The sequence below is a fragment of the Telmatherina bonti genome (assembly GCF_933228915.1).
Source record: "Telmatherina bonti genome assembly, chromosome: 22".
Taxonomy (NCBI): domain Eukaryota; kingdom Metazoa; phylum Chordata; class Actinopteri; order Atheriniformes; family Telmatherinidae; genus Telmatherina; species Telmatherina bonti.
In genome coordinates, this window is record NC_136631.1 from 17492011 (window position 1) to 17636189 (window position 144179).

General features: G+C 38.0%; 3 protein-coding genes across 3 annotated transcripts; 1 reads left to right on the top strand and 2 right to left on the bottom strand.

Moving 5' to 3' along the window:
• Window positions 1-19754: 19754 nt before the first annotated feature.
• On the bottom strand, window positions 19755-27486 carry ivd (isovaleryl-CoA dehydrogenase). Its single transcript, XM_079261767.1, has 12 exons — window positions 27266-27486; window positions 26272-26361; window positions 26025-26076; window positions 25718-25887; window positions 25514-25607; window positions 22891-23021; window positions 22523-22619; window positions 22329-22422; window positions 21411-21492; window positions 21182-21286; window positions 20975-21047; window positions 19755-20746 (listed from the first exon to the last, which is right to left on the bottom strand). Exons 1-12 carry the CDS (start codon window positions 27395-27397, stop codon window positions 20613-20615), a joined length of 1254 nt encoding a protein of 417 aa, XP_079117893.1. The 5' UTR covers window positions 27398-27486; the 3' UTR covers window positions 19755-20612.
• Window positions 27487-33899: 6413 nt separating this feature from the next.
• On the top strand, window positions 33900-45279 carry itpka (inositol-trisphosphate 3-kinase A; the record flags this gene model as incomplete). The annotated part of the gene is made up of 7 exons (XM_079261597.1): window positions 33900-34310; window positions 38411-38507; window positions 39710-39923; window positions 41965-42169; window positions 42717-42818; window positions 43260-43331; window positions 45007-45279. 7 exons carry the CDS (start codon window positions 33900-33902, stop codon window positions 45277-45279), a joined length of 1374 nt encoding a protein of 457 aa, XP_079117723.1.
• A 4591-nt stretch (window positions 45280-49870) lies between these two features.
• Window positions 49871-110147, bottom strand: ltk (leukocyte receptor tyrosine kinase). The gene is made up of 29 exons (XM_079262077.1): window positions 109968-110147; window positions 83603-83686; window positions 81720-81863; window positions 81253-81481; window positions 79639-79778; window positions 78072-78209; window positions 75176-75325; window positions 74624-74724; window positions 73583-73743; window positions 72787-72881; window positions 71343-71405; window positions 70808-70982; window positions 68131-68281; window positions 67847-67975; window positions 66321-66477; window positions 64154-64339; window positions 63045-63143; window positions 59946-60107; window positions 59709-59801; window positions 54988-55180; window positions 54802-54892; window positions 54322-54386; window positions 53776-53905; window positions 53590-53687; window positions 52925-53017; window positions 52586-52687; window positions 51498-51632; window positions 51116-51206; window positions 49871-50954 (listed from the first exon to the last, which is right to left on the bottom strand). The coding sequence occupies exons 1-29, from the start codon at window positions 110065-110067 to the stop codon at window positions 49941-49943; spliced, it is 4569 nt and encodes a 1522-aa protein (XP_079118203.1). The 5' UTR covers window positions 110068-110147; the 3' UTR covers window positions 49871-49940.
• Window positions 110148-144179: the final 34032 nt, after the last annotated feature.

Here is a 144179-nt window from a genome sequence, read left to right on the forward strand (position 1 = left end):
CATTTCTTATTGTTCATGATTACAAAATGTACAGACTACTATCAGGACCAGGAACCACTTCACCCAGAGTAAAAAAAAAAAATGTCTCTGAGCAAGATGACCTACCCTAGTTTTAAGTCATGTCAAACATGACCCTCATCTGAGGCAACTCGCCAGTTTGATGGTCACCCATAATGAAATCCGAAGATTTCATGACATGATTTGTGAGGCCTGTTGACCCCTCCCATTTTCCAACCAAATATGTAGCATACAGGATACTTTGATGGTATTCCACACATTTTTTTTTTTTTTTTTTTTTTTATTGTCTGGGAAAATTTCTGCTAATGAGTGTTTCTATTAGGAGATTAAAAAAATATCTGTGCAACTCCAACTTAAACCAATTATTTAAAATGTGAACAAGTTAAGATGACCAAACTTCCATAACCAGACTAACAGAACCAGATTATGCGGTTAAGGATCAGTTCACTCACATTCATTCATTAATTCATTTTCTAAAACCGCTTAATCCAATTCAGGGTTGCGGGGAAGCTGGAGCCTATCCCAGCTGGCTTTGGGCGACAGGCAGGGTACACCCTGGACAGCTCGCCAGTCCATCGCAGCAGTTCACTCACATCTTCTCTTAAAAAAAAAAAAAAAAAAAAAATTCCATCTTTTTGCGTTTTTTGATAAAACAGTCGCCATGCTCCCACTGCAGCTGCTTTCATTGGACAAAAGCAGTCAGTTTTTATAACTGCAGCATCATTTCAGAGAAATTACCTTTCAAGAAATTTGAGGCAAAATGCAGCCCATCACTAAGTCTTGCAGTCTGAACTCCGCTTTTCAATCATACATTAGCTTAAATGCAACATCACAACTACACATCTGAAAGATAATTATAGCAGAGGTTTGCTAGAAAAGAAAATCTACAGAGGATTTGCTTTCCTCTGCTAAGTTCTTCAGATTGGACATGTTCAGCAGGACGATGACCTTCTCAGAGTATATACATGGTGGTTTTCCTGTTTGTTCTTCCGCAATCTGTTTTGACTGGAAAATCATTAACTGGAATCTTTATATCTGCTCTTCACATGATGAGTCTCATCCTGCAGCTAGTGTGTGTAAATTTGCCCAAAAACATAGAATGAGACATATTAGGAACTGTTCGAGGCTGATAAAGCAGAAAATCAGCCAATAGCATTTACCTGGTATTTCCATTTAAAGCATGATGATTCTATTATAGCATTGCTAAAGCGTAACAGCAACATATACGTCATTAAGTATTAAAATCACTGTCAGCCCACTAATGAGTATTATATTAATCACACAAATCCCTGAGGGAGCATTCAAGTCACTTTTTTTTTTTTTCCCCATATCAGTGACAGCAGTAATGGAAGGACGTATCCCTCCTGATTAGGCTCATTTACTGTATCCTCTGCTTTTAATGATGCATTAAATCTAATTATAATGATCAATGCTCAGCTTCTATTATCGCTATTACTTCACAAAACAAATAAAAGTTCCTTGTTGTGACACAAGCAAAATGAATGTTGCTAAAAATGTCCGCTCAGAATGCTTAAATCTGTGTTGAAATTACAGGAAATCCTCCATATATGCACCAAGGAGCAGCTTATTGTTTAAACAACTAAACATCAACAAACTGACTGGAAAGCTGTTATGGCATCAAGTGAGCTTGCAGTCAGAACTGAGCTTAATTGGGATAAATGCTGATTGTCCTCATCAATATCAGCTTTACGATGTGTAATTAACAGCTGTAAAGGAGCGTAGTGTGTTGAGTTAATGAGGCGTGAGCACCAGGGGAAAGTGGGGGAAGTATAGACTGCTGAGAGCTGACCTGCACTGCAATAAACACACTGCAACACACTGCAGAGAGGTGCACAATGCCAACCTGCAGAACTAAACGTTTCCAACCATTTGCAGCTTGCAATAACACTGGCTCAGTGCAACTCCGACAGAAAACTGCATTTATACTAAAGAGAAACTTTTAGAAAACGAGAACATCCAAATTGGAAATGAAATATACATCTTTATTTTACTTCCCAAACCTTTGGAATTGGTCAATGGGTTTTGTTGTGCTGGTCTTTAGTGATTAAATAGTGATACATAATGCTTCTTTCAGCATCTGGACTGATTCTGATGGTGAAAACAAAGTATAATACCTTTGCAAGTCAACACTCATTTACATAGCCAGCAGGCACATTAACACAAGTGACAGAAAATTAATGCACACCGGCTAACCAGGCCAAGGAGGTTTCACTAACTTTAGTAGAAATGAAACTGGGTAAACACACTGAGCTGAGAAACTGGCATTCCAGTTCCAGACCAGCTGCTGTGAGTTGGTTCACAGAACTGAGTATTTTTACCCAGATTTGGGAACATCAACAAAAAGCCATCACCAATAAAGCACAGAAGTCTGGTTTCACCACAGCGACCACTGACAAAAAGCAAAACAAAAATACAGTGGTGAAACACCTTCACCAAGGGTAAAACAGCTTCACATGTCAGAAGAAAAACAAAACTGAATATAATTTGAAACACTTTTACAGTCCTTGATACAAATTCACCTGTGAAACTTCTAAACACTTTTACAAAGTTCTGAAGACACTGCCGAAACACTTTTACCAATAACAAAGCAACTTTACGTTGACGCAAAGTACTTCTACAAGCTTTGGGACAATTTTACATCCTGCAAAATATTTTTACAAGTTTACCAAAAAACTTTTACAAGTTCTGGAAACACAATTACAAAGAGTAACCTGGAAGTAACATTGTGCGATTGGGGAAAGGACAGTGCAAACACGAGACCAGTCAGTAACAAAATACGTCCAGCTAGCGGCTTCACCAGCAGAAATGTTTTGGGAAGCCTACTTCAAAGTGTCTTTAGACACACTGTGGACTTTCTCGCCAATGTGGAGGGAGAAGAGGTCGCTTTTATGGACTGGCTTATTTGAACAAAGGCCACACGTGTGGTTGGTGACAAGAGGCTCATCCTTAGAGCTGCAGACTTAGAGATACTTTTACTTTAATGATGCCAGATTCTACCTCTAAAAAAAGCTACTCATCCACATTCACGAAAAGAAAGACCACCAGACAGAACTTTGTGGACCAGGACAGTTGTTTGACAGGAGGACAGTGACTAAGGTGCTAAGCAGAAGTGTAAGCTTTAAATTTCACAAATACAGTGCATGGAGGATCCCATTAGGGAGCACATTAGAAAATTCAGACCAGATATATAGATATAACTGCTGAATTTGAGATGTAAACAAAAATAGCATGACGAGAATACAGGAAATTTAAATTTGGCTGGATTTTAGTCACAATAACAAAAAGAAGCAGAATGATTTTAGAGCCATTTCAGGCCCCTAAAGCAAATCTCAGACCCAACACTACACCTACTGCCTGCTCACATATTGCAGTTGCAAATGCATAGCAATAATTTCATGGCATGAACGTCTCTTAAAACAAAATATGCAAAGCCAGACACAATCATGTGTGCACTTATTTAAAAGCAAAAGCATATTTTCAGCTTGAATTGTTTCAGTAAGTCATGTGAAGTAACATTCACTCAACATTACATCCTTGACAATCTAACCTTTTTGTTTCAGCAAAGTTCTTTTTTCTCCAAGAACCAAAACATATATATTTGTCTTCTTAGTAGCTAAATGCACCTTTGAATTAATGGTTACATGCAAATTAATTATGTGGTTTGGCAATAAGAATTTGTCAATGTCTGGAGATTTGCATCCCATCTTAAGTTTTGCCATGTCACAGAACTGGCAAGGGCTTTTTTATGTGATGTTACAGCTATTCCATATTATCCACAATCTCACCAAAACAGATGAAAACAAAACACAGTTAACCAGAAAAAGGAAGTACAAAGCAACAAATGTCAACATACACTCTTTCATAGTGAATTGTCCAGACAGCTACCTGCTCTGTCTACACACATATGTAGTGGGCATCATGATTGAGAGCTGGCTAAGTAAAGTCCACACAAACTCCAGTCCATCTCATGCAGGAAGTTGTGTATTTAATTGAATCCCCACCATTTAACGTCAGCGCTGTGGCAGGACACAGTAGATCTTTGACACTTTTCCTCAGTGAACAGCTGCTTGTTGAGTTCAATAAATAACGCTGCAGTGAAGTGAGTTAACAGTGATGTCCCACAGTAATTACACATATTATTCTGACAATATTATGCTACTTTTTTAAAGACTAAATAAACACAACAGCCCCCATTTAATACCTGTAAATATGTTTAGTGTAAATATTTGAAGTGAGGGAACCATCTCTTTCTGAAGAGTTGGTCTTTAACGTCATGTTCCACAATATTTCTATCTCATATCTCCAAACGGATCTACATTTGGTCTTCCATCTGTATTCGACAAAAGCCTGCCACAGAAACTCTGATCTCAGGAGATGTTTACTGACAATGATGAATTTTTCATCGTGAAGGTAGAGAGATGGCACAGCGGAGAGTGAAATAACACTGTAATACTTTATTGATCGCACACTCCGTTTGCTCCTGCCTGAAAAGTCAGCGCTAAGATTCTGCTACAGACCAGCCATCTTTGGTCTTCTGGAGCATCGGCACCAAGCAAAGGTAATGGAAAAGTTTAACAATATAAATAAAAGCATGATGTTGGACTTTTTTTTTTATACACAACGGAAAGGCTTTTTTTTTTTTTTTTTTTTAAACTTTAAACATTGCATTTAAAATCTTAAAAGACAAAGTTACTTTTGGGATGAAGTAAGTATAATAGTGGCCAAAAGTTGATACCAACTGCACATCTATTCTCAAAAGGTAGCACATATGTAACAACAGTCTTTGAATTGCTTTAATCCATGGTGATCTGGAGTGATTATATATAAAAGCTTGGATGGATGCAGACATCACATCAACATTTCCAAGACAAACTATTATTTTCCTTTTTAAAAAAAATAATGCTAAATATGCAGACAAAAGTAAGTAATTTGTAATAAAAGCGGAAGATTTTTGTTGTCAATTTTCACTCCATGTTTCTATTTTCACTATTCAAAAAACTTTTTTTTTTTTTTTTTTAAATATTTAAAGGCTAGTTAAAATCAAGGGTTGGATCCAAATGGCTTCAAATAAAAACTAAACTTTTCGGCTCTCGTGCAGTGGACCGAATACTTTCCTGTAATGGTTAAACATGACTTTATTGAAAAATTCTTTAAGACTAAAAGCAGCTTAAACAGACACTGTGCGACTTAAAGTGCTCAAAAGGGACAAAAGTATTCACTGAACAATGTTGGTCAATAAATAATTGCTGGGAAAATAAACATTTGTCACCCTATTTATAACAATAATTCACAAATACTAAATATATATAAGTCTGTTAATTATATTGTACATAATGTTTATTCACTGCATCAAGTATAAGCTTTTGCCTAAAGGTCTGTCTGTATGTATAATGAATATACACACATCGAGTCCTCTACCAATGAAGCAACACTGAATAAATCAACTGGACTCTCCGTTCCACCTTTTTATTTTAAAGATGGAAACAACATGATGTTAAATGAGGCACAGATCTTACAATAAGACATAAAAATGTCTTTAAATGTCTTATTTGTTGTTTAACAATACAAAAGAAAAACCCTGCCAGAAATAAGACATTTAAAGTTGCAACTGTGCTACAGCTTCTTTATTTTCCATACAGGCATTCATAAAGACACTATTTTGTTGTTGTTTTAGTTTTTGCCAGTGTTTGGATAGAAAATGTCATCTAGACAGTCAGTGCTTATTAATATGAGGACATATTGGCTTTAGATCACAGTAGGACAGGCAGTGATCTTCTGATCTTAAGGCGATATTTGTTCTCAGTATGAACAATCAGACAGTACAATAATGTTCGATGAGCTCATAAGGATATTTTATCCCCTTGAACATCTTCAGCATCTTGTCCTGATACTGCATTTCTAGTTTTAATGTGCAGTTTTGGTGGGAAATAAAAATAGCTCTAAGTTTACACCTTTCTAAGTTTATAACCCATCCATCTAACTTTACAGGCAAATAAGACACAAACACACATAATCACACACTCACACACTGCTGAGGGCAACAAGTAGGACGCCAGCAAAATATTCTAGTCATACTGATGCAAGATCACAAATGAAGCATGATGACTTGAATAACAATATGATGTGTTTATACTTAATACTTATCTGCTTCATTTCGCACAACTCTGCAGACAAAAAACACAAGTAGAGCTTTTCAACTTCCAGGCAGGATACATGTTAATATCAGTTGCAAATAGCCTTACTGATAGGCCACACACCACATGCTCAATAAAGGTGTTCTGTATATTCTGTATTTAAAAAAAAAAAAGAAAAGAAAAAAAGAGCAACGTTTGTGTCGTACATGGATGTTCAGGACACAAGTCCAGTTTGTTTGTATGATGACAGCTCATTCATAAAAGATGGTGCGTTCCTGGATTAATCACTCACATGTTAGCAATAGGGTGCAACAAAGATGCAGAATCAGAAATTTAAAGTGAAAAAGATATGTGAGTTTAATAAGGAGGCCAGACCACAGAATAAACCTGAAATGGCACAACATGTGCTAAACAAGTCAAAGTGCATGATGATCTGAGCCTTCAGCAGACCGGTTACATTAAAGCAGCCTAACTGCACACGTGTAGAGTCAAAACACAATTTCAAAAAAGGTAATTTGTCATGAAAACAGAGAAACACATCAAGCTTAAAGCCGTAAGTCTGCTACACAGCAGAACAGGCACCGAGCCATTTGCCAGCTTCGGCGTGAAGCCTACAGATGTACAGATGACAGTTCAGCACTACATAGCAGATACAGGACAGGAAGCATAATTATCTGCTTCTACTGTTCCTCTTCAAAGAGACCCGGCAAGATGCCAGACAGCCTGACTAGCAGAAGAGGGAGGAGAGAGAGAGAGAGAGAGAGAGAAAAAAAAAGGGCACTAGATAGAGAGACAGTGATGAAGACTGAATTCAGATAAATCGAAGGGAAGCACCCGAGAGAAGAGAGGAAGAGGGGAGGGAATCTTACACTTCACATCTCACTGAGCGAGAGAAAAGTCCCCCCTCCCCCCCCTCCCTCTCCATTCAGCCTCCTGTTTTTCTTTGCCTGACAGTTCCTCTGAGTACACAGAAGTTTGACATGGACTTCCGAGAGCAGGTGGCAACAAGGGGAAGAAAAATTAGGGGAGAATGTGCAAGAGACAGTGCCCGTGGGGGGGGGGGGGGGGACAAGAGAGTGATGGATTGAGATGCTGTGGCACTGTGAATGGAGACTGTGAGAGATTCTTGTCATCATCCTGAACAATGACTCTCTGATAGAGGGAGGCCTGTCACTGGATTCTGAACCCAGCTGAGGACGCAGTAAAGGGGGGAGGGCAGCCCCTCCTGCCCACCTGCCAGGGTCTCAGCCATGCTTTTAGCATCTGCCAAACTGAAGGACACTTGGTGCCATGTGCTTTTCACTGAAGCAGCCTGACGTTTGTCAGTCACACTAAGAGCTTCTGTTCTGTTTGGTCACAGCCAAAACAACATAAAACACACACGCAAACACACGCGCACAGCCCACCCCATGTAAACAATCCTAGTGTGTGTGAGAAATGAGGGAGACCCTGGCTCTGAAAGCTCCACTTCCACTGCAGCTGTGGACCGGTGGACAGCTGACGGCAGCCTGCGGGTCTTCTCTCTTTTCTCCACACCAGTCCTGCCTCTTCTTCTCTGTTTCCATGAAACAGAACTGTAATTTTCACAGCTGTGTCTTGGCACCACGCCAGAGCGAGTCGGGGAAACAGAGAGAGAGAGTGAGAGAGAGAGAAAGAGGCTGGCTAATGGCTTTAGAGGACCAAAGCTACACAGCAAGGGTTATCCTGCGAGACAAGATTTGCTCCTCATTCTGACCAGAGGAACAAATACAACTCAGCATGAACTCCTGAAGCAAGAGGTTAAGAAAAACGACCATGTTGACTTTTCGCACATTTGGTGGAAAAATAAAGAGGAAAATTATTGTGACGTCTTTAAACTCCAAGCAAAGAAATTTGTGCAGGACCACCAACAGCCAATATGTAAAGGAAAACATTTCACTTTACTTTTTAATACTTTATGTTCTGGTCACCATTGATTTCTTGGAGTAGGTGTTATTTAACAGGGAGAAAAAACATTATAAAGAGTTCAGCAACTAAACTTTTTAAAGCTGACAGAGAACGTTGAGGATGTTCGACTTCATCAGCTCTGAAAAACAAGCATCCTTTTCATGACAATTGTCAGATTGATGTCAATTACACCGTTTACACCTGACATAAAAGCAAATTTGCTGCATCGGTTTTGGCATTCTGTGCTACACTGCATCAACTAAATATCTTCAGATAAACATGCATGCCTGCATTTCTGTGTTCACTTTAGCTGTAATGAAACAACTGATACTTAATAGTGTTGATGTAACTGCATCGACTGTTTCGTGATGGCAAATAATTGACCCAATTAATTAATTTCTTTGTGTAATTTCCCTTTATTGTCTACTTTTGTTTTAACTTGGGGGAATGTGTTATATTTTCTTTCTTTCTTTCTTTCTTTCTTTCTTTCTTTTCCAAACTCAAAACTTTACACTAAGCTAGGATCACTCGCAGGGTGCAGAAAGCATCTGACTCAAGGCTCAAGGACTTTCCAGGTTCACGGTTTAGTGTGCGGAGCAATGGAAGTAGATTTTACACCACGATACCATACAATATAGTCTAGAGAAGCATTAAATTAGAAGTGTGGGTTTGGTCTGAGCGGTGTTTGAATACATGTGAAATAGAAAAAAGTCTGCTTCTGGGATTCTCTAAATGTAAAATACTCAAATGGCAGCAATACGACCAAATGCAGTCGACTTGCGGCTGAAGCTACTGGAAAAGGAGAAAGTTGTGTATCAACAAACAAGGACAACCTGTCAAAAGCAAATGTCAGGGGAAAAAAAAAAAACAAAAAAACACCAGAGCTCTCTGGAATGAAATCTGATGAACTAGGAGTTTCTGTTAGATAATGTTTAACATCACTCTGTGGGAGACTACGGTGTGATTATGAGCATACTGTAGTCCCCCGCAGAGTGTGATGTTTTGGAAAAAAATGGACCTGTCAGTGTTTCCAGTGAAACTGTGGGGTGGCATTTTGTTTTCATATTCGGCAATCCTGTTTAACTAGTAAAAAGTGCTTTAGATTTAATAAGCATAAGGAGAACACTGAGCACAATGCTCCACAACTATTGTACCGAGCATTGTGCCTAGCCTTGCTTTGCTTGCTGCCCCTTCCCTCTGACCACATGTGGCCTGTATCTGAAGTATTGTCTCCTCTGAGACAGCTGGGAGGTCATTGTGTTTCTGTCTCTCTCTGTATGGCCACGAGGCAGAACAGTTCATCAGAAATAATGGGATTATATCCAGGACTGATATCCAGCTTCATAGCTCGTGTGTGGGCAGTGCTTTCCTGTTCGGTGTTGCTGCTATGACAGACACACCAAGGTCCGTTAAGGAGAATACGCAGGACACAAATCTATCATCGTCTTCAAAAAAAAAAACAAAAAAAAAAAACTGGAGCTCCATTGTCAATTCACACAAACAGCATCATACAGAGGAACTTACCAGGCAACATGCACGCCATGGTGAAGCCACTGGCCTTTTACAGCCAGAGAGGATCACTTTTCCAAAAGTAAATTCAACTATCTAATTACATACATATTTAATCCATAAAATTTACATTAAAAAATGGCTTTATGGTGAATTATTTGGAAGTATTTCCTACAGAACCAACACAAGTTATGAATAAGGTTGTGCCAGTTCTGTGTTACAGTTTCATTTGAAAAGGACTTCTTTTTTCCAGGCTAATTTTACACCTTAAACTCCAACAGATATAAAGTTTACTTTAAAAGCATCAGAATTTAGATGATTTTACGTTTCAATTATCACAAATGTTAACTGCGTCAGCGCCAATCTAAATAACTAAGAGTAAATATATAGTTGTTTTAATCGTTATTTTCCTCTTATCTTCTCATAACTATCGCATAAGAGCAAGCAAACGGGTAAAAACTCTGCAGATATTGTGGAGCTCCATAATTCCAGCTGGAACCGCTTGTGTGACATTTTCTCCGGTCGCGAGCTGGAGGCTCAGCCGAAGCTCGAGCCACCGCTCGGGCGAGAAATGACAAGTGCCACCAGCACGCCAGTGACAACAGACACTACAGATGTCTAAAAGTTGCTTTTTAAAGCTCGCAGACGCCCAGCATTAAGAGAAATAAGCCTGTGGCTGGACATTTCTCCAGCCCGAGCCGTCTCAGCGACTCGATCCTGTCCTGCTCGACACTTTCAGTTTTGCCTGAGATGTGATAAGAGTTAAGAGCTGTTATATCTTACCGCGTTGTACATGGAAAATAATCCAGCTGAGACGATTAAAAAAAAGCAAACAAAAAAAAGAAGAAGATCAGATCCGGTGGGAGAGAGAGAGATGCGTCAGGTGTAGCACGCTTCCCGCAAGTGAAGGAGGAAAACCGTGCGGAGGGCTACTCATGTTGACTTGATCGGTTGAAGCTCTTTTTTTTTCGCTCTCTCCCACTCCAAACTGCGCTGCTCCACGCGCTACGCGTCAAAAACTCCGATCCGTACACTTAAAACTACAGCAGTGGAGTTTAAAGCAACCTGAGACGTGTGAAGCGCTCTGTAGAGATCCTGCAAACTACGACTCACTTCGGTGTGTTTTTACATAACAGCATCATCCGCTTTTTATGTTGACGCATCATGTAGCGAAAACATGGAGTTTCTTAAAGGGCCACGGACTTGTCGTCCACATGTCACCGTCCCCAGCAGCAGCCCCACTGTGCTTGACAGATGGCTTTCGCCTACTTAATGACTTTAAGCCCCATTCTTTTGACACTAGTATTAACCCTGACAGGAGGCGCTTATGTGTTAAAGACGGGACGACGGATCTGTATTTTGACACCTCTGGCCCATCTGACATGTGGCTGCATGGTGCAGGAGTCTAGTTTGTCTCTTCTTTGTTAAGACATTGTGAGTTGTATTTTTGATTAAACTGCATAAAATTGCTCTCAAGTTATGAATATTGATGTTTCTTTTTAGTTAACTGATTTTCCTACATTTTTCTAAAAGTCCTGAAAGTTCAACACAAACTTAAACCAGTTGCATTTTTGAAGGACATCAAAATATTAAGGAAAACTATTAAAATGAGAGCAATGCCGCATAAATAGACATAAAATAGTAAATGAGCTGCCAAATAACGTTAAAAGAGGCAGATTCTTAAATATTAGGAATAATGTAGCAATACTTCCAATACGTTTTTATAATCCATAAAGATGTATTTCTGTAGACTTTCATTCTCACTTCATGTAACTATATTTAACATAAAACATTTCATATTAACTAAAATCATATAAAAATATCATCAGACAGCATGGTATAAGGTCATATAAACTGAAGACTTTAATATCTCAGAGTTTACAGAATTATCCCATGTGTTCAGTGAAGCCTATGTCTCTTTTCGAAGGGAGGAGTACTTCCTGCTTTATGATGTGCTATGCAGTTATGAGAAGGCATAAAGGGCTGACAGAATTTACACCCAGTGTGATGTGTTTTTGTTTTTTTTTAGGGTGAGACAGGATGATCCAGTGGGAGTGCTGGCAAGTTCACATACCACAAAATATTGCCATCAAGGCTGACAGCTTGCTTTTCAACTTCCCTCAAATATAGTCGCCTCCTATGCACACATTTTATAGCCGAGTTTTACTGATGTCTTTGGATTAAATCTTTGAGATTTTTAGGGAGTTACTAGATTTAGCTTAAAAGCCCCTTTATCAGTCTGCTGTTTATAGTCAGCTGAGTATAATTATGCCATCTTACTTTCTATTTACTTGGTGCCGAGCTTGGTGTTTTGTTATTGGACTTTTGTGCTCGTCATGGATTGTCCATAACAACCACCATAAGAGTGTCCATATGTACACCAGGCATCAGGACTCCTTTGGCTGCAGCTCGATGATCGATTTTGTAGTCGTATCATCGGACCTGCGGCCACATGCCTTGGACACTCGGGTGAAGAGGGGGGTGGAGCTGTCAACTATCGAGATTAAAGGGACCACATTAGGCTGGTTCCAGTCATATTTATCTGATAGATTTCAGTTTGTAAATGTAAATGATGAGTCTTCCTCACACACCTGGGTATGTCATGGAGTTCCTCAGGGTTCTGTACTTGGACCAATACTTTTCACATTATACATGCTTCCTTTAGGAAATATCATCAGGCAGCATGGTATAAATTTTCATTGCTATGTGGATGACACTAGGATCTACCTTTCCAAGAAGCCAGATTAAACCAGTCAGTTTGTTAGATTACAAAGATGTCTTACAAACATGAAGACCTGGATGACTCTGAATTTTCTCCTTTTAAACTCAGACAAGACAGAGGTCGTTATCTTCGGGCCTGAAAAATTTAGGACAAAATTATCCAGTTATGTAATTAATCTGGATGGAATCAATCTGGCCTCCAGTACCACTGTGAGAATTCTTGGAGTATTTCTTGACCAGGATTTGTCTTTTAGCTCACATTTAAAACAGGTTTCTAGAACCGCCTTCTTCCACCTGCGTAATATTGCAAAAATTAGGGGCATCTTGTCTCAGAAAGAAATGGAAAAATTAGTCCCTGCCTTTATTACTTTCAGACTGGATTACTGATATTCCTTATTTATGGGTTGTCCCAAATATGCCCTGAAAATTCTACAGCTGATCCAAAGTGTTGCAGCGAGGGTCCTGATGAGGACCAGCAGGAGAGATCATATTTCACCAGTTTAGCCTCTCTACACTGACTCCCTGTTAAATCCAGGATAAAGTTTAAAATTCTTCTCCTCACATATAAAGCTCTCCATGACCAAGTTCCATTGTACATAAAAGATCTTATGGTTCCATATATTCCAAATAGAGCACTTCGCTCTCAGACTTCAGGTTTACTTGTGGTTCCCAGAGTCTCAGAGTACTATGGGAGGAAGAGCTCCTCCCATATGGAACCAGCTTCCACTGTGGGTTCGGGAGGTAGACTCCCTCCACACCTTCATTAATCTTATAGTTAGGATACGAGCATCTTCTAAGTTGGAGTCTGCATGTATGGGACACAGCTGTCCAGGTTATGCTCTTTGTTCTTATAGTTATGGGTAGTCTAGCCATCCATTACTTATGTAGCAATGGGGATGTTACCTGATGCACTGAGAAGTACCCTGCTCTATTTCTCTCACGTATTAATGTATAAATATGTGCCAGTATTGCCATCTCTAAATTATTTCTCATTTTTTCGCAGGTATTTCTGAATAATTGCAGTTGTACATGTTGATCTGTCTTTCCTGTCCTCTCCACCCAAACCAGTCGAGGCAGATGGCTGCCCTCCCTGAGCCGAGTTCTGTCGGAGGTTTTCTTCCTGTTAAAGGGGAGTTTTTTTCCTTCTCACTGTCGCCTCATGCATGCTCAGGATGGGGGATTGGATCGAAGTCATGACTCAATGCAATCATTTGGTTTCTATTATAGGATATGTATGAATTGTCTTGAAATTATGTGTATGTTGATTCATGTATTGAAAGTGCCCAGTGACAACATTGTTGTGAAGTGGCACTATACAAATAAAGCTAAATTGAATTGAATTGAACTGATCACCACCTAATGGTGAGTTGGCTCAGATGGTGGGGGAGGAAGCCAGTCAGATCTGGCAGGCCCAAACGTGTTCTGCTGGGAACGTCTGGCAGAGTCCCCCGTCAGAGCGAGCTTTAACTCCCACCTTCAGCAGAGCTTCAACCATGTTCCGAGTGAGGCGGGGGACATTGAGTCCAAATGGGCTATGTTCTGTGCCTCTATTGTCGAGTCGGAGCTGTGGCCGTAAGGTTGTTAGTGCTCATCATGGCGGTTATCCCAGAACTCGTTGGGGGACACCAGTAGTGAGGGATGCTGTCAAGTTGAAGAAGGAGCTTTATCGGGCCTTCTTGGCCCGTGGGACTCTGGAGGCAGCTGATAGGTACTGACAGGCTAAGCGGCATGCAGGTTCGGCTGTCGCTAAGGCAAAAACTCGGGCGTGGGAGTAGATCGGCAAGGCCATGGAGAAAGACTTCCGGACAGCTTCGAGGCAATTCTGGTCCACCATCCATCAGCTCAGGAGGGGGAAGCAGTGCTCCATCAATACTGCGTACCTCAATTCGGGATGTTGTGGGTAGGTGGAGGAAATACTTCAAAGACCTCCTCATTCCTACCAACACAATAAGGAAGCAAAGCTGGGGGACTCAGGGGTGGACTTTCCTATCTCTGGGGCTGCTGAGGTGGTTAAAAAGCTCCTTGGTGGCAAGGCCCCAGGGGTGGATGAGATCCACCCGGAGTTCCTTAAGGCTCTGGATGCTGTGAGGCTGTCCAAGCTGAGACACCTCTGTGGCATTGCGTGGACATCAGGGACAATGCTGCTGGATTGGCAGACTAGGGGGGTGGTCCCCCTTTTCAAGAAGGGGGACCGGAGGGTGTGTTCCAATTACAGGGGAATCACACTCCTCAGCCTCCCTGGTAAGGTCTATTCAGGGGTCCTGGAGAGGAGGGTCTGTCGGATTGTCAAATCCCGGATTGAGGAGGAGCAGTGTGGTTTTCATCCTGGACGAGGAACAGTGGACCAGCTCTATACCCTCTTTGGGGTCCTGGAGGGGGCGTTTGACCGTGTTCCCCGGAGGCTCCTGTGGGGGGTACTCCAGGAGTATGGGGTACCGGACCCCTTTGTACGAGCTGTCTGCTCCCTGTACGACAGGTGTCAGAGCTTGGTTTGCATTGCCGGGAGTAAGTCGGATTAGTTTCCAGTGAGGGTTGGACTCCACCAAGGCATCCCTTTATCACCAATTCTGTTCATAACTTATATGGACAGATTTTCTAGGCACAGCCGAGGTGTTGAGGGGATCCAGCATGGCGGCCCCAGGATTGGGTCTCTGCTTTGTGCGGATAACGTGTTCCTGTTGGTTTCATCTGGCCATGAACTCAAGCTCTCGCTTGAGCGATTTGCAGCCGAGTATGAAGCGGCTGGGATGAGCATCAGCATCTTGGTGTAAATCTTGGTGTAATGGTAGATGACCAGCAGACCATCTTTCCTCGGTTGCCTGGTCCTGCCGATTTGCTCTCTACCACATCATGACCCTACACAGTTCTTGGTTCAGTCTATGGTCATTTTACACATTGACTACTGTAATTTCTTACTGGCAGGCCTGCCTGCATGCTCAGTAAAACCTCTGCAGATGATTCAGAATGCAGCAGAACATCCTCAAGCAGCCCAAAAGAGCTCATGTCACTGCTTCTAATCCCACTTCACTGGTTTCCAGTTGCAGCATGCATCAACTTCAAGTATGTCATCCTTTCAGGCTGAGCCTGATCGGGCCCCACGGTCAAAGGCCTGGCCACCAGGTGCTTGCCTCTGAGCCCCACCCCCAGGCTTGGCTCCAGTGAGGGGCCTTGGTGACTTTGCTCCAGGGATTTAATGCATCATTGGGGTTGCTGAGCCATATGTGATCAGGTCCCTCCCTAGAGACCTATTTGCCATTCACCCATGACAAACAGGGTCATCAAGCCTCTGACAGCATAACTTCTAGGATCCTCAGGATGCTCAAATTCCTCCACCATTCCTTACCTGATCACACAATGAGCTAAATACATCTTAATGAAAAACACAATAAATGCACTGTGCTATTATTTACGGAGAAAACTAAGCAAACAGGCAGTGTGTGGAAAAAGTATTCATACACTCAAGTATTCAGAAGACATCAGAAGCTCCATTAGGAGCTTCAGCCTAAAGAGAATTCATCAGATTTTGTTTACAATGTTGCTTTAGTTCATAAAGATGTGAAAGTATTTGTTTCAAAGACAAAAACATAATCCATGCATTCTGTATGTTGATCTAAAAAGATCAAATGCTCTTGAAGACCTCATGGTCGCAGCAACTTTCAATGTGCTGTCATATTCTTCATCATAAGAGGAAGTCTGCACTGTTGTCATGGAGATCCTAGACCACTGCAAAGGTGACAACCGGTGCCACCTTAATGAGTGCTCAACAAATCCCACCAGCCGAGGAAGAACGTAAGATCAAGTTGAAAGGTCACAACACAGATATTTAGGTCATTTTTGCAGGAAATGATCAACAGAAATGATTACAGACTTATTTCAGTTGGGAGTAAAAGTGCTTACACCGAGAAACATTGTTTTCAGCACATGTATGCCACTGTTCCATTTAAGTAGCAAAGAGACTTCTTATAAAAATCTGTTTCTGACAGATTCTGGTTTGCTGAACCATTTGTCATTTTACACCGGGTTTCTTTACATATGCACAACTTAATTTGGCACTAGTTTGCAATTCAAATAAAGGATAACAATTTGATGAATGAAAGCATGTTCATTGATATTACATGTATCATATCAAATGACTAAAAAAACTTTTCTTGAGAGTGCATCCAAATAAATTTCTTGTTTACATCATCTCATTCCAGTTCAGTAAGTTTAGCAATAAGACTGTCTGTACCTAATTTATTTCCAAAGGGAGGAAAATCCACACTGAAATGTAGCTCCCATGTATTATTCAAATGCACTGGAATAGTTCCATCATTGTCTGAACTGCTGTCTCCCCTCTGCCTTTTCTGGAAACAAGGAGCTCTGTGTTCGCTGGCTACAGAGGGACCATAGAAACATGTATGTTTTGTTGACAAACCTTTTCTGTTTTTTCTCTACATGAGTAGAAATGCTGGTATATTTCAGGGAGAGCACAGTCAGCCTTTTTTATCATCAGATGTGAAATTCCAGTCTTTCATCTTCATGGAAGGGTTTAGGAATAATAATAAAAAAAAACAATCATGAAAACGATTAATCTTTCAGCACACTGTTGCGTTTTCATCACAGACAGCCAAGTATGACAAACAGAGAAGCCGTGTCAAAGTCCAAGCAGACAATCTTTTGCACATCAGTCAAAGGGAGATGAAATGGCAGCAGATGGATCTGAGGCACTATCATCATAACAACTGATGTGCAAAGAAGTTTCAGCGGCAGGTTAGACAGGGGATGAGAAATCTGCAGGAGGGAAATAAAAGGAAATAACCCAAGTTTTTACAGATGAAAGATTTAAGACTGAGTTGTTCGTCCATTTAAATGTATTAATTCTAAGAACTGGTATAAAATTTAATATTTTACCCAACTGTAATAGTTACAGTATATTACCTTTCAACATAATAACTCTTAAGATGATGGACTGTAAAATATTTATATATTATAACACAATCTGTTGTCCAGCAACATTTGGACACTGACTTAACTCTACCAGTTTACAGAAATATATTGGAGTTACAGTTCCAAATCTGACAGATTTTCTTCCAACTTGTATGGCAGGAACTCTTAAAAAAATCGTAATACTGAATTACAAAGCTGTAATTTATAAACCCCCTCTCCCATTTGGTTGTACCAGTGTACCATGGAATTAAAGATGAGAGCTTGAGATAAAGCTAATCTTAATTTCAGAACTGTAACTTCAGTGGGATTTTGTAAACAAAAAACAAACAAAAGCATGTTGCTGTCAAAATATTTCTGGGCCTACCCTGTGTATACTTAATTAGACTGACTTTCACAACTGATTCTTACACGAGTACGTAAATACCATGTCATTTCAATTTCTTTTATTAGCACTTTCAGTTGAATGAGTAGTGTTTATATTATGGGACTTTTCCTTCTCTGTAAGTAAATTACCTGTATTTGTTTCTTCAGGTCACTTATTTCTTGTGCGAAGACAATAAGTATTAAAAAACTGAACAACATGCTAGAAAGGTGGAGCACTGTGAAGGGAAATAACATTTGAGTTAATTAAAAGGTGCTTATTACTGATATGTTGTGTAACATTCAAATAAGTGTACAATGAGTATTTTCTGTTCTTGAAAAACTTTATTTTAGTATTTGAATATCTGAAGTAGAATTGTTTTGTCTGATATTTGATATGAAATATTGATGAGGTATAGAGTGTATAAATAAAATCAAGCTCAATGACAAAAAATATTTAAGACATACTTAAAAACTATCGTTATATTGGTGTCTAGTCACTTGACTAAAATAACTGGTATGTTTTAACCTGATAAAATTAACTTTATTTATACACTTGCACTGATCCCACAAGCATGACAGCTGCCATATTTGTGCCATCACTTTCACCATGGTGTCTTGAAGGCCTTTGAGTTTTCACGCTGCAGTACCACCGTTGCTTGACAAGCGCTAGAGAACCATTTGTGACAAGTAATGACTTGATAAGCACATAGACAGTACAAATGCATGCAATTTCAGAGCAGCCATTGTTGCCCCTGAGGCAACTGGATCCAGCAGATAAAAAAATGTTTATGACAGAAAATATTTTGACCACTAATGGCCACCATTTATTCATAAGCCTATGTCCATTTGTACAAGATGTTAGCAGTTCTTACACACTGTTATCGGTAAATGTAATGTAACATCTAGTAATAAGATTATCTCAAAAAGCATGGAAATTTGTGTTTGGTTGATTATTTCTCCCCTTTAATAATACCAGTTATCATGTTAGTATATATGTGTTCAATACAGAGTTGGAAAATCTGATTAGTTATATTTACAACAAACTTTTAAGGATGATGCTATTCTTTTGTATTTGCTCGTTTTGACATTCAGCTGCTGCCAGGTGTGTGTCTCAGATGTCTGACTAAAACCAAATTGATAGACAATGCATGTCAGATTGAGATTCTGGAGTCAACAGTAATCCCATATGTCCAGGACATAATTCAGTCCTTCAGTCTGCTAGGACTGGCTCTACCAGGATCATCAGACCACCTTCTGAATTTGGGAATAAAGAGGATTAAATAGCCTGTGAATCCAGACTTCAACCCACTGAGCTCTGTGGGGTCAGGTTGGTTATCCCGTACACGCTACAGTGACCAACCCAACCACTCTGGTTGAACTTCAACAACTCCTGGTTGAGGAATAGGATGCCACCACACAGCAAACATGTGATCAGTATGGTGACCAGCATAAATACAGCTACCAATCTGTTGTGGCCGTGTACATATCTTTCACACAATTGTTGAAAAGTCTTTTCTAAAATGCAGAACATACTTTTTTTTATGTGGGAGAGTGAAATTATCCAATCTACCAAGCAACTAAAAGCATGGATGGCAGGGGAGAGTTGCAGGGGACTTTAGCACATTTTGTGAGTATGACCCATTAGTTTAGCTGTGTTGCTCATTCCACAGAAGCATGCTCCTTTCAGACTTCATAAATGGCTAATTGGTATTTCCAGTTATGTAAAATACAACTGGCATGACGAGTGTCAACAAATAATCAACCCAACACAAATTACTTCATGTTTTGTGCCATGTTTACTTTTTGTACCACATTGTGTATCAAATGGCTTGGATTATTGTAAATCCAACATAAAACCAGGGATGAACTCTACATGCCTCCAGTTTATTCTGCATATTTTCAGTTTTATATCTAAATCTCAAATGGCTTGACTGGTTTCACTATTTCAAAACATCTGACATGAAACTCACCTTTACTTTTCAACTGATCATAAATCCTAGCAATGTTTGAAGTTACATCAGCTTTAATTGGTGATTTTTATAGAATCCTCTGTGAAAGTCTGAATGCAGAGCATTTCTTACTTTTTTAAACACAAAAAACATTAGCAAAATAAAAAAAATTGCTTTCATTTGTGTTTATTGCAAACAAAACTAATATTTCATACAATGTCATACTGTACATCTACATAATCAAAGACCTTCATAATCAGGACAAAAACACCTTACAGAGAATATATATATATATATATATATATGAGAGATCTGACAACAGTTCCATTTGCACCTAAAGTAAATGAATATGCTTCACTGCTAATAAAGAAATACACAGACTTCAGCTTTTTGGGGTCATTTCCATTTGCTTTGAAATCATTACAGATTATGAAAATAATTTTTAAAAAGACTAACTTTACATTCAAAATACTATAGTTACAGATGTAAAATTAAAGAATAACCAGAGAAATAGAAAAATAAATGATGACACTTTTCATGTTTAACTGTAGTGATTTTAACGGAAATGACATAGAAGCTGTATATGCCCAGTTTTCAGCCTTAAAGGTTCATCAAATTTACATTTTTTTCACATAACTTGTTCGAATGAGCAGCTGCTGTAAAGCTCTGGTAGGAGTGTTTAAATTAGCTTGTAGTAACCTGCTAATTGATATGGATCTGTTTGATCATCAATGTATTGGTGGTATTTAGTTATTCTGTAACTTAGAGTGAGACAACAGCAATCCTACTTAAAAAAAACAAAGAAAGAAAAAAAGACAAAATCATGAAGGCCACATAATGAGAACTAACATTTGATAACGTGTGCCTGTTGTCAGCCATATCTTGAAGTAATTTTCAACTAGAGTGATTTTATGTGTCATGTTTTATATGTCAAAATGCCAGAGAATTATGTAAAAACCATCTGAATGATAGCAAGTACTCTTACGGTAAGGTCCTGGGTTAATTATTTTGTCCATAACAACCAACTCGGTGAGCCTCAGCCTGTCTATTTGAACATGGAGTTGAACTTTCTTCCAATAATAAGCCTGCGGACTTCACTTGTGCCGGCACCGATTTCATATAACTTTGCATCTCGTAGGAACCGTCCCATTGGGTAGTCATTGATGTAACCATTTCCGCCTGTTGAAAAGCAACATAGGTTACATATTTGACATTTAACAATGCACTGATAATGAAACAAAGAGAGATACAACTTCTTTATGAATAAAAGCTGATCTTTGACCTTTAACAAGAAATGTTGTTCATTTCAAGACAATTACAAACATGAAATTCTTTTACTCAGTTAATATCACTAAAACCCTGACCGGAACCTTGTAAGGGTTTCACTTTGGTTTTCTTAGAAATTACCTAAACACTGAATGCCATCCAAAGCCACCTGAGTGGCATTCTCAGCGCAGTACAGGATCACTCCGGCACAGTCCTGCAACAGAAACCGACACTGTCACCATGGAGCTCAAAGGACTAAAAAGTTGATGACTAACAAAACTGACAGTACATGTGGCCCTACAAGAGATTAAAACATCAGATATGGGATTGAACATTAAACACTCTCACCATTGCATTGAAGTGTCCTTTGTCACAAGCTCGGGCCACATTGTACAAGTACTGCCGACAGGAGCTCAGCCTGGTGTACATGTCAGCCATCTTGCCTTGCATCAGCTGCAAAACAGATCCGGTCAATTTAAACTTTTTTATTCTCCAGCTGCCAATTTAAACTCAATACTAATAACACAATAAAATCTACCTTTTCATGCTCTGCATAGAGTGAACTGATAAGTCAAACCTGAAAGTGTCCGATCTTCTGTCCAAAAGCTTCTCTGACATGCAGGTAGGGAATAGCAGCATCCAGAACTCCCTGCATTATGCTGAAAAATAACATAATAGTTTTAGATGCTGAAGAGAAATTTAATCTTTAATTCTACAGAATATTTATGCATTCATTATTATTCAAACACAATGATGCTACAAAACAAAAAGGTGTTCAAATCTGACACTCTCATCAACACTGGAATAATGTTCAAACCTTTGCAATAAAAACTGAGGCTTACTTAGAAATCTTTTTCAGTTTCACTTCTGAGTAGTTTCTGTAATGCTGGATTCAACAAACTTATGGTGACTCCTAAAGGCAGCTATTTAAGACAGATCCATAATCAACATTTTACATTTGCAAATTAACATTTGGTCTGCAACGAATTTGCTCCATCAGGACTGACGCATTTGAATTTTAATCATTTGTTTAAGTAACTAAACTGATTTTTAAAACTATGTATGAATATATGAGTGGGGTTTTTTTTTTTGGGTTTTTTTTTTTTTTTATCATAATGCGTTTCCTTTGTTTTGTGTGGTGCCATGTGACACATTTTTATTGGGTACCTCAACAGATCCTGAGCCAGCTGAGCTGTGTGTGTTTAGATGAAGAAAGGTGTAAGATGTCAAACTTTAAACTGGATAACGGACTGGAGAGAGCATCATTGCATGAACTGAAACAAGTTCAATGTATCTGTACCGAATAAATCTTTTTTTTCCTGTGACTTACTGAAGTGGATCCAGTGAATACTGAATCTGGCTGAATGCTGAACTTTCAAACCATTTCATAAATAATCGTTGCAACGCTTCTACACTAATTTGCACCACTTTTACCAAATAAAAAATATTCAAATGATAAATTTTCCGCATTTAAAAAGAGTTTTAAAATCCTCACCCAACTGGTCCAGCTGCAAGTACCAGCCTCTCCAGATCTAAACCACTCATCATCACATACACACCCTTGTTCAAAGGACCCAGTATGTTCTCCTCTGTAACAGACAGGTGAAAATAAACAAACATCATCTTTGGAAAGCAATCACTCGACCCAAGGATCACATTAAGACATGCAAATTCACTTTCAACTCATACCTGGGATTTTACAGTCTTCAAAGATCAGCTCGCAGGTGTTGGACCCCCTCATGCCAAGTTTGTCAAGTTTCTGTGCAGTAGAGAACCCTGGCATATTCTGAAAAGGATTAAAAAAAAAAAAAAAAAAATATATATATATATATATATATATATATATATATATATATATATATATATATATATATATATATATATACATATATATGTGCAAACACAGCCCATCATTTTATTGCCATTACACATAAGATTTTATTTCAAACTTATTTAACTAAATGCCTAAAACCTAAACACGCTACTTCTTTACATCTGCTGAGTACGGAGAACACAGCAAGGACGAGAAGAGCTCACATTCGGTTAGCTGGATTTACCTTTTCTACAATGAAAGCTGTGATGCCTCTCTGATGCGCCTCAGGATCCGTCTTGGCATAAACAATAAGGACATCGGCATCTGGTCCATTTGTGATCCAGAACTTGTTGCCGTTCAGTATATAGTAGTCACCTGAAAAAAATACACAACACACTAAATGTATTGAGAATTTAAAGCATCCCTTTCAGATTTAAACATTTAAAAAAAAGAAAAAATCAATTATACTATAATCATGCCTAAAGACATATTTCAAAAGTTGTATAAAGCTTTAGAGTGAGGTGTGACTGCAGCAGGGTAATGTTTACCAATGACAATGTTTTCACCATCACATTATTCAGCAACTGAAAAATAAAGCATCTTATCTGGGAAACACCTCGAGCTCTTAGCTTAAATCTGCAGAGATCAAAACGCACGGCACTTCCATCAATACCTTTCAAATCAACAATAGTTTCACATGCAGCATTTACACAGCAAGAACGGAGGTGTAACCAGAAACCCACCCTGTCTCCAGCCAGCTACTTTTATACCAGCGGAAGGACAACACAGCAAGATTTCCACTTGTGTGTACCTTACACTGGTGGCTTTCATTTCTCTGCTTTGATATAATCTGTTCTTTAACAAACACATGGGGCACTGATAATATCTTTGTCTTCCTGTACCCACTGGAACAATTTGTACTTCTTTTCACATCTTTTAGCCTTTAAAGAGGTTTTCATTCATGTTTGAGGCACTTCTTGTTGTTCGATTCAATTACAGTTCCCTGGCACCTTTAGCTCATCTACAATTGGCTTCCTTCACTCTGCACTGCAGTGAGGAAATGCCAGACTTTAGCAGGCGAATGAATAATAGCTTAACTCATAATAATCAGGCAAATAGTACTTATCTATGCAGCAATGCATATTCCAAACACTTTAAAATGCTTATATCCACCTTTAGGAAGCAAATCTACCAAGGAGACTTATTTCACCAAGGCTGAAGGAGTAAAAGCAAATAAAAAGAAACTTATAGTACGTGTCAAAAGTTAAGAATTTCTGAACACACTGTACTGGACATAAAATTTTCCTCTCTCCTTAAAGCCTGTACCAAGCTGCACTTGAGAGCCTAAATGCTCCTCTTATCAGGCCACACAGCTTATCAGCAACATGACATGACATGCAATGCAGCTGCTAACAGAACTAGACATACAATTCAGTCCTTGGCATTCGATGAATACAAATATTTGGATTTTGCTACAATTCGTCTGAGTTTTAAAGAATACTAGAATTTAATTTAGTCCTCTACACACTGTTTTATCAATCTTGGGTAAGCTGCACACTAATAAAGTGGATTGTTTGCACACTTATAGTGATAAACGCTAAATGCCACTACAGTTATAGTCAAATCCCAACTACATGGAGCCTTAAAGAATTATCCCTTTTTTTTTTTTTTTTAATTAGTAGCTGAGTGATATGAGCAAGGCTAGAAAAATGTATAATTGCAGAGTCATCAAATCTATGACCCTCAAATCAGGGTCATAGATTTGAGATGAAAATCCACTTCAACTGCAAAGTTTTTGCAACACTCCCCATGTTTTTCTGTGTCTTGCAACTTTCACAAATATACATTAAAAGGTGGACCTCCATTTTTTTAATTTATCTGATGTATAAAAAATACCTCTAAAAGCTATTTAAACTACAGTATTTGCAAGTTTATTTCAGAGTATCTCAACATGTTGAGTCTTAGAAGTAAACTCAATAGGTTTGAAGATGACCCATTATGGTGAACATTTTGTAATAAACTGAGACTTTCTCTCATTCTACAAACTTAACTGCTACGTATGTGCCGCAAGCTTTGACTCACCAGTGTGCCATTTTTACCCCACTATAGATAACAATTAACTACAAATAATGTTTTCTTGTCCTCTATGGACTAGAACAGGGGTCACCAACTCCGGTCTTCAAGGACTACCATCCTGCAACAAACCTGACCCTGACAATGGCTCATTAACAGGCAGATGCAGAAGATGACAACATGTTGTTGGAGAAACTTTTCATTCGAATCAGGTTTTTTTTTTTTTGTTTTTTTAAAAAAACAAAAAAAAACAAAAAACTTTCAGAATTTTAAATAATCCATTAATTAATTAAAAGCACATATGAATCAGTCATAGTTCACTCAGCTGAACTCAGATAAAAATGCATGAGTAAATCTTTAATACAACTTCCAGGCGAGACTTAAACAGACTTAAAAATATCTCAGAGCCTGAGTGGCAGGGAAACTGAAAAACCAAAGATAAAGTCTGTCAGATGGCTACTGTGTTTGCAAACTAGATTTTGTGAAGGTACTTAGATTAAGATGCATTCCACAGTCGTAGTACTGACCTGTTTAATTTAAATGGATGAAACAGTTCACTGCCAGATCAATAAACGATCAATTTTATATGACTACTCAGTAGTCATATAACACACACACACCCACTTCAATAAGTAAGTTTATAGCAAATCCAATTTCCAAAGGGTTGCACACAGTTTAGCATTAACTCTGGAAAAATTCAGCACATCTCACACAAGTACAACCGAACCCACTATTTTAAATTCAAAGCATGTATCAATTATGCAAAGATATCGTCCACTTTCTTGACATCCTACCTTTCTTTGTGGCTTTCAGCTTCATGGACACGACATCAGAGCCAGCATTAGGCTCACTCATGGCCAGAGCTCCAACATGCTCTCCTGTCATTAACTGGAAAGAGGAAAGATGGATATAAATCAATTTATTATACACAAACAAGTCAACTTCTGCTTTGCATTAAGCATTCTGAAGTTTCATAGTAAGAAAAATGTTGCGCTGACCTTCGGCATGTATTTCTCCATCTGTTTCTGATTGGCATGTCGCACCAACTGGTTGACACAAAGATTTGAGTGGGCACCGTAACTGAGAGCAATGGCTGCTGACACTCGTGACATCTCTTCCATCACAATAACGTGGTCTAAGTAGCCCAATCCAGTGCCCCCATGTTCCACTGAGAGGAATATATAGTGTGAGCTGAGAGAACAGACTTTGGTTCACAGTTCACTCATATGCAATACAACTAATCTGGTTCTTGGAAGCAAGATGATTGTTGAGTCGCCATCTGTAGATCTTTGACAGCTGTCATACCTGGAGCGGTGATGCCAAGCAGTCCCATCTCTCCCATTGCTTTCCAATAATCCTGAAGAAGGAACAATCCAATAAGTTTTCTAGTTTGAAATACTGCCCCCTGTTGCATTGCAAATTTTAAGTGAAAATAAAGATCAAACACAGCAAGGCTGTGCAACAATATGCTCATTAAATACTTACAACATTGTGATTCATGTCATGTATTCAGGGACTTTAAGCACACATTCAATTGAGTTTTTCAACTCACCCGCATTCCTGGAAATTCATTAGTCTTGTCAATCTCATTCGCGTAAGGTGCAAGCTTTTCTGCACAGAATTTACGAACTGTCTGCCTTAGCTGTGAAAAAGAAAGAAAACACACATCTGTTAAACTGAACTTACATTACTTGATTTGCAGTGACCTTTTTCACCAATAAACACCATAATGCCCATCTCATCATAATAGACCACTGGACCCCCTCACTTAAGAGGCCAAGGCTTCACTTCGTTCTATTATTTTGTCAATTGTCTGAATAAACAATTGTGGTATTAGACATATACATGGATAGGTTTGGGGTGTTAACAAAGTTAATAACAGTCATTACAGGTATATTTAACCTCATAAAAAAAACAAAAAACAAAAAAAACATTATAGGACAAGACCTTTTTATCCAATCAAATACTTCCTATGAACTCCACCCCCATGCTCTCCTCCCAGCCAGTGTCCAGCCTTCTGCCCTGAACCAAAATACCAGAAACTATATCTCCAAATAAAAGTTTCACTTAAATCTAGATTCAATTCTTGCAACAATTGTTTATACCTTGCAACTATTCAATTACGATAGACTACTTTCTAACCTTCCTGGTATCAGAAGAAAACATAAAGGTGATTTATCAGACCAAGATAAAAGCTGTTCTATTTGCTTGAGTGGATAATTTAGTAAAGCAATGACACAACAACTTTAATATTACTTGGTAGTTCCTCTTGTAAACAGTTTAGCAGGTAACCACAGCTGCATGTGAAGATCAAGGTCTGGCTCTCTGCTTCTGCTAGCTAAAGTTATGTCATCAAGTCATGCGGGCAATGTCCTTTAAAATCTTTTCTTGTCCACAAAGTATGTAAACGCTGCTATACACTAAGATGTTGTATTCCATGAGATTTCTGGGCTGTTTTTTTTTGTTTTTGTTTTTCTTTTAAACGACTTGTCTGCACCCACAGTCTAACTTTGTTTTGTTAGCATAGGCTAGCTGAGGTAGCTAACCTGTATTTGCTCGTCTGTGAGTCCGTTCACCACATCGTCCACCGGGATGGCAGCACCCGCACATCCTCTCTTCGCTACAGCGGGGACGGACAGCCGAGAGCTGAGGCGCAGAGTGTTTCTGACAGCAAACATTGTGCTGCTTGCAGGACGTTTGGTGAAAAGGGGGGGATAAAGCCTTTGGGTTGAGATGGTTAGTGGCTGCCCTCTATCACAAGGAAAGTATGAGGTCTCACTCTGAAACTATTTCAGAATACTAATACGTCATTTACGCTGACGTTATTTTCTTCTTCGGCTTTATTTGCGCCACATGAATAACTTTATTACCAACAGCGTCGCCCAGCGGGCAGGGTTGTAAAGTAGTGAAACGATTTTTTTTTCTTTTTTACCTTGTCCTGTCCAGCACCTTAACATAGAAAAGGGCAATATATGCAACATGTACATATGCAACAGATACATGTACACCATGTACATATGGAAGTAATACATCTGCAACATAGACATATGCAAAAAGCAACAACACTTGTCAAAAAACATAAAGGCCATAGACATCTACCAAAGACACATTGCAACAACATAAACCAACAACATATACACATATTTACATATACTTTATACACATATTAACATGTACTTTTTTTTACTCAAACGGAACCTCATAGTCTGTGCCATATCAAAACAATTAAAATTATGTAAAATGCATCACACTTGAGAATTTCAGTCTCTGAACAAAGGTCTAACTTTCAGTTCAATAAGCATGAGTAAATTCTAAGTCCCTGAAACCTGCTTGGTTTGTTATCCAGACTCAGTAGTGTGGAAAAAATGCTTTGCAGCACAACAAAACTTTGCTTTTATATCACAGAAGATTTACTTTGTTTGCCCTGTGTCAAAAACATTTCTACAGCAAGAACAGCACATTTTGCTACCTCTTCAATTATAAAATATTGCCTGTATGTATATCTGTGTGTTTATTCTTCTGTCTGACTTTAACTCTTTCCCATCATAATAATGTCTTCTTTCAGTTATTTTAGTTTTTCAACCTGTCTATTAGTCCTTAAATCTGTTTATTAAGATTTTAATTTGAACAGAGTTGACTTCAAAAAGCACGGAGGGATTTGAATAGCGGCCCTTCTGTATTGAGTTTGTATGTTCTCTCCTTGTATGTGTGGGTTCTCTCCGAGTGCTCCAGATTCATCCCACCTCCAAAGAGATGCATCTTATTAGGTTAACTGGTCACTCTAAGAGTGAGTGTAAGAGGTGAGTGGTTGTCTGTTTCCCTCTATTGGCCCTTCGATGGACTAAGGACTTCTCTAGGGGGTATCCTGCCTTTTACCCACTAACTAATGTTCTAAATTCCTTAAAACCTTGAGTTTAAATAAGTGGTATAAAAAAGAATGGATGAGTGACAAACAGTCCAGTAAAATTAGGTTGCTGAATAATAGAAAAGAAATGGCCATTTCTTTTGCAAATTTTCACATTACAGACACAATTTTTACACAACTACATAAATAAACTTGACTGCAGACACAACAGTGAAGACTGTTGGAGCACATTCATTGATTTGACACTTTTGAATGCATAAATAATGTACATGGAGTGAAAACATAACCAGACTTAATCTCTCTGAATTTAGGGTTTGTTTAAGAAGCTAAATACATTTCCCATTCCACCTTTCCCTGCATTCACAAGAAGCTCTCCAGCCACAATGTCACGCCCAACTCAAGAGCTAGTATGTCCCTGATATATAAATCTTTAGTTGGATTAGAGTGAAGCCATTCTCCTTCAAGTGGCACAAACATAGCTTCAATTAGAATGACTATAGAGATCTTTTTGACCCTGCACAAAAGAGGAGTCCCCGAGCATGGTGACCAGGATATTGTGTTTTAAGAAGCCCTGAATTTGGCCCATGTCTCCTGAGAAAGCAGTAAAGGCAAGGCTGATGCTATCTAGATAGAAGAAAAAAAAAAAGGAAACAAAGTCTAAGTGTGGTGCACATCAATGAGAGGTATTCATGACCTGACTGGCAAATCATTTTATGTTGAGAGGCAAATTCAGACAAAATCATTTAATAAAATCCTGATGTAGTCACATTATGCCCCAAATATGTCTCATGCACTTTTAATTCTGCTGCTGTAGTGTGAGCTATCTGTACCACCTTTGTTAGGATATGCCTCGCTGTAATTACTAACATTTGACTGTATTTTCAAAATTCGGGTGATATTTTATGATACAGATGCATATTTCTCCAGATCTCCAGCGTCTTTTAAACTTTAATTTTCCCCATCAGCCATATTCAGTGCTGATAATATTACAGAGTATGTATATTTCAAATATTTTACCATCTATATAGTTTGGTTTCTTATCACTCATGGTCTCATTCATATGTTTATAGAGTATATGTATACAAGAAAAAAGGCATTGAATGTTTTGTTTTTGTCATCACATTAAGCACTGCAGCTGTTAAATGAGATATTGGTTGAGAAGCCAAACAATTACTCTGGCCTTTAAACAAGTCGTTTTTAATCAAGAAAATTGAAAGGACGTGACTTTAGACAGACTTTGACATTAAATCAATATTTAAAAAAAAAAAAACAGTAAAAATGAAAATTGCTTTGTGGTGTTCACCAGTTAAATAAGAATTTCTCATTGTGGTCTTTAATCTGTGGCTGCAGCAGTTAGTAACTCAGCTGTTTATACTGTGCAGACACTCTGCAGGTAAGGTGCTTGATCCAGATTACAGTCTTCTTTATTCTCATCAGTATCTGTTAGTGAACCTCCAGGAAGTCTGTGAGAATCAATCACCCTGTTAAAAACTTTACAGCCACTCAGCATCTGGTGCCAAGGAGTGCAACCACTGTCCACCAGCAGCTACTAACTAAAATATCTGGGAAGAGGAGGAAGAAAAGGGTGGTATGCCTACAACAATTAAAGGCAGATTTATTTGTACTGCACATTTCAGGTATAGGACAATTCAAAATGCTTTACATAAAACTATATAAACAAACTAAGTAACTGAACTTAAAATAACATGACTTTTGCATGTTAGGTAGTCTAAATCATAGGTACTAATAAGCATATAGTTAAAAAAAAAAGAAACTAATTTAAAAATGTCTCACCACCTGGCTGAACAAGAGCATTTGTTCTGCAGCTCTATGCTATAAACCCTCTAAACTATACCACAAAAAAAGAAAGAAAATCCAATTCTATGTTCAAATGTTAGCATTTATCTATTTTCTTATTGAAGAAATTACTTTGATTGCTTAATCTACTTATTTAAACCACACCCAGTTTGGCTCCAAGTCAAACTCAGCATGACTGGATTACCTGGTTTTTGTGTAAAAATAGGTTTTTGTCTATATTATTATAGTTTTTATTATGTAAGATAGTGGCGTTGCTGTTTATTTACAAAGAAAGGGCACAGCATGGGCATACATTGCAATATGCACAACGTAATAAGCACAGAAATTAGTAATTTCATTGTCTTTGACCCCTTGTAGCCCTGTAAAACTGCAGGGTTATGTGTGCAGTGACATGCAGACCAAGTAATTTAATTGAACAGAATTAAATTATACTTAATTAATTCCAGCGGTATAATTTATTGAAGATAAAAGTAAATAATTGACTAAATAAAATTTTAAAAATCATATTTCTTGTTAGTTGAATTACATTTAAAGTGATTTTCCACTATCCGTTTGGCCATTGTACCCATAAATACTTGGTTGCACTTCACTGTGGACAAAAAGAAAAAAATATATAGCCATATAACAAAAACCCTTGATCCCTTGACAAGTTATATATCACAAGCCATTCAAAAATCTGCTGATAAAGTTTGATTTATCTTGGCCCTGTGGTGAACTGGCAATGTCCAGGGTGTACCCTGCCTCTTGTCTTCTATTTGCTGGGCTTCGGCTTCCTCAACTGGAATAAATAATGTAGAATATGAATGAATGAACAAATTAATTAATGTTTTATCTTTAAAAGTCCATGTCTGTTTAGACTGCTACTGTATAACATCCCAATACCTAACCCTGTGTTGCAGGTATTTGGTGGAGGAGCAGAGTAATCCATCCTTAAGAAGTAAAACAAAAAAGTAAAAACATTCAAAAAATTCAAATTTTTCATTTTTGCAAAAGGTACACTGTGTACAGAGTTAACTTGTTCTTTACCACTTAAGTTATTTTTTAAAGTTTCAAAAGGAAAGAAAGAGCAGCAAAGTAAGCATTATGTAAATTTGGCCAACTAGCTCTGGAGAAGCACATGAAAGGGCGGTAGATCAATTCCTGGCTTCACCTGGCTGCTAAGTGTCTTTGAGCAAGACACTGAACCTTGTGTTGCCTCGGTATATGTGTGTGTATGTGGGAATGGGTGAATGTGCCATTGTGTAAAGATTTTGAGAAGTTAACATGACTGGAAAAGTGTTATATAAGTACGTCCATCAACCAAATCAAACCAAAGCCTCAGTTGTCATGGCTGTGGTTTGTTTGGAGGCTGAATGAAACATGTACAAACCAAGATGGCGGCGCTCTGGCTACAAAAGATAAAACTAAACTACGGTTTTCTTGTATATGTTAATATTTGTCAGGTTTGAAGTATTATTATCGATGAGATTATTACTGGGTCTAGTAAATAATGTTAGTTTTGTTGACTGTTTCATTTCCACTTTAAATCTTTATAAACAGTCTGACTCCTTAAAATGCTTTTGCAGCAACTAGTAGTTAGCAGTTTCTTTACACTGAGCATTTAGCTAAGTTATTCACAAAAAGGTGAGACCCATGTAAAGCATTTTTGTTTGTTGTCTCCTTAATTTGTAATGCAATTAGAATATGGTAGTTTAGTTACAGGATCGCTTGGAGACAAGTTGGGGTCGAAAACAAAACCAAGTAAACTTTGTGAGAAATATGGAAGCAAATTCAAACCTCTGATTTACTGTGAAAGATGTTCAGAAAAATTTAGCAGACTGCTGTTTTACAGCTGTTCACATCAGCTGAAGACATTTCCTTAGTTCCAGATATAAAAAACAAAACAAAACAAAACAAAAAAAAACAGCATCAATGCTTTGTATATTAATTTCAAAATAAATCTGTCAGTAAACTGAAATAAAATCTGACCACACAACTTAGTTTCTGTTTTGTTATTTTGAAACTAAAGACTATTAAAAAAAAAACAAAAAAACTGACCATGCAGGAAATGTTAAAGGAATGCATTATCAGTAACTTTTTTTTTGTCTGACCAAACACTGATCTACACTTCAACAATGACGCAAAATACACTCTTTTATGGTTGTTCAGCATTCCAATAAAAAGTTTACGTCATGGTATTACCTTCAGCAAAGCTCTGTGCAGCCATTTTTGTTTCCACAGCACAATGCTGCCCTGTTTGTTTAAGTAGTTACTCTGCAGAGAGGCCATAGGGTGTTAACCCTGCTGCCATGGGTGCCATTATCCTGTCTTTCCTTTTCCCTCATCATAACTCTTTTACTAATGGGCAAAATTCAGAACCCCCCTTTATAAACACCTCAAACAATCAGGTTTGATTGACTGTGTAATCACCACACCTACAATCCACCTCTGTACTGTATGGACATAATCTGGAAAAAAAAAGTTGCTTATGTTTATTAATTCAGATATGGCTTCATTTTCACTTTTTAAAAAGCAAAATCGAAACATGATCGCCATCTCATTCTTTTTATTGTCTTTTGTCATCAGAGAACAAAGTGTTATACACTGATCATATAAACAGTGCTAATGTGTTCTCTTTAATGACTGACTTTTAAAGACAGGGTCATACTTCACCATGAACAATGGCTGCAAGTTGTTTACTCAAACAAGCCCTTGATAAGTAGATACAATTCACATGAATCTCATCTGAGTGCTGGTTCAGTACATTACTACAGCCCATGGAAAAATCTGACCTTTTGTACAACACATCTAATTTAGTGAATGTCACTAATTTGCTCAAATGAAATCAGTGAGGCAGAATTATTGCATAACTTCTTGGGCAATTATTAGTTTCTAACTCACGTAACTTACTTCATTTTTTCTTCAGCTGACAAGAAAATAAAACAAATTTTGTTAAGTTTTTTTTTGTCTTTAGACTCAAATAATCTTTGTGTTTTCGACTCTACTTCGCGTGCGCGAGCAGGTATTTAGATAAAAGTAGAGCTGATAACATTCTTTTTTTTTTCCAGTCCGTGTTGATTAAAAGTCCACTTCGTGCTCAGATTTGTGTAAAAGTTGAAAAAAAACCTCCACATTTTTAAAAATTTAATTTAATTTTTTTAACGTATCAGCTGGTTTAAATTCTTTCAGTCAGGAAGCGAAAGGGAGGCAATGCGGAAGATAATTAACGCCGTAAGCTTGTGTGAGTGCGCGCGCGCGTTCAACCGCGCGTCAAGGCGCGAGGCACGCCACCACTAAACAAGGGTTCCCCTTACCGACAGCAGGCGAAGAGCGCAGAGGCGGGCAGAGGCTTTATAAGCGGTAAAGCTCCGGACTGGGACGTGCCGCAATGGATCCAGCAGACGCTTGAAGTTCCGCTGCTCTGCGTCTGAACTTTCTGGAAGTGAAATGATCAGATTTGACGTCTGAAGAGAAAGCGCTTTCTGTTCCTCATCGTCCGCCTCCGCGACCTTTTCTAAATGCCCAAAGAGTACAGGAGAAGGTCTTCCAAAGATTTCCTGCTTTCTCCAACTGGAGTAAACGACGAGGCACGTTTGGAGAGAAGAGCAGCGGGGAAGTCTTCCCAAATTTGCAATGAACTCATACAGAAAGCCGCTCAGGTCGCCCCGACGTCCGGAGCACCGGCTGTGATGGATGCGCCCCGTGTACCGCAGGTCACCATCACCTCGGAGGGAGGCGGCTCCGCCCGGGAGATTCAGGAGGAGGACTGGGACGATGCAGTGGACGGTACTTTGCGTAGAAAACTATCCAACTCCTCCATCTCATCGACAGGGTCCTCTGTTCTGGAGTCCGAGGATGACTTGCTCAGTGACAACGAGAGCAAAAGCAAAGGAATCATCACTTTGGAGCACCTGATAGACCCTGGAGAGGTGAGTAGTAGCCTATACTTTTTTTTTTAATTTTTTTTATTTTTTTTTTTTTTTAAGTGATTCTTTACTTTAAAATATCAGTGGCAGATTGTATCTGTATAATCGATTAAAACTCCTCGGAAGTCTGTTATTACACAGTAACAGGAAAAACCTGACGTTTGGCTCAGCGGCATGTAAACAGCAGTCAGCAAACTGCTTCTTCTGAAAAGACCACTGGGACCTATTTAACTGCAGAGACGAGGCAATTACAGTGATAACATGATTGCTTCAAAAGGTTTAGTTTATTTTCAAGATACATAAACGTCTAAACAAGCCTTCCAGTAAGGGCTTCAAATGGGACATAAGGCACTTCCACATTTCAGGGGTTATTTTTGGGTCCGTTTTGTGCTTCTGGATGGTTTGAGATCTGGAGGATTTCACTTTTGAAGGAGTTCCTGTCAGAGTTGACACTTTCTTTCAGGTAGAACATATGTAAGAGGGAGAAAAATGTTTAGACAGACTTCGAGAGCCCTGCCAAAGAGCGCAGGACGATGACCAGGAAATTAGATTTTCCATTGTGAAATGATGTTATCTCTCCTTATGTTTAATGGGTTATCAAAGCATTTCCTGTCACTTTAATGATCCCTGCTGCTATATGAACTGAAACCAACCCAACAAAGCCTCTGACTGCCCCAACCGAGCATTGAAGTGAATGATGGACTACTTTATCTGGAGTGTGTGCCATCCTGTTTATTGATTCTTATCATCAAGGCTGCATGGAAGCATCATGCGCGGAAAAACACATTCCCTCTCTTTATGTTCTTGTCTGTACTCATTTTGTGTGTGGATTACTCATGCATTCTGTACAAAAAAAAGAAAAAAGGAATATCCTGTTGTGTGTGAAATGTGAGATCATTGAAATTTATGCTTTGGAACAGTTTGTCCTGATCTTTAACAACACACATCTCAGCTCACACACCAGACTTAAAGGGTTGTATTTTTTAGTTAAATCAACACTGAGGGTGGACGTTTGCTTGCCTTTGACATTTTTTTGGGGGAAAAAAAATCATCATCTGGAAATAAAACACATTTTGATTTGAACAAATTGTGTTTCTTGGTAATTGGTAAGTTAAGTGTGAGCACATGATTCACCTGTTTGTTTTAGCTCTATTGTTAACTCCACAATCTGCTTTTTGTCTCTGCCGTCACCATGGTAGACTCGGACTGTCACAAGGTGTGCATGCATGTGCTTTATGGATCTTTGGCTTCTCTATACAAGGTCTGCAGCTGTCACTTTCCTTTAAACAGACTGAACAGATTGGATCTTGTCAAAGTCGACGGTGTCCAGGCCATCAGGGCTTAGTTTGATTTTATTTTTTTTCTGGAGAAAAGTTAATTTTAGGTTGCTCTTTACTGGTTAGTAAAGACATCCTCAGTCGAAATGGAAATGTGTTGGTCATGTAAACCCATGCACATAACCACATTTATGCATTTGTCCCTTCAACCCACAGAAAAAAAAAAACACCCACACACAGATCAGGCTAACATGTCGTTGTGTAATAATATTTTTTGTGGTCAATGTCCAATTTTAGCCTTGGCCTTTGACATTTACCAAAAAAAAGAAAAACACGCTTCAGGAAGCTAAAAACATCTGAAGCTTCTGCTCGTTCACACTTCAATGCAGTTACATTGCATTACAGAGAAATTCCTGGTCGATGATGCACATTGAAAATCATTTTAGACAATGGAACTGACGGAACATTTGAGCATGTGGAAAAACAGGCTCTTTGTCACAACAGGGATAATTTGGGATTTTGTACATTTGACTTTTCAGAATGACACAACAGCTTGACAAGAGCATTAGTTAAGATCAGCGTGCAACACTTTTAAGTTGCAGGATGGTTGATTTCCACTGTGTATGGTTTTAAGGTTGCTATTGACAACCTCTTTTCGATCAGCGTGTTGTTGAGTCAGTGTGTGACAGCAGGACTTGTGTTTCAAAGAGAAGGTGCATCTGACATAGGAGAAGACTGATATGTAGGGTGCTGATGCAACCAATGAGAAAGCATCAGTATAGACCTCTAGTTATAATAATTTAAACTGTTGAGCATTTGAGTATTAAGGCATAAAGTATTTCTGTTTATCTTTGGCATAGGGAGAAGTATTGTGCTGTATATGGTGGACAACTATAGGAAGTAGTTATTTTTAGAATTAGATCATGAATAAAATCCTTTCAAAATGAGCTGAAGTTTTCAACAATCTGCTGTTTAAAATGGGTAAAAGTAAGCTCATAAAACAATTTCTTTAGTATCAGTTCATGTTTATGTAAAACAATATTGTTTTTATGCCCTTTCTGCCACATAAAACATGTGCAATCTGATAAAGTCATAGTTCAGAGAGACAAGTTTACCTCAGAAAGATCACTGTTTTGGTGCCAATAATATGTCGTTAATTTCACCTAAGTAGAGAGTTGAATGCAGGACTTTTGCACTGTTTTTGTCTTTGCTGATATTAATTGATAAACCGCTCTCTCCGTAGACGGATTAGTTATCTCAAGCTCTAACTCGAGAGTGAAACAGTTTTTGCTCTCCATTGAAAGAGAAGAGGTGGAGGTTTGTGATCATTGGCATTTGTCAAAAAAACAACTGATTGGTGATGCGAATCACAGTCAAAAGAAGAGCTCATTAAGTTTCTCTGAAGCCCTGAGAAAAGACATTGACCTTGATGGAAGATATGCTCTCTGTCTCATAGTGTTATCAGGAGAAATTCTGTGTTGTCTGTTATTAAGGTCAGCGCAGCCTCGGGGAGGGGAGGCGGGATAACCTGGAGTTTCAAACCCAGAACATTTAGACAACAGAAATACTGGCCAAAGACGTGCATGTTGATTCTGTTTACACCAAAACCTGGTTCTGTTTCCAGTCCTTTTTGTTCACTTTAACGCTTGAGAGTCTTTATTTAATGTATTTCACTTGATTTACAGTCATCTGTCTGATTAACTACAAAACATAATGTACAGATTCGTGTGAAACGTCATTGCAGTAGAGCAGCAATCAAAGTCTTAACTCTTCAAAATGAATTATGATTAGTAAATGAGCGAGTGAAGCTTTTCACCTGACATTTAGAAAAGCCCTGCCTGGCTGCAACAAAGATCTGCTTTTAGTGAGGAGGTGTGAGACATGAGCTGAGCTGCTGCATGATCAAGAGTCATCGTTTCATTTCCTGTTTCATTTACAACTAATGAAATAAATTGACCTTTTTATAACTTAAAGACTGGAATGAAGAACAAATACCAGCTTTCATTTCCCACACCAAAGACGTGTAACTTTACCCTGCATTATATTCCACGTGATCATCTGGAGGAATAACTACATGTGTGTGGTGTAAAGGTCGAGAGCACAAAAACATCCAAAAAAAATAAGCATAAAACACACAGATAATTCATTTCTTGGTTATATATTGTTTTTGGTCAGTGTTTTTTTTTTTTTTTTTTTGCCAACTTTAATTTTCTGCGGTTAGTCATACGACACACGAGAAGCTGCTAACAAGAGAGTGGGTGTTGAGAGGCTGAAAAGAAGGGCAGAGGCTGTCTAGATTTTTTTTTTCTTTTGATGTTGATCTTTCAGATGTTCTCCTGAATTTCTGGAATTTCACAACAGCTGGGAGATTTCTCACTCTTCACTAAATGTGAAATTAAATGTGAATTATGTTTGCATAATGTGTTGTTCATTTTTTTCCCCTTTGGTGTTAGGCAGAAGGTTTTTCTGGTTTTGATTAGGAGGACGAGGCCATTTCCACACCACGATGGAGATGCTGAATAGAGATGTTGAACGCTGATATGAGTTTCCATCTGACTGACCTACATTGAAAGGTTTCATGCAATGGAAAACATAAAGCCTGGCATCAGATTTACTGGCCAGAACTGCTTATGTGATCAGATTTCCACTCAGATATTATTGGGTGGACTGAAGTCAGTTTTCACTGCTTTTTCCTTTTATCAGTTACGTGATCAGATGAACTCTAAAACATATGTGTTAAACAGTCTACCTTGTGTATATAATAAATGTTTTTATTATAAATAGTTTTTCTTTATTTCTGCTTACTTTCTTGCATTCCTCCAACAGAGCAAGTCTTGGTGGAAACTAAAGACATACATTCGCTGGCCCTTCAACGCTACCCACAGGAAAAAACTGAGCTGGGTTCAGCTCGCCGGACATAAAGGTGGGATTCATTCAGATCCTGTCATACACATTTCAGGCAAATCCCACTGTCAATGTTTTTAAATTGAGTTCAGTAAGTTATTTTAAAAAGATTAATCGAAACAAGAAAAGTTTACAAAAGATGTTTTTAAATGAAAGCTTGCTGAAGATGTTTGTTTTAAGGCGTATGAAAGCACTGAGTGACAGATGGACACATTCTGAAGGAGCGCTGAAGCAAACATTGAACTTGTGACTGATGAGCTGCTAGCTTCACATGGAGGAATAATCAAACATTTCCACTTTAAACATTTTAGTGAAGAATTCCCTCCATTTTTCTGTTTGTTTTCTCCATGGTTTCCAGTTAGTCACCTCCAATATATCTCTGATCATTTGTGCAACCTGTAACACAGCCTGAAACAAAGACTTCTGATTTCACACATAGGACACGTTCCTCTTTAAATTAAATAAAAAAATCAAAATAGCATTTTTATTTCATTGATATTGAGTAATTGTGTTTTTTTTTAAATAAATACAACTCCATCCATTTTATCTTATTATCATTTGCCATCAATAAAGATGATAAACAGGGGTTTTCAAATATTCTTTTAGTTTTGTAAATTGCATAAGAAATGTCAAATTCAGTGTTAGAATTTTTTAAATGAACAATCTTATGGCCATATAAAACCATGTTTGCATACACGTGAAATATAAATCATCTGATGTTTCAGCATCAATATGCAATTTATAACTATTGGTTTCAGTCCCAAATAATTGCAACAACATTTTTAGCATTCACTCGATCATGTGGAAAGACAACACTGAGGCTTTTAATGCTTTAAACCAGTTCATGGGAATTTGTATGGTTCCCATTTTTCTTCTTTAGAATACTTTTGTGCCAAGCTTATTTTGAATTTGCTTGACAATCATTGTAAATAGGAATATATTCAGGTAAAGGCGTAAAAAAAAAAAAAAAAAAAAAAAAAAAAAGTGAAAAGATTGCTGCTTGTCATCGTGGATGATGGCTTAAACTCCTGTCAAGCCGTGTTTTCCTGTAACATCCATCTTGGACTTAGATACACGTCTCAGGAATTCACACACTAAGGTCACACCCTATGATTCTAAAATATCTCTTTAATCTCCACATGAAAGGTGAGTGAATTCCTTGACAGTCTAACAGAATCATAATATTTTGCGCGTCTGAAAAGCATCTTTATCTCATCTCAGGCAACTTCAAAGCTGCAGGTGAGGGCACCATTCTGAAAAAGTACTCAGAGAATGAGATGGAGTGTTTCGAGAAGCTGAGGGATGACGCACTGCTCCATTTTGTCCCTGGATACCACGGCGTCGTGGAAAAGGATGGAGAGTCTTTCCTTCACATGACTGACCTGCTGACAGACTTTAACCACCCTAATGTGATGGACTGCAAGATGGGAGTGAGGTAAGGGAGTGAGGTCTCTGTCTCGTTGTTTATTACCAATGTTCATCTGTTTAGTTGCATTTTTTCTTCTTATTTTTAATGCAGGCAGTAAGATTAATAGAATTCTGCACTGACTTGGAAATTATTTCCCATCTATTCGTGTGTTTGCTGTTTAAGAATCGATGATCATGTTCTGTGGGAATGGACTAGACATAATAAAGTGCAGACGTGTGACAGTTTAAGCACCCTGACGTGGTTTGGCTTTATAGGGGAACACCTGTTGTAACTGCAGGCTGTATGCTTAGCTTCCTGCCACAGCGGGTGAAGCGCCTCAGTGTTTCAACTACACAACTACACAAATACATAAATGCATGAATGCACTCATGGACGAATATATGCATGTTTGTACATGCACAGGCGTACACATATGAACAAAATGCTTTATTAGACAAGCGAACGCTCTTACACAAATTCTTACAGACGCACAGTCAGGCATAGACATGCACTAACTTTACATACAGACTCAAGTTAATTGCTTTATTATCTACCTCCTGCTTGTGCGTGTTTGTAGTATGAGGCTGTTTATACGCTCTCACACATATGCGCACGTAGGGTGTCCCTGGAGACTCCCCTTTGTCAAAAACACTCAACCACAAAGTTGCAAAACCGCTAACTTGCACAAACACACACTCAGGCTTTCACACAGTTAAATGCTGCACACAGGAGTCTCCTCTCAGCTTCCCTCTTTGGCACAGAGGAAGTGTAGCTCACAAACTGAAACTGAAATTCACATCTGTTTGCACATAACTCTTTACTATGTGTAAGCCAATGGTGAGTGCAATACTGTACCGTTCACCAAAAAGGATTAGGACAACTACAGTGTGTTGTTCTCAGCGGTACACGCAGCTACTTTATCTGGGCTTCCTCCCTTATATGCATCGTTACATATGAACAGCAGATCTTTCTCATATTTAGTGCAGAAAAAGAAAATGTAATGAACAACACGAGTGTCTTGTCTGTGTAAGGTCACATGAAAAAGTAAACCCCTTTTAATTCTAAGGTTTTACATAAGATGGCATCATTTAAAAAATAGATAAATGAAATCGGGTTCCAGCCGGGTCTCAAGATGATTAATGCTACTTCAGATCAACAGCGCTGTTTTGCATGAACTAAAAAAATCTGAAGAGCCTACAGGCCTCAGTTAGGATGTTAAATGTGGCACAGTTTGAATCTGAACAAACTACTAAACTTTTGGAAAAGTGTCCTTTTGATAGATGTGACCAAGGTGGAGATGATCCACAAAATCAAACACTAAACCAGAACACCATCTCAAACACTTGATGCCAGCTGTGCAGCGCGGTGTTAGAGTGGTGATTAGTAGGTGTTGTTTTGCAACCACAGGACCTGGGCACCTTGCCGCCGTTGGGCCAAAAATGAGCTCCTTTGAATATCAAAGTATTCTTCAGTCAAATGTAATATCATCTTCCTGACAGCTAAATCTGGTCATTAAACAAGAAAGTAACGCTAGCACAGCAGCAAATCTGCAGCAGAATCTCGGACAAAAACAGAGGATTTAATAGTGTTGCAGAACCAACATTATTTTTGCATAAAATTTGTGCAAATAAAATGTCAATCAAACCTCAATGAACTGAAACAATTGTTGTAAACAAGAGTGGGACAAACTTCCCTCACAGTGGTGTGAGCAACTGATAAGATAAAACAGAAAAGGATTGCTTCTCAGCTGGGCTGTCAAAGGAGGATCTACATCTGCTAAATCATTACTTTATCTTTGTTCTTCACATGTTGCTTCTGCATTTTGACATAGTTTTTGTTTCATAAGTAAGGGCACAAAGCAGTATGTAGGGCTGTTGCCATGACCAGATTATTTTTCCCAATGCACTGAAGCATAAAACCTCTAAATCAGAAGGTGCCACGTCTTTTCAAATGACTGTTTAGTATCTCCTAAAGGTGGGAATCTGAAACCTTTGGAAACACATTGTAAGAATAGTATCTACGCACAGAGAATTCATCAGTAAAATGATTTTTCTTGCTTTTGTGAAAGGACTTACCTGGAGGAGGAACTTGTGCGAGCGAGGGAGCGGCCCAAACCAAGGGAGGACCTTTACAAGAAGATGGTGGAAGTGGACAGTAATGGTCCGACTCCTCAGGAACATTCCCAACAGGGTGTCACCAAACCTCGCTACATGCAGTGGAGGGAGACCATGAGCTCCACCAACACCCTGGGCTTCAGGATAGAGGGGATCAAGGTAGTCATGTTGTAAATTCTAGTGACATATTGTTTATATGTAACCAAGTTTCATAAGAATGAAGCTTTTAGTAAGAAATGGCTTTTGTCAGACATCTCTACCACTAAGCTCTGATTGGTGGTAGAGATGGCCTCTCATCTTCCCATTGGATCTTTGGATTTTACTCACAGTCGCCGTGGACCTGTGTGTGTTCCTTTTAACCAACGGTCTTTGTACCAAATCACTCAGTTTGGGTGGTCAGGCTTTTTGGGATTCCTTAATTCTTATGCTTGGAATGATAGAGGATGCTGTACTTTTGAGTGTTTTCAGTGTTATAAAAATGTTCTTTCATTCATCTCCAGATTTTTTACCTTTCCACAGTTGCCTCACAGGTGTACCTACTCCTTAAATAGAAGTATTATGACTTACAGCTCATATTAATGTGTTCTTCTAGTCTGTAATTTCTTTGACAACACAAACCATAAACTTAATTTTGTTTTGTCATCATGAGATACATGGTCATTATATGCTTACAAAGAGATTGTTTTATTTATTTTTGCCTCTTTAGAAACATGATGGTACATGTCGAACTGACTTCAAGAAAACCAGATCGAAGCAGGATGTCATCAAGGTGTTCAAGGACTTTGTAGGAGGCGATGTCAACATCATAGTACGTGGCAGACAACTCATGTACACATGTTGCTGTATCTATACAAGTTAGGCACAAACTTGCTTTACAGTACAGTGCATAAACAAAAAAGGCTTCGTCGAAGCCTTATTCAACTGAAGTGTGAGCTGTGTATGCTCTCACATCCGTGTTCAATGTTTAGACAGTGCGTACACAATTCTTTTGTTTTCTCTGCCATTTCATTGGAAAAGGTAAGGCCCTGTTCATTGGCAAATATTGGGCCAAATCCAGATCTGTATTTAAACTGCAAAAGCAGAGCAATCCCTAATGCAAGGCAAAAAGTAAATACTCCCACTCGAAGGTGCTTTGAGTTTTTGACTTTCAAACACACACCCAGCCTACATCTTGCTCTGCGGCACGTGTATATTTTATGGATGGATGAACTGATTCAACACCTTTTTTCTGTTTTTACTTGAAACACAGATGTCGTATTTGAACAGGCTGGAAGAGATCCGGCAAGCCCTGAACACGTCCTACTTCTTCCAGCGACATGAGGTGATGAGTTATCAGCTGTGAAAATGACTCACAAGTTAATGAAAAAAAATTTGTGGTTTTGAAAATATATCAGAAATTACATTTGGGAGACTGGCGCCATTTTTCCAGTTTGTATCATGTGATGGCATGTGCCAGTCAACACTAAACAATTCCTTTATTTTTGCTAAATACTTTTTTTTGAAAAAATGTAAGATTAGCACAGATTAATGTTTTCATACAACAGAGAGGTCAAAGTTTAAAGTCCCGCTTTGCTAGAAATCAGCTTTTCTACCATGTTAACATGTCCATATATGTGTTTTAAGATGCATCACTTGGAAAATAAGCCATGAACAAAATGGCTGATGATTTCTGCTTTCGATGTTCAAAGCACTACTCTCAAACTAAGAAAGATGTTGGCCATTTCAAGGAACCGCTATTAAGCAGTCCTCCCAGTTTTCTAGGTGAGGCTGTAACAAGTTATGGAAGAAGTTAGAACAAGCCAGACGGAGAAACAAGTTAGTGTGTTTTCTTCAGCTTGCTAAAATAGTAGAAGAGACATGCTTTGTTTATGGGACTGAAAACGTTCGTGCCCAATCTGAAGGTTACCTGATGACAAATACCAGAGAAGCCACAAGTCTACAGTTTTCATTTGTCAGAAAACCATAAATAGTTCATAAATATGACCCACAACCAGCTGGGTATAGCCACTAACATGATAATAAAATGCTGTTCCATCTTTTAATCTAAGATACATGGCCAGACATTTCCAAAAAGTCTATTTCTTTTTATGGGTTTTATCTCGAGACAACAGGGCAGGCAGTTCTCTGCTGGGACTCCACTGCTCTGGTGTGACTGAACCACAAGAGAGTTGCTCACTAAAAGTCTGACTCATGAAAAAGGCAGCAACTGCTGGCAGAGCAGGCAAGTCGGGCAGAGTGGAATGGTGAGAGGCAGGAACTGCAACGGCTAGGTTTGCCAGTAAACGCATCATGAACACCTACACTATTACAGCTGATGATCCTGAACGCACTGTGAATATGACGGAGCATGCAAGTTTTCTTGTTTTTCTTTTGTCTGGTTAGGTTTCTCTCTACCACACTCTCATTTGCAACACATCTTGCTGCGGAAAAAGCCGAGCAGTGTTTCCTGCCAGCTGTTCCTCAGGGACACACTGTGTTTGCAGCTCAGGAAGCCTATGGGGAAGCAGGTTTTCTTGTGTAGATGGCTGCACACTGTATCCTGGGCAGAAAGTCAATGAGGCCTCTGCAACTGTACTGATGTGTGGCTGAAAATAAACTAAGTCCAAGTATTTGCTTTATATGAAAAGCCCATAATCCAAGTGCTCAGGGACAGGTAACAGCCATGATCATTGTACTGCTGTTTGGTTTTTATAAAGCAGAAAGCAAAAAGCAGCAGAGTTTGCAGAGACTTTTGAGGAAGTGCTGGGAGGCCAGACTGTGGGTGGAGCTCATTAGCATATTTATAGATTCATACTCACTGAATGAGGAAGGATTTGTAGAAAGGGCCTTGTTTATTGGGGGTGTTTAACCCTCCAGCAGAGTTTGACAGATTGTGAAAACAAATTTAAGGTTCCCAAATTGTGTTTGTGTCCTTCTCTTTAACATTTAATGTTGTTTATTTCCTTTAATTAAAAAAAAACAAACTAATTATCAACCCTTCTTTGTTTTTTTATCAGGTCATTGGCAGCTCTCTCCTCTTTATCCATGACCACACGGGCAAAGCAGAGATCTGGATGATTGACTTTGGCAAGACCACAGCCTTACCAGAGGGCCAGACATTAAAACATGACATTCCTTGGCAGGAAGGCAACCGGGAGGATGGTTACCTGTGGGGGTTGGACAACCTCTACCACACACTGGAGTGTGTAAGGGACGAAGAACCCAACAAAGAACTCAGTTGCTCAGTTACCGAGGAAAACAGCCAAACAACAGAAAGTTTTGACCAGTGACTTTTGACCAGTTGCTTAATGGACATCACAGAGTTTTAAATAATTAGATTTTGGATTTTGGCCATCTGTAAGTTCAGAAATGGTACAACATTAAAATGTTCTGCACCCAAACAAATGTTACATCATGTACATTCACTGGCATTGACAGAAAAGGCCCGATGGACCCTGAACAGAGAGAAGCAGAGAAATTTCACTCAAATAACTGAACGATTGAGCAAATGCACTGACACTAATTCAACTTCCTACAACACCAACAGAAGTAAAAGGGGTGGGGGGGGGGGGGTTCTGCTTTTCAGTTTCAGAAACAAAAAGTTAAATGTGCAGAAAATGCTCAGAACTGAATAAAAAAATGTGTGTGCCAGTTTACAACTCAGGTTGCACTTCACACATCTATTGGACGCATCAACTTTGATGAGAAATTAAACTGTTTGAGATGAAACTGACTGACAGAACTGAAAGTTGTGTAACTACATTAACACATTCCCCATGATAGCACTTCACGCTGCATTATGATCTGACTACATTATGTGTGCCCCTGTTTTGGAATCCTGTATTTTACTGTATAGCAACTTGCTTTTTATTGATTTATTCCTGTAATCAAACTTGTAATTTCTACTGTAACACTTAATGCTGCACCGTTTGTCGTACCACATTTTACAGTGGTTTATTATAAAAGCTCAGATATGATCTATGTTGTGAAACATTAAATGATCAACATGTGCATGAAATCTAAATGAAAACATGCAGTTTCTACTGGTTTGCACAGTTAAACACTATTTTAATCTTGCACACGTTGCTAAGGACTGAGTCCACTCCATTACGTTTGATATCACTGGGACCAGTGTGTAGGCGAGCAAACACACACCAATTAGATGAATAAATATTGATTTATCTGGGACAAGGGTATGGTGAAAGACTAAAATGTGTTTTGAATGCCTTTGCAGTCTCATTTAAGAAATGTAAACAAAAAAAAAAAAAAAAAAAAGATTATAAGCCAATGTGAAAGAATAGGCAGTAAACCAATTGAACTAAAACAGTTTTTTAAAAAAAAAAAAAAAAAAGTATAATCATGTAAAATATCTATATGCTAAGGTCTAACACAAAGTCACATGAGTGAAAACTGCAGGAGAACATGAAAGAAAACATAAATACACAACAGAAACGTCCACTTAATGCATCTGCTAACGCTTCATAGCAATCTGTTGCACTTTAAAGCTGAAGACCACCACCTGCTGGGCAAACACAGATACTACTACCACTGCACCTGTAAATGTAGAGTAACCCTTTCTAATGCCAACAGATTCAACATTAGGAGACACAAAAACACAAAAGTATCATGTGCAGAGTTTTATTCCAGTGAACATTTGCAGTTAGTATTAAATTATCAGACATTTCTAAAGACTGCCTGCAGGCTAAGTATATTATACTGGGACTTATAGTAAGAGAGGCCATTCAAAATATTTTACTAATTAGTAAGAACATTGGTAGATTCTGATTAACCTCTCTTTTGTTCTAAAATAAAATGACTAAATTTTTGTATCTTGTTAATTAATGTGTTTAAAGGTTTATATAACAGGTGCTTGTACAATGGAAGCGATTGTCCACTTTCACTGTCCATCTTTATGTCCTTCAGAAATTGTCTACAAATTTAGAACTTAATACCAGCAACAGACTGAACAGTTGGACTACAGGGAGGCCAGTCATGCACTCACATTGTGTACCTAATTAACCACTGATCTCATAGGTAAGTTGATGTATTCCTTTGCATCAGTGGTCCTGTCACAAATTACCAACTTACTGATGCCATCAGCATTTTTCTTATGCAGAGTCATGCAGGCTCATCTCAAATGGAGATGAATAACTGGACTCATCTGACCACAGGTAGTGTGCCCAGTCTTTCTTTCCATTTGAGATGAGATTGTTTTCTGAGAAACAACTCTGCAGCATTTCTTCAGAGCTAATTGCGTCTGTCATCCTTACATAATATAATTTCAGGTTATATTTCTGGATGCAGTGCTGAACTGTGTTACATTAGAAAAGTCAAAGTACTTTTATTCCTATGTGGCTATATTGATAATCTTGGCATAAAGGCTTTTCATGCAGCGCTGCCTGAAGGCTCGAAGGTCACTTACATCAATCAGACAGTGTTTTCTCTTATTCTTCAAAATGTGTTTAGCCTAGAAACCAGAAAACTTTCTCAGTATTATGTATAAGAGCTTTTGAAGGGCCAAACGTCTTTGTAAGCTTACATTGACAAATATTTTTTAAAACCTATTGATGGATCTCCAAGTTTGGAATAAAATGTCCAGCCACATTCTAACCAAGCAGGCGGATACAGCTTTTACAATCAGCTGTGACATCTCGCCTTGCCACAAATTTCTATAAACTTTTCTGTATTTCTTTTTCTCCATTTGAATTCCTTTCTATTGTGTTGGAAATAATTGTGTTTACGTTTTTTCAAATGCAATGAAATTAATCATTAAACTTCTCCCCAACTTTTTTGAAGATGAGGTATTATGACTTGTGTAAGAGTTGGGAGGTAAAGAATTAATTTATATGTCCATTAAGTGGGGACAACAAACACACAGTTTAGAATATATGTTGATTTATTTGGGGCACATTTAAATGAAAGAACAATTGTGTGAAAAACAGCATATTTCATTTAATGGGTTTGGATTTTCACAGTTTTTTTTCAGCTTACAAAAATGCAGAAAAAAAAGAGTTTTTTCATAAACTTAGGAAAAAACAATATAATATGACAAGGGTCCACTGTTTTCGTTTTGTTGGGGGTTTTTTGTTGTGTAAAAATATACCAATAATCTATAAAAAGGTGAATGAACATTTTGATTTAATACATTTCCTTAAAGATCTTATTTTCAAGTTGAGTTGAAAACTAAGACACTTATATCAGCAGGCTGATCATAAAATATACAGTAAGTCTATATAGCCCAAAGGTAAATGCAACATTTCATTTAACATATAATAAACCATCAACATGTTTAGGTAAAAATAAAGATACGCTGCTGGCAATCATTGAAAGGACTAAATGAAGCTCAACTTAAAATGTAAATACTGAATGCAGGTGTCCACATTTTACACATATGATTGAATACAGAGCAGCTTGCTCTGTATTCAAAAGATGAATTCCTCTCTGTGCTGGGAAAACACAAATGCTACCAGCACTGCATCAGAAGATGCAGAGCAGCGCTTTCTAATGGCAGTGATCAACTACAGATACATGAACAGAAACAAATACAAATGTCCAAAGAAAAAGAAAGCTACAAACACAACAGGTTAGTCCAGTGTACGTAATCCTGTACAAAAATAGCAATTTTCTTCACAGCTGCAAGGTCGCCCCCCAAACTCTTCACTTACACATTCATAAAACTGCCTGTAGGCCAAGTACATACTAAGACATGTAGGAAGAAAGTTTTTTCCACCATTAAAAAGTGAAGGAACCTGTTAATCACTGATTAAAGGCCACTGATTTGTTCCAGTTCAGCACATTTCACAAAGCGTGACAGTGGGAGGCAGTAATTTTGGCAAAGTTGTCTCTTTATAAGCGCCACTATTAATCTTGAGAGCAGAACAGCTAGAGATTTCATGTCACAAAAATATCCACATCTGAAGTAGTTCAACATTGTTGGCAAAATCCATGCTCACTTTCTCCACCACTGTTGTGTCTATGCATTAAATATGAAACTGCAACCACTTTGCCTGGTGCAAACAGTTGCATGCGTCACAAAGTGGAATTGTAATCCTGAGAAACATGTTAGCCATCTAGGAGTCCAGCTAGGAGTCAGGGCGGACCTGATCACAATGGGAGTGTTAATGGTGCGGAATATCAAAATGGGGGCAACCGCTAGATGCACCCCAGAAAAATTAGCTGTCCGAATCTTGTCCAACAGAAACTCCGAATATGTGGAAACACTAAGACTTTACATGCCAGAAAATATTTGTTATTGCAGTAATCTGGGAGGGGAAATTTTCCCATTGTATGGGGTGAATGCAAAAGTACCAACTACAACATCATAACTATGTAGGTAACTAGAAATGACTAAAACCATCTTTTTTATTTCATGCAACAGCAGCTAAAGTGTGTGTAACTACTTTCCAAAGCTGACTCGCATGTTAAATTAACACAAAAACTTCTTGGAGATCCTTTTCTCCATGACTCAACACTTTAATGCTCAGACTGAATACTACAGACGTCAATTCATTACTACCAAGGATTTTATAAAATAAATACATTCAAATAAAAAAAAGAGGAAAAAGAAGATATAATTAAAGTAGATAGGTAAAAAAAAAAATAGGAGTCTATCAACAGCAGTGATTTTTGACATCCATCACCATCTGTGATGAAGGCGCAGGGCTACTTTTCGCTCAGTATTTCAGCATCAGTGTTTTGCTACCAGTGTACCAGAAGCTCAGGACAGGACTGGGTATCACAGTACAGAGATGTATTTGTACAAACATCAGTGTTAGATAGTGTTTTCCAGCATACCAATAAGTTGTTATAATTTGATCTGGTGACTTTCCCACCATGCCGAAGCTCTCCCGGTCATGCATAATTATTTTCAGACACCTAGAGCTTTAGTCTCAATTTGGGATGGAATTCCAGTAGACATTTTATATTTGATTTAAAATGTCTTTTGGCTTTCTTAGATGTGGGCAACGCTGAGATCTTCAGATAGAGAAAAGCCAGAGTCTCGATCACGAGTGGGTTTCTCGGCTTTGGTATGTCTCCTCACGTCCTCGTGTCCATAGCTGGCATGGCGTTTCAGCAGTAGTTTGGGCATACAAGATGAGGAGGTATGTAGGCCTCTTGCCAGACCCACAGTGGTTCCTGGGGAGACAGTCAGAGGAGAACTAGTGCTTGTGATGGCTTCTGCAGTTTTGGGCATGACCAATGGGAGGTTCTCTGCCTCATAGCTCTGCTCATCGTAGGCATAATTGACATTGCCACAAGGGAAACTCTGGAGCTTAGCGAGGTCCATATCAGCTTTTGTGGTACCACCAGCAGGGGTCTTTTGTGAAGGCATGCTTGGGCCAGCCTGAGTCTGGCAGGCAGGAGATGTAGCTGGGTTGAGGTAGGTGCTGCTGGTGCTGTCACAAATGGCCTCATTACTCTCTGAAGCTGGGCTGCAGGTCGGCGAGTTGGTGGCGGAACTTGAGAGAGGCATGGACTGAGTGTGAGTCAGTGTTTTCTTCCCCATGAAGTTTTCCAAGACCCACGAGCCATACGTTGGGTTCCAAAGGTTCTTCGTCTTGTTCTTCAGCCTCTGGCTTCCAGAGGAGGAGCTGTTTCTGGAGCAGGGTCGGTGAAGAGGAGGTTCAGAGTGGATGCCGTTGCTTCCGCATGACAAACCAGGAGCAGGAACGGTTTCAGCCCAGGACGGCTCCAGGACCTCTCGACAAGACGTCACCTCATGGTGGACGGGTTGGGTTCTCTGTAGGAGAAGACGAGGTTTGGTGGGCTGTAGAGGAAGTGGAGGGGCACCAAAATCCATGGGCGAGAAACCCAGTTGCGAAGGTGAATCCTGGCAAACGGGGTGTGACACCAGGAGTGGAGTAACACTGGTGGTGGGAATAGGAGGACGCATTACTGTGCCTCCATCATCCTCTGTGTTCGGGCCATATTCTACAGGAAGAGGTGTATTAATCACATCCGGGTCCTAATAAAGACAGAAAAGACATGCAGTAAGCATAACAGCAGCTGTGCGGCAGAAAAAAATAGGAAGGAAAGTTGTTAGAAAGAAAATGAGAAAAAAAAATCATGTTTGAATTTGGTTGAAATATGCAGTGATACTGCATATTGTTGACAGATGAAGAATACCTGAGTGCAGTAGTTAATTCTTTCCAGGATAGTTGAGAAGTTGGGCCGGTGATCAGGACAGTGCTGCCAACACTGGGTCATGAGCCGATAGCTAAAAGGTAACAGATGCAAACTGATAAACTGCATCGTAAATGTGTCACTACTGGAAAATTTGTTATTACCCTCACTGCTGTTTATCAAATTAGGACAGAAACCACCTTTCTCATGTCATATGAGCAAACACACCCACTCTGTGTCATCATTATCTTGAAGATTTTTTAAATATTTACACCAACGAAACCAGCCTGACAATGCAAATCAAGTCCAACAGAAAGCATCTCAGGTCTGCTCTACCAAACAAGGCTGGCTCATGTCTTTTCTGTCTACTTCCCTCGGTACTCACACAGGCCCTGGGCAACCTTTGGGAGGGTCCATCCTGCCTCCGCTGGTGACAAACTCCAGAACCTCTTGGTTGGTTTTACAGGGATATGGCATGTAACCCAGAGAGAGGATCTCCCAGAGCAGCACTCCAAATGACCTGCAGGTGGAGACACAGATCATCAGCTGAAGGGACCACCTTGTTTTTCATGCCAAACCTTTCCAGCACTTTTCTATACCAAACAGAACTGTCTATAATGTAAACTAATTCTAAAACCAACCAATACTCCATGTAAAAAACACAATATTCAACCTATTTCTATTTTACCACCTTCAGTTAGTTTTCCAGAAACAAAACTGATTATTGCTACATGCAGTATTATTGATTCACATCCTGCAGGAAATAGACAACTTCAGCAGAACCCAGGAGTTTTAGAGGATTCTAACCAGTCCTTGTGGTCAGACTGCAGCTGGTTTTCAACATATTTCCAACAACATGACGGACTGAACAGCTGTTTGAACTCATTATGTTGCAGTCTCCATGTTGACTTTTTAACCAAAACAATGTTTGTTATATATATATATATTTTTTATCTGTAATACAGCCTATTTTCACTCCAGGAAAGATCTGACTTGGTGAGGACACTGCACCTCCACTGCTAGCAGGAGCAGGATCATCTTTGTTCATTCTTGAATACAGACGTTCACTGTCTGTTTTAAATTGATAAACACAGTATCTATAAGTTGCTTTGTGTAGCTTTGCTTAAAAAGGAAATATTTCCTAAAAAATATCTCATTTATTAGTGTTACACTGATCACATAAAAACTGCTATTTATGAATAAAAAAATGGCTTTACAAGTCTGTTTTAAGTTTTACCCTTCTTTTTTTTGTTGTCCAGAAATCTGTTCGGATGTTTGAATAAAGAACGTGCTGTGCCAGCAGTTAGTATAAATACATGATGCGAAGCAAAACTCACAACTCTGTGTCTAAATCCTTTATTCAGTGACAAGGTGCATCACACCAACATATAACTGCATCTGGTTTCAAACTGATGAAAGATCTTAGTCTAAAGTCTTACTGTTTATATTACAGTGCACATAAGGTGTTCATACCAGGTATCAGTCTTGCATGTGAAGATTCCCTCCATGAAGGCCTCTGGAGGCATCCATTTGACTGGCAGCATAGCACGGCCACCTTTTCGGTAGTAGCTAGCTCTGGAAAAACAATGTAACAGTGTTAGATTTAAGAAGAAAAATCTGATTTAAAGTAAACGTAACAAAGTCATGACCTTTCTATGTTAACTTGGCTATTTGGGGGGAAAATAAGGTGAGTATTTAAATATTCCAACAATAACATCAACAAGAGAAGTTGTTCCTCCCATGACCGAAATTAATTACCATGTCAGCTTATGTACGTGGGCAGCGTGCCTCCTGAGGATTCAGTGTACAAACCTGTAAATGTCCCGCGCCATGCCAAAGTCTCCAATCTTAGCCACTCTCTCGAGTCCAGAGAAGGTAAGAAGGCAATTTCTGGCAGCAATGTCTCTGAAAAACATTCACCTGTTACAAAATGTAGCTTCATGTTGACACTAAACTCTAAAACCTTCCAAATTTTATTGCTATACTATTTGTTTAGTTCAGTATTCATTGTTTTATTGTTTAGTGGAATAAAGCTGGAAAATAAATATTTTTTCAGTTTCTTTAGTTGGAGACGAGCTTAACAAAATAATCACCATCGTAACTCACTGAAGAACTGCTGCTAGTTTGGAACAAGAACTTCTGGCTTCAGTTCAAGTTTATTTATGTGGAAGATCTTTTTGCAACAGCAGCTGCCCAAAGTGCTGAACAAATAAACAGTCCACATCTGTAAATCAAACACTAAATGCGTAATTTAATGAAGTTCGAGATTAAAAAAAAATCTTATATCTGATACAAGTACAAATATGTTGTTGCAACTTGTGTTACAAAAATACTTGAAAAGCATCTCTCTACACAAACCCAAGCAGTTTTGATTACACAATTCAGTTTTTGATTCACTGGTTACTGTTTTTACTAAAAAAAAAACCCCAGAAAAAAACCACACGCTTAAACTGCATGATGAGGTTGCGAGTGTGAACCTGTGAATGAACTGATTCTCTTCCAGGTAGCGGCAGCCGCAGGCGATGTCTCTGGCCATTTGCAACAGCTCCCGCATGGTGAGAGAAGAGGTCTGACCCTTGATACAGCACACCTCAATTAAATGGGACACAGAAACACACGCAGAGCAGAAGATGCACATCCAAACAGTTGTCACATGGACATACCACTCTCGGTCTGTTCTGTCTCAGAAAGCTTTTCATGTCTCCTCCTGTCATCAGCTCCAGCAAGATGAAGCGTGGCAGGATGTTCAGACTAACCCCGATGCAGCGAACGATGTTCTCATGGCTGAACTTACTACAAAGGCAAAGTGGGATTTTTAGTTAAGAAGGGCTCCACGTGTGTATGCTCATTATTAAAAGAGACAAATAATAAGATCATGTACACACTTTAGTAAAGTTATATCTTCAGATGTGGTGACAACAGAGCAGTTAGAATGAAAAAACAAATACAGATATGACTGATAACTAATTCTGTGATAGCCTGAACAGCTGCAAAGTTTCATTTCACACATTCTGTTTCGATTGTAGTGAAAATTCAGGCTGTATAAATGGTAGAAAAAATTCACCTTTCTCTGCCTCCTCAAAATGTATGAAATATAAAGCTGTCTAGTAAAAATTGGGAAAAAGATTGCATCCTAAAGATGCACTGAGTGACTGTGTGTTAACAAACTCATATGACAGCCAACATGATGTATTTCCAGTCTGGTGCACCTCATAATCAGCGCCTCCATGAGGAAATCCATTTCATCCTGTTCAGAGCAGATTTCTGGAAGAGTCTGTGGAGCACAAAAAAATAATAAATCAGAGAAGCAGTTTGAAGTGTGTATGCCATTGTCAAGGGGGTTACATCATTAGACTGAATCAGTAGAGCATTGAAAAGCTGGCAAGACCCTGTAGAGAACACTCAGTTTTCCTCTTTTGCATCGCATGCTAATTTGAGAGGATTAACTAAACAAATTTGTGTCGTTTTCTTTGCAATTGTGGGTTTTTATATTTGTACAGTTAAAATATTGTCAGGATTTAAACAAATAGTTAAAACAATTATGAGACCCAAATAAAACACTTGTAGGTAAGGGTGTGAACTTAAGATTGGATTTTAGTAGAGAATTAGGAGCAACACGGTGGAGTGTGTGCCATTCTTATCTATGCAAGTCAGCTTGACTTCTTTTGCCTTGCAGAGTGTGAGCTGACCTTTATGGCCACCTGCATAGGACTGCCATCGGGACTCATTCCCAGAACTTGCCCTTCATAGACTTCCCCAAATGCACCATGTCCGAGAGCCCTAACAAAGCAGAGTGGAAAAATCTTGCATTTCAAATGGAATTGAAAGTAAGGCACCGGTACATTGTGACATTGTATCTTTGTGTCATAGAGTACCTGAGAAGTGTGATGTTCTTGCGCGGCACTTCCTTCAGGTCGCTGAGTGAGGCGGCCTTGCCAGCGAAGCAGTAGTTTGGGTTGTAGTCCGTCATGATGGTGGAGGAGCGGATCTTGCTCAGCTTGTACTCTGAACTCTGTAGACGGCCCCTCACAGCGTGCAGGTCGTTCTTCCTGCGGTACCACACAACTACTAGACAAGAGCAGAGAACAGACAAGCTGGTTTTTACTTTGAAGCATGTATTAAAATCATAACCCTGATTGTGACTTGAACCCAACCTGCATGCAAGCAGCAGAGGTAACTTCCTGAGTATAAAACATAGGAGCACTAATGCAAGGAGGGGATCATCTCAGCAGTGAAAAAAAAACTGGTTCACAAACATTTACTGTTGCTCTTTATAGCGAACTGAACTGACAAGTTGTTGCAGTGCAATGCAAAACTGGTGGATTCACTCTGAACAGTTTAAAACAGATTTGGATTAAAAAAAAAAAAAAAAAAAAAAAAAAAAAAACGGCCTCTCCTTGGTTACTGCTCCTAGACTATCTGCGTCAGTGAGTTTTTGGACTTACCCGCCATGGAGGCAGCCCACGTCCCCGATGCAGGTTGGTAGTCTGCCAGGGAGGGGGAGTGGCGTGGAGGTAAGAGGTGCCGTCGAGCCATCGCCCGGTGCAGATGCTAGGGACTCAGGGGTGGGTGGGGATGGGGGTTCAGGGACGAGGGGAGTGTTGAGGAGGAAAAGGAAGGGGATGAGGAGGAGGATGGGAGGTGGAGGAGATAGGGACGCCCAGGGCACAGACTACCTCCCTGCATGGGGGAGAGCTCAGGTGAAGAGACACCATTAAGCTGATGGATGTGTGTGTGTGTTTGTGTGTGTGCTTTGAAGCCATTTATAAAGCCACAGTTTTTTTCTTTAAAAAAAAAAAAAAAACACTTGATAAATCCACATTTTTTCAATTTTTATTTGAAAGGCAAAATACAGTTGTCAGTAATTTAGTTTTGGATTTATTTATGTGCAGAAGAAAACATTTGCGCACAATGCTGTTACTGAAGAGTCAGACAGAAGAACTTTGGCTTATCTAACCACCTTATCTGCAGATTATATTTAATTGCACTGCAATTACACTGTATCTGTGAGTAACTGGAGCACATTATACATTTTCTAAACACCCAAACATCCTTATTACTTTTTAAAACCATTCATTCAGAAATTCACAATAGAAAGAGTTTTCTTTTATCCTTTGTTCTCTAGTATCTGCCCTCTGCAAAACTGGCTGACTCTGATCTTTCCGAACTATTGTTTTACTTTTCAAGTCATTTTTCAACATCTGCCAAAGGGACGTTGCCTTCCCATTGTTACATATTGCATTGACAGTTCCGAGCAATGTACTTCAGTTCATTAAAATATTCTCTTCCATCCACTGATCTAGATGTGAATTTCATATATGCACAAAGAACCAGAACAGTTTCAGTCTGAGGTACCTCTGAATTTACTGCATAAGATTTGATTCATTTTGGGTTTTCGGAATGAGGTCAAAATTTTACAAGCTCCTATATATCCGTACATGTATTTAAATCATTAGTCAGCTGTGCTGACATTTTCCAAAAAGGCTTAACTTGCCCAAGTGTGTTCTCTTCTGGTTAGCGCTCGTGACTGGCTGCAGCTGGTAGATTCTCTCTGCCAGTTTAGAAAGAGTTTGTTTGACAGCAGTTGTTAGATTGACCAATACACAGTCCAAGTAGACATTTCAAGCTCAGTGCAGAAATGCGAGTGAAGCTATATTTACAGAAGTTTGGAACACGACGCAGATCTCTCTGTTTCTATTTCTGATCACAAAGTCATCAATTCAAACAATGCAAGCAAGTTTAAGTTGTAGTAGAAGGGAGACTTCTGCTCCATGCTTAACGGGTTTGGAAAGTCAGTAGCACTTCAGCAAACCACCAAAGTCACAATACCGTACCATTCACTGAAAGCTGATCGAACACTGATATCATTTTTCAGGAGTCAATCAATGTTGCCACAAACTGACCAGCTGTGGTCGAATGAAACAAGTTTTGCTCCAAAAATGACCTCCGAAAAACTTGAAAGATGCAGCTGAATGTGTCCACACGTCAGAAGACAAAGATTGAGTTGTTCACACCAATATCCAGACAGACCTTTGGAGATGTAAAAGTGAAGCCTTCCATCCCCAAGAGCCAACATGTGTACAACATATTTGAAGAGGGTGCAGAGTGAAGTTGTGGCATCATGTTCTCAGGGAGTACTGTCAGTGAGCTGTGTGAGTGAAAACTTAGTGAATGAAACCAGAAAATAAAACTAAAAAAATTGTTGCGATCGGTCATGCATTTCATTTTTACTGGCCTTAGAAATGACCTAAAAATGAATTTTCTGTAAAATTCCCAGATATGACTCTTTCTGAGTATCAAGACAAAATTTACGTAAACCATCACAAAGCTTCCGCATGCAGCTAATAACCACAAACACACATCGACTTAGTTGGAAAAATGAAAAAAAGTGATTTAAGTTTTGGCATTGGCTTTTCCTCAGTACTGACCTCAACCCTGATGACAATCTAAAGAGTTCTTAAAAGTTAGAATGAAACCAGGAAATAAACTAATTTAATAGAGCTCTTCTAATTAAATTAAGAAGAAAAAAATCTGACTAGAAGCTTGTCGGGTCAAGGTGCATCCAGCCACATGATAGGTGCACCGCACATTTATTGCTGACCCTGTACGAACCATTTTGACTGATTTCAGAAACCCCAAAATAATTTAAAACAAAATATTTATGTTTAAAATCAGTTTGTTCCATAAAGGTATGACTAAAAACCCAAGCTAATGTACATTTACACATTTGCATATAAAATCAGTCTTATTTTTGTTGATCTGTAATGTTTGCATAGGCTAGAGTTTAACCTGAACTGTCATTTATAATGAGAGCTTAAAGGCTATAACCAGTTTGCATATATATGTATCCTGTATAAAATGTTAAAGGGACAAGTTACATTAAATCAAAATGAAATGACATTAAATATCAGGCATCAAGCTGTATTTTCATTGCCCCTCCTACATTTTTCTTTAGATATTATATTTTGCTTCATGCTCTGCTGGAAAAATGTACATTACCTTGCTCAGACATCATTGCCAAGAAATAGCATGTTGGTATTCATATTTAATCTGTCACAGTTATTGTATTTTCCCTACATGAGGTTTATTAAATGTATTACTCAGTACCCAAAGTGCTACTGTCATTCCTGGTTTTCTTGTCAGACTGCATTCACATCCAGAGAGCTTAAAGTGTAACAGATATTTCATAGGAAGTCCAACTCCTCCAGAGGCCTTTACACAAAGTTAAGGTACACGAGAAGCTATTGTTGGAATGAAGCTGAACATAAAATTTATGCAAAAGGCAATGGCGAAGGAGAGCATGGTATTGAAACTTTTTTTTTTTTTTTTATATATATATAATAAAACCCAGTCTGAGGTTAGTGGGTTAGTCGTAAATATAAGGAGTCCCTTCTCAATTGTCTGCAGCACATTAGAAAGGTGGCCAAGGCAAAAATGATACAATTAATTGTAAAATCCCTCACTGTCCTACAGTATACTTCACCCAGATGACTGTGCATGATAAATCTGCACACTGCTGTTAATGCAGTTTTTTTTAGTCAACATTTAGCAGTGCTTTTAGCATAGCAGCTTTTGAGACCACATCTGATGCAACAATGCTAGCCTATCTTAGGATAATGTTAGAAAGACGATTCATGCTAAGTTCCAGGTTGCGGTCTTCTTTGTCCTTCAGAATTCTGTCTGCTTTGTGTGTGATTGCTACACATAGTGAGTTTTAAAGCCATACAAAAAAGTTAGTTGTTAATTCCCTAATTATTTCTATTTCAAACTGTTTCATTAGTGCTATTAACACCAGTAAAGCAACTCTCACTGTCTGATCTCTCTCAGATAAACTAAAACCTAACACTGAATTTCACAGTGATATGTGGAAACAGCATATAGCTTCAACACAGATGAATTATTTTCACCCAAAACTTTTATAATAGAGATGCAAATCTCATGAGTTGCTTTGACCCTTGAAAGTGACAACAAAGCTGATCAGTTCTTCACTTTCCTCTGCTATTGTTGTCTTCACTTCCCTATAGTAATGAATGCATTCATCTTTGATACCAGCAAATTATAACAGCGGATATTTGCTGCTCACCTGTTTGCAGGAGACCAATAAAAACTTTCTAAGTAAATGTAAGTTTTCTGCATGTGATTTTCTTCTTTTCTTTTAAAAAAGAAAATAATTTTGAAGGTTAAAAATATACAAGAAGATGCATCTGGGAAGTCTTGATCAATTCATACTTCCGAGAGATCAACCGTGACACTGCAAGCACTAAATAAAGCACATAAAGAATGTGGTATTTGTTAAACACCTCCATTATGTCTTCTATACTGTATTTAGATAAAGCCAGAGCATTGCCTGACTCAAGCCCTGTAATCAAAGTGTTCAGGTTTGGTTCACTGTCAGCAACTTATGATCCACCATCAAAGCTTTCCAACAGCACCTTAAACCATCTGGCACACAGTCAGCAAAGGTAAATGAAACACTCATTAAAGTTCTTGTTTCTGCTGTTAGTAACATCTGGGAGCATGTATGTGTCCAGCTGTGCTCACAACCGGTGGAAGGAAGCGGGCACAGACTGCGCACATAACTGGAGGAGTCTCTTACTGAGGATGATGCCGGCCAGAGCAATGCCGCTGGCGATGGCGGAGATCACAACAACCAGGGTCAGCGATGTCGACAACGGGCCTTGAGAAGCATCTTGGGGGAGAGTGGAGACGATAAGGCTTTAAAATACTTCCATGTTTAGAACAAGTTAATAAGGGGATTGTAATGTGACGTCAAAAGGAACTTTTGAAACATCTACTATCCAAAACAAAAGTTAGGTTGTGGACAGTAACATACCAACTGCGCTGATACATGTAACGTTGTCACTGGCGAGGAATTCATCGTTGTCACAGAGGCAGATGATGAGGTGAGTATCTTCCTCTCGTTTGCAACTCTGTGTCTGGCAGTGGCTGCAGTTCAGCTGCACCCTGATCTCACACTCACCGTGACCCTCCATGGCTGAAAGGAACAATGTGCACACACATAAACAAACTGAAACAAGAACATGCAGTATAGATCTGTGAGGCTTCAATGTGTGCTCATTATGTTGCATATTAGTCTTGTTTCCCTGTGGGTTCAATGCAGGATTTAACTGTGTGCCAAAGTAGTATCATCCCCCCATTTATTAGCTAAACACAATTAGTCTCCAATTAATTTGCTAATACTTTGCCATTACTAATTCAGCTAAGACACGCAAAAGTCCACTTGGGTTACTACATGTTGGGCCAACTTAGCTGAGACAAGCGGGCCTCCACAATAAATCATTGTAAAGACCCAGGTAGGAAATTGCCCATGAAGCATCATAATACTCAACATATCCATCAGTATGTGCATGTAAAGGAAAAGAACTGCATATTGAGTGTTTGTGTGAATAAAAAAACACATTATAAATCACTTTGTGAAAACTTATGAAAGGTTAAAAAAGGTGTTGAGCATTTCTCATGTATTTAGAAGCAGCGTGATCTTTGCGGTGCAGCTGAAACATGGTTTTAATTCCTGCTTATTACAGGCAGAGCTCTGTTTATCCTAAGCAACACATGCAACTTTGTCCAGTGAATGAAAAACAAATGTGAATGAAAACAGCAAATGTGTAACAGAAAATAGTCCGCTGCAGATGTCTTCTCAAACCCACAGCACATAGCAGTATGAAAGGATTCAGAGTTTTTCTAAAAATGAAAGTCAACTTTTTCTGGGTGATGACAGATCTGATGACAGATCGAAAACATGAAAACACTTCTTAAATTAGACACGCTGCCATCCTTTGAGGAATTTAAGAGCATCTTAAAGGAAATGGTGAAAGAGGCATGTGCTTGCTTTTCTTGAGACTGCTGCGGTTGAAGAGATGTTTTTTTTATTTTTTTTTATTTATCTTGCATCATGTCGTATGTGTTCAATTTATGCCTCATTCGCTGAATTTTAATATGCTCCGAGTTTGGTTCAGCTTGGGATTTTGTGGTGAAGTTTGAAATATCAATACAATTAAATTTTTATGAGAAGTTAAAACCACTGAGATGGATCAATGCTGTTTGTTGTGGTCTTTCCGTCTTTTGCCCATTGAGCTCTATACACATTTCATCTTTTAGTTAATGTGGTTAATTACTTATTTGTGATGAATTAATAAATAAATAGTTTTGTGATGCAATTAAATATAGTTTTCTCAGCATTCATCCATAGTTCTGGATTGATAATAAAAGTAAAACTCCAATTCTGACCAAAACAGAGCCCCATTGTTTATTTACACACATTTCAAAGGGGAGGAGGGGGCAGATCCATGCGTGACATATAATAAACCTTTTCCCCTAACTTAAAGACAAGAAGACAATTTAACCATATGACAGAAAAATGTACTGGTTTTAAAATCAAATTATTTCATCTCTCTTTTCAGATTATGCTTTGAATGTGTTTCATGTTGCAGCTCCACATGAAAATGGAGGTCTGTCTGTCGACGCCGAAGGCAACAGGCTGCATGAGGCTGTGAATTAGCTAACTGCCTTCCTGTTTCTCCTGCTGAAGTAATGAGAGTCAGATGGCCGCAAGTCTCGCCATGATGAAAAAAAAAAAAGAGTGAAAAAAAAAATTCCATACATTTATGTAAATTTTCCTAAGGCTCACTATTGCTACGGATAGAGACAACCCAAAAATCTTTGAATGTTCATACAGATTTTTTGTTGTTGTACCTGTTAAACAGAACACATTTACACTACACTTAGTAGGATTTTGTTTGCTCTGGCTCCTACAGAAGTTTTCAGGTTTAATCTGACCTTTTTTATCACTTTGAGTTTATAAATGGTTTGCACCTTGCAGTCAAGCCTTAGGATCAAGTCTTACATTTAGTAAACTTGAATAATGATGACTGGCCATCCGGATAGTTGTTTACCTAGTGGATTTTATCAGGGATTTTTTTCTTACCATGAAAACACGTATCTGTTCTTAACATCTATGTGTTGCTGAGCTTACTGGTACATTTTATCTTCTGCCTCCAAACGTAGCTGCTACAATTTATAACATTTTTTACTGATAAGAGATTAATAAATAACCCACACCTTCTTAAAATAGCTTTTAAGTAACTGCTAATGCTAGAGATAGTATTTGATATTGCTAAGAACTGTAAATATATCAGGGCTTGTTGCCCTGGTAATAATCATACAAATTTTCATTTTTATTTTTTTTTCTCATTTATTTTATTCATTCATTCATTTTCTGAACCGCGTAATCCAATTCTGGGTCGCGGGGAAGCTGGAGCCTATCCCAGCTGACTTTGGGCAACAGGCAGGGTACACCCTGGACAGCTCGCCAGTCCATCGCAGGGCCACACAGAGACGAACAACCACTCATGCTCACACTCACTCCTATGGGCAATTTAGAGTAACCAATTAACCTAACATGCATGTCTTTGGATGGTGGGAGGAAGCTGGAGTACCTGGAGAGAACCCACGCATACATGGGGAGAACATGCAAACTCCACACAGAAAGGCCACTGACTGAACCCCCCACCCAGCCAAGGATTGAACCAGTGACCTTCTTGCTGTGAGGCCACAGTGCTAACCACTGCTCCACCATGCGGCCCTCATTTATTTTAGTTCTAGTTCAAATTAAATACATAATTTAAATGACCTTTAAAGTCAATTTGTGCCATCTTTTTTTTATTCTTGTTTTTTTTATTTTCTTTTGATCTCTTTTGTCGTTTTTATCTCGTGTCTTTTGTTTAGATTTCATTGGCAAGTTTTGCTCTCAATTAATTCATATATTGCTCACCCTCCAGCACATTCTTTAGATTCATCCTTTTCTATTCATTCTATTGTTTTATGCATTAAAAAAAATTGAAAAATTAAAACATTGATTTATCTATATATATCTGATACAAACACAAAGATGCAGTGTGTCAGTAAGTCTTACCTGCCAGAGGCTGCAGAAAAATCTCACCCATTGGATGGATGAATGAAACTCCATTTTGACCGTCGGCTGTAATGTCATCTGTCAGAGCAGCATCACCTCCTGTTAAAGAATTAGGGCTGAATATGAACTTTCCTACATCTCACTGTGGCAAATATTATGAAAACCCACATTTCAGCTTTTTAGCACCATAGTCAATTTTCTTAAAACAAATAAATAAATGAAAATAAAAACATTAACTTGTCTTTGGTGACAAAGTTATAGTTACAAAACTGATCAGATATAAGAAATCTTTAAATGAACCTGCAGGCTTTCATAGAAGAATATCAGACTGAAAAGTAAGTTAAAAGAAGATTCATCCCTAGATGAGGGAAATCCTCTCTATTTCCTCCTATTTTTACTCTGAATTACATTTATTTGAGATTTGAGATTCAAAATGAAAGAAAACTTATATTTCAACCAGCAGTCATTTGTATGTTCTGCAGGACTTTATACTTCATATCTATAGCTTTTCAACTTTCCATGTCTCTATTGACACCAATAATATTTATACCCAATATCTTTGACATTATTCCTGATGCTTCAGTGTGTCAATATTATTGTAATTACTCCACATCTCTTTATCTTGGTATTCCAGGACGTCTGGCATCTAGGCTCCAGAGGCTCTCATTCCTATCTCCTATATTCTACCCATGACTCCACTGCTCAAGCATAGCTGCTTATTGGAGTCAGAGCTAAATTATTTTAAAAAAAAAAAAAAGAAAAAAAAAAAGCTCTATGTGTTATTACCAACAAAACTGTTTGGAACAGAAAAGTAATACTGATCCAATTCATTTTTCATCTTGAAACGGCACAGTTTGAATGTCTAAAGACCTGCTTAGAAAACTGAGAGGAAAGAGGCTAGTATAAATCTTTATTCCCAGTGAGGTGCAGCTTACTGAATTTTTAAAGTGATAAAACTGAAACAAGAAATATTCTTTTTGAAGAAGTTTTTTGTAAGCTGAAATGGTGAGAAAGGAAACAAGTGAAGAAAATATTTCAAGAGAAAACTTATTCTGTTTCTTTTTTAAAGTGCAGGCACTTTAAAAAGATGTTAAACTCGATATTCTCACCTCTGTACCCTCCTCCACCACCTCCAGCTGTACAGGCTCCACCTCCACCGCCAAAGCCACCAAAGGTTGACCAACCAAGCTTAGACAAAGCCAGGGGACAAGAGGACCCCCCCAGTGCACCCTCCACCAGAGATTTGCCGGCACTCAGGTGAGGACTAGGACTGTCCTTCCAACCACCACCTCCACCTTTGAGAAAACAAAGTCACATATGGTTTTCTGTCATAATTGTTGCCACAGAAATATTCAGGAGAACTACAAACATAATAAGCTAACAGCAAACAACAGTCGTGGGACTCTCAGTATTTATGTTCATCGCTGCTTGCTATATTGTCTGTTTATTTGGTCATACTGGAATTATTAATGCTGAGACATTCTGTAATTCAACAGAATGTCTCAGCAGTAGAGTCTATGAAAAAGAGATTTGTATGTCTTTGAAAATCACCCAGGGGAAACTGACTGTGCTCAGTGTATGCTCTTTTGATAAGTAAGATAAGTCCTGTGGTGGAAAATACTCTGGTCTTGAGAAGTTGTAATACATCTAAGAGTCAACTGTCTTCTTACAATGAACATTTTATTATAAACTAATACAAGCACACGCTGGAGCTTGGAGAGAGAACTCTCTCTGCAGATGCTGAAGTAACACCCAATTATAAACCATGCTTAACTCCTCCTAGTTGCTGAGCACACCATATGAAACAATCATTATCTCTTATTTAAGACTAAACTGAACTCACTAAGCATAAATCACTTACTATATTACTTTATTACCTTTAACCTCTAACCTTTAGACAACTGGTCAACCAAGCAGTTGACAAAAACCGATGCCCTGCAGGAAACTCTTCCTGTCTCAGACTTTGTCTGCACATTCCAGACAAGGATCATATAACTTAAAGAAAGCTTTGTGCATAGACACAAAACACAGCAGGATCACAGCAAATCAATGCATATATGTCTAATACTTAATACAAACCAAACTCATAACAATTTTCCCCAACAGTCCCTGGACAGGGAAGATTTTCTCACAAAAAAAAGGCTTTGTTTGGTTGAGACTGACTGACAGGGTGGGAACGATTCCAGCAGGCGATTTGAGAGACTTAACCACAGATACACAGCACGAAGAAAAGGTAGAAATGTCAACAGAGATATTAAAATCCTTTGCAACCAATTAGGCTTGCCACTGATGTTGCATGCTGTATCAAAATAACTGCCTTCAAGCTTCAGATTCTTTTCTTTTAAAGCCAACTTTTACTTTTAATAATGGCAGCACAGTGATGATCTCTGAGTTTAGCTAGTCAGAGTGGATTTTCTACTCAGCTTTCAGAAAACTAAGAATGTGAGTCAGACATGTCCCATTCTACACAGGCCAAACACGCTGCGCTGTGTGTGGATACAGAACAAACAAATCCTTCATCCATCACAATATCAAATACTGATACTGCTGCCTTTTAAGGGGATGAAAACTGTGCTTTTAATGTAACACGGCTGTGCTGATCTGACATGAAGTATGGGAGTCATCCAGGGTGAATCCATTCTTCACAGGGATGTTTATTGTCTTTTTGATCATAAAAATAGAGAATTATCAGTGTCACCAAGAATAACTACAGTATTTTTATAAAGCAATGTTTCACTTTTTTGCTCCATATTGTAAAAAAAAAAAAATTAAATATAATGCAAGAAATCCTAACACCAGGTGCAAATAATTCCACTCTCTTTTCCAAAGTTTGTTTATTACAATTTCTCTCAACTTTTCATCACATCCAGTGATGTTTTGAACAATAACAGGCAAACGTTTGAGCACAGATTTCCATTCAGATAAAGAGTAGGTGTGTCCAAACTTTTGACTGGTAATCTAAATTATGTCAAATGCTAATTTGAGATTAAGTATTTCAAGATTTAATACTTAAAGATCATCAACAAAAAATTTTAGGGAACCCATATTACATTTATTCAGAAACCAGAAAGACATTTTTTGTCTCTTACTGAAAAGTAATATCTGCTTATCCTCTCTTTGAATTTTGCAACGTACAGTTTACTTTTTCTCTGCAACTGTCATTCTTTTTAGTAAGAACTTTTGCTTCTGGAGCTTTGCAAATCATTTAAACAAAGCATTGGAACAAATTTTTACAAAAACAGTTCAATGTTGACAGGACAGCTTATGTGACATTACCCGCTGCACCAGTTTGACCACTGGTACTGTGAGCTGTGGTACTGTTTTCATACTGCTCTAGTGGTATCAGGTCCAGACTGGACTCTGGGTCTTCCAGGTAGGCATTTCCTCCGCCACCAGCTGCGATCAGCAAAGGAACCAGCTCCCCCATTTCCATCTGACAAAACCAAATTAGAACAACTCTAAAAATTGTGACAATTAACTGTGTGATTACAACTCTAGATTTTTTTTCTAAATACATTCTACTAAATATGAGGCAAATTATAATGTAGGTACAGAAGTCATGTTTATGGGGCAGCTGCAGCTGAGGAGAAGAGCAGCTGTATGCCAGCAAGGAAGCAGGTAGACCAACTCCAGGCTTCCATTGACCACATGACGAAGTGTCCTTGGGCAAAACACTCAACCCCACATAACATCCTGATTAATTTTTTGGGATATGAATGTGTGATAGTAAAAAGTGCCTAGTATATAAAAACAGAAGTGCTATATGTGTGTGTGAGTGTGTGAATGGTAATGTGATATGTAATGGTTGACATATGACCAGAAAAGCCCAACATAAGTACAGTCTGTACATAAGTACAATTTATACATGTCCTATGTAAGCTTTCAAAAAAAAGACATATGTCCAGTTTTTGACACCAGGTATCTTTTTAAACCTTGAGATACAGTTGTGCTCATATTTATTCATACCCTTTCATTAAAGAAGGAAAAAAACAGCTGCCTGTAAAATAAGATGAAATTGACTAAAGTAATAATAAATAAAAATTTCATGAAAGTCATCACATTATTTTCTAATTCTGGTTAAATAGAAATATTTTTTCAAAAAGCAGACAAATAAGACAATTTATTACATATTACATCACTCATAAACTAATATTTTTTACGATCCTTTCTGCTGTTTCCGCTACAGTCAGGTGTTTTCTGTTCCTCTCAGTCAGACTTCTGCACCTGTTGACAGGTATTTTGTCCCACTGTTCAACAGAAAACTGCTCTAATTTCTTCAGCACCAATTTTTTTGTTTGGTTTTTTTTTTTTCTTTCTTCAACTCTATTAAATGAAAAGACAGTGTCTTATATTACTAAATTATAATTTTGCAAATTTTTAGTTATTGTTCCTTTTTTAAGTCTCCAGTTATTTGCGTGACTGTTGTAAATTCAGCCTTTTCTTTAATGAAAGGGTATGAATACATATGAGCACAACTGTAGTTTCTGCTTGTTATAGACTTAAGCCCAATCCCAATCCCTTTCCTTTACCCTACCATTTATTTTTAACAGAAAGATGCCCTTTTTCTTTGGGGGCTCATTGTCATATAGCATCCCAGTGTATTCCAAAGTTATAGCTGAAAGGCTACATGAGCCCGACTCCTTAATTTCCAGGGGAATTAAGCAGCCTAGAGAACATCTGAAAATGGAAATGTATGGCCAAGGAAACAAATTGTGACCTGGAATGATGCACAAGTTTGAACAAGGTGCTCACACAGAACCAAAGAAAGGACATAGCTGCTGCACCAACATATCTTCTGTCACCTTGAAGACAAATGTGGCTCCACCTCCACCGCCTCCTCCGCCTGCCCACTCTGTACCAGTTTCAGCCTTGAGATTGTCTTCAATTACAGACGACTCTCCTAGACAGATCTTCTTGGTGAGGAGATTTCTCTGGTGAGGAATCATGAGAAAAACAACAGACTTCCCATAAACATATATTCTACTGCATCTATGTCAATGTCTAGTCTTCTCTCTGTAGTAAAACAAAACAAACAAACAAAAACCTGGGATACCACACATCAGCCTGTCCGCACACACTTACTTACCCCCGGGCAGGCGTCTTCTCCCTGATGACCCACCAATATGTAAAGAATATCTCCCTTCTCCAGAGGAAATATGGCAGATATAAATACCCCGTGGTTGCGTTTGTTGTGATTTTTGGCACCTTTTCCTCCTGCAGCTCCGTATGCTGAGATTCTGGGGGAGATGATTTCAACACAAGGGAGTTAACAGGCTCCGCAGTGCAACCCCTGCAAGGCAGACAGCTTACAACGTCCATGAGCAAACATTTTTTTTCCTAACATCAAGAGAGATAGTCACAATCTCCATTAAATACAAAACAACATTGATTCAAGTTCAGTTATGTGTAATTTCACTTGAGTTAGGTAATATTCTGCAAATTGTTTCAGTCACTTTGCCACTTATATTGATTAAACTCTTTTCGGTCTGATGACTGGTGGTTCAAGTAGTCAAGTATTTGACTATCTGACCTGGCAGGACAACAAGCAAACACAAGGACTATGGCCATAAGTATCAGATCTGTAATTTTACCTCCGCTTTATTTGAAACTCATACAAAATTAATATAGAGAATCTGGTTTAACAACTCTTTAAAAAAATTGACTTGGGACATATTTCTTGAACAATATCATTCAGTGTCATATATGGTATCTGTGATTGGCGAAGTATGTGAACCACTAGGACTGGCAATTGATATGAAGGTGAATTTGAGCCATATGTTGTCTATGAATGGGATGCTGTCAATTCCCAGTAAGACAGAGTGTAACATACAAGACCACAGTTAGCCGCCATATCAGTTGCTGATCAATAACGATTGTTCCAAATGGTAAAACCAGCCCGCTGTGCTTCTTGAGTGTGCTATTGTCGGACGTCTCTTCCGTTTAAAATGAACGAGGTCTACTGTCTCCAGTCACCATGTTCATGCTCCGAATCATGGTTTGATTTCCTTGCTTTGGGGACATTTTATGAATCAGGATAATATTAATGCAATTATTATGAATTAAATTAAATCATTTAGACTGAATGAGTTTGAAATTAAATTGACATTAAGTGTTCTTTAGAGCAGGGGTCACCAAGTCCAGTCCAGAGCTCCCATCCTACATATTTTAGTGTTTCCCTGCTGCAACACACCTGACCCAAATCAATGGCTTATTAAAAAGTAGGTGGAGAAGATGAATGAAAGTTGTTGAAGAACTTTTCATTTGAATCAAATGTGTTGTACCACAGAAACACTAAAACCTGCAGAATGGTAGTAGTAGAGTTGGTGACCCCTGCTTTAGAGTATCTTGAGATGACTTGCATTATTATTTGGGATTATATAAATTAAATAAAAAGAAATTATTAAATTCTAAGTCTAATAAGCATAGCAGTCCCTAAGAGTTTAAAGAAACCAAAGGCTGACTCTGAACTACCCCTCTGCAGTTTATGTTAGACTTTGCGAAGAAATCAGAAGGCTGTTGGAAAACAGATCTGACCAAAGTATGACATTTTTGGTTGAAATGAGAAGCTCCATATTTGAACAAAGGAAAACAATACATTCAGGAAACACAACTTTAGTCCATCTGTTAGCAAACTGCTAAAAGTATTGTGGTTTGGTTTGAAGCAATTTGATCGGTATGGCTTGGATCATTGATAAAAATGGGAAATTTATTATTACGCCACTGAAATCTAAAAAAAATAAAAGAAATCTCTCTGTGAACTACTGTCTAATCAAAAAAAATATCAGTACCAAGTAACTGTAGAAGATAGTATAGGTAAGTTTTTGCAATGGCTGAGTCCAAATCTTGTCTAGAATTTTGCAGAAATGTGGAAAGACCTGAAATTAAAATCTTTAAAACTAATTTGCAGACTGATAAAAATGAAGTGGAAATGTTTAGAACCATTTCTTTCCATTGGATATCGCATGAGGTTCTTGTCATGTTATTTTTCCCTGACCTGCCTGCACTCATCAGTTGGAACTCAGTCCACCTGGGGCTTCCTGATTGCCTCTGCTGTGTTCTCTGTGCTCATCAGTCTCATTTAGTTCAGATGCTCTTCTGCCCATTTTGTTATGACTCAGAGCCTACTCTCCAGTCTCTTCCTCAGATAATCAGCAGACTAGTTGCTGTCCAGTGTTCTACGGATTGTCTCCTGTTACCAACCCACCTCTCCTTGCCTTACCCATGATGGACACCTCTAGCCTCTCGGATTTTCTGGACACAGACCCTTGCCTTGTCTTTGGACCCCCGAGCCTTGCCTATCGTCCTGGTTAACTATTTCATCTACTATGTAATCTTGACCCCTTGCCTCCCTCCTGACCTTGTCTCTCAAACCTGGACTCTCACAACTGCTCATTTCCCTGGACTGATCATCTGCTCCTTGGCCTTGTCTTCTTTCATTCCTCATCTTCAAACTGTTTTTTGTTCTCAACTGCTTTGTGTGTGGTTGAACTTCGGGGTCTTCACTGTAACCCATTACAGTTCTGAAAAGAGAGGTCACATTTTGTTTCTATATCTTTCCCCCCAAAAAATTATCTTTGCCATGCATGGCAACATTTTTTTGTATAATTGGTTTGAGTTCCATCTCTTCACCTATTTAAAGTACTCATGTGAAAAAATTACATTCCCAGACAGTGGGAAGACAAACAAAAGAACTTAAACCATCACCTGTAAGAAATAACCAGCTCATATAGGTAAACATTTCAGCTGTCCTCTCTATTACTCACAGGTATCGGTTAGTTGCAGGTACCTTCCACATTTGGACACCTTTTAAGGGGCCTTCCTTTCTCACAGTGACACTGACATTTTTGTTCCTGTAGGTGCTGTCGCACTGAGCTTGGGTCGGGCCATGGGGTCCACTAGCACCACATGAGGTAAACCACCAAATCATCAGAGAAACTTCTATAAAGAAAAGATTAAAAAGATAAGTTAAAAAATTTAATAATTTGATGTATTTATTAAACCAGAAGTTCTGTCTGGTTTAATGCTAAAAAAAAAAAACCCAAAAAAATAAAAACCAAACATGACATAGTCTATGAGACACCGGAGATTAGAACAGCTAATTTGTAAACGAGGAAATTCAATATGGATTTAAAGCCTCTAGTCAGCTGAAGCTGTAAATTACACTCCATGCATCAAAACAAAGGTGCAAATGCAAATTCCATGTAGAGTTTTATATAAAATTTCTATATGCAAACTAAAAAAAGCATAAAATGGCTAAATTCACAAAGCTTACATGGTCACTGCTGAGCTTTACTGTACCTGAGATTGAAGGCTCTGGAAGGGGGCTCAGATAATCATGCATTTGAAGCAGAGAGTTGAGATCTGAATGGAGCCAGATTAGTTAAAGTAGGGAACGAAGAGAACAAAATGAGAAAAAAAACTACTTCAGTTCAGTGCCCAAATAAAAGGAAATTAGGACAATTTAAGGCACAGTTTTAACACAATATGAAAATGTGTGTCTTAGTCCTTTTGTGAAGAATGAAAAACATGTCTGCAGAGTATATTAAAAGCCATGGCAACAGCTGATCAAACTTTGTAAACAAAGTAAAGGAATTTTATTGCTTCCTTTAGTTTCTCTTTTTGCAAAACAAACACCTGAACATCCTTCATGGAAGTAAAAAAAAAAAAAAAAAAAGAAAATCAGAATTTCAAGCCACAATTTCTCAGCTGCAAAATTCAAAACAATATCCAATTATGTCCATGTAATTATACTGATGGTGATTAATGTGAATATCTAACTCATGAAGATATGATGGTGAGAAGCTTGTGATGGTATATTTCATTCTTTGTGGCTTAAGTTGCAGTGTGGTAATGTTTTCTCCAATTCCTCCCTTTTTCTTTATTTTCAGTATGCTGTCCATGGAGGTTTAAGAAGTGTTTGAGATTATACACTTTCTTACTTTCACTTTTCTTTCAGCAGTCAACTGTACCCATGAAGTTGTCTATTTACTAGTGTCAAAGCTTATGCATTTATCTCTGCCAAATCCTTTACTGTAACCAATATATGTGAATTACTCTAAATAACAAGAACTTTTGGGCCTGCATAATACAAACCTCTTCTCCAGAACAGGATCCAGGAAGAGAGAAGGGTCATAAATGTTAACATGGAAATATATCATTCTAAGTTAGAGCTTATAAAGTAACTGTGGGATGCAGAATTAATTTCCAATATCAGCTGGAAAACGTTCCAGTCCTGCCAAACTGGAGAAGAGAAACAGCCATGTACTGCTGTGCCTGCATGGAGGTTTCAGACTGCCTCTCATTTAAATCATGCACAAACAAAAACAGACCTTTCACATTTGTCAATTAAATTAACAACAAAATAGGGTTGGTAAAAGTCTTCTCATGTTACTGTGAGAATTACAACCCAAAGTGCAATAACACAGACACAGGAATGTTGGCACGCACTGTTGTTACATTGCTTTACTGGATTTGCAGCAAATCATTTAGCATTGGTAAGCCTCATGTTGCAGTCAAATATTAAAACAAGGCATCACACAAATGACAAAAGACCCTTCTGAATGAGTTGAGAGGATAAGATGTTCCACTCTGTGCTGAGTGCTCATTTTGCTCAGCCTGAGTTTGATTTTATAAAGTGCAGACATCAGTTTTGAAAGTTGGCCTTTAAAGATGTTATTTGTATTGGCTTTACACTACCTTGGCAGAAAAATGGTGGTGCTTTCTCGCGTGTGTTACAGCTTACCTTTGCTGAAGCAGGCAGCTCCAATTGCAATATCATCGAGAGCAACATCCGCATAGGAGCCTTGTGCCCACACGGCTGTCACCTTTACATGGAACCTGAAGCAGAGCAGAATTGTGGTATTCATCTTTGTGTGAAAGCAACAGAGGTTCAGGCCATTAAAGTTTTAATACACTGTTACATTGTCAGTAGTGTGTGCTTCCAAAATGTATCAGGATATTACATTAAAATTTAACCCCATTTAGGTGTTCACCGTTGCTATGATTTCCCCTTGTTTTTGGCCTCTGAGCTGTGATCTTACCCAAATCTTTACAATGTCAGCAGTAGCCCTAAAAAGCCTGACATGACATATTTGATACGTATAGTTTCTGAGGCATTTGACATCACTGTATGGTAAAAACTTTGCTCAAAATCCTTTTGAACACAATTTAATATGTCTCTTCTGTCCACCGATAGATACCAGGAAGCAGAAGAATACACTATGTTTCCTACTTATTGCATAATGATGAATGGCAAATATTGCCAAAAATGTGTTAATCTTTTTGTTAGATTGTGTTAAAGGAGTGAAAATGATCTTATATTTAACAGGTTGGATTTTTTGATGGGTTTGGTTTTTAAGAGCAACACAGTAGGCTACTTTTTTTTTATTACATGCGATGACCCACTACTTTCCACTGAATATCATCATTTTATCATTCAGGAGAAATCTTAAGTCCAATAATGTTCTCTTCTAGACACAAGACAACATGCTTCATTCTTTAATGCATTGCTTCAGACTGCTAACTTGCATATTGCATACCCATGATGAAGGCCAGTCAGCTCCAGAGCAACTGTTTCCCAGTCATCTATCCACTGACCATTTCTCTCCCACACCAGAGGTGCGGTGGTGGTGCCATTTTCCTCTATAGCAACTTGCAAAGAACCGTTAAAATCTCCGTACACGTACAGTGAGAAACGCATCTACAGAAACACAGAGGTAGAAAAACAGTTGAGGGATATTCAGAAAGATTTTAGCCAATTAACTGATCCAAGAAGGAGAGAAAAAAAACACTTTAAAGAGGTACTATTATGGTATTTCGAGTTTTCTGAGCTTTCTACAGTGTTATAGTGTTGAATCCTCATCAGAAATGTGAACGACACCGTTTTTTATCACCTAAACGCATGTTTGAGTTTCAGTTCCAGCACGTTCTCCGTTTGGTTTCCATGGCGACGAAAAACGCGTCGTTTTAGAGAGTTTTTTTCTGCTTGGAAATCCTTGTGACGTCCCGGGGGATAAGGTTCGGTAATTGGTTACCTTCTACTGGTTAACAAGAGCATGTACAAATACATCAGGCGGGTGGAAAACGTCGGATAAAGTTATTTCCAACGATGACTGGTGAGTTTACCAAAGAGAGACATCCTGCTGCATTCGTTGCTGTGGGTTGCTTTCCACTTTGTTTTCAGGGTCTGATTCAGGTTCCAACATGTAGGGTTGTATGTTATGTGTTGACATTGTATTTTTTATTTATTTTTTTTTATTGAGTTCATATTAGCCTAATCCTTCGGTTTATGAGATGTTACAATGACCGTGAAAGCATTTGTGGTGCGCGCTCCCGATGTAGTGCAGTGGCGGGAGGCGGAGCTTAATGCGGAAGAGTCTCAATCCACTCGTTTTGCCCACAGGCTGATCTGACAGCCTACGGAGAGGGTCAGTCTGAAGTAAATAAAGAGATTTGTGACAATAACTCGATCAATCCCAGCCCTTCTGGTCTCAGAAATAAAAATAAATTGGCCTGAAATGCACATAATAGTTCCACTTTAAAATTAAACTTTTAACTCGTGTCATTTCTGAGCAGCTGACCTGGCAAGCAGTGGTAGAGATTGGACGAGGGAAAGAAGAGCTCTGGATGGAAGCTTCTTGAATGGATTGACTTTTTCGAACCTGCAGGAACAAAAAGTGCCCTGGGGGGGCGCACAACTAATGTGATGCAGAAAATTTACCAGGCAATATACCCACTTTTTTTTCTATTATTTCTATTATTTTCTAAGTTTTAAATGTAATATTTAATTGCTCAATATGAACTAACAAAAACTCAAACCTCAAACTTTGACGTTTCTTGCAAAACTGTATTCTGCAGCTGAATTTAAAACTATCTGTATAAAATCCTTGTGGTAGTCATCTAACAAGGCACTCCTTCCATTTGTTAGAGATAGAAAGATCAATAAATGTAAGTTTCATCTAAGAAACTGAATATGTTTCAACGACAAAAGAATTGTGGGTTATGAAAAGGAAATGAGGTTATTTTTCATTGTTTCCACAAAGCAGTAATTCATTTTAAAGGAGGAATTGTACCAGAGGAATACTGATAAAATATGGTTGTAATTCACCACACACACATACAAACACACCAACCTGGTGTGTGCTGCAGAGTGACACCCTGCATGTCTTCTTTCTTCAGAAGCTCATCTCCAGCGACCCTCCTCCAACCCAAGTGCTGGTTGGATGGAGACCAACCGCATGAATTCCACTCAAATGAACAGTATGAGCCAAAGGGAAGAGCATCTGGGAAGGAAGCAGACAGTTATCAAATTTCACTGGGAAAGAGACCACAGCTGCTAAAAAGTCCATCTTCTACCCAAATGATTCATACTCCTCCACAGCACAAGTCCATGTGTCTAAACAGGCTGAATGCACATGTCTCCATGCTTTAGACTGAGCCATGTATGTAAAACTCATCTATCTGCAGGTGCAAAGCACCGATGATGTAAAATGGAAGAATGTTGCATACCATTGGTTAATGATTTAGTTTTCTTAAGACCCCAGTTTGTCATCAAACAGTTTGAATTTTTGCATATTGGAGACAGCAGGTATAGATATTGTGCTTCTTTTTGAAAAAACCTAAGCACACTATTCATGTTCACCACAGATAAACCATTACAGTTACCTGTCACATTATCAAATACTTTTAAATTTTAACATTATTTAATTGATGAAAAAATGTATATTTGATTCAAGTGTTTGAGACCTCTGCACCCCTCACATAATTAAAACATTTTTCAAAATCCTGATGTATAAAATTTGACACATCTTCTGTCTCCAGTGGTCTTATTGATACTGCAGTTAAATATAATAGCTACTGAAAGACTCATTTTCAAAATGTTGCTTTCAACGATTTTGCAATAGAATCTGTCAGTTGTCATGAGTTATAATTAGCTTCAAAAGTCATGAAAAAAATCACATTTATAAAAGCTTATGTCTTTATAGGAGGTTTCAACAAAGTGTAGCAATGAATAAATAAATTAATACATCTTTTATCATGTGACATGTCAAAATGATTGCAGTGCTCAAAGTATTCACCAGAGATTCAGAATACAAGTATAAGATGGTACACAGCAGGAAAACAGAAGGTGATGCAAATACGTATCACCTAATCATCAAATGCAAGATGCATGGCTTTAACTGGTTACCAGGTATGGAGTGAGCTGTTGTCAGAATATCCAGACCCCTTCCAGACTGCTGTCATAGTTTTTTCCCTTATTTTTTTTTGTTGTTTTTTTTGTATAGTTCGTACTTGTTTCAGATGAAATATGTTCAATAGCTTCTTGCCATGTCTTAATCCTGGGTTTTGGTTTCCTGCTTTGTTGAGTTCACCCCTTCTTTTCTATTAATTTCCTGCTTCTTAAACACCTGGTCTTAATTTGCTGTCTGCCACACCTGTACGGTACCCCATTTGGTTAGTCTTCCTCCAGTGTAGTGTAAGAGACCTCTTGGTTTCTTTTGTTCGTTGCTAGATCAATATTTGTCTTCACATTTTGTCTTAGTTAATTTCCCCTCAGGGATGAATCAAGTTTACCTAAACCTGTGGTGGAAATACTCTGGTCTTGAGAAGTTGTAATACATCTAAGAGTCAACTGTTTTCTTACAATGAGTATTTTATTATAAACTAATACAAGCACGTGCTGGAGCTTGGAGAGAGATCTCTCTGCAGATGCTGAAGTAACACCCGATTATAAACCATGCTTAACTCCTCCTAGTTGCTTGGCAGATCACAGCAAATCAATGCATATATGTCTAATATGTAATACAAACAAAACCCATAAGAATGTTCCTATACAAACCTAAAACCTAAACCTAGTTCCTTAAGTATTTAATTTTTATCAGTAGTAGATGTTTATGAGTTCTTATTATTTAGCTCTTGTTTTTCTTCCTGCCAATGTAGTGATTTAAATAAGATTCTGAAGTCCTTTTCCCCTTTTTTCCTTGAGTTTGTGTCTTCATCTCTCTTGCACCCGAAACTTGTCAAACTTGCATTTCAGTTATATGACACTGTAAATCCCTTTGCATCCAGCCAAAAAATGTAGGCAAGAACTTTAAAGTGGAAAATGTTTTCTCACAACTTCAGAATATCTCAGGAATGTTACATTGACAGGCTTCCCAACACATCTTGTTGAAATGTTGCTATGAAATTACGACTTATAAGCTCCAGCAACAAGCTGTTACAAAAAGTTCAACAACAGTATGAAGGAAAATCTAATTTTCTGTGTATATATATATATTTTTTTTACTGTTCAAGTGTCCACTTATGATCACATCATCTGGAACATGCATGAATGGACTTATGTACGTTTCAGTCATTTCTCAATTGGACTCACATGGAGAAACTGTCTGAAACCGAAAAAGGAGAAAAAGTCATTAATAAAATGCCAGTTTGTGCCTTTAATATCACAAACTCCCACAATCTTACCAGAGGGCCCATTGAACTAATTGCGTTCCCACTGTAGCCCAGCGCTGTTCCCTGGGGACCAACAACTCATGGACTCTAAATAGCTCTTGCTATATTGATTTCATTGCAGCCTGAAGCGAGGCCTTTTGATTCTCAGAGCAGTGAAGTGGTTTCTTTATGCTAAATGATTGATGTTTCCAAAGAGGAAGTGGAAGCTTGTCATATTTCAAGGTGTGAGGTTGGTGCAAATGAAAAGTACTCCAAGAAAATACATCCTTGCAAGACCAACCCCCCATGTATGTTATGAAGCAAGAAGAAAGACGTATTCTATAAAGGCCTTAAATCATTGATCAAAGAAATAACATCTAACATTTTGTAGAGCCAGTGCTAAAAATTTACAGCTCTTCAGCAACTCCTGTCTCTGTTTTAGGGCATTTCTTCAGCCATTGTCATACAAGACTTAAACATCTCTTGCTAACATTCTCAGAACACTCAGGTGGAATTCATTAAAATCGTTCATCATCATTGAACCTACTGTGCACTCTGTGATTTTATTAAAAAGAAAAGCAGGAAACATAGCCTCACCACACACGAAGCCCTCGTCTTCTCCAAGGGGACAGTCTGTGTGGAAATTACAGACTTGGCTCAGGGCAATGCAGCCGTCCGAGTTTTCACAGAGGAAAGATTCTTCACATTCTCCATTCAGGGCGACGACATCACCTTCTGCAGCACAACAATCACACAATTACATAACGGAAATTGTAGCTCTCTTGTGTAATTTTAATAAGGTTTAGGGTACTGATTAGATAAAATTTGCAAAGTATGAAGCAATTCTCAATTGAACAGAGACAGGGAGGAGGGCGGGGGGGGGGGGGGGGGGGGGGGGGCTAACATCCATATATAACTTTATTTATTCCACTCCTCGGTTACAGTCAGCAGCACAAAAGCAGATTACTAAAGCACTTACGTTAACTTAAGGCTACAGTTGTGTAACAGCCATTGTTCGGGATAAAGTACATTCTTTCTATGATGCACCCTCATCCTCACCATGAGAGCCATTTCGGTGATTGTAATGATTAATAATTATGAGAATGAATCATTTTCATTTTTTTTAGAGGTAAGAACAAAAATTGCTTGGTTAGGATTAAAAACATCATGGTAAAACATATTTTATGTCACAAATCACCATCATAAAATATTGACAAACTTTAAATGCAGTAGGTTTCATGGCTGGTACAGTTAGCATTTCATTTTACATGAAATTACAGGCCCTTTATGCCTGTTTTTTCCTTTTTCTTTTTCTTTTTTTTTCAAGTGGAAGAGCAAAGGTATGTTGAACCATGCTAAACTATCATTTATAAAATTGCTTCCAGGTCAGCAGTATGGTTTCTGAAAGGATTTTTCTTTGTATGGTGTCCATGTTATATTTTTCATCAAAAGTTAGGTACAAATATGTTTCTTCTATAGCCGGAGTAATTGATGAGGAATCCTCTTTCTTCATTATAACAGGTGTTTGTTAAACCCAGTGTAAAGAGAGCTTTGGATAATGGGAAATATGTTCCTGTACATTAAGTGTACACATATGACAGATGCATTACAGAAAGTAAAATTATTTTCTACTGAGGATGATTTTTAGTGTTTAAGGCGCAAGGAAATAAGTTACGATCACATGCGGTCACTTGAGACACGTTTAATGTGAACTGACACGCTCATAGTTGTCCATTTGTGACTGAAATGCCCATGATGCTTGTTAATGACAGGTGTGAAAGAGGCCTGAGAGAAAAGTCAGTGAAATAAACATTCTGTGTGAAAGATTGGGAGAATAAATGGTCAAAGCTGCGGAAACATGGCCTCAGAGACCAACAAATGTTAGAAAAAGACCAACTTTGAATGTCAAGTAAAAGTAGCTGCGTCATAGTAAACTGGTTGGAGACTGGGTGAAAAAAATAACTTCCTCTCAACATTTCAATAACTTTAACTTTGATAATAACTACTTAAAAACAATGTATTTCCAGATGTGTCTATATATACATCAAAAGCAAGTTTCCAGTTAAAATAGAAGAATGAAGATGATCCGCTTGCTCTGAATTTTACAACACCTGCTTTGACTGAGATGCTCTAATTGTAGATGTATAGGACACAAATAACTCACCTGATTCACAGTCTATAAAGTTCAGAGAGTCCAGAGCCATGTTGGCACCATCTTGAGACTCGCAGTAAGTGTAAAGCAAGGTCACCTGAAAGGGCTCATCCACCATGCCAATCGCAGTCTCAAGAACATCCCATTCAGCCCTGGGTTACCCAAAACATCTGGATTTAGTTTGATAATACAATAAAATATGCATTCAAATATGGAGACGTCTTTTCTTCTCATCTTCAGCATATTTGCAGCTGCTATTTTTAACAGAACTGAAATGTAATTTATCATTACCAACAAGATGGTTTATTTCGATGTATGAAAGAATTGTTGGAAGTGCTGGCAGCATCTGTCTCTAAGCAACGGCCACCTGACCATGTTTTAATAATTCTGAACCCCCAAAACTTTTAGTGGAAAAAAACCCATTTAATTAGGAACATTTTCATAGATGAAAAATAAAGGAAATAAAAAGAGCTCCGTCTTTACAATGTTTTCTTGGACAATTCAAGATGTTTTACAATTCAAGATATGTTTAACTGACATGTTGTGCAGCTTTTCATGTCATGTGCCTGCTGCTATTTTCCACATGAAGTCAGCAGAAATATCTGTGGTAACACAAAATAGTTGTGGCAGATATCATCTGTTTGTCCTCTTTTACAAAGCTGGGTCACAGCAGCGTGATTTGAGCTGCCATCAAGCCGCAGATTTCCCTTTAATGACGGCTGTTAAAATCTAAAACGTACCACTTTGATTATGTAAAAGGACACTTTCCACACTCCACACATCATAAATCCTTCTCAACGAGTCCTCTTTAAAATACTCATACATCAAAATGATTTCAAACCTGCAAAAAAAAAAAAAAAAAATCTTTTGAATCATGAATGTTTAATTTCTACAACCATTCTGAGATCGGCATGTTTGCTCATGTCAGCACAAGATGAACCAACACGTCATACTGGTATGGTCATGCTGGAAGGTAGCTGTGCTTTTTTCTGTTGAGTCGTTTGTACGGTATAAATGAGTAGCTTAATAAATGAAAACACTGTCTGTGTGTCCCTCATAATGAAATTGTGAAGTCCATTACTGCCCAGACACTCGGATAGCCAATGTAGAAACTTATTGAACATGCCCATCCATCCCTCTTCTGTCCCCACCAATTACATATAAATTAATTTCCACCTGCATCTTGAGAGCAGAAGGCTTTTAGCCATTCTAAAGATGGCTGTACTTCAGTGTTAGATCAATAGGAAATACCTGACCACATTTCATTTTCAAAACTACACTTAGAGGACTGCTACCCTTCTCCGTAGTCACAATTCTGTCCATTCTATCCCATGCTACAGTTTACGTATTTAACTTGGGGCCAGATCCTCTAAAACTGATTAGCTTCTTCGGTCTTGCTCTATTTGAATGCTTGTCAGCTTTCATTGTTGTGAATCTGACTTCCCCTTCTTTTTTTTTTTTTTTTTTTTTTTTTTTTACAAAAGAGCTCCTTGGCTGATAAACCAGTTAGTTTTACACAAGATGGAATAATAGTGTGCTGAATTATTGATGTACACAAGCAGGTTGCTGTCATACACAAGCAGGATTTCATAATTGTGGAAAGGCTGTTGCAGTGTGTTTGCTGACCTGTGGTTGTCTTTTCTCCTGTGGTTTAAAACTTCGGAGTGAACAGCTAAATCTGACAGAACTGGCTTGATCAGGACTGTGAGGTTCCCCATCATTGACCTGCTCTCATACAGGGCCACCTGCAGGATGCAGTGCGTGTTGCTTTCAGGCAAGACCGGACTCGTTAAGTGGTATTCACATTTCCCAGCGGCACCAGCAGCAGATGAAGAGCTTAGGAGAAGAAAATGCCCTGAGGTAATAAAACAAAGTGGAAACGTCATGCTTGACAGTTTTATGGTTGCTTCATAATCTTGTCTGTCCTTTAAATCATTACACAAATGCTTGAGCACTGAGGCAAATCTCAGACCTTTACATGATTTCAAATTCAAACTAAATGTCTGAGGAAATGCAACTTGTTGAAAAGTAGAAGATTAAAAAAGTTTATTTAATAGTAGTTTTGCCACGTGTCTTCTCTAATAAAGTCTTACCATCAGATCTTCCCACAGAGTGGTCTGTTGCAGGCATCCTCTTGGTACCATCTTGCTGCTGTGGTGACACCACTAACCAGTCATGATGAGTGGTGTTATGTGATAAAGTCCAGAAGCACGGTGACTCAAAATCACAGGAGGTAACTGCAAAATAAGTTTCAAAGATGGAGGCCTTCCCAGCAAAATAACAAAAGACAGAGCAAATAATGCAGCAACTGCAATTCATATGGTGACAAAGCTGGCTTGTTTGTTAGCTGCACGCATGACTGAATAACATCTGCCCAAACTGAACTGTTTTATTCAGCATGGTTGTTTTATACCATAAATGCCTGACACTGGAGTTATGTTATGTGTGTTAATTATTATGATAAAATAAAAAGCTGAACATTGGTTATTTCAAAAGCGACTTGTTTCTTAAACTTCGCAGAAAAGGAACAAGATTTATGATAAGACCAAGCTGATCTGTTTAAATGAAAAAGAAGGCATGACTGGTGAGTTATTGGTTGTTTTTTAGTGGGTAATAAACAATATATTTAATGTATCTCATGACAACAAAAACAGGATGTTGAAAAACGCTCCATGTGTCATGTTTAGTAGAGTGGGCTGTCCAGTGGGCAGTGGGCAAGACACTTTACCCTCTCTGCCTGTGGATAAATGTTTGGTGGTGGTCCGACAGGCTGCTGACATATTGGCTGCTATATATCTGTAAGTCTACCCCTGGGCACCTGTAGCTTATCATCAGAAGGTGGGATTGAATTATGAATGTAAAGTGCTTTGAGTGCCTTGAAAAGTGCCATATAATCTATTTGATATTACTATTAGATAGATAATAATAATTACAATTAGTATTATAATTTATTACAATGTATTGTTATAATTAGAATTTTGTCAAAAAACAAATAGCAACCATTCACAACTTTCTCCTTAATGAGGACCACTTGAGATAATATTCTATTTAGAGGTTAACATAAATTTAAGGCAAAAAGAGTTAACAAGAAGCCGATAACAAATGCATGTTATTATGAGGAGTGTCAGCCATGTTACAGTGAAGAAGCCTGCTGGTGTGGAGAAGGATGTGCCTTTTTATAAAAATTCTTTAAGCTAACAGTATCGCTAAACTGAACGAAACTGAATGAAACAAAACGAAACGAAACACTTCAATAACAGTATCAGTCCTAAATTATTATCTGGTTTTACTCAAAGTAAGACTTGGACTAAGTGTATTTTTTGGCATGTGCCTAAATTACCACCAGAAAATAATTACAAACCAAAATCCATTTAATAGTCGAGTGAACCTGTCTTTGGGGTTTCTGGGATTGTGTGTCTATGTGTTAGTTTTAATTAACTGAATAGGATGGGAGGACACGTTGCAGACATTTAGTGATGACTGAAGAGGAAACTACCTCTGCAGGAATCCCTCTGGGTATAAAGCGCAGAAATATGAGTCACATAATTAAATTGTTATTTCATTGAAACCTACGCTCATTACTTTAAACCCGCTAAAAATAGCCCACCTTTATCACAAAACATGTTTCTTTGCCAAACAGTTTAGTTGGTGTCAGCATGAGACTTTTGGGACACTTTGTTCTTTCAGCTTCATAATATAACAGTAATTTGCTCCCAACACCTCAAGTCGAACTTGCACTTCAGATTCAAAGAGGAGAAGATAGTTTCTGCTTGTGGATATTTACCAATATGCATATTCATCATTTTAAAGTCATTTTCAAACTTTTTTTTTCGGGTTTTAATCGTCTTGTCAGATGTGAAATGCAAAAAATTTAAATTCCTCTTTACCAAACAAATATATCCAGATGCATTTGTCATGGGAAGTAATTAAACAGGTCATCATGGAAAAACGTAATTAGTAGTTACATAACGCTTACTTTGGCTGTCATCTTGCGGAAACAACGGATCTGAGGCGTTCTCCTCCACAAATCTGTTAGATAGAGTTTGGCAGGTGCTGCTCACTGGAAGAAAGACAGAGAAAGGCTTGTGTTATTATCACAGTATCACGGTAGCACACCAGGAAAACAAGAATTTTCTTTTTTCAACACACTTGACAAAAATAATGTGAGCTTGTACTGTAGCACTTACAGCGCATATCTGAGGCCATTCTCATTTGCTGTACTCAAAGCATTATGAAGGCCATTTTTCTGAGTTTGTGGTTCAACCATTTCAATCAATCAGCTAGAGTCCATTTATAACACACTTTTCATACAAACTTCTAACCCAAAGTGCTTTACAGAAATAATGGGAAAAAAAACCAATCCAAAAAGTCTCCCATCCACATTTTCTCTCTCCTTCTCTCTCAGTAACACACACAGAAAAGATTTGTTCTAAAACTACAGTATAAAACATTCCTGCCATTCATGTTTTAATATCAGATTTAAAAGGGCATTAGTAGGCTCAGGGTCATCTGGACACACATCCATGAGTTTTATCAGCATAGCAGTGGAATATCAAGTTTCCTTCTCCTGATGACACCCTCTAAGGGTAAAATATAAAATTAACAAGTTATAACTTTGAAATTTATAACTCATAACATCACAGAAATATGGCAAAATCTATTACATAGTTTTAAAATAAAAAACTAGCTATTATTAACATTAAATAAGAGGAAAAACTCCCCACAATTCAAGCTTCCTTACGTCTTTCCTTTCTGACTTGTCCGGCTTAGATTTAAAATATTTGTTTTTCATGCAAAACTTTAAAAAGAAAATGAGCAAAAACAATTTGAACTCCTCTTCTAAAAATTTCTGTTCCTGTAAACTATTCAGTGGAAAATGAAGCAATCCTTGTCAGGTTGCAAAAGAAGTCTGCAGATATTAATTCAGTTTTTGATTATAGTCTCTAATTTGTCTTTATGCTGCCACATCTCAGTTGATTGCAGAAGATTAATCTGCTTTTTCTTCTGTGGGTAATGAAGATTTCTGTTTAGTGGCTGAAAAAAAGAGATCTATTTTCCTTAGTAAAGTTGCGTACTGTCCTGTGCAGTGAAATACAGCGGCGTCATTGTGTAAATGATCACAGGTGGCTAATTGTGAAGGTGAGGATATATAAGGCCTGTCTGATGAAATTTACAGGGTTTAAACAGGGTTTTTGCTGCTTCAGTTCCATTTTACATCTCGAAGGGTTTTAAGATTAATTCCATTTTCTACAACATAATAAATCTAATTTTATTTTCTTTGTCAGAGATGAGGACTTGAGGATTGTTGCATTTCCAGTGACTTGATACACAACTTGGACTCACACTTAAAAGACTTGACTTGGACTTAAAGACTGTCTTACGACTTCACCTGAACTTGCAAAGAAGGACTTGTGAACATCTACATTGTATACAGTTTTCATTTCATATTGTCACGGGTAAATGGCAGTATGGTTGGGATACATTTCTTGTAGAGGTTTACTGGTTGTGTAAATTAACTTAAGTTAGACTGTTGGGTGGACGTGCTGCATCTCTAATGTAGGACTTATATCCGTGGTTTAATTCATGTTTACAAGTTTAGCCCTTAAAATTCCCTTCACACACTAATTATTGTAAATTATTACAGCAGCTTTGAGACTTTACCACATAATTCATTACCAGGTAGGAATGAGCATGTTTGTTTGTTTTTTTTGGTTTTATTTTTGAAGTATTGTTTAGGTTAGACTGTTGATCAGTAAATCCAACCAGAGATGCACTTAAGTTTTTGTTGAGTATGCTGAATGCATTTGTCTTGAGTCTGTTTGTGGCTCTGAGCTCGAGGCTCTTTTGAGACTGATTTGCTCATGTGAGTCAGCATGTTGAGTTTCATCAGTGTAAGGACACGCTGCTATGTGTTCTGTAGGTACCACATTTGTGGCTGCCAGTGCTGATTAGTCTTGAGGGGAGTGTATTGTGTTTCTGTGTGTGTGTTTCGTAGTTTGTGGTTTGTGTGGTATTTTTCTACTGGTATGATACTGTGAATGCGACCATTTGTGTTGTGGTGATGACGGCTCATTTGGGGTTTACTGCTGATTTTGTGAGTGGCCATTTTGGTTTGTAGCTGTTAAGCTTCATTTTCTGTTTCTGTTTTGTGTCTTCAGAGTAGCAAGTTTCATTTTATGATCCTCATAAGAAAATGCATCCATAGCTGTATATGCAAGTTCTGCTAAATTATTTGGTGAGAAAAGTTAGTTTTACTGCAGCTGTCTCTGTGTTGTGAATGTGTAACCAAAACATATCCATGCAGTGATCAAAATCAATGTGTTTTGACAAATCTGTTTTTGCCTGTGGGGTCAAACTTCTGTCTGAGCTTTGATGCTTCAGTGGGTGAATTTATGCTGCTTGTTATGCAGGTTTAATGGCTCAAGCACAGAACCTGGGGCTGTATTCCTAAATATTTTGAGAATCCCTACAGATGCTAATTCTCTCCTAACTTTGCCGAAAAATTTCTTGCGAGCAGTCTTTGCTTATGATTCCAGAACATTCTCAGAAACGTCTTAGTGTGGAGGTGTCGCTGACCCTGTAGGTATGAAATAAAATTTCAAAAGCTGCATTGGTTGATCCTAAAAAACAGATGAATTTATATTTTGGTGATAATGGCCACATAATGGACTGTCAAATCAATAAACTTAATCATATAATTAAACTCTGTTTAGACTGTGTAATTATAAGCATTTTTAAATGAAAAAATTATTAAAATAAAATTATCCTACAAACTGTGTGAAAACTTAGGAAATCACATGCTAATAGTTCTATTTTCTTTCTTGCACTATTTTTTCACATGCTGGCAATTTTCCCACTATCAACGTTTTAACTCCATTTTGAACTAACATTTAGCATTTTACCTGTTGCTTAATACCTCCGTGTACTTTGTACAGTATACTTTCATTTCAGGTACGATAGTATTGTGGTGTTGGGTTGGTGAAGTAAGAGCATCTCTAATGAGATGAACCACGGACATGATACCTCAATGATCCTCTGGAGCATTTAATTAATTCACTGTCATCTAGTGTTTAGAAAATATCTCTCCTGTCTTTTCTGTCTGATATTTTCTCCTCTGCTTAGAGAACTCTGAGGAGTTCTATTTTAGAGACCTATTTTAGGGCGGGATGTTATGCCCCTTTTGCTAGATGGAAAACCAAATGGAATATATAGATTATCCATGAAGAAGATGGGTGCATCTTCTGCTCTTTCTGAGATTTAAAAAAACGATTAGTCCGAATACAACAGTTCTTCAGTTGTAACAAAGATCAAAGTGATCAGCCATTTTTTTCATTCCTAGATGCTACAACATGCATTTCTTTCACTGCACAGGTTATTTCCAAACAGAGATTTCACAAACTGATGCATGTTTGGAAACTTATGTCTTCATCCAGTGCCTGCATCTCAACGGCAAGAGGTTTTTGAGTCTTCAATGTAATGTTACTCTTACTTGGCTGCACCTGCAGAGGTATTGAAATAATGCTACATTAAAAACCAGAGAAGTCCATGTTTCAGATTAGTGGAAAAATTAAAGAGAAGATCCGATTTCCTGGTCGGTAATTCAGTAAAGGCTTGTCAGCTTTCTCACGCTACATCACTGTCCAAAAAGGCAGACAACAAGGTAAATTCAAATCTGTGTCTAGAGAGAAGAAAACCTTCACAACATTATTTCTTTCAGGGTGAAGTAGTAAATGGTGACAACACAAACATGGAATCAACCATGTTTTGTTAGTTTTTTGCCCTACAATAAAAGATTTATTTTCTGTTGACAGATGACATTGTCAGTTTTCCTTTCATGAAATTTAAAAAGGTTAAAGAGGTTAAAGTGTAATCTTACTAGATGCTTTTAATGTTTCATGTAAAGCACTTTGAATTGTCTTGTATATGAAAGGTGCTATACAAATAAACTTGCCTTGCCTAGATACATGTAAGAAATGTGTCAACAAAGCAGTAATGTTTAAGATGATGCAAAGTATCAGAAAGACCTAGATGGACAAGATGGCAGCATGGCACTGAAAAAAATAGAAAAAATAGACACATAAATAGATTTGGACTGCTAGGACACCACAAACAGTTGGACAAGGTCTTATTTTAGATGAAGTGCCTTGACATGGCTGTTAACGTGCACTGGAAGGGTGGGGGTTGGGCAGTTTACGCGTGACACGACATTCAACAAACTAACTAGCATGACCAGTGGACAATGAGGGAGATGATCACATCTCAGTGGGTCATTGCAACTTAAATCCGGTAGTGATCTCTGAACAGTGATATTACTGTTTTATAGTGCCTGGAAGGCAAGGTCAAGGAAGTCAAGCAGGACAAATTGAATTATTAAAAAAGGCTGTTTATCAAAATCAGTTAGTGATGCTAATGATAAGGAGTTGAGGGGTCATTTTGTTGAATGGCAGCTGAGCTATTCATTGGTAAATATGGAATAAAAGCTACCATGGATAGATTCCTGATTATGGAAACTAGACAACTTTAACTGTCAAAAAAAGAGAGGGATTTCAGCCTACAGAAGAAAAAAAAACCTCATCAAGCTATTATTAACATTAAATAAGTGTTTTGGAAAATCCCCCACAATTCATGCTTCCTTTCAACTTTTCTTTCTGACTTGTTCGGTTCAGATTTAAAATAAAAAAAGGAGTGGGCGAGGGTGGGGGGGGACAAAACACTCATATATTCTCTTTTATGAAAAAGATATCAGTTTCATCATCAACCAACACAGCTGCCATTTTCTTTGATCACAGTGCCTGCTGTACTGTGTAGCACAGGCTTTTGAACAGCGCTTCAGTGCTGTTGGTACTATTAAAAGAGGCAAAGACATTAGACTGCAGAGTTCAAGCTTTTGTTTGTAGTTTAGTTAAATCCAAGTGATAGAAGCAGATCCTGAACAGGTCCAAAACCTTGCCTTTCCCTAACACAAAAGGTAGTTAACTAGCTGTCACCACTAATCACGTCTCCATTTCTGACTGCCTCACCCTTCACTTTCTCCTCAAATGGTTCTTTTTTTCTGCAACTGGGAAAGACAGCTATGCCTGTTTGAGGAGCTTTTTGGAAACCATGTAAATACTGGCTGCTTGTCAGTTCAAATAACCTTAGAGTTGCAGCTTGAGAAGATTTCAAAGCAATATTCCGATAATAAAACCAAGTATTTTACTTTTTTTTGTTGCTGGCTTTGCTCTGACAACATGTGAGTTCTGCATCATTTCCACATCTGTGTGTTTGGGTCAGTGATTTAGTTACAATTGTTTTGTTTTACACACACACACACACACACACACACACACACACACACACACACACACACATACATGCATACATATATATATATATATATATATATATATATATATATATATATATATATATATATATATATATATATATATATATATGATCTGCTGTTTTAAAATGTCTAAGACCCCTGATGGAAAGCAAGAGTGGTCTTTGCAGGTCTCTGTTGGCACTAAAAGGGACATTATTTGTGAAACTCAGAAAGTAGTCCCAGAGTTCAAAGTGACACCATCACAATGTTTCCTTTGTCTGACCAACATCTAACAGGCTAAATGGGCTGGACCCTCTTTCTCTTTTGCTCCTTAACCCCAAAGTGCTATTTTCTTAAGGGCTTTACTACCATACCATACCATTTTTATATCTAAAGCACTTTAAAAACAACAAACAGCTGACCAAAGTGCTGTACAGCAAGTGAATAAAAAAAAAAAACCACAAGAAAAAATTTAAGTAACAATAAAATGGTAAAATAAACAAATACATAAAAAAGAGCAGTGAAGCAGCATTAACAACTTTTATGACGGCAACAGTGTTACTACAATTCAGGAAAAACAAGCTGTCTTCATCTGACAGGGGGTTTTATGGAAAGAAGTAATGGTAACACTTGACAATAATACACAGCATTATGCTTTGTTACAAGGGAACAAGTTGGGAGGAAATCCAGACATATTGGATAGTTAACAAGTACTTACACATGAACACATCATTCATCAACAATTTCAGTCTTTGTGAGACTTGATAGAAGTAAAATCAAATGTATTGATCAGTAATAAATATTCTTTAATCAGCTTGGATCTGTTCCTGGCCTGGCTTGACAGAGGGGGCATCCCAGTACAGCTCTGTACTGGCATGCCCCTCCGAGTCACCAGCTGAGTTGTTGGGACAAAAGAATATAATTGCTAAGCTCTAATTAATGAGGAAAGATAGTTCCCCTCACCACATCCTCCTGAAAACTGACAGCAGCACAGAGCTACTACACCAATAGCCCGCTGCATCTAAACTGTGAAGGCGTGCTGTTGGAGATGTTTGATGATTGGTCGGTGGAATGACTCCTACATCCGATCACAACCCAGCTGGTAAACATTGTTAAATTTCATCACAAACTGAAAACAACAATATGCTATCCGCAGGCAATAATTATCCTGGGCTATCATTCTCTTTCACCCCTTCACCCATAAAATGGCGACCTGCATTACAATGGCATCATACAAAAGAACTCTGCAGTGTGAATCCTAAAGTAGTATGGTCAGCAACATTAAGCCACTTCCTTAAAATATTGGCAGGCTTCGCATCGTATTTGGATTTTTTTGTTCAGATTTTTTTGTGCTTTTTTTCTGCCATGACTATCCTCATTCTTTCTCCCTCTTCAGATTATGTCTGGTTTGTAATTGTGATATCCATGTTAAAATAAAATCTAAAAAAAATCTATATTGTAGTGTATTATATTATATCATTGTCTAACATACATGTTGTTCATTGCAACAGCTGTGTCATTACCAGATTCCTGCCTCACACACATCTGATTTGTGTGTGAGGCAGTTGTGCAGTTGTGCTGTCTGGCAGCATGAATATCGGCTTGCAGTACTGACACGAGCCAGCATTGTCAAGTGCTCATTTGCATCTCATGCTTTGACCATATTCAAGCTTTTATGTATTTATTTTAAAAAATGCAGAACCAGTTAAGTTTTTGTACACACATCTGTTCTATAGATGTGTAGATATATGAAAACCCCTCCCCTGTAGAAAAACTATGAATTTCAGTGCAGTGAAGCACCATGGCTTCTCTACCATCTTGGTAGAGCCATCTTGAAGTCACAGGTTAGGGACAAATAGCACCAACCTGGAATAGGAACGTATTTTTCCTCTGAGTCAGGACGCAACATTTGAGATGTCAGTACCACTTGTAGTCCATTGCTGTCTTAATTAAAACCCTTACATATATTTTGTGTCAAGTTTGTAGTTGAAAAGCTGTGTGTTGTTGTTTTCAATAATGATGTTGTAGCAGAGGGCATGTTTTGTTAAAAAAAAACGTGTCAGTCTATGGCGTTTATCATAATCATAGTTGTAATCATTTCTTCCTTTATACACAATAAGTAAATGTTCACAAACTGGCTATTTTGGAGGTGTAAATTTTTTTCTTTGACTTGGTGCAACTGAAATGGCAACTACTTGGTAATGAGGTCACCTCGTCTCGATTGCTTTGAATTACAAGACAAGTAGAATGCACCATTACTACCCTGGTAAGCTGGGAAATTTGTTCAGTTGTTATTCACAAAAATGTAGGACCATGTATATGCATCAACAATCCAGGAACTGTTTTCACCATAAAAAAGTGGGCAATTAAAGCAGAGCATCCAAAAAACTGCATGTGTACTTTTTGGAAAGCAGAGATTGGAAGTACGTTTTCAACAAGTCATCTCCATGCCTTGAATTTGTTCTGCTCTGAAACAGGTAATTCCAATGAGAACAGTGAATTAAGCAGAGCAGAACAAATACACAGCATGGAGATGACTTGCTGAAGTGTTGTCAGGGCTTTTTGATACACAGCAGTTACCGCTGTTGCAATAGGTGTTCAAAAAGGTGAGGTGCTAGAATGCAATATTTGTTTTAAACGTTAGATGGGAGTAATTTTTAAACAATGTCCAAAGAAAATGTCCACGTTTTTCAGCTCTTGTAATTTCTTGTGGCTGTACAGTGATCAGCACAGCTAAGGTTTCTAAAAGGGCTCCATTCAGGAGTTGGAGAAACATTCATTCTTCAACACAGCACCATCAAAGACTGCCTCGGACAAGGAGGCAGGTCTTGTGTCAGTCATCTGACCAAATTATAAGCAGAATTATTTAAGTGCATAAAGTCAATGTACTGTTCTGGAGTTCAGTTCTCACTGAAGATAAGGCGCAAGAGAAGTGGTTTCTTTGGTAAAATTGGTGCAGTCGTGACACAGAAGTGATATAAAACTGTTAATGCTGCTAAAACTCCAATTCAACAACGTCAATTTGAGTTATGTATGGATGGTTGGACAATATCCAGCGAATAAATCCTCAGTTCTTTATCACTGACGAAGCAGCACTTAATAACATTCTCTCACACTGCATTGTTTGTCTGCAGTCAGGAAAAATGGATTAGCAAAACAGGCCAGATAAAACATTAACTTAATGTGCAGCACATGACAAAGATGTTTTTCTAAGACTGAAACACTTACAGGAGTGCTGACAGTATGGTCATTCCATAAATTACTTCAAATTGATAATGACTAATGCTGCAGTTGTGATTATGTTTTATTGTGCCATTTGTCTGCTGCTTTGTTAGAAAATGATCAGAAAGCTGGCAAAGTCCACAGAAAATGATCATTAATAAAGGAGGATAGAGCTCAAAAGAGTCAAAGCTGTTTTTAACATGAAAAAAAACTGAAAACAAAAAAGAAGTTTGACATTTTAGGGGAAAAGAAAATTGTTACAACTAAAACCTTAAAATTTTCAGCATAAAAAATCAATTCCTGATTGTCTCCACATTGTGACATGTATGTATGTCACAATCTGTCCCTTAAACAGTTAAAGTAAATACTACGACAAGCAGAAAGCTGGAGGACAAAGAAGAAATGTGACTAAAATAAAGACATTTAGAAACGGTCGTGTGAGAAAAAGACAGACAAAGATAGTATCTGTGGAAGACAGAAAGGAAGAGCTGTGTTATTTCTTCTACTTTTTCAAAGCTGCTTTTAGCCATTTTGTTGGATAGAAGCACTGAAAAAGTAAGGAAGAGAAGGAGATTTACGCAATGCTTTCTTTTAATAAGCACGATATAATTACAATTATGCAGTCCACTAAACCAGTGCATGCTGATTTTGCTTAAGTTTTTAAGATTTAAAAGGGTCATCACCCAGAAATTGCACTTTTTCAAGTTAAAACGTGTGTATTGGCGCTGACTGAAAGTGGTAACATCCCCGGAAGCCTTTCTTTGGAAGACGGTCGAATTTTTCTGTCTGGGTGCTTTCTTCACAGCAAAGCTGTCCACAAAGCTGAAGTCTCGCAAACACGTTTTTTTTTTTTTTTTCTTTTTTATTTGCCCCCGAGATTTCGTCAACCCGGGGAGGTAATTGCACAAACCCACCTCTGGTCAAGGCCTAAACACACCCCTCTTCTACGCCTAAATACACCTGCTGGGCCTGCCTCAGTCACAGTTATCAACAAAGTGTGAGAAGATGTGGAAAAAGTGGTCCCAAGTTCATTGCTCAGTATCTGTTGCCAAAAACCAACACCAAAATGTTCTTTTCTCTCCCTTTGTTAATGGACCAAACAACCAGAGAAAGATAGATTTTTTTTGTTGACAATGCACCGCCATCTCTGCCAACAGTGGCCTGATGGTGCATTTTGCAAACATTTGGGAAAATACCAGGTGAAGACGGCATCAACCCTGCTGCGGTTAGAAAGAGGGGCATTTGCGACTTTAAGCGGCTCACTAGCAATGCAGTCGGTAAGTTTTGCTACTGATATAAAGTTATTTCTTTGCCGTGACTGAGACGTGACTTAACCTGATTGAGATAATGCTAACACGGATGCTAATGCTAACGCTAACGGGACAAGCCTAAAGGTTTAACCTCCTGCTGTGTCCAAATGAGCCCCGTGTTTTATTTTCTCATTTCTATCTTATGCTCTGCCATGTAAATGTTTGTAAAAAACTTCTCTATTTCTCATTTTTCATGCCTGCTACCACACAGTAAGTAAAGTATTTTCCGACTGACTATTTCTAACTTCGGATTTTTAAAAAAACAGTACATTCATAGCTGAATGGTCCAACACAGAATAAAATTGAGATGTATTAACATTAACGACATGCCTCATTATCAACATGCTATCTGACTTTTCTGGCAAGGTGAGCAGACATTAAAATGACGACTTTACCACTCAGACAGTTTGTTTAGTGCTTCTTCCACCATCTTGGTATCATCTCTCTCAGGGTCAAAGTCGGCTTCAAACATAAATGGTTGAATTCGGAAAGCTGCTGCTGTCAGTTAGCTTGCTATCACTAGTTGCTGTTTTTAGCAACAGACGTACTGGGCCTGCCCCCCCCCCCCCCCCCCCTTCCAGATCAGTCAGCCTGCACCTCATTTACATTATTTAAACTAGCATCTGTTTATCAAGATCTCACATGAAATCTCACAAGAAAAGTTTTGTTATGAATAAATTGTCACAACAAGCACTTTTTAAACATTTTTTTGGTTTAATAACTTTTTAAACAATTTTTTAAAAATACTGAGAGGACAGTGGAGACATGAAAAGACCAGGTTATGACTCCTTTAAAAAATGTGTTTGAAACCCAATTACTCTGAGAGCAACAGTCTGGACAAATAAAATGGCACTAAAGCATTATCTAGTTGCAACAGTGTGTTTCTAGGCTTAATTTTTGCACATCTCCTTTTGACAAGGTAACAAAAAGCTGAAGTCACCATAACTGCTTTATAAATGAGATAAAATTAGATTTTAAAAAATTATTTGCACATCACATATATATGCTGATAAGAGTCAAACTGAATGATCAGTACATTCCTTTTCTGCATATGCAATCAAAACGATGGCAACATATAAGATGAACAAAAGCTATGCTTCAAATAGAAAGACCAAGTAAAAACCCTGCAAAGGATCAAAGATCTGTGAGTTTTTCTGTCTCTGCAGCTATAAAGTTTTAGTGCCGTCTCTGATCTACAATGACAACTGAGACTGATCACACAGTGACTCCCTTCAAAGTCAACACAAAATTAATAGGGTTGTAATTTTCGACCTTTTTGGATATTTCCAGCTTCTGTAACACTTTAATGCCAAAACTTGCTTTTTTTCTTTTTAATTTTATTGTTTCAAACTAAGACGATTAAATGTATAATCAAATGTTGATCAAGTAATATCATTAATGTCTCTCACAATCTAAAACTAAAGTCTATCCCTCTTCTCTACTGTTTCTCTTGTCACATGATATCAATGCCTGTGATATAATGCTGACAGCTAACTGTAGATCAGTGCTCCTCATTGCCCGGCGTGAAGCAGCCACTGGCTTTCTGAAAATGCTTTCTAAACAAGTCATAATGATCCTCAACGGTGCAGTTCTCTCCACAAACAAGAGCTGCAGGCTGCTTGCAAAAACTTTGCTGTCGTAACGGCCCTAACTGACCCTGTCAGAGTTGCCAGGTTTGGCTTATTTCAGCTTCACCAAACTCTGCCAAAGAGCTGCTCCGTTGGTAGCTTTGTATATAGACTGAAAAAGAAACATCCACATTCTGGAGGCATTATTGTATTTTCACCATATACTGTTGCATAAAAATGCCATTACTCCATGCAAGGAGTAATGTAGGATACTAATGTAGTAATGTAGTATGTAGGATAACAATTCCTTGCTCAAAAATGTTACTGATTTGCTGATATTGAGTGCAGCTCTTGTTGAATTAACACTGATCACTGGTGCAGATGATAGGTAGGCATTGGTAAATGATGCTGAACCACTGACTCTTGAGTGATAGATTGCAAACTCAACCCCTGTCTTGGACTAAACTTTTCACACTCCTTTAACATGAATACTTCACCAACACTTACGTTGCAGCTTTGCTGACTTATGGTTATTGGGAGAAGTTAAAAGTACAGAAACTAGACTTTAGGGTTTGAAAAATATACACTGCCACAGTTTAATTCCCACAGGTCAAACCTCCCATCATGTAATGTGATCCTGTGCTAAACCAAATAACTGCCAACCACAGCACTGTTGTGTTAGACTTTCTAACCCTGGATTGGATAGACAGCTTTATTTTTTACATGTGCTTCAAAGTGAAGTGGAATTTGGACCCAAAGAGCAAAAAAATAACTTAAGAATAATCACAAAAACCCAAAGGACCCAAAGAGCAAAAAAATAACTTAAGAATAATCACAAAAACCCAAAGGGAAGGCGCTTCACTGATGGAGAATCCTACCAACAAAAATGTCCATGGCAGGATAAAGAGCTGTAAACACAATATGCAAAAAAAAAACTGGAATGGCCAGTGGTATTTAGACAGAGAAATAACAAGATGAAAAAGAGTGAGGGTAATAAAGCAAACAGGAAGGTTTGGAGTGACGAGGGAGGAGGATACAAAACAAACGTGGAAAACAAACCAACCGGCACAGTGGAAAATTTTAAAGAAAAAAGAAGGTAAATGTAATTTATTTCTTCAACTTTACTTTTTTTTTTTACATGTTCTATTAACCAAGGGCCATGACAGACAGATTACATTTATTTTAATTTTGCACAGAACAACATCAAATTTAATTGCGGTTCCTATTTTTTGTGATGCTATAATCAGCAAATGAGCCATCTCTGCTGGAATAAATTATATTGAAATAATTTGACTGATCTTTTCAAGTCTACAATGATTAAATTAAATCTGACTTTTTAAAAATGTCCAAAGTTTAAGATCTTATTTGCATTTTATTCATAAAGTTCACAGGAGAAAGTTATTCAAACTTCACTGTTTATCATATACATTTATTGTCTTTCAATAAAAATGCATCAAATTTCCCAATGAAATTAAATTTAATCTACATTGCTTTACATAAACTGAGGATTTTTCAAAAATGTTTTTATTTTTGTTGCTTTTTACAAGCCTGAAGATTTAATAAGATATAAAATGAAAACCTATCCATAAAATTAATTTTTAATTTAAATGTTTGTAAAACTTGCTAATTACATTCAAATTAAAAGCAAAATATACATATTATTTATTTATTTAGCGAGTTCCTTGTAAAAAAGACCAGATATTACAAAAGTCATTGTTTCAATAATTAGCAGAAATGTTAATAAGTTGAACTAGTGCAATGATTCATCCAGCCACCTTCATTCACTGAATATTTACCACTTTAACCCAAAGAACCATTAACAACAGCAAAACATGGCCGCAATCACATGGAAATAGAAAACTTTTGCTTTTCTGATGTATCCCAGATCCCACAGTAATGTTTGATTAAAATGAAAAATGTGCTTGGCACCAAAATTCACGAAACTTTATTATTATTAAAAGAAGAATTGAAGGAATACATTTCTATTAATGAAGCTTATGCATGAGTTCAGACAGGAAAATCTTTTTTTCTTTGTGTCTAACCTCATAATTGGCTGTTACACTTCCCTCACTGTTAAACTCACCGCGTTCTTAATGCTCTCATTGCACAACTCGGTTCTGACAGTCTGCTTTCTTGTTACTTTTCAAACCAGTCACTTAAAAACTGTCTTCTGGCTTGTCATTTCTGTTTCTACTTTATCTCCTCATTCATCTCTCCCTGAGGCCAGAGGAGCCTCAACAGGGTATTATACCATGAGAGAAATAATCATTTACTGCCATCTTGAACTGTATAACCTTCCCTAAACTAATTTCAGATCATGTTCTCTCCATTTTATCCTAAATCTGCCTTTTAGCAACTGAAACACATTTGTGCCCATCTCTGCTTTGATGCCTGCCCAAATGGACCAACCCCGCAATCACCTCTCTAAACCTCATCAGTTAAGCTCCAGTCTCACACATGGAAACATATTTGGAAACAATTTGTACATACCAGATGATCACGAACTATAAGTCAATTTTACTTTCTAATTTTATGTAAGTTATTTGCAAAGTCATTATAAGACTTTAGTATTACAGATGCAGAGGCATCTGATTTGATTAAAGTCAAGACTTTCAAATTGACTTTAATGAGATCTGAGGTTTAATATGTGCAAATAAAAGCGATCTTTTGTACAACATGGGAATAATCACAGACAGGCTTCATTACTACTGGAAATTAGAGCAACCTTTTGGGCTTTTCTCTGGGTTGAATTCACTTTTATTTAATCATCAAGGCCTTATAGTTTCATCAGGCCACCAGTACACTGCTGTACTGTGTGTTGTCATGATCCACAATGCAGAAGGTTATATCTTACTCAGGCTAATGTTTCAAGAGAAACTCGTACAGAGTCACTCAGTTGTTAAGTTTTTTATCGTGAGTTAAAGCTCAGTTTGGCTGTCCATATTTGAGCTTTACTGCTTCAGGTCAGTCTCACTGTGCTGCTAGTGTAGCATTTAACAACATGACATCAACTCAGGAATCCAGTTCTACCCAGAAATGAGGACTGTAAAGACGGTGGTCTTGAGGGTCAAATAGCCTAGACTGCATCTGTAAATACTCACTGAAGAGATTACAAGTCAGGAGGAAAATACAGATGTAAAAACTGCTTTGGTTTCATGGTTTAATTATAACAAATGCTGACTAACTTTATACTGGTTGGCCAAATTTCTAACCAGTTTAAATAAAATATTAACAATAGTAATGGAAATACACATTTTTATACAAACATTAAAACTGTTTTTTGGTTTTTTTTGGGGGGTTTTTTAGCTATTAAATGTTCAGCCAGTTAAAGGTTAATTTCGAATAGGCTTTATGAAAAAAGTTGTATTTAGTTATTTCCACCTGAAATAAGAGTAAAAGCACAAAAACACTTCATGCTCCATATTTTTGCTGCCACAGTAAAAACAGCCTGGAGGTATTGCAGTAACATTTTACATTATACAGGAAAGAAAATCAACTTCATTACTTGGGAAAACCTTAAGGGTTAATTAGGGTTAGCTACCAATAGGTAATTAACCAGTACTTACTGGTGACCACAAAGACTTAGTTGTTGGGAGAAAAGAGGAATGACTCAGGCACTAATAGATTCTTATCCAGGGCTGGTGACTGAAGACCAGTCGTTCTCTCAGACCTCAAGGCAGTCTCTAGTATCAAAACAAATTTTGACACCACATTATAAAATGTTACCAGTATTGTAAATCCATGTGCTCTTAGTTGAAAAAATATCAGCTTCATTTTACCAAAAAAAACCACAGTTCACAGTTTAAAACTGTCAAGATGTATCTCTCCATCTGCTCAATTTCTGGCAGAGCCTCTAACATACTGCTGTCTTTTCATCCCGACTACTCTTCCAGGCAGGACTAAATTAAGTAGAGAACTTTATAGGAGATGAGATGTAGAAAATATCTCATTTTTACATATGACAGCATTGGAAAAACAAGAGAATTATTCATTTGTTATACAGTTATCTCATTTAAGTCTTGAAAACACTTCAACCACAGTACATACAGTGTGTATGTTCTCAAACCTTGTTTTTCAACTATTTGTCCGTGGAAAGCACTTTAAAGGACTGAAAAATATCTATTTATCTGAATATACCTTTTCAATGGGAAAGGTTTTGAATGCCGACTGAAGACAAATAGAGCTGCTTTCTTAAGGAGCTGCTCCATGGGCAAAACACATACTGAAATAAGCATTATTGCAACGCAGTGACCATTTTATTTCACTTTAATTTAATTAAATAATGAAACAGCAGTTTTATGGAAAGTGAACACATTATACTAGAAACTTGAGATGAATAGGTATCATAACAATATCTTCTACTTCTGTTCTAAAACTGTGCAACATACCCACCCAATCCTAAAAACGAAGATGCAACTTTGAATACTATTTTGTTAACCTCTATTAAGCATCACATAAAAATAGAGACCTAAATAAATACGCTGATAAAAAAAAACAAAAAAACAAACAAAACAACTCTGTTATGTCAGATATTTCATGCTGCGGTTATAATCTACACACCAGGATACTTGACTGTCAGCTTTCATCTACAGTAGATTTGAGCAGAGACATACTGACACACACACACACACACACACACGCACACGCACACACACACACACACACACACACACACACACACACACCATGGGCTGGTAAAATTAACTTCATGGAGTGCAAGATTCAACATTCAGAGCTCCTATTTAAGAAAGAAACATTTTTGACTAAATCTAATTCAGCCATCAAAAATCAATCAAATTTATGGAAAAAAAAAATCACATTAACTTACATTAATGCCATAACTTTAATTTATAACTATAAAAGCTCAACATGGAATAGCTACTGAAAATAAGAAGGCAGTATAGAAATAATGGGGCGCTCAAACCGCACCTTGTTACACATTCATGATTACACAAAACACCTCATCCTGGACATCCCACAATCCTCTGTCAATGTGGTTGTACAAAATGAAAATAAAATTGTACACCATTTCATTGCATTCATCTCAAATTAATTATATAAAGCAATAATTTTATGAATTGAGACATGCTTGAGGTGAATGAGTATCTTTAAGTATGTTTGTCTTTTTCTGCTTTAAAAATGTACAGTAGACTAGTCCAGACATGGAGGTTCTGCTCTCTGTCTGTAGAAAAAAATGTTTATTTTATACTGGAGAAAAGCTCGTTTACATCAGACTTGTTACGTCTAAGTTCAGATATGCACACCTAGACTCTCGAATGTCCGCCTCCATGCAGATACACATCTAAAGACCCATTCATGTGCAGTGAATCAGGCTTTTGGCATTTAAAAATTAAGTTTCATAATCTAATTTATGATTTAACTGGTTGCAGCTGTGCTTCATTTAACTTGTACGTCGTGAGAGATGCAGCCTCTTCTCAGAGTCCTTTTTCACCAAAAACATTGCTTCTCATACGGCACATATGGTTGTTTTCCTGTTTTCTCACAAGAATGTGCAAAAATGAGTCTTAAATGCCACAAAGAATCTGATAAACACAGAAACTCCCGCTGACTTGGAACAATTTCATTGACATGGAAACTGATCATGTGATTTTGATAAGCAGTGTACTGATAACGGGGAAGAGCTTTTACTGCATGATTGTAACATGTTATTGCAATACATTTGTTTTTTTTTTTACATGTTGCCTGAGCATATTTGTAAATGTCCGATAAAACTTTTAATATCCTCTCTGGTAATGTAAGAGATTAGAGCAATGTCAATGCATGGAAGATCTGGCTTTTGTTGTTAATTACAGAATTTATCACCTGAGTAAAATAAAAAAAAAAAGAATGATTGCAATTCAAAGCTTTGTTTGAGTTACTAATCTCATTGGTTTTCTGCCTAAAGAACTTACATTTAATAACGCCTAAGCTTAGTTGATCTAAAGCAATAAAAGACTTGGTTAGTGGAGGTAAAGGTGACACTAAGTTACACTATGATGGCACCAACAAAAGAAAAACTTAAGGTCTTATTTATACTATACCTGCAAAACCAAACCTTAAATCTCAATCATTCATAACTGTATATTATACATTGAGCAAGTGCAATAAAATAAGACTCAGTTTGTGCTTCATGCATCTGTGACTGGTCAAATAACTACAATACTAGAACAGCATTTGCGAGCAGCATTATAGCTAATTATATCATCATGACAGCCTGCAACTTAACTCTTTTGTTCTAGATGTGCCAAACCAAGTACAGACTATCTTTAAGAAGAGATAGCATTACTGAGAAAGAGACACAAAACCCATAAGAACACTTTTCAAACACATGCTGAGGTTTTTTATTTTATTGGTTTTACTCTTTATTTCTAATTATATATCCTTTGGTTTGGTAAACCATACAGTTTCCTAAAGACACAGACCTACTCTTGCACACGTCTCTCCAGCTGTTTTTGTTTTTAAGACTTATATGCAAAAATCAGGAGGAGCATGATTGTCGTCATCAAAGATTTGGCATCCTGCTGTTTGCAGGGTCAAGATTGATGACCATAAACTAAATTGTACACCTGTACATATATTTTATTAGGTCAGGGTTTCATGGGCCTCAATCCCATACATATAAACACTAAAGAAGAAAATGTTTCATTTCGCAGCTCCAACATTAGGCTCACATTATTGTGGTGAGGGATATGGTTGAGGTCACAGAGTTTATTTTAAAGTGGATACTTTGGTCAAACTTTGGTTTTTATGAACTTAGACAAAACATCAAGTTAGACAACATGCATATTATCTGTAAAATCCATCTCTCAAAGATTTAAAACAAAAATACAACTACACTAAATCACATCAGGCTTAACATCTGTAAGGCAGACAGACATTTATCACCAGAAAAATGAACAAGCTTCCTTTAACTCTTCTTCAGCTTATAGAGAGTAAAACAAATCACCACATTGCTGGTTAATTTCATCAGGGCCTATGGAGTGACACAACCATGGAGAACTCCAGGTTGAGCCACATTCTGAAGGCTGATAAAAGCACTCTTATAAACTCTTATTGCGAAGATAACTTTGCAAAATCTGCTATCCCTGCACCAAAACTATAACTCAGGTGAAGGACTTCAGCAAAAGCTGTTATATGATGTTTATGGTCTTCTAGAGACTGATTAATAACATTGTTATGTTCCTAAAAACTGGTTTGTAAAAGATATAATGTATCTGATTGCTGCAGACTAGATTCAAAAGGAATTCAAATACATCTGAGTTGTCATAAAAATGAATAAGAATGTTACTTTGTGTGTTTAAATTGTAATTTGAGGATCCAAGACACTGACATGCATTGAGTCTTTAACAGATAAATTATAATTAAATCAAACTGAAATGAATTAAATCATTAGGCTGGCAAAGTTCATGCAATATTTTCAAGTTGAACTGTACATCATCTAAGCCAGTAGTGGCAGTAATGTGCCAATTTTAATGTGTAGAATGTAAATAAATTTTCTTCAATCGAACTATTTAAAATGCATATTACTTAATGAAGACAAATACTCTCATACTTCTGCAGCACAAATAAATCTTACATTTTTTCTAAATTAAAAATGTTTTACCTGCTTCACTAAGATAGAAAAAAGACAGAAAAATCTGATTTTCACATATCAAACCACTGATTTAAATGCAATTTTCACAAATGAATATCAGAGAAGACGTTCTAGCTCCTCACACACACAATGATAACCTTAACTTTTCACAGGAAGTTGCAAATTAAATTACATGCACACATACTTTTATCCACATCTAAATGTAAATGAACACAAATCTCATAAAGCAGATCATCAGAACTGAAAGCATTACTTTTAGTTGATAAGTGTTTCCACAGGATAGCCTGACTTCTGCCTGCATAACAATGCTGGTGTCTAAAGGGACTTAAGCATCCCTGCTCGCCCACAATCAGTTCAAACAGAGTTTGAATGGGCCAGAGAACGGACCTTCTTTAGCAAGATCAAACAGCACCGTTCACCACTCACTTCTGCTTTGAGGTGTAAATGAGGCCAAAACTCTCCCTGTGACCAACCAGAGGCAACGTCATCTCCTGCATGACTCACTGCTTTGCTAACCAGAATCTGATGTCTGGGTTTTTTTAGACTGTTTTTGACGGCATACAAAAGCAATACTTCCTGCATAACAGAGAAAATTTTAAACCCAAGGCCAGATTTATATAAAATATTTCCTGGCAACAACACACTACTTCCCCGCTGTTTGTTCCATAATAACTAAAAATGACTCTTTATGATTGCCTTAAAAGAAGAAAAAAGAGAAAATAAAAGATAAAGGTCTTGCTCTATCTTCATATTCATATTCTTCATATTGAAAGGTATTTTCCATACAAGGTCTTTATCTGCAATCATTTTAGTTGAGAGTTAAGGGACCGCTCTGTCACAGCTTCTTCATTTAACAATGCAGAGTTACACTCAAGTTCCTCGAATTTGAGGCCAAAAAACTTCTAAAACTACAGTTATGAAAATAATAATGAAAAAAGACCAGACTGTATTATTTTTCATAGTTTTCCAACCAGCTATTGAAAAGCCAAGCAAACAGAGCCCTAGAATAGGACAGAAAATATGTTTTTCATGTACTTAATCAGAAGTTAAATGGTTTTCAACGAGGGTTTCTTTTGGGAATTATTAACAATCGTTCATTCAGTGGTGCAACTTGGTGTTGGTGCAATACCACCTCTTTGCTCAAGCAGATACAGTTTTTTATTACAGTGTAACACTTTTATTCCAAGTTCCCCCCATCACACCCACACCCACACCCACTTTTTTATGAGCATATAAACATTTAGCACATTGTTTATACAACTTTAATGAAGCTGTCAGCAGGTAATTCCTGCATGAAATCTCTGATTATATAAATGATGTTTAATTATGTTGTGTTGCCTCACTGACAAAAAAAAAATGCAGTAAGACATTTGGAAAGCACACCTTGTGCCTGTTACTAATGACTGCCTGTGAATGTGCTCAGAGAGTACCTCATGTGCAAGGTCAGTGCCGCCTTCAACAAATGTTATCCAGACCCACACCAAAAGTAAAGTGTTTGTCCACACTCCCACTCTGCCAAGTGTCATGAAATCAGCTTGGTCATTTTGGTTCAATCTTATATCAAGCAGTAAAACAAACAAACAAATGGAAATCATCTCAAACTCCACCCTGACTATTGCCTTGGAAGAGGAATAAATACATTCTCTGGCAAGAAGACACGTTTTAAAAAAGAAAGTACACACATAATTCTATCCTCATCCCAAGAAACAGAACCTCTGAGTGTCTGTCGCAGAATAAATCACAAAAAGAAATGGCATCTGCTATTCTCTGGAGAGGCAGAGCTCACTCATGTTACCTGATGAAACCCAGCTTTGTGGGCCTGACAGAACCAACACGCTGACATGTGCTCTGCAGTCTTTATTACAGTAATCCACAGAGAACTTTCCACTTACAGTTTCATCAGTTTTGGTCACTTTCAAGAGTTCTGTCTGTTTGTTCAGATAATTTTGTCTCTCCAGGGACGGAAGCTTGTGTGTGCTATTAGATGACGCTTTAAGTGCCAAAGACGTCATTTTAAAAAAACTCAACAGCAACATCTCCTTCCAGAGTAAACACCCTTAGGAATGATGATTTTGCTGAGTTATTAGCAGCAGTGCTTTATGTAAAACCAGATGTATAGTTAAAAACAAAAAAAGGCCCCAATTTTCTTCTCTTCCTTATTTACCATCTGGAAATTAGTTTATATGTAGTGTAGATAGTAAGTAATAGACATAATAACCATTAAAGAGGCAAAGGAAGAGAGAAAAGAAGTGAGATCAGCGTTGTGTTAAATGTGCATGGTATGGGGTGAACAACCTGAAATTTAAACCTCTTCACTCACAGCCATTGAGGAAAACTTGACCTGAAATATGATGAGAAGTGATTTGCCATTGATTTTATTTCTCCTTTAAGGAAAGCCCAACCCTCAAACCTATTTTTACCAATGTTTTTTTAATAATGCTACACTGAAGCTACATTTTTTGCATTTTTTTTTTTTTTTAGATTTTCATCTCCGTCCACTTTTCATATATCAATCTTTTTAACTGTTTGAAAGTTCAAAAAGACATTGAAAAGATGTTTAAACCAATCTAACTGGTTTCATCTCCACTCTCAAGTTGCCCTTGAAAGTGAGAGAACCCCGGCTGGCTGCTCATCTGTCCGCTATCCAACCAGCAGTGTGAAGCCCCAGAGGCACAGCTTTGATCTTCTATCCCTCTCTCTTTGTGCCAGCTGTGGAAACATCATTGCATTCTATCTACACCTGAGCACAAGACATTCCAGTGTCATCTAACACCTTTACTAAAACGACAAAAGTGGAAGTATCCTCCCGTGTCTCATTGTGTTGCAGGTTCAGGAGATGGACAGCAATAAGCACAAAGGCTCAAAGGAAGAAAGGAGATGTGATCCCAGATCATGAGGTGTGCCTTGAAGCCTGCCATAATGGAATGAAATGTTTTCCTGGGAAATACAAGAAAAACATACATGTGCCATATATGGAAACAACTGACCAATATGATTACATTCACAAAGTAAAACCAGTCTGACATCTGACTCCTTCAAAAAATCAAGAGTGAGCATCTTATTTCTAAGCACATTTTAGACTTAAACTAATTGGTTTTTGTCATATTCCAGCTCTTCCCATGTCAGCGTAGGGTCAGTTTTAAACATTTTGTTTGCCTGGAATCATTACCACTCATGTCATTTAATCTGAAGTAAATTTCAACCCATATTGAACTCAAATTACATTAAAACATAGTGGAAATTCTCAAAGTGAGTTTGTCTTTGTCGGGCATATCAATGCATGAACTCTAAAAGATCCACAGCAGGTCCAATCGAATCACAGCACTGATGAACTGACTTGTGTGCTCTGTAATATGCACTGCCTGCAGTAGTTTGATTAAGAAACTACTACTGAAGACTGGAACCATTTTCTTTTAACATTGACAGACATACGTAGAAACTTAGAAGTGCAAAGCTAACAGAAGATCAGTTTCAGAGTTATGCTTAGAAATGAACAAACACACACACACATACACAAGCACAAATTTATAAGCTGTAGAGGTTCTCCATTGATGCAATACAGTCTCTTGTTTGTTGCATAACAGAATCCATAACCCTAAACCTTGATCTAAACATAATCTCAGCTCTAAAAACAGTCTTCAACTCTGTCTTAAATCACTTTTGGCATTTGTCCATCATATGGTGTGCTTTCAATACAGCTCACAGTTTTTTCATCCTCCATTGTACCTGGTTTCATGCTACTTATAACATTCAGTACCTTTCCTGGTACTATCTTAGCCAAGATTCCAAACCAGTCAAGTCAATACTATGTGTTGATGCTGAAACACCACTAAGTGGTCAGAGTGGGTGTAAACAACTCTCTACAGCAGTGAACCCACACTGTCACTCTTTCTTGTTCCATGAAGTTCTGCATATAATTTACAGCATATATTTTGGATGACATACTGCAAATTTGTTCTGATCACTTCCAGCTGAAATCCAAACCACTCTGAACTAAAATATTGTCCCAGACTCCTTAAGTCCAGGACTCCATTATTCTCTATACTTCTCATACGTAAGTTAATTTGGATAAAGGCATCTGCTGAAACAGTGCAATGCAATAAACAGGAAAACAATGAAGTTGTGTGTGACTCATCTATGTCATTGCATCTTCACACTGATGAACAGCTTTATAGAACCATAGGGAAGTGTTCCTTTCCATATAATGGAAAAACATTATTTACACCAAACATGAAAACAACCAACACGCCATGGTTGGCTGGTTGGCTGTAAACTATCATATCTAAAAACTGGAAAAGCATTTGGCTTTTATATAAAAGAACACTGGACCAAAGCCTGTCCAGCTTTTATCAAGTACAGTGACAGCAAGACGAAATCTAAAGACTTACCTGATGATGACATCTAAAGACTTACGTGATGACGTGAATACCTGGATTTTAATACAGCACAAGCAAAATCAGCAAACAAGGTCTGGAGACTGGCTATGTTACTCGAGAACCTTGATGTGCTTCTTACAGAGCCGCTCCTTGGTTATCCTGGCTGTGTGATTCGGGTCATTGCCACGAACCATTTTCATTGTTCTAACTGAGGGAAGGAGGTTGTTCCCCAAAATTGCAATACATGGCCCGGTCATCCTCTCTTCAATACTGTGCAATCGTCCTGACCCAAGTGCAGAAAACACCCACAATGCATGATGCTACCACCCCCATGCTTCACAGTAGGGATGATGTTCTAGGGAATGGTACTCATCATTCTTCTTCCTCCAAACACGAGTTTGGAGGACCAATGAGTTCTGTTTTGGTCTCATCTGACCACATGACTTTCTCCCACGACTCCTCTGGATCATCCAAATGCTCACTGGCAAACTTAAGACGGGCCTGGACACGTGTTGGTTTAAGCAGGGGAATATAATGCATCTAATGCAGCCAGCAGTTTCCAGTAAAATTTCATTACAGTTATGTAAAAATGAAATTTGAGGTCAGTTACTGTTGTTGGTGTAAAATTACTGCCTTGTAGATGTACCGCCTGCAAACTTGCGGTTTCTCCTCTACTGCACTGCCGAGATACAGTGATGAGCAATAGTCAGAGGTGTGTTTCTGCAGAAAATTATTTTTAATTTATTCCTAACCTTTTGGATACAGAGCATCATCACTTCATCAGGTTGTATTATTAGATATTAGTACCACATTTAGTCTAAAATGACATATTTACTTTAATTACAGCAGAATATTTTTTTGTGAAGTCACCGAATCATTTTACTTCATCAGTTCAACTGAGTCCAAGTGATTGCTTGAGCTAAGTTAAAAGAAATTCCCTTAAGGCATTCCTGAGATACTGTGTTCACAAGATGGGGAGAGATGAACGGATGTAGAGGAAATGAGAAATAAAGCATAGCCTTACAGTTAGGGGAAATAATATTGAGCTTTTGAAAAGAAATATGAGCAGTACAGGAATAGCATGAGTCAACAGTCAGCAAATTGCTATCACCAGTGTCCATGGGGGGCTGAAATAAAAAAAGAACTTGATCTTTACACTTTTAACCTAGGTACACTACCTTCACTTCTATACCTAAAATGACATCACTACACTGCTATGTTACTGTTTCAGGGATCAAACGGTGTCTTTCCTTGAAAGGACAAGCTTTATTTTTCTCCCATCAACAAGTTCTAAAAAATAATATAAATCATATCATTTGGCATCAGTCTCACTTTAGTTAAGTTTAGGATCATACTGCAAGTTTAAATACATGGTTGGAAAACGGTTGAATGGAAAATATTGATTTCATAAGAGGGGTTTGTCTGTCCACAGAAACTTCATAATAAAGGTCTATTGTAACTTTTATATCCAGCTGGACTGTGTACATACTGGATTTCTGTCAGATTTTCCTGCTTTCCTTTTCCTGGCTAGTGTGCATTCATACAGTCCATATGAGCAAAAGCGCATGTGAACATTCATAATTAACATACTGTATTTGCTACTATTAGAAATGAATATTATCCTTAATCGTCCAGAGTGCACATTTTGTAACTTTAAACACACATTTCTGGGAAGCAGAGTCTCCTTAAAAGCTCTCTCTGCTAGAATTGAAAAACTGTCTGTCACTGTATGCTGCATGCTGGATATGTCTCAAAGTTGGAGAGGGAGGGAGATCTGACTTAATGCTGTGAATTTTGGCAAAGCTCACCCTGGGTACTATCCAGTCACTGGCATTGACTGCAGTAAGAGCCACTTAATCTGATCCAACCACAGAGACTTCAAAAGTGAAATGGGGGAGGGGGCTTGATGTATCTCCTTCTGGTTGAAGAAAAAGGTGATGTTGATAAAGAAACATAGAGTAAGCTATCTACTGCCCTCTTAAGGCCTTCGCTGACTGGCTAAACAGGGACAGTATACAGGCAAATTTGTAGCAGCTACAAGAAAAGCAAGTTGTTCCATTTGAAAACTATGGTTTCCATAAAAGTAAACCTTGTTAAGTAAATGTGTCCAAGGCATGTAAAAGATGCTGTTTAGCAAGTTGCAAACACTGAAAAATGAAATCACAGTGATGCAAAAGCAAGAGTGCAATTGAGTTCATCTTTATAACGATGTCCTCATGACACACATGCCTCTGCTGGTCACAAACACTCAATCCATTCAGATGACATTAAGCATGAAATGACATGATAAACCTCAAATAAACATGATCTTTTTGTAGCATAAAGTTCAATCTAGATTTATCATTTAAAAACAAAAGATGTTTTATGTGATATAAATTGTTTTTCCTTATGCCCTTTCTGGATAGGCTCTTAAAAATAAATGATTTACTGGCTTCTTGAAAATAATCTCACATTTCCGTCTGTTTAGTTTGAATAAATACAACAGCAATATGTCATATGTAGTAAACCTGCTTGCTGTTATGAGAGCAGTTACATGGCTCTTGTCTTGCCAAATCTTGTCCCCCTGCTGCAGTGTAAATGAATGTAAATCACATTCCTTCAAGCGTACCCCTGGGGACTATGACATCTGCACTGGTGTCGTATTTTAGTGGGTCTGACAACATCTCTGTTCGTGTGCGTGGCAGTGTGGTGTGAAAAATGCATGGTAACTGGTTCTAAAAAAGATGGAATCAAGCTGCAACAGGCTAAGCTGAAACCCAGGATCAAACTGGTGCCTGGGGTGAGTAGCGCGATATTGCAGCGCAGCAACAACCAGTTCATGTGTTGCAAATGAGTCCACTTCACGAAAATATCCAGTATTGAATGAAAGAAGAAGAAAAGTTTGAGTATAATCAACGTTTCATCAAGCCAGGGGGGAAAAAACTCCTCATACTAATTAAAGTCAAAGTTAATTTCTCTACTTACTCATCAGAATGACGATGGAGAGATAAGTGTGTTTTCTCATTAAATCCATGGCTCCCTTCCCTTCAGCACCACAACCAAAGCGAGTTGTTAGTTTTGGCATATTTATGCCCTCATGAATGCATCGAGTGGACGGTCACAAACGGGGCTCGTCAGGCACACAGTTCACGTACATACGCGCGCTCCTCCGGACAGTATTATTTCTCCAAGTTGCGCACTGTTACTCATACTAGTGATGCTGATGCTGCTGCAGCTCCCAGTGACGCCAAACCCGCCAAACCCTCCCTCCCGTTTCCGCTCTATCAATCTGATCGAGTCACCACTCAGAGGGGATCTTCTGGTCCCAGAGACGCGCTTTTCTTTCTTTCTTTCTTTCTTTCTTTTCTTTTCTTTTATTATATAACGTGTGGCTGGGAGCTGAATGCGCACATGTGGGTTAAAAAGTTGTTTTTCTTTGTCTCATACTTTGAGATTTGCTCTCCAGTACATCCGGAGGTCACGCTGGTTGATCCGTAAAAATTAGATTAAAATCTTTACGGAAAACGATCACAGTGAATTATTTAAGTGGGCGATGACGTCATTAGATAATCTATCATTCTTTTACCAGGAGAAATTTTACTCCTTATTTTTGGTAATGGAAATAGCCGGGTTATGAGCGAAAGATAAAATTATCTTTGTAAAAAATCAAGGTGAACCTTTCTCTTAAGTGGCGCTTGGTGTTAAGTGGACTGGAGGGAAACAAGATGTACCAATAAGAAAATAATCTATAGAACTACTAGAGTCGTTTACATACAATTTCCGAGAAATTTTACATCTCTTCTTGGTTAAAAGAAAGTAAAAACTTTCTCAAAATGTAGTTGAAGAAGATCTGATACTTTTCCTCTTAATAGATATGAAGCAGAAAACTACATTTAATTTCCTCTAAATGATGTTAATTTTTTTTTTGTCACATTGTGTTAAAAAAACAATTAAGGACCCCAGATTAACAACAAAAAAAAAAACAAAAAAAAAACAAAACAAAACAAAAAAAAAAAAAGCCATTTTTTTACAATTATATGAGACAGGCCTTAAATGGATAATGCAACTTTTCTTCTTTTTTTTTTTTTTTTTCTTAAAGCTTTTTTAACTTGAAATATGTATGTTTTGAACAATCACTGGAACTGGTTGGATGGGACAAAGCAGAAGGCTTGAAGACAGAAAAATCCATCCATCCATCCATCAATCCAGCCAGCCAGCCAGTCAGCCATCAGTTTTCTTTACCAGTTTTATTGTGGCACATATCCAAGCAGGATGAAGAATTATCATGAGCTTGAAAAGTTAACATTTAATATATATAAAACTCCTCCATCACCCACCCCTCCCATCTCCCCAGTGTAGGGTGGTTGGCTGTTCATCTCTCTCTGGGGATGGCTGTTCCAGGATCCATGTGTGTGTTATTGAGTCATAAAGTCAATCCAGGTGGTGCACAGGTTTGTCTTTCTGGTTTTGCAGTCTCGGGTGACTGTTCTGTCAACCAGCAGGTGATGTGTGGCTCTTCTGATTCCTCTGCCAATGCTATTCTGTGTCTCCACCATGTATCAAACCATTGGCCCACATACCTTAGTGACTCCTGACAGGGGCTTCCATGTCATGGAGAGGCAGGTTATTGGCCGGTAGTTGGATGGGACTGAGCCCTTGTGGGGGTCTTTCAGTATCAGGACTGTTCATCCCTTTGGTCAGCCATTCAGGGTGAGTCCCATCCCTCAGGAGATGGTTCTTTTGTGCTGGCAGGCATTCATGGCGTGAAGTCAGCCTCTTTAGCCAGTATATACATACATACATACATACATATATATATATATATATATATATATATACCTTATTATATGGTTTTATAACATGTTTTTTTTTAACTGCAGGTGAGAAATGAATAAATAAGGTTTATCAAGAAAAGAAATGTTGAATTAATGAGAGTGTAGCAGAAAATTCAGCATTCACTACATCCCCAAAACAAATACCTGTGTTTAAAGTGTAGCCGAAAGTGTCTTTTCTGAGAATGTAGTTGTGAAAGATTCTTTAGCAGCTGAGCTTTTTTCTGTCCTTTTTTTTCTACATTTTACATCAAAGATGAGCAATTATGATGAGCATCTGATAAGACCATTAAGCTGTTTTGTGTATTCTAAAGGCCAAGGACCTGTAATAATCTGATGATTCTAATTACTGTGCTGAATCTTATTGAAAATGTCAAACTGATTTTTATTCAGGTTGAAAGTCAGAGCAAATAATGGCTTCGACATTAAAATCATTGAATAATGTTGTTATATTTCATTTTGGAATAATCATGCCTTAATGATTTGAGGAAGTACTTTATTTTTCTAAAAAGACATTTGAGAGTTTTAGTTAAAATGGGCATTTTGTATCCAGTGATCCTGACCATGAGGGTTTATGGGAGCATTAGGAACTGATCTCAATTATTAATTATTCCCTTAATCTTCAATATTTTCTGTCATGAGGTTACCCATGCCTTTCAATAAATAGTTCATTATAGAGTCATCACAAGAGAGAGAGAGAGAGAGATGCCATTTAAAGCATCCTGAATAAAAATGTGAAGGGGAATTCTGTAACAACCAAATTGTCATTTGTATGATGAAGGTTTTACTTCTCACAGAAAAGTCTGCCTCCTAAACTGGGATCTAGTTCATGTTAATAAACTTATACAGTTTCAACTCAGTGGCTGATCATTGCTTCAAGCAGTACTTCAAATGAGCATAAAGTTGGAACAAAATATTTATTACCAGGGAAGGTGAGTATGACTGCCTTTTTTAGATTCAGCACCAACATGAGAGATCAACATGCTTGCTGTTTAACTGACTTCATTATTTAATTCTATATGGATATTACCACAATATAACTTATACTGTGTCCACCATTTGAAGTACTTTGCATTGAAGAATTTTCTAAATAAACTTCCTTTACCAATATTTTTAACTTTCAAGCATGTTAAGTTTTAATGTATGAACATATTTGAACCATCATAATTGCATAATGACAAAATGTTCACATATATCATGAAAATATCTCATACCATTTATTATCCAGTCATTAGACAAAAACCTTGTATTAAAGAGTACAGTAGCTATTAAAGAAGGCAGTGATGAGCAGCAAGCAGGTATTTAAAGTTGCTGGCGTCTATCCATTGAACCTCTTCATGTAAGAAACTGCAGAGCTTTGCAGTTGTGCTACGTAACATAACTAACATTACACAACTTTCCAACTTCTAAACTCTGTGTTCCAGACTTGTTTGATGGCACAGTGACATCTATTATGGATGGACGCTGAATTAGCTGTCGGTAGGGGCCCATTACTGAAGAAAGAACCTCTCAGCAGTGTGATGCTGAAAACCCAAAATTAGTCATCAACTTTCCAATACCCACATGGTAATCAGTCCACGTCTCTTTACAGTAACATATATAATAAGAACAATGTCTTTATTCATTTTGTGAAAATCTGCTTGGAAAACCCAAAGGTATGACAATAACAGACACTGATGCTGCAGTCATGCAGGGTTTGCTTCATCAGCCAACCCAAACAAAAGCAGAACTGATGACTAAAATATGCTGCTGAAGCCCATATAAAAATATGCGCAGGAAATGTGTAAAGGAAGACCCACAATGATGCTGTGTGTTCTGCTGTATTAAAATAGTCTCAAAGGAAGTCTAAAGTATGTAAAAACTAAATTGATTGGTTGTGGTCACATGGATTCCTCGTAACCACAAGGAGACTAACTCCCACACTGATCTTCCTTATGTGATTCTCAGCTTTTCTCATATTTTTTTTTTTTTATATTCTCCCATGTGGTTAATATGGATTTAAACAACTACTTAATGATTGAATATTTCCCTGAAATGCAGGACTGTGCAGCAACATCAGCAAATATTTTCTTTTTTTTAAAAATCCGATCTTGACATACAAACTAGAACTGTATCCGCTCTTCCTTTGTGTTCATTTTCTGGACACTGTCATGCCAGTTCAACTAACACTCTAGATCATTCATTTCTCATAAATCTTCTTGGGGAAAAAATTTAATTAAGATGATTTCTTCATTCACCAGTCATGCAACACACAAAAACAATCTAATATGACAACTTAATTCTTCATATTTCTGTTGTTATTCGTGGTACTCTGTAAAAACCCTACATGGTTTTTAAAATCTCAAATTCTTCTCAGTGAACTGCAAAGCTAAGCATTCAACTGTAAACCTGTAATGAGCCAAACCAAGTCAATTTTGCATGTACCAAATAACCCCTTGACAGATAGATATGGTATTATGTGTCTGTGTGTGTTCACCAGGGACAAACGTTGCAGTTCTCCGGCCAAGCATGTGGTTTCAAACTTTCCCAAATCACATCTGATTTGCCCGAGGAACAATGATGTGCGGTTTTCTTGTTATTCATTCCATTTAGTACTGTTTGAAAAAAAGAAATCATGGAAACATGACAGGCTTTTTTGAAAGACCATCTGGTAAATCAAGTAAATCTGTCACCTGCCAGAAAAGAAAAGCGATCATAGCAAAACATTGATGGCATGGTGACAGTTTTCATTCACATGCATTTGTTATTTCATTTGCATTGGCCTCATTACAAGGAAGTTCTAGGTTATTTGCACCTTTTCTGGAGCTGCCAGGGACTGAATGGATTGCTCTAACCTCTCAAGGATACTTCAGATTCAGCAGAAGCCTGCACGCGCAATGACTTAAACCTGTGTATCTCTTGATTATGAGGCTGTGGCCCAAATAAACTGGAGCAATACCACATCTGATTAATTTTATGTGGCGACAAATGGAGTTTCATGACCAGACTTGCACTGAATCTGGCTAGAAATGTTGAAGACCTTTTTCTCAGTTTATATTTTTATTTTCCTCTCTGCTTTACTGATAAACATGCAGAAACATCTAATATTCATGCAGTGTATGTACGCAGCAACATTTATTTAGCTGATGTCATGAAGTGGAAAAAATTACTTCAACTTTTTACACCTTTAAGATGCCTGTTGAGATGACATATACTCAAGGTTCATTTCTTATTTCTTTCTTCCTGTTGAATTAAGTCTACATACTGGCACTTTTCTTTAGAAGACTCAACATTTAATGAAATAAAGAGAGCAAAATGCAAAGGGTAAACCAATGAAGATGAACTTAAAAAAACGTGTTTTAAAGTAAGGATTTATTGTTGCATGTGTTTCCTATTTGCTTACCACATGTACTCCCACTAAAAGTTTATTGTAAATTAAGCCTCTCTCAATCCATCACTTTTTAGGTCTGATTGGCTAACAGACAGATGTATTGACAGATGTTGTCATGCAGCGGTTAACACATTGTTTACCTCGCAGTCAGCAGGAAATTACTTGCTCTTGATGTCTAATCTAATAAAAGTGAAATACGCAGCTGTCAGGATGTGTTTTCTCTAGTTTCATTGTGTGTTTGTATGTTTCTATCATTTCTGGCATGTCTTTCAAAGAAGTGGTCTCCTATTTTACGTGTCCTTGGCAAAAGAGACATGCCTCCCTTATGATCCACATGTCCGTTTGGAAAAGAATAAAAGCCCATCTGCAGAAGTTAGGGATTGTTTTTTTTCTAAACAAAAAGTTTTTTGAAATGTTGTCATCCAGAAAAAAAACTGAAATACAAACAAACAAAAGACCAAATGCAACAGGGCTGTCTTCAGTGCCCCTTTTAGTTGGTTCTCCCTTTTTCTGTCCAATTCCTTTCTGTCTAGACTGCTGGACTTGCTGACAGAATAGCTCATAGCAAGCAGATCCGATTGCTTGTCCATGCAGGTTTGCTGAGGAACCACATGCAGAGCAATAAGGATCACATTTCTTGGTTGATTTTGTGAACTGTAGCTCAAGGGCAGCTGATTTAAACTTATGTAAGAGCAAGAAACAATCAGCATGTGTGCATGTAACAGGAATACAGAATTTGCAAAGAAATTAGAATTTTCAATAATAAACATATAAAATTGTGTTTCATTGCCTACAGGCTGATGCAGTGTGTGGCATTTTGGGCTAAGAGGCAAGAAACCTCAAAATGGCTTTAAGCTCCTTCCCTTTAGCAAAACATTTAAAGTTCTACAGCATAACTCTAAAATGATTGAAGAAATCTGTGATACAATGGGAACAAAGACGTGATGCTTGTGCAAATGGAAACTAACACAGGAAGTGTAACTGTTGCTGAGATAAGTTGTAATAATATTAACAGCGATAGAAAGGACAAAGAAGAGAGGAAGGGAAAACCCAAAGAATGCTGAATTCAGACATTGTAAAAGAGGTGACATCTGGAAACAAATTAGAAAATGATATTAGAGCACAGAGACACAAAGAAAGATTTTGTGTAGAGCCTGAACACATTTTTAGGGTTATGAGCCCAATTTCAGAATTAACTGGCCCTTTTTAGTAAATATGAAGTTTGCCCTGAAGGCAGTTGCAGATCATTTAGGAAAAAAATGCTTATTCCCTTTATTAATGAAACTTTGATGTGAAATTGATACAGTGCAATAATTAACATTTATGTTACAATGTAACTTGCTTAGCACATGCAATGTTTGTGTCACATGGGTTACTGGAGCATCTGGTATCCCACTGTTCTCGCTTGCCTGTCCGAGTCACAATGATTTAAACTGATCCGATATGTCCAAATAAATATGAGATTGTGGACGGCAAATAGCAAAATTCTTTTCCGCATTTTGTTAGACTAATCTTATCAGTCTACCCTAAATAAAGAAAATGGAGATAAATAGGAAAAAATTGGGTTTTTTTTGGTGATCTAAGTAGAAACACTGATATGTCCAATTTAGATAAATATTCAGACACATGTTTCCTTTGGAGGTTCCACTAATTCTTTTTAGATAAAATGTTCAATCTGAACCAGTTTGAATAGAAAGTGTTGGTCCACCACCTGCTTCAGCTTTCCTGACATGCTCTGGCTTCAGGTTAAGAATAATCTGACTGGGTCACTATAGGACTTTCAAAATGTGCCTGAAATCAATTCTGTTTTTTCTTGGCATTATGCTTTGGCTCGTTGTCTCATTAAAATGCAAATATTCATCTTGGCCAGAGATCCTGAGCAGTCTGAAAAATGGTTTTCTCATGGGATTCTTGTATATTTTTATACATCTATTTTTTTCTCTATAGTGGCTTGTCTGCCAGTCATAGTCACAGAAAATCCTCCTCATTTTGCATACGTTCATCAGAAACCTCTGTTGAGAATTGTAAGGTAATTATTTGGAAGATTACGGACATGTGCAGGTTATTCCTGGAACATTGTCAAAGAACAAATTTGGAGGGAGTTGGCTGCTGGTAGGAATGATCTCTGGTACCTTTCAGTCTTGCATTGGACTTGACTTAACTATAAATATGCATGTATGTGCACACTTATGGTTGGATATAAGTATGCAACAATAAGCATTATAAAAAATGAAAGAGTAAGACTAATCTGAAAGGTAAAGAGTGTGCCTGTCTCCTGCTCCCAAACTGGGAACCAGTTCCACAGACAAGGGGTTTAACCCAAGCGGCAGGTAAAAGTGAAGCCAATGCGGAAGTGCATAAAACTGCAGTTCACCCTTCATCCACTAGGGGCTGGCTGCAAAACAGAGCAAATCCCCATAGACTCCCATGTTAAAAAGACCAACTTCACGGCAGAAATAAACATGTTTACATCCTGGTTCAAAAACAACCCATTAACAGGTCAGGTTTACCTTCATGACAACTGTGGGGGGAGTGAATTTTTTTCTAACTCCCCCGTTTTAAAGTAATTTAATCTCGAAGTTCGGCATATTTAGAGGCGTGTCCTTTTGATTGACAGGTACCCGACCTCATGCTTTAAGTCAGAAGAACGTAGAACAACCACGGTTTTTAGCTGGTTAACAACCTGACTTAGCTTTAACCCACTTATCTCCGTTAGCTGGTTAGCTTCTGTTATCTCCAGATTAGCTCGGTTAGCTCTTAGGTGCAGAAAGCTCAGCGTCGATGTCAATCATCCACTATGACGCTCACAGCCCCCCTCTCAGCTCACCTCTTTGCCCATAATTGTATTTTCCGGGTGAGATGACGCGCATGCCCCTGCCAAGATGGCGGCGGAAGGAACTGCCCACCGAGCTTCAATTCAGTTCTTCAGAAACCTACGGGTGACGTCACAGAGGCTACGTCCATCTCTTTATATACAGTCTGTGGTTTAACCACAACCCACTCTGCCTCCTATTCTGCTTTTAAGTGATCCAGAGTGAAGCACTTTGTTTGAAAGATGTGGAACAATAAGATATCTGACATAGAGCTTGGTCATCAATAAGAAAAATGTGGTGGAAAAAAAGTTTTTTTTAATTTTATTCAGTAATTTACTCATAGTCACTGAAGAGAAGATTTTCTCCTGATGATTCTCATCAGAACGGATATTGCAGCATCTTAGATCGACCAGAGGTTTTTGACAAAGTTCTAGCAGCCCAACAATAATGGGTGATAGTCCAATCAGAGAGTAACAACTGTCTGGATGGCTTTGTTCCTGCTTTTTTCCTTTGTTATGAACAAATGTTTTATCAAATGTTTTGCGTCCCCAGTTCTCAAGCCGGATCTTTAAAAATCTAAATCAAATCCAAGCTGTGCTATGCAGTGCTGTGTCTAACCAATCTGGGCAGGGTAAATTATTCCAAATGACACTGTATCAAAAACAAACTGTCTATTGCCAAACTGCAGACAAAACTTAATTATTTTCAGTGCTGTGCTTTAATGGGCATGGTGGAGACTTTGAGACTTTATCTAAGCTAACCATGTTTGACATCAATCTTTTTTTTCAACAAGTTGAAAAGAATTTTTCACAATTTCTTTATACAAGCTTATATTTCTGTCTTTCTAGGAAGAACCAGAGAGACAGAAAATGGTGTTAGGTTATGCTTCATTGTTTATTTGTGGTCAAGACCTAGACCCCAATCCAGCCTCTGTTAATGTTACTTCTGGCTGCTAGCTTTGCTAATCATACAAACCACAGCATCTGGAGTAGGGAGATCTTCTTGTTTTTTTCCTTTCACCACAGCAGGTAATGTTATCTCAAGTCATACCAAAGATCTGATTGCCCAAAAACTAAAACAGAGGAAAATGTAGTTTCCCAGGGAGGCATAATGATAGATCTAACAGAAACCCACTAATGGTCTGTTTGTGTGAATCTGTTAAAAGGAACTTTTGTGCTCTTGGAATTTTATGGATATTCTGCATTCAGGTCTGCTGTCCTGCATAATGTTATTCATAGCTCATATGTGCTCCTGTACTAAGTATTGCATGAGTTGATCTCAGCAAAAATGGGGCTGTGTAACGTAATTAATCACTTTCCAAGAGAGAGTGCATTAAAAGAGCAGATGTGTGTTATCACCTGTACTCAGAGCATGGTTCACAGCAGATTAAACTGTTTTTACTAGTATGACTAAATCCTCATATTTACATTCACACATACTTTGGGCTCACTTAAAGTATGATTTCCAGCTCCATCACATTATGTATCACATATCCATCCCCCTTTGTTTGTAAATAGATGACGTGTATGTTGATTTGTGTATGTAAAGTGCCCTGTGACAACATTGTTGTGAAGTGGCACTATACAAACAAAGTTGAATTGAATAAAGTTGAATAGAAATAAATGTATTTTTGTCCTTTAATTTCTAAATCAGTCTGTTTTAAAGACAAAGATCAGCGCTTTTCTGAACTGCATGACATCCAGCAACATAGAAATTTTCTCAATATTAGGGTTTTCCAATTGACCAAAAGTAATCTTCTCATTTAACATATTTTTGAATTTCTGATTTCAGACAACTGAACCAGTCGGAAACAATCACAGAAATGCAATCTGAAGGATGGCAAACATACAAAGATGGACAGACAGCTTAAGTAAATGGACTTGTATTTATATAGCACTCTTCCGATCATGTTTGCACTCAAAGTGCTTTATGCTACATGTTACTGTAAAAAAAATATGTAGAGCAATTTCTTTTATATAACTGAGTTACAAAGCTGTGTACAGAACAACCAAAGTGTTTGCAACTCAGAGTTTTGCAGTGGGACAGTGAGAGAGGGAATGCATAACTACAATAAAACAGGGGTGTCTGAAGTTGATCCACTTTCCTGCGGGTTTTCAGTGTATCCTTGTTCCAACACACCTGGCTTACATTAAACAGATCCAAGAGCTATGAAGTTCTGCATAATGACTGATTAATTTCAGTCAGGTGTGTTGGAGCAACGATATCTGGAAATCTGCAAGACTGTTGCCCTTGAGTACCAGTGCTGGATACTCATGTAGTAAAAAGTGTGCTTTGCACAGGACATTTCATATACAAGGCAATGTTATGAAGTGTGTTTGAAATGAAAGAATTAGGAGTGGGAGGACTTTTATGATACAAATAGACATCATGATTTGCGTCATCACCATCAACACTACATCACCAACAAGACCATAATAACCATAGTCTTTGAATGACTCATCGTTTTATTTTCCTTCCAGCTGAAGATAATTCAAGTACATCAAAGAGTTTATTTGACTAACACACACTCGTGCTTGGTATGGGACTAGAGTCCCTTGGCGAGGCAGTAATACAGAATTGACTGTCATCTGTATAATTACAGTAAGATATTTTGAGTGTTTCTATGATTCTTGCTAGTGGGAGCATGTAGAGACTGGACAATATAGAGCCCAAAACGGAGCCTTGGGGAGCTCCACTTATCATCCTTGTTTGAGTAGATCTATAGTTACCAGAATATCTTGTAATGCATTGCTCATCTCAAAATAACATATTCTTGAACTTGTTTGCTTTTTAGAAATTAGTTCCACCGTATAACATAAGCTGAATTGAAAGAAATGGAAACACTGAAAAGTCAACATGACCAATTTGATAAAAGCAGTACCAAAAACAAAACCTAAGCCATGATTTTACTGTCAACCTTTGTTCATTTGTTCATGATTACAGAAAATGACCTGGTGCCTTACAGTAAGAATATCAGAGAAGCCCAGAAGTTTGTAGACTGGAGGTTTCTGTTGAGTTTAAGTTGTCATTTTAAATGTCAGTACCACACTGAACCACCACAAATAAAGTTAAAAGACATCAGGTATTAAGTTTACTGCTTACATCTCTGTTTTACTGTAATGTGAAATGTTCTATGAAAAGTCCTTGTTCTGAAAAGCGGTTTATGTCCCTTAATGGATCACAGCGAATGAAAATTACTGTTCTCAGAGCAATATTGATAGAAGTGATAATAATCCAGTCCTCCTCTTCCTCCTCTGTGATTTATATCAGAATTGTTTTTCTACTTACATCTTCTGCTGAATTTGACCTCAAGGAATGTGTTTATAATTTCATTAAGACTGGATAAAGACGTGTTTGGCACAAAGGACATGCGCATGATAAAATACTTTGTTTTTTGATGACAAGGTTTCCTTTATTTTCCTTCACAGTATGTCAGGCATGTGTTATCTACTCAAAATCAGAGTAACTTCACTGAAGGGAGAAACAGATGCAACAATCCAAAATATTAATCTTTCATAGTGTTACATGAAAAAAAAAAAGAGAGTAGCTCATGCACAGTCTACTATTGCAGAATTTGTGACTCACCATCATCAGGGAACATGGTCATGGAAGACAAATAAGCTTTGATCCTTTCTTCTACCTTGGTAAATCTACCTTAGAGGTAAATTTGCAGTGGGTTTGATGAATTTCTTTTTTTTTTTTTTTTTTTTTTAATATAGAAAAAAAGCTGCCTGGGTCATCTTTACCAATTAGTTTGGGTATGTAAAACTCAAACTAATATAACAATTTTACTGTTATATTATTATTAACATCTTTTTTTTTACCATTTCAACCATTTTCTAAAAAACATTTATTTTGTTTATTCTTGTCCAAAACAAATGGAAAAACACAGATAAAACATTTTTCTCTGGCCTTTATTTTAGTGTAAACATTAAAGGGTTAAAGTTGATATCCAATTGCTCTAAGGGGCCCTGTCAGGGGCATGCTGACTTAAGCCACAGCAGCTTTCATGGTCTAAGACCAAGCTCCTCTTAAAGCTGTGGCCACTTTAAGACAGTGTGGCTTACATGAAGCAGGCTTCAGGCTGGCAGACAACACAAGATTATGAACTAGCCAAGAATTAATGACTGGCAGGGGTGACGCAGACACAAGGATGAGTGCTCAGTAACACTGGTGTTCTGTTAGTTCTCAGTGAAGGACCCATCTGCCTTAGAAATAGAAATGTAGTAATGTATTCTGTGGTAGAAATATCTTTAGATAAACCAGTGGATTATATCAAAGTTGTACTGATTATCTTCTGGCCTGCTGGCAGGTTTAGTTTGGTCAAAATTATGTTTTAAATAACAAGTCATATGAGCTTTTCATAACTTACATCTAAAACAAAAATTTTCATTGGCTTTTCATAATTTAAGATGTTTCACAGCACAAGCACAAAAGATTCAGGCCGCTGTTGTTTCTCTCTCTTGATAAAGCTACATCAAAATAGGGCAAAATAAGTGCATGTGACAAAGAAAATGCAGCTGCTGCCTACCAAACATTTCCGGGTCAAAATATCTAAAAACAGTCAATTGTAATATATGAAAAAACATATATTTTATATATATGTACATATATATATATATATAGATAGATAGATAGATAGATAGATAGATAGATAGATAGATAGATAGATAGATAGATAGATAGATAGATAGATAGATAGATAGAAGAATTTAAGGCACAAAGATGCCTCCTGTCCTCTGAATTAGACAGATCAACACTTACTGGGGTGTGTGATTCAGTAAATATACAATGGTAATAACACAAAATACCTCAATTTATCAATTGGTCTGAAATTAAGTTAGTGTTTTAGTTTTACGTCAGGTCACACAACTTTTAATACAACCAAGACAAAAAGTTGTTGTTTTTCCTGAGGTTTCTGCATGCATATTGCTTTTTCTTTAAAGTCTTTCATGAATGTCTATCGACATCTTGTTTACCAGACTCACAAACTGATAATGCACCTCTTGGTCAATAGCAACCCCTTTGCTGTTCAGAGCCAGCCACCAACATAATTGGCATAATTGAAAACAGGTCAAATGAGCCCTCTGAGCTGTTGAAGACCCGGCATTTTACAACAAACAGCTCCATTAAAACGTCAATTGGTTTCTGTTCAGTCACTTGGCAACTCTCATTCTTTTAACCACACCAATGTAGCTTTGTCTGTGGCAATACTGCAAAGATAAGAACTGAAATGCTTAAAATACATATTTATTGAACAGATCAGTCAAGAAATTAGAAAAAAAATTGGTCTATCCACATGATGCTCCATGTGTTTAACTATGCAAATGGAATCTCAGTAGAGAGTAAGTCCATTGGACCTCGTTGCCGTTTAGATTTGACACACAAACAATCATATTAGCAGAAGTCAAGCAGCTGTATGTTAATGTTTTCATTATGGGAATATTAGAGAAAGAAAAGGAGCCAAGAAACTCGAAAAATCCTGGCAAATGGACAAAAATTGGTATGTTTAAAGACAAGCTGTCATGTGTCAGTATGAGACCAGACAGGTATTAAGTCTGATTTAGAGATAAAATATGTGTAACACTACTATTCCATATAAAAACATCAAAGAATGCTTTGAGGGGTTTGGGGCATGAGCCTAATGCTTCCTCACAAGAGACACTGACGATTTATTGGCAGTCCTAAAACTGTAGTCACCCAAAGCGTTTTAATGACTGAAAGCAAACAGCTGACGGGGAAAATGTGCTTGCAATTAGGCCACTGTGGTTAAAACTAACATAGAGTTCATGCACATGAACGCTGCTGGCAGTAGATTCTGTGAAAAACATCACTTGCCAGGAGATTTTCTACTTTAGAAAACAGCATTTTATTGACACTAGAGGGATTTTTTTTTGCTTTCTGTTTTATCTTTCCTTATATTTTTTTTACAATACAGTATAACAAATCGCATTGTTTGTATAAGAGTCAAACAAGTGCAAGAATAGCCCCAGCATTACGGCAGGTTAAGATGCACATGGGTAGTGTTGGTATTGCCATCCAGAACCCAAAATGTTAGTTGTCCAAAATATCAATCTTGTGCTTTATTTTTTTTACAGGCAGTGCATCACAACTCCTTGTCTGTTTCCACAACAGTGGAAGGATGAGGTAATGGGAATAATAATGAAGGATTGCAGGCTGAGAAAGTGAAGCTTCCTGTCCTTCACCTTATCGACCTCACTCTTCTCCAGGATTTGGCGTTTGAACAGAGAATCAGCAAAAATCTTTCTTAAGTGATCAAAAGAGATGCTGGTGCTTCTGCTGCTGCTGCTGCTGCTGCTGCTGCTGAATCTCCTGAGTCAACACACTCTCCACTGAGTGCGTTTGTGTGTCTATGCAGTCTATGCATGCTGCAGTGAAATCTGGAGCAGTTACTAATTTATGCTTTAGGCCTGTATTGGCCAAACATGTGGTCAAATGCTGCTGCAGGTATTTCTTACAAACCCAGTCGTATGGAATCAGTTACCTGCTTTTCATGTGCTCTATTAATCCCTCTGTTATTTATAAAGGACTGATTTTTTGCACGAGATGTAGTCTGCTTATCCCTATACCAAAGAGGAAAGTCAGTGAAGCCTAAACTGATACTGTTTTTCACATTTTGTTCACATTTGTGAACTGTCATCACATGCTCATTGGTAACATATACAGTACATATGTTTAAACTTACTGGGAAGTTTTGAGGAAGCACACGGTTTTGACCTCTGTCTTGTGTCTTAAATCATGTGTTACTTTTTCTCAAACTGAACAGGTTCCCCCTTTCCTTCATCTTTAGATATATCCCTGTTTTTGTTTTTTTTTGTTTTTTTTGCATTACCTTTTTGTTATTTTTCATCAGTTTTATCTGACAACAACAAGACTTGTAGTTAGATGGTTTGCTTTTAGGTCAAGCAGCTTTCAAATCCAATCAATATTCTCTAAAAAAAAACAGCTTGTGGCATCACGTGTTAGTCATGATAGGACATCGGAAAAGTTATTATAAGTTATGAAAGCCAAAGCAATGATACAATGATCCAAACTCAGAAGCATTTGTTCTCTGAGTTGAATAAGAACACATTCAAACAGCGGTCTAATCCCCGCAGTGATACAAAGTTTTGCAGTTATTAGGTTTGTCTTGTGAAAGTCTTAGCCAGTTACTCAGAGGGCATATTTACGGTATTTGCTGACATCATAGAGTAATGTTTTCCCTTCATTTTGCTTGCGGGGATAGATGTACTGGAAATATTTAGCCACTCGATCTTATTTTTGTTTTTTGTTCTATTATATAAGATACAATTGACTAAATATGTAGGACAAAAATTAATTATATTAAAAAAAAAAAAAAAAACACTGGGTTATAAAGTTGCGGTCACTTAAGCAAGTTTTTATCAATTATTAAAGCTATATAGCTAATTTTTGCCTTCCTGTACTAAAATAAACCTTCGACAGGATCTGAGAAGTTTCAAGGCTACAGGTGGTTTAATCTGGCAGAAACTGGACTGTAAACATGGTTTTGGAATCAAACTGTACGTTCCCGTTTTCACAGACTTAACCCCATTCAGCTCTAGAGCTATACAGATCACATGATGTATTTGAACAATTTTAAACTTTCTCCCCGTTGTTATAAATAGCTGTAGATAATTAACATGGTTGTTACTGCTTTTAAACTGAGATAACTGATGTTTCTCAGGTGCGATGACCTTGGGCGTTTTTCTGTTGCCTTGACCTTCCAGGCTTTCTCCAGCTCTTCTTTGAGCCCTTGTTTTTTGTCCAGTATCTAATGTTTCCTTTTCCTGATCCTACCATCATTGTGGAAAGCCACATCATTCACATCATTCTGCTGTTTGTCCATGATCAAAATGTCTGATTGGTTGCCCATTGCCGTGTTGGAAGTACCATTGAATCTTAGCTGTCTTTCTTCATCTCCAGTCCATATTTTCCACAGATGTTTCTGTGCGCTACTTGGTTATGGCATTCCATGTATTCTTTTCCTGCCAGTAAACCCTGTTAGATGCTGGATTGTTTCAGGGGCCTGGGCTCTGGTATCTGGCATGATGTGAAGAGGGGCTCTAGTGCTCTGGTGCTAAAGGTTTGCTCCTGTGCTGCCAATGTTAGTGCCTCTGCGCTGTCCTTCAGTCCATTCCCTGAAGGTAAGATATAAATGACATGCATATATACATCCACTGAGTTGTCTCTTTAGAGAGTGCAATGTGAGCTGATGTGTTCAAGGCAAGTCATTACTGTCATCTTGCCAGACAACCAGCAGGAAACTCCTGGGAGTCTCTGTTCCCTGCATTGAGATGTATCCTGTCCAGTCTTACCTCACTCAGGGCTTTTCTGTCAGTTAAAAATCCCAGATTGGATTCATACAAGGAGATAAAATATTCGTTACATGCAAGCGCAAGATAAGAATTACTCCTCATTTGTAACACATGCCCATAAATTCTTTTCGACATCAGCAGTCTCGTTAAAATTTAGGTCAGTTTTCATGGCTTCATTAAAGAGTGAGACATGTTACTGACACATTAAGGAATGGTGAAATTCTACAATGAATTACCTGCCTTAGCTAAAGCAAAGGAGGTGGTGACCATGAACTGTTACCCTCAGGGTTTTCACCATATAAGCTGAGGTTTGGGGAATAGTATAATCACACTGTAGCCTTTTTTTAAACACACCTTCTTCCTCTTCATTTAACAGTCATCGTACTTCCTTCATTATACAAGAGGGAATTATATGTACAGAAATGTAAGCAATGTGCTTTCAGTAGCTGACAGGATTAAGCATGCAACATGGACCATGGGGAAGATAAGACTTGTGTCAGAGAAACCAGGAAAGAAAAGTTGGAATTTGGTCCAAAAGGAAGTAAAGAATCACACCCAGCTGAGCTGAAAAGACAATCTGTGCTTACTGGGATTTATTAACAGAGTATCTTGGCTATATTTTATGCTCAAGCCTGACAGAAATGTTGCAGCTGGTGTTGCTGATGACATGGTGATACAAATAGTGCAGCTTTCTCCTTCAGGGTCGTCCCACCACTCAAAGCATTGACTCTTGGGATCACTTATTCAGGGGTAATTTATGATCTCCATGTTTCTGGTAAAGTCATTGCTGAGAAATGTGTAAGCGATATGTATACATTCCTGCTGAGACGAGCTCAATTCAAAGGCTTTTGGACATCATTTTAAAAGTGGTTGACTGTTCATTTATGACTTATTGGTATCTTCTTGTCCTGAGATGACACAATAAATAAATGTATTTTCATAAAGTGAAATCCAATTTCTATTGCACACATCAAGGAGCTCAAGCTCTTTGAAAATTTAAGCCTCAGGTCAGAATGAAGTATAATTATGGACATGAAATATAAAAAGAAGCCAAATAAAGAAAAAAAGTATGAAAAAAAAAAGTCTTCTTAGTATGAAAGCAGAATATAAAGCAGGGTCACTGTAGAAGCACACTGAGCTGCTTCTTGTAAGGCCACTAAAACACAGGTGTGGAAAATGACCTTATGCAGCTTGTTGATGTCAGTTACACAGAGTCATCCTCAGAATGCCAAAGATATTTGCACAACATTTATATATAGTAAGAAAACTGGTGCCAATCAATAAGGAAAACGTTGAGAAACTTTGACCACATTGCAGCATGAGAGAAAAAGAGTCATTAAATTAGAAGAAATGATCTTGTCTACATAACAAACTGCATGAAATTCCCTCAATAACACAGGTTGACCATCTGATCAAATAACTTTTATAACAAAAGAATTTGCACCTAAATATTTTATTATCATCTTTTAATACTAGGCTGGCTGTTAAAATGTAGACATTGCATTGCAGACTGCAATAAAATTATATTAGGTCTAACACAAACACATAAGGTGACAGGACACAAAACAACTTAGCAGAACTTGAGGAATTTGTGTCTTGTTGATTATTTCTCACCCTTTTCATAAGACCAACTGGTATTTTATATGATTGGAAAGCCTGACTGGTCACCTTGTAAAGTGCATACTTCTGTGGAATGAGCAACACAGCTAAATATCTGGGTATTACTCTAAAAATATGCCAACATTTTCCGCAAGTGATATTCATTCTTCTATTGAGTTGCTCTATGATTTTGGTGATTCCATTCTCCCACATTGGTTGGAACAAAAACCCCAGATGTAAACTCTTTTTCACATAATTAATTTAATACTGTTGGAAGTCTCAGTAGCATATGGAAATCCATACATAGCCAAAAATTTGGCATTTCTTCCTTGTGTTGATCAGTAGCCTGATTGCATTTTGATGTGGGATTTCATCCCATTCCTCTGCTAGGAGTTGTTGGAGGTCAACCAGCAGAGTTGTGTTGGACACTCTGGCACATACAGTACAATCAAGATGGTCCAAAGCTTGTTCGAGAAGGGTGAGGTCTGGATTAATATCAGACCATTTCATCATCTCTGTTACAAAATTCTAAGTTCGTCTTAAAGGGTGGATTAGGTTCCATTTTCAAGAGATATAGGATATAGGATCATCATTGGTGTGAAAATTTCATTCCAATATGTCTGTCTATCACTTAGATACCACTCAAGTGCCAGTCACACTGCTGTGACTGGTACACAGTTGTCAGCGCTTCAATCTCAAGGTAAGAATGAACATCAGCAATATTATAGAACATCTTAGAGTAAGCTACCTATTGGCTTCGCTGTGTTGCTCCATCCACAGAGACATGACCTTACAAGTTATTTCTTGTTTAAAAGGTAACTAATTTGACTATATAAAGACATAAAATACAGCATCAACCAATATTGTTTAGAAAATGTAATCAACCAAACATGCATTTCTTTATTTTTAAAAACTGAGTTTATATCTTTGATTATCTTGTCTCTTATCTGCTAATTAATATTAATTAATATTTTATTTTATTGTACTGAGGTGTGAGAATCACAGAAAACATTATTATTACACAAAATATAAATGTTTAATTGTAGTGCATATATTTTTTAATAATTTTTAATTAAATGAGGCGCCATATTTCTGCATCTTTGTCACTTACTTGATATTAATTTATTTATTAAATTGCTATTTGTAATAGCCTATGTCTTATTAAGTAATATCATATTCAAGAACTCCACATTTGACTCAATGTTGGTGGTTGTCTTTCTGTCAAAAGAAAAGATTCAGTTTGTTGCAGGCATTTCATCGGTCAAATTATATGATCTCAGTCCCATTATTCCCATCTACATATTTAAATGATTTGCACCAGTTGCAGGTGAATAAACCCCAAAAATGTGTATTCCTAGCTGTCCTTACCGTTGCCAAGAAGATGGTTGCTACTAGATGGAAGCAGCACTCTTTTCTCACTCTGACAATGGTTGCTTATGTTAATTGGTTGTCCACAGCACATAATAATGAGTGCTGTGAACAATAAAGATGACACAATTAAACTTTGGGCACAGACTTTAGAGGATCTTAAAGCATTATTGAACTGAGGGCTTCCCTCTTATTTGTTCATTTATTTTCTTTATGTCTTTTATTTTTTAACTTTCTTCCAGACCAAGTCCATTCCTTTGTTGTTTTTTGTGTTGTTTTGTTTGTGTCACACAGGATTCTTTTGATTTCAGCCCAAAACTGGCACTAAAGAATGAAATGCCAAAGTTAGTCAGGGGAATGAAGGTTCTTTTATTAAAAGTCACTGAATTAAATAAAAAAAAAAAAGAAAGTCCACTCCACTAAAACAATACTTTATAAAGCTGTTTTAAGCAAAGCTAAAGGTAGAGTCAGCCTTTGGTGGACATCTGCAGCAGGTGAGGAAGGGGCTCTGTCCTTCTTGAGGTGCCCTGGTATCAGTGCCATCGTCTGCCTTGGTCTCCACCACAAAATTGTTCTCTTTCTCACCGTCCAGTAAGATATTCCTCTAGCGCCCCCTCCATTCCACCATACTGTCACTGGCAGTCATCCCCTACAGGATTTTCCTTCTGGCTGGGCTGCTTGTGCCCAGATGCTGGTTACTGCTCCATGTCCACCCTCCTCTCTTCACAGGAGTCAGTCTCCTTCATATAGTCCTGCCGCACGTGTTAGCCAATTACCTCATGGCAGGGAGAGGAGATATCAGCTGTTATCAATTGCTAATTAGCTGCCTTGCCCCTAAGCAAAACTAAAACCACCACACAACATGCCTGAATAAACATTATGTAAAAAACACGAACAATAAAAAAAAAAAAAGCTGAGGGGCAAGGCAAACTGCTCTGTCCACTTTTGACATTTGGTTTTTGTTTGTTGTTATTGGTTTTTGTTTTGTACCAATATTGACTATATAGTTATTTTTGTTTTTATATATATTTAATGTTTTATATTTTTTGGTCCAATATTGTTTTGGCTGTTTTTTTTGTTTTTTTTTTATGTCAGTAAAAAAAGATTTAACTGGATTATAATTGGGCTGCATTGAGTTGGATTGAACTGGATCATAATTGAACTAAAATGGACTCTGTCTTTAAATATTGATTGGGCTGACTTTTCTTGTGAATTATGTATATTAAACCGAATTTATCTGAATTCTTTAATCTGAACAATTACTATGAGCTTCCTCACCAAGAGAAAAGATGCTAATTCTACAAGTTAAACAGTCCAACAAAACAGTCTGACAGAAAAAAAAAAAAAAACAAATACAAGAGAAATGCCTCCAGTTGACTGCAGTCCCATTGTTGCCTTGGTGTGCATGGCTTCTTAGCTTTTGGATATGCAGAGCAGTTCTACAGTTTCTTTGATTTTGCATTTGTTAACCTGCTATTGAAATGACCTTGTTAGTGTGAAATTAATTCTGATGCTGCCTAATATTATGTAAGTTTTGTGTAAGTCTTGAATTTTGCAGGACAATCTACAAGAGAACGGCTCAATAATAAAGTTTGATGGTCAATTTGTAACTTATTGTAAAAATTAGGTGTTTTTTTGTTGTTGTTGTCGGTTTTACAGAAAAATTTATGACGAAAATTTGTGTTGCAGTTGGCAGATGACCATCTTCCAGTAATCATTTGTATTTTACATAATTCAGGGTAGCTCATAAACAAAAAGTGAGAAATGAAGATGAACTACCCATTTTGGCATGGTTACTCACTTTAGAATTAAAAATGGTGAATTATGAACAAGAACTAGTCCATTTCAATGTGTGTGAATAAACTGACTTAAACTTTTAACAGAAACCTCCTTAAATCTGGAAAAACTGGTGAACCCTGTCGAACAATGTGGCCCTTACTGTATGTCATATGCATCTGCACATATGGAATTTAAACAAAGTACTATTCACAACTCACCAAAGCAAATGTTTCTCAGCCTGCCAGCTGGATGCAGGTGTGTAAAATAAAGGCAAAAGCAGTGGGGAAGAGAGGTGACTTACTGCTGTTTCTTCAGTCCAAAATGTCTCTGAGGCTGAGCATATCAATCTGCCTGAATGGCTTGAAATGATCCATCCTGAAACCACAGTGAGTTCTTTTGATGAATCATATCAAACCACACTAGTGTTAGATAGTTGGATCGAGAGAGGATTAAGTTATAAGCCAGATTTCCCTTTGGCCACATCACTACTGACTGTTTCCAGCTTCTGAGCTCACAAGCACTGCGGGATAGTGTGTCTACATTTTGGAGTCCACACAAAAGCTGGAATATGATGCTTCTTGGTGTACAATGAAAAAAGTTAAATAAGTAAAGAAAAACCTTCAAATGGTGGATGTTCTGGTAGCAAACTTAATTAAATCAGTTGTCAAAACACAAAATTCAGTATTGAAAGATCAGTTGTTTAAGGTTTTCTGAAATACTGGGTTTACACTTCATTTGCAAGAAAGGTTTTTACATTTGGTTTTATCTGCCAAAGTTTAGAGTCAACATGTCTGCACCAAGGAAAAAGGCAGAAAAGGCAGAGTTAATGGCATGAAAGCAGGAAGTGGCAAATGGATGGTGTAATGATGCTGTACATAATAACGTTTTCTTGAATCCAATAAATCCAATTTGGTTTAATAGGCACAGGTAAAAAAATAAATCTCACCAATAAGCTATTATACATTATTATTATATCTATTATATTTTAAATTAGATGCCAGCAGCAACATGAAACAAAAAGTTATGAAAGTCCAAAAAAAAAAAAAAAAAAAAAAAAAAGGTGGTAAAGTATGCAAGTAAGAATGACCCAAATTCCAGCGCATTTTAACTGGAAACCAGAGCTGCAAGGAGTAGTGCTCGTTTCCAGTTTAACTGCTGCAGGAATCAAGTATCTGCACATGCTGTGTCTGTCACTGGAAGAGCTCTTTGGGGCTGTCAGTGTAGGGTGGTGGGGTCCTTTAACATTGATGAGAGCTTTTCTGTTGTCCTCTTCTCCCCCAACACCTGAACTGGTGAGCCCAGGGTGAGCCCAAAACAGACCTGTACTAGGATACTGGAATGCCTTAGTACAGTCAAACCAGCAACAAACGAAAGTTCATGTCAGATGGAGAAACATCCATCATTTACCACTACATCCGGTTTTGGATAGTTATTGATCCTTTGTCATGTCAGCCTGAAAATAGGCTGAAATTGTTACGTTTCTGACAACTAAGTTTTACCAGTCAGTCATTCACAGAATTACACATATACACCATGAGTTTAGCTGTGAAGGTCTATGTTCATACTTGGCATCAACTGCCCCCAGCTGCTAATTGGTGGGCAGCTTTGAGTATACAGCCATGAAACGTTGAAGGCACACTAACATCTCATTTCTCAGACCACATTCTGAGTCAGTCTGGACTGCATATGCTGACATTCTTTAAGCTGTGAGAACAAGAATGTGTCCTAGGCTGACTGACAGGCTATTAAAATGATGCACCTCTTTCCTGTGAAAAACAATCTTGCATTTTGTGTAAGGCTGTTGGACAGTTGGGCAGATAAAAGCAGAGTTCTTTTAACCGGATTTCTGTGAAGTTTCTGTTTTTAATCTTGGTTTAAGCCATAGACTTGGAAATGATTGCTTGTAATAACTTAGATTTGTTCCCTTCTGAGTCATGCTGCTTGTGGGAGATGCAGCTCTACAAAAATGAACCTGTGTCACATTTAAACTTGTTGAAAACAGAATATGTATGAGTCAACTTGTGTAGAAAACAAGGAGGTGAGATCACATATTGCCACTTATTGTTCCACAAGTTATGTTTTTCAGGTTAGAAATGACTATAATTTGTCTTTTATATACTCTATGGATAGGTTTCAATGAATTGTAGATCAAATAAAGGGCAAGATTTAATTTAACATCCTCTAAGCACTTTGCTGGATTTCTTTTTCCAGAATTACTTGCAGATATTGGACATTTGATGTAAATAGCACAAGGCCTGTCATTTCTTCTTTTGTTCTGTAATTTTAGTGTCCTCAAAATTTCCTCAAAAAAGTTGCATGCCATAAGGCACTTAACATGTCTGTTAAGTGCCTTAAGATGATGTTGTTATAAATGAGCACAACACAAAAAAAGCTGAAATGTACTAAATGGAATGATGAAGAAATGCATTTTAAAATGTGGGGAAAGGGATGTTGCACATTAGCAATACAAACAGCGCTTGGCTGCAGTGTAGCAATGTGACTGCCCTGATTTAACTCTTAAAATATTTCATCAAATATTAAATTAAATAATTGAATTGAAATTTAAATTTTCCTCCACAGAATAGATGTCTGTGTTGGATACTGATCTGGAGCTGTTGGAGGTAATTATTCAGTGAACGCTTCACTAGTTCACCTGTTCCTCTTGTTTCCTCTTACATCTTGTCTACTGAGTGTTTCACATGTTGGTTGTCTGTCTTAATAAATAACATCGCCCTCAATTCTTCTCACTAACATCGAAACTTTCATTTCTCCTGAAGCAGTCGTGTTCGTTGTCAGTTTTTACTGGTAGTCATTGACCTTAAGCAGAAAAGGCCCAGATGGAAATCGTTTCACAGATGATGGCTTTGTTCCAGAAAGCGTAGCAGCTCAATGCAGTTAAATATGTCTGGCAAGTTATGCCGTCTGCTGTTATAAGACAGAATCAACTAAATGAACTCCACATGGATCGATTGATAATTCACTGTCCCATGGAGAATTTTTTTCTTTTGATATAAATAAAGTTACATTGTAAGTAAATACTTAAAATACCACTGACTCCACACCAACATATCCAGTACAACATGTGGGCCACTTAATTGACCACTAAAGCCCGAAATGTCTGTACATGGTTTGGTAATGCAGAAATAAACAGACATATAACAAGGAGCATGAAAAGTCTTCACTTTGTTAACTTTAGATGTTATCTACCTTAACACACACATACATGCACACACACTGGAACCTGGTTATATTGTTACCAGGGTCAGCTTCAAAAGTATAATAATCCTCCACAAGCTGCACACACTCACATAGCCAATAATCAATATTGTCTAGTTAAGAGTGCATGTGCTTGGATATGTGTGTCTGCATCACATCAGGGCATTGGTGTGTCAGAGATAATGATTAACACAAAGCTGTAGCTCCAAGTGATCACTTCAGTATTGATGTTCTTAATGGGTTTATAAGCTCATTTTTCCACCCACTGCTCCTCACACACACACACACACACACAATGCTTGTGGGCTTAATTAATTACTGTGTACTGACTCATTCCCTCCTCCAACCTCCTGTTGCATCTCAGAAATGCTATCCTCATTGTAGGTTAATGGCTATAATGGAAAAGCTTAATTTACATTTCAGCCTTTTTCCATTTAGGATGGAAGTTAATGTGTTGTTACCACTCTAATGGACGGTGTAAACACGAGTTAGTTGTCTGCGATGGCAAGTCAGGATGTTTAACAATGCACTGCCACATGACCCAAACGCTGTCGTCTTATTGTAGTATGGTGGACAGGAGAATAACTCATATCTTTTACACCATGATTAATCAATAATTTCTTCATGTCACTTAATATGAACTATACTGGTTGGTTAAGTCATACAACTTCAATAAGTCTGATGTTTAACCTACTTCAACCCACTTTAAAGTACTCCCTTAAAAGTCACACTCAAAGGTTTGCATTCATGTTTTGTTGTCTTGGGGCCTCAGATTCCTAAGAAAAAGAGTGGGGTGGCTGTTAATATGCCTGAGAAAAACAGGAAAACATTTGGGTTTTTTTTAGTTTGACAGAATATTACACCATTTTAACAATGATCCCATCCACGTGGATGTTATTTGTCGTCTTCATCAACAAAATCATTAGTGAACGTTAATTTTTGCACAAAAATACACTTTTGGTCTTGTTTTGCAAACATTGAGGTCTAAACTTTGTTTAAGGTTTAAAAAAAGAAAATATTGTCCTTTTTTTGTAGGATTTTTTTTTTTATAGTATGTGCCACCTATCCCACCCATGTTAGAAACAAACAACCATTTATGCACACTCTCAGAGAATTTAAAAACATCAATTAACACATTTTCAGACCATGTGAAGATTACTTGGAGAGAACTCATGCATGTAGAAGCAGAACATACAAACTCCATATGAAAAAGCACCATCTAAAGCTCAAACAAAAGGCTTTCTTGCCATGTGATGAGGCTTGCTACCACACTGCAGTGCAGTTCATAATACATAGACAACTGTCTAAAACCATATTTAAATTATGATCTTATAATTGACTCCCAATGCTATTTGTCCTTGTTCAAACAGTCTCCTCTTGTTTCATGTTCTCAGTCCCTCTAGTGATGTGCATGATTTTCAGAACAAACAGCATCAAAGTTACAGAAAATGTTGCCACAGATATGTAAAACATGTTAGCAAAGCTTTCTGAACCAAAAAAGTTTTTTCTGTCTCTGTAATGGACAATGAGGACTTTTCTTAAGCATAACCTTCTAATGCGTACACTTAAGTTTTGTTGGGGGTGTTGCACAAGTAAACTTCTTCCTCAGCCCCTCCCCTTTGATCTCTTTCATTGGTCCTGTTAACTTTTAATTGAAGTGTGTGTTCTGTAAGTTCTCTGTGCATCTACAATGATAATGTTCACTTCTCTAAGTATTAATCTTTAATGAATTGAGGATGAAAATGTGTTGTATAAAGATTTCTGCAGAATGATGCAAAAAATGGATCCAACAGTAATTATTAAGTTCTTCACATAGACTCATTTGTTTAAATATGGGGTGCGGGAGCAGGGTAACATCTAAAACTTGCAGGACCATGGCCCTTGAGGACCAAGGCTCACCACCACTGGTTTACGAGCAGCAGTTTCCGCTTTAAGAACTGTAACAATCCTGTAAGAAACTAGTAAAATACCACATTTTGATCTTAATTTTGCCTTGATTTTTTGAGTGCTTATAGTTCTGAACATAGTGGGCAAAAGCTCTTAAAGCCAAATGCAAGAAGATTAATAAGATTATTTATGACTTATTTTGGCTGAATACCTTCATTTTGCTCTGTCTTTCTTTTATTGTCTATTGTCTGTCTATTGGTTGATTTTTTTTTTTTTTTTAAATATATTTTCTCTGTAGTTCATGACAAAAATAGCCTCTTTTTTTTTTTTATTTTAAATCAAACAAGGAGACAGACACGTCAGCACTTCAGTTTAGAAAAAAATGATTCCAAGTATTGGGGCTGAAAATAAAAACTTTCCTATCTTCCCCATAACTGCCTTTACCTACGCTTTTGCCGGTGGAGGCAATTTGGACAATGAAGCATGTTCCATACAAAGACACTAATAGTGTCACTGCAGGGTCAGTCAACATGCAGAAAAGCTTAACAATATTCTCAGGTTTAGATTTTATTCCAGTTCAGAATTATGGAGTCTACATTTATCCCTATTACTTATTGTTGCCTCATAACCAAATAACTCTTAAAGATTATCTAGATAAATGTTAAACATTAGTTCTTGAAAGCTTCCAGAGCTCCGTGATGGGTCACAGTCAAATTAATCACTGAGCTTGTTGCTCTGACAGTCAGTTATCAGACACAGTTTCCCCGCTGTGCCTTTAAAATGCTTCATGAAGTTTTGTATATGTGGGTACATTTAATCTGAAGACAATGCTATCAGTCACCCTCATGTGTCCCAGTGTGGCTGTGGCATTTGCACTGTAGGAATCTACATGCAACCTGCGTCCAACATGCTCAACATCAAACAAAACTCAGACCAAAAGCAAACTTTGACTAGAATGTAACATGCTGTGTCTGTTATTGTACATGACAAACCTGACACGGTTAGCCAACCTTAGCTTGGTTACACAATGATGTGGTTTCTGCTTTGTTATATCTTTGAATAGTCTGTTTTCTATCATTGAAGTCTTTTTTTCCCTCAGTTCCTGTTTTACTTTTACAAATGAATTTGTCTTTGCTTATTCCTATCACCTTTTCTTTGTGTTTCTTTCTCACATGTTTCTGGTTTAGTTGATTACGTCTCTTCTTGTCCTGCCACACACATCTGTTTGACATAAGTCCTTATTTTCTGTACATTTACTGCCATTGCTTCGCTCTGCTTTTTTTTTTTAACCAGATCGGCTGCATTCCCAACCTTCAGTTAGCTCTCCAGACTTCTGCATGACTTTTAAATAACTTTTGCCTTTGTTTTGTTTTGTTATTGTGGCGAGTGTAGAGGGGAGGACTGAGTCTGACAACACCAACTAGGGGATTTTACCCTAGTAATTTACCAACCATACAGATTCAACAAACCTCTGGATGTCAATTGTGGGTTACACAATAAAACACAATGTTTATTTAACAAAAAAATAAATAAAATAAAATCTAAAAGTCCATACTTAAAAGCAGACACCTACTATTGCACAGCCTGGAGATGGGCAAGGGGGCAGGCCTGGAGATTAAGGGAGAGCAACCGTACAAAATGTTGAAAGGCAAGTTGCCTTCCTGTAACCAATATTAGCCCCAGCCATGCACAAGTTTGGATGCCAGGTGGGAACTGTGGCCGTGGAGATGAGCCTATCCACTGGACAAAGCAGGTTGAATCAAAGGCTGTGAACCAGACAAGACAGGGCCAAACTGGCCTGGAGCAACAGCAAATGGTGCAGACCTCACCAATATGCCTGGGAGCGACATGTAGCCTACCCCACTGAAACAAAGATTTGCAGCCAAACACATGCTGTGAGGATTGGATGGCTCAGCTCACCCGACCAATGGCAATGGCAGCCACAGCTGGCAAACTCCCATGAGCTTTTCAATGGTCAAAGCCGACATCACTTGCTGCTAAACTGCAGCAGACTGGATCCAGAGACAGACTGAGGAGTTGGCACACCTGCCCCACTATAAGGCCCTCTAATAAGCCTTAATGGCTTACACCTAGTGGATGCAGATTGGTGTGGAAAGATGAAGCCTTCCTCACCACATTATGGTTTGTTTTGTTTTATATTTTTTGGCATTTTACTGGTTTTCGGATTAAAATTCATTCTCATTTAGCTTACTTGCTCCTTTATCTCCACTAAATCTGAAAGGAAATGGACAAATTCAGCTGCTAAAGGGATTTATTCAACTGAGATCACGATCAATCTTTTTGGCTTAAACTAATTATGTTTGGAATGTACTTCAAGATAACTTTTTTATTTATTGGCATTATGCTAATAAAACTGAATTTAACTGAATTACTAACACACCCAGTCTTTTTTGGATTATGACTATCATACCATGATGGGACATGCAATTATGTATCATATGTTCCTTAACCAAAACTGGTATCAATTTTCCAAAACTTAATCAGGTATTCAATTAAACAAATTTGTATTTGTTTTTATTTTTTTGTCATATTTTTTCCCCTTGTAATTAGCAATCAATCTTACCATAAACTAAATTTTACATCCAAGATTAACAAGAAGAACATTAGGGAAAGCAGCACCCTGCCCTTAATAAGTAGTTCACCTTATTATTGCTTGAAAATGCTGATGACTGCATGTCACCTGAAAGTTGGCCATAAATGTTGCCTATTTGCTCCCCCCACGACTGCTACACATGTTAATGGTGATACCAGTTGGGTCTTTCTTAAATTTGCTGTAATATGGCACCATTTGTCTGGCATCTTGTACTATCTGGTGCTGGTCAGCTACACCACAAAGGATGTATTGCATTTGCTAAAACAGAATGCAGAATACAAACACAATTCTCATTATGATCATGATGCTAGGGTCCAACTAAATGGTTACTCACTGAAGAGCTTTGTAAATCTGACAAAACACTGTTGGACTCTGAATTTGTTGTGCCGACCCAAATCTTCACATTACAAAGCCAAATGATACACTGTCATTAATGAAAGCCGTTCTCAAGCTGCACTCATTAATGTTTTTGTAGTAGGATCAAATGACTTTGTAATGGGAAAGGCATCCTTCTAATAGCCAACCACAGCTCTTTTTTTTCATGATTTGCATTGGTCCACTCTTGCTGTTCTCATCGAGGCATCTGGCAACAGCAGACACTGACAAATCTTTAAAATCCCCTCACTACTACCTACTCAGTGCCAAACAACAGACATACGCAGTTAGAGACTTGCTGATGAACACAGGGAAACATTTAGCAATAACAGAGCCAGATATTTCCCTGAAGAATTATAGAGCTCTAATCAAAGGTAAAATGAAGGCGCATGTTGGAAAATGCAATGTCCAGGTAGCCAGAAGCAAAACTTTAAATGAATGATAATTTTGCTTGATGTCTGCTGGATAACAAATAAGATTTTTATCAGCTCATTTTAATTTTGAGCACAACAGTTATGCCAGGAAAATTGATGCAATAGAGAATGGTTTAGGTGTACTTCCCTGAGTAAACAAATAAAATGATGCAATCAGTGCTCAGATAAGTCAGGACTATTTTAAGTTACTTCTAGAAGTAACATTTCTCTCATTAGGTAACTCAGCTGGAGTGCAATCAACTTTAAACACATTTAAATGCAGACATTGATGTAGTTTGTGAGTATAATCGCAGATACTGAATGCCGGACAATTATGAGAATCTTCATAGAAGTCATGTCTGTGGCTAAACTGGGCTACAGCCAAGTACAAAGGAAAGTGCATCCTCTTTCAGGGCTTAGTTGTATGGATCACATTGAAAGATAAGTCAGATGCATGACGACACGTGACACATTACACAGTGTCATTATGTTATCAAGAAAACTAAGTTAAAAGGCAAAAGCAATTTGTAAACAAAAAACAAAATGCACCCCATGAATCATACCTTGTTGAAACATATTTAGCAGAAATTACTTGAAGTAGCCGTTTTCAGTCTTATACCTGTGTCCCATTGTTGTGGAAAGGAATTTGGGCTCACTCTTTCTAACTTTGCTTCAGCTCATTGAAGTTGGGAGGCAGACAGCTCTCTGCATTTCAATCAGGCTGAGGTTAAAACTTAGATTTAAAAAAAAAACTAAGATCACACCATTGCACCAAATTACCATGTTTTCCAGCTTTTCTGTATTACTTATAGCCTGTGATGGACTGGTGATCCATCCATGGTGTCCCCCGTGTCTCGCCTGATGATTGCTAGGAAAGTCTCCAGCATGCCTGTGACACTGAACTGGACAAAGCCAGGGGTGCCCAAAGTCAGTCCTCGAGGGTCGCTGTCTTGCAGGTTTTCGATTCAGTTCAATTCAATTCAGCTTTATTTGTATAGCGCCACTTCACAACAATGTTGCCACAGGGCACTTTACATACACAAATCAACATACACATCAATTCGAGTCAATTCGATGTATCCCTGTTCCAGCACAGCTGGCTTCCATTAAGTGGATCCAACAGCCAATGAAGTTGAGTGATTAGTTTGAGTTAGGTGTGTTGGAACAGGGATACATGGAAAACCTGTAGGATTTTTGGCCCTTAATAACCAGAACTGGGCACGCCTGGACTAAGCAGTACAGAAAATGAATGAATGAGTGCTTTATTTATGCTGCCATGGTTAGGATAATTGTCTTAGTTCTGTGCAATAATTTCTGATGTATTTCCTATTTTCCTCAACTCTTTCTTATCTTAAAAAAAAAAAAAAATTACAATGCCACATATGAATCTGCTAAAATTGGCAGAGCATCATAGGAAAGAGAACAAGAGTCAGAATTTTTGCAGGTGAACATGTTGCACATAAAGCTACTGTAAATTTGTGATAGCTTGCGTCACTACACAGCTACACATGCACACATACTGCTTCATCTTCATCTTCATCTTCTGCCGCTTATCCGGGGTCGGGTCGCGGGGGCAGCAGCCTAAGCAGGGAAGCCCAGACTTCCCTCTCCCCAGCCACATTTGCCAACTCTGCGGGGGGATCCCGAGGCGTTCCCAGGCCAGCCGAGAGATATAATCTCTCCAGTGTGTCCTGGGTCTTCCCCGGGGTCTCCTCCCCGAGGGACGTGCCTGGAACACCTCACCAGGGAGGTGTCCAGGAGGCACCCTGACCAGATGCCCGAGCCACCTCAACTGGTTCCTCTCGATGCGAAGGAGCAGTGGCTCTACTCTGAGCCCCTCCCGGATGACCGAGCTCCTCACCCTATCTCTTAGGGAGAGCCCGGCCACCCTGCGGAGGAAACCCATTTCAGCCGCCTGTATACGAGATCTCGTTCTTTCGGTCACGACCCACAGCTCATGACCATAGGTGAGGGTAGGAACGTAGATCGACTGGTAAATCGAGAGCTTCGCCCTCTGGCTCAGCTCCTTCTTCACCACGACAGACCGGCGCAGAGTCCGCATTACTGCAGACGCCGCACCGATCCGTCTGTCAATTTCGCGCTCCATCCTTCCCTCACTCGTGAACAAGACCCCGAGATATTTAAACTCCTCCACTTGAGGCAGGACCTGACTCCCGACCCGGAGAGGGCAATCCACCCTATTCCGGCTGAGGACCATGGTCTCAGATTTGGAGGTGCTGATTCTCATCCCAGCCGCTTCACACTCGGCCGCAAATCGCTCAAGCGAGAGCTGGAGATCACGACCAGATGAAGCCAACAGGACCACGTCATCCGCAAAAAGCAGGGACCCAATCCTGAGGCCACCAAGTCGGATCCCCTCAACACCTCGGCTGCGCCTAGAAATTCTGTCCATATAAGTTATGAACAGAATCGGTGATAAAGGGCAGCCTTGGCGGAGTCCAACCCTCACCGGAAACTAATCCGACTTACTACCGGCAATGCGGACCAAGCTCTGACACCTGTCGTACAGGGACCGGACAGCTCGTACAAGGGGGTCCGGTACCCCATACTCCCGGAGTACCCCCCACAGGAGCCCCCGGGGGACACATTGAACGCCTTCTCCAGGTCCACAAAGCACATGGTTGGGCAAACTCCCATGCCCCCTCCAGGACCCCAAAGAGGGTATAGAGCTGGTCCACTGTTCCGCGACCAGGACGAAAACCGCACTGCTCCTCCTCAATCCGGGATTCGACTATCCGGCGGACCCTCCTCTCCAGGACCCCTGAATAGACCTCACCAGGGAAGTAGAGTAGTGTGATTCCTCTGTAATTGGAGCACACCCTCCAACTAACCCTTTTTAAGAAGGGTCAGACATACTGATCAAGAGAAAAAGAATTCCCAGCTGACTTCGAACTTTATATGAAAATAAATAAATAAAAGAAAGAACTTTTCATCTCATCCTTTATGAAAAGGCAAATGGGTGAATCTCGCTCTGTTTCATGCTGGGGTCTACATCATCAGAGTGGCTCAAGAGGCACAACCCAAGTTAGATCTGCATTAAATATTCAATATCCTTAAAGCACAGAGAAGCGGATCCGTGAGCAGCAAACATAATGCACAATAAAAACAAGCTTATGTTGAGCTTTGATCAAGTATCCAACACATTATGTAATCTGATGGTTTTAGACTGGCAAGTAAAATAAACTATTAATTTGCATGATAACTTGCATGAGAAACAAGGAGCAATTAGTACATAAGGCAGCAGCTGTAACAGAACTCTTCCATCGTTTTGGTCTGGTCTGTTTTACTGTTTACAAATGGCTCTCAGTAAGTAGAGTCTGGTAGGAGTCTGTAAGACCCATGATAATGATGTTAATGATGAAATATTATCCTCCGTAACAAAATAGTTAGTGCTTCTTTTTCAAACACTGGATTGAATAAGGCCACGTTGTAGATGTGGATCGCTGGAAAAATATGTATCACATGCAACAAAGTTGTGCCATAAACATGCACACACACACACATAAAATTGTAATAATGATAGTAGCTCCCCATACATTTAATTTTCATGCTTTAAATGTGAAGTTCTCTGAGTTCCTGCTGCGACTCAGATTTGCATTTCTGACATCCTCTGCTCTTACTGTTTTCCTTCTTGTTTTTCTATCTGCCTTACGAGTAGACAGGGCCTAAAGGCAGGCTTTGTCAGGGGCATCGTGAGAGCATCATGTCTTCTCCCTAATAAAATCAATTTCAGTAAATTACAACAGCACCTAATGGCATTAGGAACTGGTGACACTCATTCAGTCCACTTAAGTCCCTGCATGTCTCAGTCTTTGGACAGTGGGAGCAGAAAGAATGGCAGCTGTCTAAACAGCATCTCTTCTTGGTGAGATGGGAGAATTGCTACTGAGTTGTTTCTTTTTTAAAGAGAAAAAGAGGCTATGATGGGAGCAGGACTGAGTGTGTCACACAGAAAGAAGATTTCTCATCAAGATTAATGACACCACATTAGATCAAGTTTTAACAGAGTGTCAGGATGAGACTCTCAGTGAGTTTAATCTGTCGTGTCTCATTTAAATGTTGTAATATCTGTTCAAAATGCACATCTACATCACTTACTTCAGGAATATATCACGGCTCCTTCATATCTGCCAATCCAGGGCTTTAAGTATGAAGTTCATCAACACTACCTTCACTATTTTATTAATAGTCTGATCCATAAACACAATGCTCATCAGTTCTTCCCACAGTGACATATTAGGACAGTACAAGATGAAAAATACTTGTCACAGATGTGCAGGCTTAATCCAATAAAAGGTCGGAGCAGGAGTCATCGAGAACAGACACCTTTGTCCTTGTGACCAGTTTGTTTCCCAGCATTTACAATCTGCAGTTCAGGAGTGGATCTAATTCCCCTCTTCGCTGGCTCCTTCCCCTCTGATTCCCAGTGGTGTATTTTTTTGCAGGAGTGTTTACTCTGCAAATATTCAGCTGTCCTCCTCCACATGCTCACAGCATATTTGCCAGTCTTACCGTTTCCATCCTGCCAGGAACTCTTGCTGTTGGATGCATCTCCTCTAATGAGCCTCACCCGT

Bases quoted from the DNA above. Each gene is read 5' to 3' on its own strand.
- ivd (XM_079261767.1), bottom strand. From the start codon at position 27,397: ATGTTTGCTGTCAGAAACACTCTGCGCCTCAGCTCTCGGCTGTCCGTC. The intron at 25,888-26,024 runs GTATGACAGCTG...TATTCCTCTCAG, and splicing joins GCTTGGCATCACCGCTCCAG to TGGAACATGGGGGCACTGGA. The intron at 20,747-20,974 runs GTAATTTCTAAG...GCTTTTCAACAG, and splicing joins GGATGGCATTCAGTGTTTAG to GCGGAAATGGTTACATCAAT.
- ltk (XM_079262077.1), bottom strand. From the start codon at position 110,067: ATGCCAAAACTAACAACTCGCTTTGGTTGTGGTGCTGAAGGGAAGGGA. The intron at 73,744-74,623 runs GTCAGCTGCTCA...GTGTTTCTGTAG, and splicing joins TCTCTACCACTGCTTGCCAG to ATGCGTTTCTCACTGTACGT. The intron at 59,802-59,945 runs GTATGTTACTGT...CTCTCCCCCAAG, and splicing joins TACATGTATCAGCGCAGTTG to ATGCTTCTCAAGGCCCGTTG.